The sequence below is a fragment of the Pogonomyrmex barbatus genome, unplaced genomic scaffold (genome assembly GCF_055798465.1).
Source record: "Pogonomyrmex barbatus isolate J1 unplaced genomic scaffold, ASM5579846v1 scaffold17, whole genome shotgun sequence".
Classification (NCBI taxonomy): Eukaryota; Metazoa; Arthropoda; class Insecta; order Hymenoptera; family Formicidae; genus Pogonomyrmex; species Pogonomyrmex barbatus.
Genome location: NW_028297113.1, coordinates 3,670,359 through 3,814,537, shown reverse-complemented (window position 1 = coordinate 3,814,537; position 144,179 = coordinate 3,670,359). Strand labels below are relative to the sequence as shown.

General features: G+C 29.5%; 8 protein-coding genes and 1 long non-coding RNA gene across 21 annotated transcripts in view; 4 read left to right on the top strand and 5 right to left on the bottom strand.

Annotated features, from left to right (window-relative positions):
- The window catches only part of LOC148937080 (uncharacterized), a 4,631-nt gene extending 2,903 nt beyond the window's left edge, over nt 1-1,728 (bottom strand). Inside the window, exon 1 of the long non-coding RNA XR_016138733.1 lies at nt 1,205-1,728. This is a non-coding gene — a long non-coding RNA (uncharacterized LOC148937080). The remainder of the gene's footprint in view (nt 1-1,204) is intronic.
- A 5,173-nt stretch (nt 1,729-6,901) lies between these two features.
- Drep4 (DNA fragmentation factor-related protein 4) lies at nt 6,902-18,210 on the bottom strand. The gene is made up of 6 exons (XM_011645157.2): nt 17,566-18,210; nt 16,420-16,521; nt 13,888-14,017; nt 12,812-13,023; nt 11,874-12,481; nt 6,902-11,541 (listed from the first exon to the last, which is right to left on the bottom strand). Exons 1-6 carry the CDS (start codon nt 17,623-17,625, stop codon nt 11,382-11,384), a joined length of 1,272 nt encoding a protein of 423 aa, XP_011643459.2. The 5' UTR covers nt 17,626-18,210; the 3' UTR covers nt 6,902-11,381.
- A 5,579-nt stretch (nt 18,211-23,789) lies between these two features.
- LOC105431148 (very long chain fatty acid elongase 1) lies at nt 23,790-35,943 on the top strand. Of its 5 annotated transcripts, none has more exons than XM_011645161.3 (6): nt 23,790-24,268; nt 32,353-32,518; nt 32,694-32,735; nt 33,352-33,422; nt 33,540-33,811; nt 34,434-35,943. In XM_011645161.3, exons 4-6 carry the CDS (start codon nt 33,374-33,376, stop codon nt 35,073-35,075), a joined length of 963 nt encoding a protein of 320 aa, XP_011643463.1. In that variant the 5' UTR covers nt 23,790-24,268; nt 32,353-32,518; nt 32,694-32,735; nt 33,352-33,373; the 3' UTR covers nt 35,076-35,943. The 5 variants fall into 5 exon arrangements, with proteins under 5 accessions (XP_011643463.1, XP_011643460.1, XP_011643464.1 ...); XM_089074549.1 differs by lacking the exon at nt 23,790-24,268 and adding an exon at nt 30,043-32,173; XM_011645158.3 differs by lacking the exon at nt 32,353-32,518.
- Nucleotides 35,944-40,753: 4,810 nt separating this feature from the next.
- Nucleotides 40,754-44,747, top strand: LOC105431149 (very long chain fatty acid elongase 7). The gene is made up of 5 exons (XM_011645163.3): nt 40,754-41,174; nt 42,124-42,314; nt 42,652-42,732; nt 43,138-43,321; nt 43,660-44,747. Exons 1-5 carry the CDS (start codon nt 41,114-41,116, stop codon nt 44,004-44,006), a joined length of 864 nt encoding a protein of 287 aa, XP_011643465.2. The 5' UTR covers nt 40,754-41,113; the 3' UTR covers nt 44,007-44,747.
- Nucleotides 44,748-51,350: 6,603 nt separating this feature from the next.
- bond (elongation of very long chain fatty acid james bond protein) lies at nt 51,351-56,783 on the top strand. Its single transcript, XM_011645164.2, has 7 exons — nt 51,351-51,625; nt 52,530-52,646; nt 53,752-53,942; nt 54,383-54,481; nt 54,594-54,650; nt 55,043-55,285; nt 55,583-56,783. The coding sequence occupies exons 2-7, from the start codon at nt 52,586-52,588 to the stop codon at nt 55,739-55,741; spliced, it is 810 nt and encodes a 269-aa protein (XP_011643466.1). The 5' UTR covers nt 51,351-51,625; nt 52,530-52,585; the 3' UTR covers nt 55,742-56,783.
- Nucleotides 56,784-60,662: 3,879 nt separating this feature from the next.
- On the top strand, nt 60,663-126,546 carry LOC105431152 (very long chain fatty acid elongase AAEL008004). 3 transcript variants are annotated; one of them, XM_025219335.2, is made up of 6 exons: nt 60,663-61,030; nt 61,315-61,364; nt 114,050-114,390; nt 119,020-119,157; nt 121,023-121,265; nt 125,935-126,546. In XM_025219335.2, the coding sequence occupies exons 3-6, from the start codon at nt 114,052-114,054 to the stop codon at nt 126,112-126,114; spliced, it is 900 nt and encodes a 299-aa protein (XP_025075120.1). In that variant the 5' UTR covers nt 60,663-61,030; nt 61,315-61,364; nt 114,050-114,051; the 3' UTR covers nt 126,115-126,546. The 3 variants fall into 3 exon arrangements, with proteins under 3 accessions (XP_025075120.1, XP_011643467.1, XP_088930678.1); XM_011645165.3 differs by lacking the exons at nt 60,663-61,030; nt 61,315-61,364 and adding an exon at nt 100,289-100,859; XM_089074552.1 differs by lacking the exons at nt 60,663-61,030; nt 61,315-61,364 and adding an exon at nt 100,906-101,147.
- Nucleotides 62,887-126,001, bottom strand: sit (stuck in traffic). Of its 7 annotated transcripts, XM_011645172.3 has the most exons (8): nt 125,859-125,994; nt 82,768-83,065; nt 73,388-73,571; nt 68,055-68,161; nt 67,174-67,445; nt 66,742-66,925; nt 66,483-66,604; nt 62,887-66,315 (listed from the first exon to the last, which is right to left on the bottom strand). In XM_011645172.3, the coding sequence occupies exons 4-8, from the start codon at nt 68,146-68,148 to the stop codon at nt 66,058-66,060; spliced, it is 930 nt and encodes a 309-aa protein (XP_011643474.2). In that variant the 5' UTR covers nt 68,149-68,161; nt 73,388-73,571; nt 82,768-83,065; nt 125,859-125,994; the 3' UTR covers nt 62,887-66,057. The 7 variants fall into 7 exon arrangements, with proteins under 7 accessions (XP_011643474.2, XP_011643473.2, XP_011643468.2 ...); XM_011645171.3 differs by lacking the exon at nt 73,388-73,571; XM_011645166.3 differs by lacking the exons at nt 73,388-73,571; nt 82,768-83,065 and having other exon boundaries at nt 125,859-126,001.
- A 2,304-nt stretch (nt 126,547-128,850) lies between the features above and the next one.
- On the bottom strand, nt 128,851-130,642 carry ND-B18 (NADH dehydrogenase (ubiquinone) B18 subunit). Its single transcript, XM_011645175.3, has 3 exons — nt 130,422-130,642; nt 129,159-129,327; nt 128,851-129,077 (listed from the first exon to the last, which is right to left on the bottom strand). The coding sequence occupies exons 1-3, from the start codon at nt 130,531-130,533 to the stop codon at nt 128,978-128,980; spliced, it is 381 nt and encodes a 126-aa protein (XP_011643477.2). The 5' UTR covers nt 130,534-130,642; the 3' UTR covers nt 128,851-128,977.
- Nucleotides 130,643-130,911: 269 nt separating this feature from the next.
- On the bottom strand, nt 130,912-132,877 carry U2A (small nuclear ribonucleoprotein polypeptide A'-like U2A). Its single transcript, XM_011645176.3, has 4 exons — nt 132,617-132,877; nt 132,495-132,535; nt 131,580-132,156; nt 130,912-131,235 (listed from the first exon to the last, which is right to left on the bottom strand). The coding sequence occupies exons 1-4, from the start codon at nt 132,696-132,698 to the stop codon at nt 131,195-131,197; spliced, it is 741 nt and encodes a 246-aa protein (XP_011643478.1). The 5' UTR covers nt 132,699-132,877; the 3' UTR covers nt 130,912-131,194.
- Nucleotides 132,878-144,179: the final 11,302 nt, after the last annotated feature.

Genomic DNA, 144,179 nt, shown 5'->3' with positions numbered 1-144,179 from the left:
AGAATATTTATCCGCGGTTGCGCTATCGATCGTGAGAAAACGGGAGCGTATGCAATTTAAATGATACCGTTTCTCGGATCATAAATACACCTAGATTGACGGGTTGATATTTGTGACGGGAGGAAAAATTGAAAATACGAAATACTGGTTTTCGCCTCGTATTCGCCGGTAAGAAAAATACTATTTTTGTCATATTTTTTAACAGATAAACTTTTGCAACATTCATCCCGTGCGAATATGTTGGTAAGTAAAGTAATTGGTAAAGTATCAACAGTATAAAATTGATGTTCAATTTTATCACAAAAAAGAAAACTTCTTTAATTATGTAAGAAAAGAATTTTTGCTCACTCTGATTTCTTGATTTTGAGTGCGCAAAATTCTTCAGATGAATAAAAAATTATTTGATTTGATATTGCAAACCTATGTAAGCTTATTCTACTGATAAAAACGAAAAATTTAAAAAGATATCACACATTATTTTTAAAGATTTTACAAAACTCATGCACATTATCTAATTCATTATTAAAAATCATTTTACTCATTATTAAAAATCATCTTAAAATATTATCCTAATTATTCTGATTAACTATATATTATCAATTCAAGGAAACAAGAGAAGTAAGACATTACAGTCAAAATTTGAAAAATTTAATAAAATTCACATTGAATATCACTATACTTTAACGAAGCTCTCAAACAAATGGAATTAATTTTATAATGAACGATGTAATAAATAAAACTTAAAATGTACAATATAAACTTAAAATATAGTCTTTTTAAAATTAATTTAAAATACAAAGAATAAAATATATATGTGTGTGTGTGTGTGTGTGTGTGTGTGTGTGTGTGTGTGTGTGTGTGTGTGTGTGTGTGTGTGTGTGTGTGTGTGTGTGTGTGTGCGACGTATGTTTATTTTAAATACACAGAAGCGACATATTGACATACGAAATTAAACATTTATCATTTGTATGATGTTATCATAGCTTTTTTGTTATCGATCACGCGATGAGATGCTCCGAGTGTCATCGTTTATTATTTCTTGACCGCGATAAAAACTGCCAAGTGCTCTAGTTTCTTGTTGTAATAATTAATAGATATCGGTTTCTCAGAGCGATTGGTTTATTTCCCCAATGAACGACTTGTAAGCTCGTAACGAGAGAGTAGCAGCTTATTTACAACTTGGCATACCGAGTCTGCAACTCACCTATTTGCAACGGACTTGGAACTTGGTGCACTTTTTGTCGTAAAAAATTCATAGCTCCTAAACGACTACAAACTAAAAAGATGCGAAACTTTCCGCCGTGCTCGTACGTTCACTCGACTCTCGAATGTGTACGGTATTTTTTTTAAAACACACTTCTCACGATGCGATCTCACGAGATGACGTGTCTGGATACGTGCGCCGGATGTATTGATATCGCGAAACGTAAAATTTCGCTTTTCATCTGCTAGTAGATCCGAGGAATTTCATTGTTGCCGGTCGCCGGTAAAGGATCTTCGTTATCGCTGCGCGATCTGGATCCCACTCGTCCGTGTTTGAAAATTTTACATATGTGTGAGGGCCCGTGCCGAAGAGAGGGGCAGCGGGAAGCCATCTACGCGAAATTAAACGATAAATCAGTAAATCGTTTCGCAGTGAAGTGATTAGTGCCGGCAGTAAAGTCACTCCAGAGTTCGAGAGGGTGACCGAGAGGATGAGACATGGAGTGGAGAGCCAACTCGAATTCCGATCACAGGATCGTAACGGGAATGTAACTCGCTCTCTTCCTCGTTCCCGCTTCTGGTCGCTTTCCGCGCGCACGCTCTCGTCGAGCACGGGGTGCCGATCAACGAGGGAAAGAGAGAGAAAAAGAAAGAGACGAAAAAAGACTAAATCCGTACTTTTAAGGGGCGATACGTGGCATTTTCAGCGATTCTCCTTATCCTGACATGTATCGATTTTCGACTTCGTCCGTACAATCGGCAACATATTGCGAGGTAATTTGCGCCCCGGGGGGTTACCCATGGAGGGTCACTCAGCCGCAAAAACTCACCGACACGTGAAATGAAAATTTATTCTCGTTATCCGCGCCGGGGTGGTCTTCCGGGGTGGTCTTGATTACAAATAAATCCGCCAGCTGCCACTTTGACAGCTCCTTCTTTCAGTTTGTTGCGAGGTTTTTCCGGTGAATGATGTATAACGGAGTGCACACGACTCACCCCTCGATATTATTCTTGATTGGGATAGGAAGTATCTCTATCCATATGTTTAGTATTCATTCGATTCGCTCGATTAATTGGAAATCCATTTATTATACGTACCATTTATTAATATTCTCATTTCACCTTTTGCTCTTTAGCCAAAATTAGTCTCTTTTTTCATCGAATTAGCATAATTGATTTAAATGACTGATTTAATCAACGAAATGCTTCATTTAGCTGAGATATAGTTATTATGTTGCGGTTGCGATAATAAAACATATGCGCATGCATGTATCGAGCAAATGGATATGCGAACGAAATTCAAACAAAAATCACAATTCAGGCTCTAGCCACATTTAAAATCAAATTTTCACTGTAGACTGTTCACTTTTTATGAGAAATACTTAATAAAAACGAGTCCCCATTCTATCATCCAGATAAAGAATACGGTATATTTTATTAACAGTCAAAAAATAATGAATCTTAAATAAATTAAAATGCATAAAAGATATCCGTATATTCTTATATATCTCCTCTCCATTTTAATTTTAATCGTGATATTTTTATGACTTTAACGACTTAACATGGAACGGCAAACAATGAAAATAATCGCAATTAAAATACATAAAGAAGCAAAAATTTAAATACTCGAAATGAATTTACATTAAAATTGTTATCATGTGGCTTGCAAAACCAGAGCAAAATTAAAGCACTTGCTAAAAAGCTCGAATAGAATAATATTCTATCAAATCCTATCCTCTCGCCAATTTTCAGTTTTTCATTTCTTATTTTTTTTTATTCTGTTTTATTATTCATACCGGACAGCCTTCTATACTATAATCGAGTTGAAAGAAAATTTAAATGTTCCGCAAATTATCACGAGAACATGTTACGTAATCAATATTTTTATATTGTTCTCTTTTAGCATTAATTCATTAGAAAAGCAAATTATTATATTAGTTTGATGTATAACATTTAATACGCAATTCAAGTTATTTCGATTAATTAAAACCTTTTTTCCCATCTAATCCCTACATAGCTTTTCCCATCTACTTTCCACATAATTTTTCCCATCATCTTCCCACATAGTTTTTCCCATCTTCTTCCAACATAGTTTTTCCCATCTTCTTCCCACACAGCTTATCCCATCTTCTTCCCACATAGTTTTTCTCATTTAGTTCCCACATAGTTTTTCCTATCTAGTTCCCACATAGTTTTTCCCATCTTCTTCCAACATAGTTTTTCCCATCTTCTTCCCACACAGCTTATCCCATCTTCTTCCCACATAGTTTTTCTCATCTAGTTCCCACATAGTTTTTCCTATCTAGTTCCCACATAGTTTTTCCCATCTTTTTCACTCACAGTTTTTCCCATCTTCTTCCCACATAATTTTCCCCATCTTCTTCTCACATAGTTTTTCCCATCTTCTTCCCTCACAGTTTTTCCCATCTTCTTCCCACATAGTTCTTCCCATCGTCTTCTCACATAGTTTTTCCCATCTAATTCCCACATAGTTTTTCCCATCTAGTTCTCACATAGTTTTTCCCATCTTCTTACCACATAGTTTTTCCTATCTATTTCCCACATAATTTTCCCCATCTTCTTCTCACATAGTTTTTCCCATCTTCTTCCCTCACAGTTTTTCCCATCTTCTTCCCACATAGTTCTTCCCATCGTCTTCTCACATAGTTTTTCCCATCTAATTCCCACATAGTTTTTCCCATCTAGTTCTCACATAGTTTTTCCCATCTTCTTACCACATAGTTTTTCCTATCTAGTTCCCACATAGTTTTTCTCATCTTTTTCACTCACAGTTTTTCCCATCTTCTTCCCACATAATTTTCCCCATCTTTTTCTCACATAGTTTTTCCCATCTTCTTCCCTCACAGTTTTTCCCATCTTCTTCCCACATAGTTCTTCCCATCGTCTTCTCACATAGTTTTTCCCATCTAATTCCCACATAGTTTTTCCCATCTAGTTCTCACATAGTTTTTCCCATCTTCTTACCACATAGTTTTTCCTATCTATTTCTCACATAGTTTTCCCATCTAGTTCCCACATAGTTTTTCCCATCTATTTCCCACACAGTTTTTCCCATCTTCTTCCAACATAGTTTTTCCCATCTTCTTCCCACATAGTTTTTCCCACCTTTTTCCAATATAGTTTTCCCATCTAGTTCCCACATAGTTTTTCCCACCTTCTTCAGACATAGTTTTCCCCTCTAGTTCTCACATAGTTTTTCCCATCTATTTCCCACGTAGTTTTTCCCATCTATTTCCCACATAGTTTTTCCCATCTTTTTCCCTCACAGTTTTTCCCATCTTCTTCCCACATAGTTCTTCCCATCTAGTTCCCACATCGTTTTTCCCATCTTCTTCCCTCACAGTTTTTCCCATCTTCTTCCCACATAGTTTTTCCCATCTAGTTCCCACATAGTTTTTCCCATCGTCTTCTCACATAGTTTTTCCCATCTTCTTCCCACATAGTTTTCCCCATCTAGTTCCCACATAGTTTTTCCCACCTTCTTCCCACATAGTTTTTCCCATCTTATTCCCACATAGTTTTTCCAATCTTCTTCTCACATAGTTTTTCCCATCTAGTTCCCACATAGTTTTTCCCATCTTCTTTCCTCACAGCTTTTCCCATCTTCTTCCAACATAGTTTTTCCCATCTAGTTCTCACATAGTTTTTTCCATCTAACGCTCACATAGTTTATTCTACGTAGTTCCCATATAGTTTTTCCCATCTAACGCCCACATAGTTTATCCCACGTAGTTCCCACATAGTTTTTCCCATATGCTTCCCAGATAGTTTTTCCCATACACTTCCTACGTAGTTTTTCCCATATACTTCCGACATAGTTTTTCTCGTGTTCTTCCCATATAGTTTATCCCGGATATTTCCGACATAATTTTTCCCATACACTTCCCACATAGTTTGTCTCGCATACTTCCCACATAGTTTTTCCCATATACTTCTCAATCTAGTTTTTCCTATATACTTTCCATCTAATTTTTTCCATATATTTCCCATCTAGTTTTTCCCATATACTTTCCATCTAGTTTTTTTCATATACTTCCATCTAGCCCCCACACAATTTTTCTCATATAATCTCTACATAATTTTTTCCATCCAGCCAAAATAATTTTTTTCATATTTGCATGTAGACTATACATTTCAGATTATATATATAAACAATAGGTTTGCAAATAAAGGTTCAATTTATGAGGAAGGTATTTGTCGAAATGTGTGCACAGAAAGAACTCAATCGGGTGAATAGTTTTTGAATTATTTTGCACGCCAATACTAAACTTTACCCAGAAATCGGTGTGCAGTGTAATGCTTCGTGTATTCATATGAAAAAAACTAAATAGATTACTTTTTCGTAAGGCTTCATTATGAATTGAATCTATTTTTAAAGAGATTAATGTAAAATTGTAAAAATGGCGTCGAATAGAAAACGAAAATGTTGATTTTTCACATGCTTGTTAGGCAAAAAGTATCATTTATGTTGACAATACAATTGCAAATAGAGATTCAATTTAGAAGAAAAGTATTTATCTAAATGTGTGCATAGGGAAAACACAATCGGATGAATAATTTTGAATTAATTTGCACTCCATCATTTTTAAACTTCACTCATAAGAGGTTGGCCTGCAATGTAGTGCTGCTTGTATTCATCTGAAACAAAAAATCCAAATGGATTATTTTTTTGTGAGGCTCACATTATAAATTGAATATATTTTTAAAGATAATAATTTGAAACTAAAAATGGCGACATATAGAAGACGAGGTTCAATTTGTGAGGAACGTCTTTATCTAAATGTGTGCAACGAGAACTCAATCGGATCAATAGTTTTTGAGTTATCTTCTATCTGCACACCAATTTTAAACTCCACCAAGGTGTCGGCGTAGCGCTGCTTGTATTCATCTAAATAAAAAAAATAGAGTCGATTTCTTTTTTGTGAGATTTACATTATTAATTGAATCTATTTTTAAAAAGAATAATGCGAAATTGTAAAAGTGGCGACACGTAGAAGACAAAAATATCGATTTTCACATGTCAATTATAAGAATTTTTTATATAAACAATACAATTGCAAATAGTGGCTCAATAGTGGCTTATGATGAAAGTATTTATCTAAATATGTGCACAAGGAGAACTCAATCGGATCAATATTTTTTGAGTTATCTTACACGCCAATTTTAAAAGGCGTGTTTACGTCTTTTATGAATTTAAAGAAATAAAATTATCATCGCCTTTGAATGAGTTCGTCATTCAAATTGCCGATAATAATAAAAGTCATAAATTATTCTCTTATTGTTTGCTAACCTATATTGCTGTGATTTTGATAGCACGTTTCTCGGACTAAAAAATAACGTTTAAATTCCTGCGATCGGATACCGCCTAAGGATAGCATTCGACGTATCCATAAACTTTTTACGATACTCTTTCTGACACAAAATGGCTCGGAAATCACGTATCATATTTTGTACGTGATACCCCGTGAGATGACAGATAAAATCTTCGTATTTTTATTTCCATGTATGTAACGAATAAATTTTATACGAATGTAACTCAAATGTACATTAATGGAAATTAAAAAGATTTCGATTCTTGTAGGCTTATACTTTTTACATGTGTTTTATCGGTCGTCATGATTTTATTTGTGAGGAAGCTGACATTTTTTTTTATTTACAGAGAAAGAAAATAAAACTCTTTTGTCTCATACCTAAAATATATTTTTCTAAAGTGGAATACGCAGTTCTCTTTGTACATTGAAAAATAATGTATTTACATGTAACCTACATGTAACATATATTTTGTTTTACATATATAGAAGTATTGCACTTCTACGCAGTTTCCGGTTACTCCACAATACAACTACACCGATAAACCATAATGGAAATCTTTCTTTTGTTTTTTTTTTGTTTCAAAATAACTTATGTTACACATTACAATAAAAAAGAATTAAAATGTCATATTTCAAAAAATTAGAAAATTATTTATAACACATAAATGTTGGAATAATAATGATGAATATATTACATTTTCTTTTCTCTCTCTCTCTCTCTCTCTCTCTCTCTCTCTCTCTCTCTCTCTATCTCTCTCTCTCTCACTCTATCTTTTATAACATATTCTTTAAACACATCAAAATAATTTCAACATTTAATATGCCTTTCTTATTCATATCTCAAAAATACATATGTAGATCTCTGATGGATGACAAGAAAAGGCAGAAAATCGGTACCTATCTCTATTTTAAGAGTCCTTGCTACTCTTATCTGAATTCCAAATAAACTCCGAATATATGTGCTAAACATTAATTAACATTTAACATGGCTCTTTACAATTTTAACATTTAACAATTCACGGTGAAAATAAAGCTGTTATAGTTACATCAGTCATCATTTACAGATATAAAAAATTAATACAAACAATTCGAATTTCATAAGATATCTCTGTTTTAAAAAAAGGTTCAGTTTTAAAGTCTTTTTTTAAGAAAATATATATCTTAATATATATCTTAATACATGTGGGAAACTGTCTTTTAATGATACCAATTTTTATCGATATGTCGCTATCATATAACGAACAACAAACTTTGTTGAACTGCATTGACCCAACTACATTGATTAAAAATTTATCGAAAACAACAAGCCAAATTGCTCAAATTGCCTACAAATACTTCATCAACAAAAACGATGAAAAATGTATAGAGAGAGACAATATAAGAGGAAATATGGAACAGACATACTATTTATATTTTATGTTATGAATTATTTGTTTTTCAATTTATCAATTAAATATTTGTTTGAAATCGTTGTATTATTTATATATGAAAAATATTTATAGAATTTAAAAGATACATATTGATATAAAATATTACTCCAAAAAGTAATAAAAGATAGTAAAAATGCATTTGTTAAAAAAGAGTACAAATGTAAAATATTTTGTAAAATTATAAAAAAAATTTATAAATTTTGCTATCTTCTATTAAAATATTATATTATATTTCATATATAATATATATTTCAACTAAAGAGTATTAGATAATATGAAAAAATATTTAAAAAACATTAAGTTTTCTAAAATATAATTGTGAAAAGGTAAAAAATTCTAAGAAAGAATAATCGGTGTGATGTATAATAAAAAATAGTTATAAGAAAATTGTTTAATAAATAAATAAATTAATAAATTTTCATTCATATTAGTTTCATAATATTCGATAATTTTTTGATATTATTAATTTCTGCTTTCAAAATATCATGTTGTTTTAAATTAACAAAATATTCCACTTTTGGCATCTTTATCCTGTATTACTTAGGGAAAATTGATTTTCCTATTTAAACATCATTGAAATGATTCAGTTAATAAACAAAATTTAAACAGACACGTTTATCGAATCATAAATTAAAATGACAGGAAATTAATGAATATAGTTGTATGATTAAGATTTAGACTTTCCGACACGCTTTACCATCAACATCGTTAGATAACAATGAGATAAAATTATCAAATATACAATTAACGGCGGTACAACGATTCACTTATTTTTAGATAAAAAATATATATCATCTGTAATATGTAAATAATAAATCAGTCAAAATAGTGTATGTGTATGCAGAATAAAGTGCTTAAACGAATAATCGCAGAATTCGCATTACTATCGAAAATATGAAATCCATTATACGTATATAATGTTTATAAAGAAAAACCATAAACAAAAAATGTAGAACAATGTTTGAGATTTTTATAATATCATCATTTAACAAACTTAAATAGAAAAATATTTATTTCATATTTTCAATAGCAGCCAGATTAATTTTCTGTTTTGTTTTAATTCTGCATATTATCGTAGTTTTATATAAGGTAGGTGCACCAGTGAATGATTTTATTGGATCTATTTTTTATTTGTGTAACGTATATAAAAAATAATGTATTTATATTATTTACAAAAGTTATATGAAATAATAATATTATGTTTTATTTTATTTTTGTAGGTTTCTCTCTCTCTCTCTCTCTCTCTCTCTCTCTCTCTTTTATATCTTCAGATATTATTAAATAATTTAAAACAGTTATTTATAAACGTTTGTACTCAATTATTCATTACCTTAAAATTTTGCATTTAATCATTTTATACAAACTCAAATTCATTTGCTGATGCATCTACCATAATATACAATACTCATTTTAAATATTGGAAGCGATATGAATGGCAGAAGTCTACTCAGAAGAGTAAGATGTATATTGGTCAAAGCCACAACAACTGCTTCTATAACTTTGCACCCTGTAGACAACAATATATAACAATACACGCAATATGTATGCGAAGCAGTCAAATCCTTTAATTAAATCAGGAACGATATATTATCTTTCCTTGTGATAACATACGTTAGAATATTTAATACAACTGTAGTGTGTGATATAAATAAGTATAATGAAATATAAATGCTCTAGAATAATAAATTTGACTGATATAAATATTGTATAGAATATAAAATTACATTCTTGCGTTACATTTTCAGAACATCAGTCTATCATATTAATGACGCACGTTTATGATTTTCGAAACTTGCGGTTATATATTTATCATAAAATTAAATATACAAAACAAATAAAAATAAGAAATTCAAATAAAAAAATTAATAACATTAAGTATTTTCGTATAATTTTTTTTAGTTACATATTGGTAACTATTTTTCTCATGTATGACGAAATTCCTAAAACATTATTTGATACAATACATACAAAAGATATATGTATATTACTCAAATTTTCTTTTATTTTTATCGATTTTTTAAACTTAATTTTTTTTTAATTTATTTAAATTTGTCTCGAACTTTATTTTGTTTTTTCTCTGTCTCTTCATTTAATAAAATTTTTACAAATTATAAAAATATTAATATTATAATATTAAAATATTAATAGACAAACATATTAAGAAAACATTTTAAGGAACAATACTTCAATTTTTTGTTAAAATATAATTTACTTTAAATTAATTAAAAATTGATATATGTACAAATAGAATCGCGGAAATTGTGAAAAGCTTATATCTATATAGAAATAAATATATTGTATATGTATGTATTTCTCTCTAAATATATGTATATATATATAGATATATGTATATGTATATATCAGAACTTTGTTTTTTGTCTCTTATCGAGCAGTCAGAATAAAAATATATATCTGAAAAATAGTCTACTTCACAATTCGTAGAGCACAAGATGAGCATCGGTTTTCTATCGGTGTCAGGACAGATCAGGAATTAAGCTAAACTGACCTGAGTCTGACAGAAGCCTATCACTTAGGTTCATTTCTGATCTCACGTGATTCTGATAGAGCTCTCACTTGTTGATAGATTTTATCTACGAGCACTGAATATATTCAATGCTTAACTAGATATATCTGAAACAACAGCTTTTTTCTTCGATAATCATTATAGCCGCTGGAGTATATGATTCTTCCATTGCGCAACCCTGTATTCGTAATTGGTTTATGCAAATGGTTTCTTTAAATAAAAAAATAGTTAAATAGTTATAACTTTTAAAATAATAAAACATGATGTCTTTGGGATAGTTGTTTTATAAAATAATAAAGATATTGTAAGTACTTCCGATTCATTTTGTTTATATATGTAATATTAAATAATACTTAAAAGCGTTCTCTCTCTCTCTCTCTCTCTCTCTCTCTCTCTCTCTCTCTGTCCTCTTTCTCGCGTTTCGCTAGTTTTTGTCTTATTCTCAACCCTGTTACTATTTAAATTCTTATACAATAATCATGAGAGCAAAATGCAATTGACATGTTAATATTATTTAAAAAAATTATTGCTTAAGAAATTGAATTTGAAATATTTCAAAAACAAAATTGATCCAGATATTTGGAACTTTGGAGCGGATATTCTGTTATTAAATGTTATTGCTTATTATTTTGTGCCGCAATGGAAGTACGATATAGTGTAACATTAATACTTGCTAAATCTATATTCTATCAACAGCACATTCTTAAACGTATTAAATTTACTCATTTGTAGAGATCTACATGCGAGAAAGTCGCGCATATAGATGCTCTATATATTATATATCTGAATGCATCATTTCATTCATATATGGTTACTCTTTGGCATTCACATATGCAATCAATACTATTAGAAGCGTAATATATATTAAATCTGTAATTCCAGATTTAGCATTTATTTGTGCGATCCTTTATCATGGCACACGATATGGACTAGCCTTAAATTCTTCACGGTAAACAGATTGTCGTAACAGTCATAGATGTCTTGTTCATTGATCGTATCTTGTTGTGAGATTTGAAGCAACTTCGGAACAAGCGTCCTGGACCTTTCAATTCTGCAAACGATAAATAATTTTAAATCTACAATTCAACTTTTTTAACAGTTAAATTCCTCCATTACAATTGTTAAAATTATATTTATTACAAAATAGATAAATTATTTTTGTATATAATATTGAAACGTAATGTAACAAATAAAAAGCGATAAAATTTTGTCGATTATTAAAATTTTATATATCAATAATTGGTCCAGAAATAAATTATCATAAGAACTTTTACTTATTAACTTATTTACTTATGATTTTTTAAAATCTGGCACTAAGAATAACAATAATCCAAATTAACAAATATTATAATATGTATAAATATATGTATAATATTATCTTACTTGTGATCCAAATTCCACGTAGAGAATAAGGCAAGTTCCTCCTTGGATCTATACGGATTGATCTTGTGTCTATCACTATAAGAGCAGCCATCCATATTCCATCGACCCTCACATTTAAATTCGCCGTTTTTATCGCAAATGGCGATTTGTTTTTCTCGCGATTTCACACGATAAGGGCAATTCTCCGGTATCTCGTCATTCGCCGTTTTTGCGTTTTTCTCGAGAAATTTTCTCGCATCTATCTCGTCGATCGTATCTGAATCGACAATCGCGTCCGTGTCCGAGGATTGAGGCAGACGGATATATCGTTGACGGAGATACGTTTCATCACTAATACGACCAAAATTACAAGGACAGTGCTCGTAACATCGACCGGAATCGGTCTCGTCATTGTCGCCCTTAGAGTCAGTCTCCGCCCTACTCCTGTCGAAGTAATACCCGAAATAGTGATCCTCCTTGAGCTGAATTTTAAAGAATGCTATGGTATGCAAGAGCTGCTGCCTCGCCTTGTAATCGTTCATAAACACGTCCGAGCACTTTATCTGCTCGATCGTTTTATAAAGGTAAGTGCGTATTCTGTCCTGACATCTGCGATGCATATATGCTTCCTGTAAATAAAATAAAAATTCAGTGTTTGCGTTTTTTAATCTTAGTGTTATTATAAATTCCTCCAAAATACTGCTTGTAAATTAAAAAAAAAAAAAAAATTAATTGTATTAGATGCATGTACACGCATTAAAACAAGTAACAAGTATATTCATTATATTTGCAAAGCAATATAGAAGAACAAAACCAAAAACAAGCAAGTAAAATTTTATTGAAATTAAATTTGTCCGTATATAATAACTTTTGATACAATTAAATTTAATTTTCAATTGTTAAAAAAATCTACATATAAGTTTAGCGAAAATATTTTCAAGAACGTTTATTAAACTCACCTTCGTCATGTAATTAGTTTCTAAATCTTCAAACCACTCCGGATGCTCGTCCCTTGAGCTGAGTGCTGTTTTAGAGTTATCTTTGTTCAATACTCTGTTCAATAAGGCGACTTTTGCTTTGAGATTCTCCGTCAGAAATTGCGTCACCCTGTCGCCGGCGGTGAGGAAATCGATGTTCACGCGTCTCAATGCATCGTAGAGAATGTCCGCATCTGCGAGAAATCGTTCGTCCTTGAAAAAAAATCGCACAGCATCCTCGTGCGTATCGGAAAAGATCGCAGTCTATTTCCCTCTTCCATCTCGAGAGCCGCATTTGGCTTTGCCAAGAAATTCACAAACCTTAAGAGGTTGACGTTAAGGCGGAATATTTGACTTTGGCGTTTGGCCAAATGCAATACGTTTATTATCGTATGATAAACTTGTTTTAAATTTTAAGACCAATATATTTCAGAAATGTACTTCAGTTACGACATGTATCAAATAATAGATGCACAAGGTAAAAGTATCAAGAAGAATGACATGATGAAAATACACACAAATATACAGATACAAAACAATTTATAAACAAAAATATTAAGAAATTAATTGCAAAAAAGCATCGATTGCAAGAATCTACATACGCGTGTAAAAAAAATCTGCAAAAAATGTTAAAAATGATGATCGTTTTCTCTCCCTTTCTTAGAAACAAGAATGTGAAACAAAAAAACATTAATAATAAATTTTTATTTTTAAATTTTATATTTAGAAAAATAGTAAAATTTGAAACTAAATAAAATTATTTAAGACTTGAAAATTTTATATGCAATAATTTTGTAAAACTGCAATTGCGCGACGCGACTAATTTTTCAATCAATTCTAATTCTTTGATTATCATATAATCACCTTCTCAATCATGGATCTATTTCTTCGACACAGGATAATTACAATAATTACGGTTGAAATAATTAACGTCACCTCAATAGTTAAAAATAAAATATTCCATCACATAATATCTTCTATATGTCATTGTTGACGTTCAGTCACGTTACTTGGTCCAATCTTTAAAAACTTTATATTATATTTAATAACATACATACCAGACAATACTTTTTCCCCTGGCTTCTGTAAAATCAAAGTGGTTTGTGGCTCCAATGTGCGAAAATATTCCTCATCAATCAATGATCCGTCCAAGAGAAAGACATTCACTTCCGCCGGATCGTTACTTACCTAGAAAAATGCAGAATCGATCAAGTTACCATCTTAATTAATCAAGTCTCCTCAGACAATCTCTTCAGACAAGAAGTATTATGTTTGACGTATTTGCATTGAAAGAGTCCTGCTTTTCCTTTTTGCTCGCAAATTAATTAACGTCCGTAAACTATTGAATAAATAATAATGAAGTAATACGAGAGAATATTCGATATCTTAAACAAACGTCAAGGCTACAATATAATGCATTCTCATTCTTCATCCCATGAATAATTTTCCGAAGGCCAAATACAAGGTTTCTATAACGCAACTTTTATAACTTTTACATCGCTTCTTCGGGCATGACGACATCATTCTCACATTTCTCTAGCGATTTCGAATAGTGAATGAAGATCGATTAGCCATCAATTTTTCTCAAAGCAGCAGAGTATACATTATTAAAAGTTCGAGCTCTCACAGATATCAAGAAAAAAAATAATTTGATCGTATCGTGCTAAGATTATCATTATTAGTTATGATACAATACTGTTTCTAAGAGCAAATCGTTTAATGTTTAATATAATACGACATCAATACATTTTACCTTATCAATTATTCATCAATTTAACACTTCTGTTACACGTCGCGTGAGAATACGAGATGTTTAATTTAATTTTTAAATGCATTTGAATGCAAAAAATACGGCTTGAAAATTATAATCTTTTTTAATAACAGTTTATTTGACAATTTTAAGAAGCAAACGTTCACGATTTCGCGTCGGGTTGCGTTGACATTGGCCTAGCGAATTATTTGGGTCGACTTTTAAGCCAACGCGAAAAGCGGATTCACGACCTTAACATTGAGATTACTTCCTGTCCCTGGCCCGGCTGGTTCGATAGAGCCAGCGGTTGCGGGCGGACGGATGCGGATTTCAAGGACGCGCTGCAACCGGATCAACCTACCCCCGCGAAATGTTATCACCGGCTATGCTATATGTTTCCGGTCTCTTTTACATCAAGAGCATTCGTTGAAAAACGTGCTCGGTATGATCGATTTGATCTTAAGCCAGAATACATTTACGCGTATATCCCTTCGTCGATATCCTCGTCACATTATCGCAATTTTATTAAGCACTCGTATTATCACATCACAAGAGAGAAACATGACCTAACATTCAACGCATCGAATAATATTTCAATTTTTTTAATAATTAATATATTCATATTAATTCATATTAATATTAATTTTTCCTTACGATGCCCTAAGGAGAATAAGAAAAATTTGAATAATTCCTCAACAATTAAAATAGAAGATATTTTGTCACACTACACGATATCAATATGTGTTACGTAAAAATGATATTACTCGAGTAAAACACATGGCTTTCAAGGTATAATTAAACTTCACTTTGCTGGTTATTTTTATATTATCATTTTCACGCTTGATGACGTGATATTTCAAGAATAGGTATATTTATGAGGTTGCATAATTTCTACACAATATTCTTACTCGATGCACATCTCCGTGCATGTTTAAGAATGGCTTTCTATTTTCGCAATATTATATTAAGTAAGCACTGTGACCTATGCCACGTGTCAATTTCCAGTTTGCTTGCTACCTTGGGGAGTTTGTATAACCGACTAAAAATCATCACGGACGGTGAACGATTGCAAAATAGCTCGCTGGAAGAAAGAACGAAGTCAGGATTTATTTGACACAGTTTAAGTGATTGAGTGCGCGCGTAATGAAGAGGAAGAGACGTATTGAAGCGAGTGCGACAGTCAAGTAAATCCAAACGACAATGGATCGTTTAGTGCAGATGCACCGGGCACTATTTATGCTTTCGACTGCGAGGACAAATTCCACATTCTGCAAAGCATTTAACGGGCGTAAGTCGAGCAGCGATGAATCGACTTACGCTCATTCAACGCTTTCGCTGTTTTTGCTCTCCATTGTGTCGCGATCACTTTGTTATCGTAAACAATGCGGATATTTTATATTTGAAATACGAACAAAAAATATTTGAAATAGAAATAACAAATATCATTCATTTCATTTCATCTTTCTAATATGAAATTTCTGTCGAGGATAGCTCAATTTATCTCGAACGTATCTCCAACATTTTAAATAACACTAATTGCTCCATTATTTTAAATAAAAGCTTGTTTATTTACATGACGAGCAATACAATTCATTCAAAGATATATCCAGTTCAAATCCACGCAGTCATTGTCTAAATACTCGATAAATGGAAATGCGCAGAATTTACACGATAATTCATACATACATTTTCGTGAACGCGCAGTTTACATTGTGTAAAAATGCGTTGAATTATTCATACGACTTCTGTTCCGGCATGCACATATCGTTGTCCGAAATTAGATGAACGTAAGCCATGTAAATTTAATGTCTACTATTGATATATATCAATATGTACTTACGTTTAATTTTGAACATGCTTTTCGTTTCAGATCCTGAAAATTTCGACAGGCGACACCGATTTTCCGCGTACGGCTCACATCCGTAACTTTGTAGCCTTTGAGCTGAAATAAATTCAGATAGAAAAAGTTAACATTTCGAATAAAATATTTTACATTAGGAGTAATAATTATTGATATATCTATATTTATTGCTGGCAAAAGTTCATTTTACAAATTTAATATTTTATTCAAATATTTGCAATTCATAGACTAATGTATCCTCTGATGTATAAAATGATAACAAATGTGATAAATAAAAGATTATATAAATAAATGAAAATAAAATAAATAAAGGGATAATTATAAAAGTATGAAAATGACAGCGATACACATTAGACTTCGCCAACCAAATAAGTGACATTAAACGTGACGTCGCGCAACATTAGATTATCTCGGACCAAGTAACCGCGTAATTGCACTCTGCATCACGTTCAAGGCCGTCAGATTTCAGAGTTGTGCGCGTGCACAATTTCTTCGAGTGACCCATTTTATATTCAATGGCGTCCAGTTGAGGCCACTCGACACGTCACGTCAAAATGCATGTGTCATGAACAATAAAGCCGCTGATACTAAAATTCATCAATCCCTCTCATATGCACGCCATTACGTATATATATTTGTTGTTGACTACCAACAAAATGACAGATTGATTACAAATCGTGATATGCCACTCGCATTCCTACATGCAAGTATTTTTCAATGATAAATCTTAGACATTAACATATATTAGAAGAGTGAATACGAGAGTCTAGTATTAGTAAATACCGCGATGCTGTTAACAGAAAAGTAGTAAATACTTAACTACATTTTCACAATCGGAACGAAACAAATCAGCGATAGAAATCTTCTCACATATACATAAGTCGTCTCATTTAATCCCAGAATAAGTGGAGCTTAATTTAAAAATGAACGCTCGATAAGAATCATTATTTAAAGGGAAGGAGCATTTTTGCGCGTTTCTCTAAGAAAGAAAAATTTATCGGCTGCCAGTCGATCCTCAGGAACGCAGCGTTTAAAGCGTACATCTCTACTCCGTACTCCGATATATCATGCGCCTCAACTATCGCGCAACTAGCATGCCAGATAAGCAGCACGTGTTGTATATACCTCGCTTTTGCAGGACGAGCTATTCGTCAGACGGCGAAAGCAGTCGGCGATGAGAGACATGTTTTCGTCGACGGAGACTGATGACGGCCGTCAGGCGGGAGAGAGAGAGAGAGAGAGAGAGAGAGAGAGAGAGAGAGAGAGAGAGAGAGAGAGAGAGAGAGAGAGAGAAACGAGGTCCGGCCCCCCTTCACCCGTACTGCACCACACCAAACTCTCCCTGACGTTTGCTCTTACACGCCGCCGCGCTGCCCCACTCACACTGACCCTGACACTGTCGCTCTTATCGGGCGTTCACGGACGACGTTCGGATAAGACTCGCGCGCGGATGCGTAGAAGAAACGGAGCGATCGCTTCTCGCAGGGAGGGGACGGCGAAGTAAAAAAGAAAAAAAAGAATGATCAGTGAATAAAAGGGAAACGGACAGACAGCCTAAGCAAAACGAAGGAACAACTGTTGCCGCATCAGGTATCAGACAGACTACCAGTAACGGGAACTGGTTGTGAGGTAGTAGGGTCGCTGTGGAAACGGCCGCTACCACGCAAGTACTGGTACGGTAAGGACGAAGGTCGGTGAAGAGAAGGGCGCGGTGGAATGAGAAAGAGAGAGAGAGAGAGAGAGAGAGAGAGAGAGAGAGAGAGAGAGAGGAGAGAGAGAGAAGGGAGAGAGAGAAAGAGAGACGAGGAACCAACGATTCCAGCATCAGTGAGACACGAGGAAGGAATGCGTCCCGGTTGAGAGACAGAGAACCGGTATATATACCGGAAGATGCGCCTGCGAACTGGAGGCTTGTTTTACGTTTGGTTTTCTAGTGTGTAACAGAGGGCAGCATCTGATAGGAATTCAAATAGCAAAAACTTTACAAATACCGACACGAATGCCGATATGGATTGAAAGAAAAATATTTCTTGCATTAATGATTATAGCGGTTCCAAATGTAATTACTTCAATAAAAAGCGCGTTGAAGCGTTCAAATAAAAATCGAAGTATTTGGAAACAAAATGGATCTTAATTAAATACAAATATTGAATATAAAAAGAATACAAAATTGAAAGAATACAAAATTGAATATAAAAAATCTGCGATACAAATTTAGATATTTCAAGTGTAATCTAATATAAAAATCAATGATTTATAAGATTTCAAAAAAATTTATAATTAAATTACTCATAAAATATGATTATAATAATTATAAAATATCAAATTTTTAAATTTTTTTCCACAAATATATTTAAAAATATAAAAAAATATAATAATAATAATATAAATTAGCAAAAATTGATTTTAAATTTATTGGAATTTGTGTAATAGTGTGTGTAATAGTTAATTTAATTTTATATTTATAATTTTAACGGAAAAAGAGAAAAAGAAATATAATAAGATAATAAATAAAATATCTTCTTGCGGAACTTTGCAAAGACAGCCATGCGTGTTAATAAGTAATAAAAACTTTCCAACCAAGAGCAACAAAAAGAAAAGAACTTTTTTCGTAATAATAATATAAAATGTTGGATACTATTTCTCGAAATAAATTAAAAGATATATTGAATTATAAGCATTTTTATTCTTATCACGGTGTAGTAATAACATTATTACTACTGAATGAAAAATTTGCTTTATTATTACATCAAGATATAAGTGAAGAATTTTGTGAAAAGAGTTGTTCAAATATAATAGAATATTCTTTTTAACAATAGTACATATATTTTTTTAGCAATACATACATTTTTTCTTTTTTAAAAAAAGAAAATTTGTTATTTTTCTTCAGAATATTAAATATTAAAGATAAACGAAAAATAAACATTATTTAAGCGTGAATAAAAATTTATAAGAAAATTAAATGTCATGGAAACAATTAATCTACACAAATAAGAGGATAAAGAATCTGTGCATTCTTGTCTAGAACTTTAATATCGTTGCTAGACAAGCATTTACTTAAGGATTCATTAAGAAAAAATGGTTGTAATAGAGAAAATAACTGACTTTTCTGTTGAATGGAAGCCACCTCGTCAGCATATGCGATTACCATTATATATTATTGCGAAAGAATGTAATCCTCTTGTTATGTTCACGATATAAGCATTCCATGGAACAGCGCTTCATGTAAATATATGTATATATATATATACATACAAGCAAATAATAAGAATCCCGTAAAGCTACAAAATGCGAGAAACGCACGTATGTAATAGCGGTATATTATGAGACATTATTATATAAATCATCATTATTCCATATGTCTTGGCATTTGACGTCGTCATAAAATGAATATTTATAGAATTGATAAGCTCGACCATCTAAATTGTACTTATTAAATATTTACATCAATTGTAATCAGTCATTTCTCTCATCTACTAATTATAAATCACAAAAATTAAATGAACGCACATGATGAAATATGTAATTGTGACTGGGAAAAAGTAATGAGAGAATAAATATGAAAGAGAATCAGTGTAATAATTAACATAGTATTTATGTGTATTCTGTTATAATAGTTTGTTTTTGCAGCTGCGGAAATTGCGCTTGTAGCGTGAACAATTATGCTATATTAAATATCAATTTATAACACTTATAAATTTATAATTAATGCAATATTATCTAATATTATACATTATCTAATACATATTTAAGAATAATTTTTTTACAAGGTTAATTTAAATATAGGTTATTTAAATATAAAACAATTTTTAAGATAGAATCATAACGGAATCAACATCGCGAAAAACAATAATAAAATATGATAACAGTGATTTTATATATTCCTTGAAAGAATGATATAAGTGAACAAAAATAATTAAAGAAAGCAAATTATTTTATAGATTTATGCGAAACCGAAAAAAATTTTGTAACATATAAGAAAAATGACTCAACAAGGATCTAGAAAGGCCTCAGACAAGGTTAAAGGGAAAAATAAAGTTGCATGCGTTCACCTTCATTACCATGAATATCTTGTCCGCAACTTTCTTTACTGTATTTATGACCGACCTCGATATGTACATAAAATTTGACGGAAGGTGTCTTTATTGCTAAGTGTCTTTCACAACGTTTTTTTTCACGTCTAATTAGATCCAATATGTATCCAATCTAATATAGGATCCGATATAGGAATCCCGTAGTTCATAAATTTTTAAACTGAGATTATGTGCATTAGCAAATTATTCGCGCGGCTGAAGAAAAATGACGTTGTTTGCAATTATTCTTACGTAAGTCTCCCTATTGAAGTACATAAATAATTATCCATTCTTATTGCGAATAGTAATACGTATAAATAAGATGCAGTAAGTGATATATGCGAGCATATGCGATTAGTTTCCTCTTTATTAACAGTAAAATTATTATTGCAAATAGTAAATACCAAGATTTGCTATATGAAAATATACGAAACATTGCTACCTAATAGCTTCGTTTGTTATTTATAATATATCTTATATTAATTGCATATCGGATTTGTATATAGCTTAACTTACACAGTAAAATATGCCTCAGAAACAAAGTATATCTTAGAGAGATAGAAAAATATCTGAATGACAGAATACGTTCAACATATTCAAATATGTCACATTGCTAAAATATTATCTGATCATATTTCTCAAATTTTATAAAATCATAATTATTTCATATAAGACATAATCTTCTAATTATGCACTAGATTTTAAAATATATGTATTTCAAAATCAATTTATATGCGATACTACAACAGTTGTAGGATTATAGAAATGTTATAGAAAAGATGTTCTTGGAAAAAAATAATTTAGTAATGTACAACATAATTTTATAGATTATTTTAAATTGTATAAACCGAAATAGAAATAAATAAATTTGTATATAAAATATATTACATAGAATAGATTTACTAATTTAGACTTATTGTTAGCAATAAAAGGATTTTTTCGTAATTTCTTTTTAAATATTTATGTGTGTATCTAAAATAAGAAAAAAATGTGTATCTTCTTTTTTTAATTTTTTAAATTATAAAAAAATCTTTTATAATATAAGTAGCCATCTTATCTTTTTCACATAATTTGTAAAAGCTTGAAATAAAAATATAATTTGTTTTTCTTCGTCAATATAAGAAGTGATGTAATAATACAAACATCTCTTTTTTTCTTTTCCTGTTTTAAGTGAAATAAAATCTTGTGTTCTTCTCGTTAATTCACATTTAACAGTTAAAACAGTTTTTTATCTTTTTGCATTTGCTCTTTAAACAAAATGAAATATGATTCTGCAATAATATGGAATGTTTTTCTGGAGAAGGATTAATACATTAAAATTATATTATTTTTTAGAAATATAAGAATAGATAATATAATGTTTTCTTGATTATTTGTCTAAAAATTTTTTAAAGTTGCAATCACATTGATATTAAAGTCGTATCTCACTAAATCTAAAATTGTCAGAAAGTAAACATTTTCACAAAACCAACATATGTATAAATATATTACAGATTCATATATATCGATAATTATCTTGATTAGCATTTATATATAATTATAGTTTATAAATGCAACATTTATTTAAAGGATACAAAAACTATATGTATTTTTTTTTATAAATAACATTTATATTAAAAAAGTACATTATATATTATTTTAATCTTTGTTATAATAAACTTCACTGCTGCTTAATATGTTTTAGTTTTTATGCTTTTGTGACATAAAATTTATATTTAATTTTCTTATATTCTTGTTAAATATATTATTAATCATTATTTTAGCTAAATAAATTTAAAACACTGACATATTATTTCTCTCTATAACAAAAATTACAATAAATAAGATAACTAATATACTTAAATATTATTCAAATGTCTGATTTTTCTTACTTAATTAGTATATATGAAATTATTTCGATTCTATAATAAACTATTGCTAAATCTAATTGATTGGTCACACATATTTTTCAGTTTCCATGTAAACATTTTTTTGCAACTATTGCCGTAGATACAGATTACAAGTTTTTCTTCCAGTCATTACTTTTCCATCATAAACATTAATCATATATTTGCATTACAAGCAATGACGTAGATTTAACAATATTAGCAAAGTTATGATATAAAGTATGACAAAAAGAGAAAAACAAGCATAAGAAAAATTGCATTATAATTTTAAAGAATAAATTTTAATGAGCTGTTCTCAAGAATACAGAATTATAAAAGATTTGCTAACATCGATTTTATGAAAACCGATTTTATGCAAATAAACATCTCTAAATTAAACAAAATCGATCTTTGTTATACTGAATTTTTACGATTATCACGTATTTCCATAAGCTTCCGTATTACAAGAATTCTTTGGTCGGATCGAATGGTACAAAGATCATAATTATGTAAGCCGGTATGTACATTTTGTTTCCTTTCTAAGAAAGCGATTGAAATCATTCCGAAAGTATAAGAATATTCTGATATTGAATATTGATCTGATATATTTAATTCAAATGCCAAAGTATCTGCATCAGCTTGTTTTATTATGAATTAAATTCTTTCTTTTTATGACTGATTTTTATGACATTTATTTCTGACGCAATTAATTTTACAACAATAGTAAGAGACACCTATTTGTAGCTGGTCTATAATTCTCAATGTAAATTCGTGTTGCAATGAGTATTATGAATATATATACACAAAATGATATAATTTAAACTATTTTACAAGACTAGATTAACACAAAAATTTCTATATATAATTTTAACTTTTACTTTTGTTTAAGTCTTGTTTTCTTTGATTTTTTTATAAAATAAAAATGCTTTATATTTAAATTCGTACTTCTAAAACACACTTTTCCCACAAATTTTTAAACAATGCATCTAATATTTACTTAAAAAGACTTTTAAAAGAATAATTTCATAGAATAAACATTTTATGATAATAAAATAATTTAGTTAAATATTGTAACAGCATTTGTTACTACAAATAAATTTACAAAAGTTACAAATTAATCGCAAAATGAAATTAAAAATAAAATGCTGATTTAAATTGTGCAGAGATCTCTCTTTAATGATTTATTGCTAAATATTATTATTATTAATAATCTCTAGATAATAATAATGTAACTTTCAAGTAATACGAGGAAAGAATACCAGTCTGATAAAAAACGCTTTACTCGTCAGCGCATTGCGCTACTGCTACTGCTGCTGCTGCTGCTGCTGCTGCTGCTGCTGTTTCTACTCCGGAGGACATCCACGAAAGGGGGCGTCCGCGAAAGAGGGGAAGAGCTATGATGCATTCTTGTACTATATCTCTTGTACTGAAGACAGGAACTTACTCGCTACTCCACACACGGTGTTCGAACAGTGCCTTGCTAACTTGCATCGGCGACTAATCCGCTCTTTCCACCTATCACTACCACCTATCTTCCTTTTCTATTTCCTTTCATATTTTTTCTGTATCTTGACTCAGTTACGCGTAATATATTTCGCACTTGTCATACTGAGTCAGTGAACAGTCGCTTAAGCGACGCGGATCGCGTTGACAGACTTGACTGACGCCAGCAATAGAAAGAAGATAAATATAACGAAGATATCTTATCAGTTATCGAAGACTAATGGGTTATTAAATCTGAAAAAAATTAAAATATCAAGAATTTCTTCAAGAATCACAAAATTGCGATCGAGAATACTTGCACGTGTCAATCGGAGATTGTCTCAACTTTAGCCTTTGTCAGGAATTTTTGATCAAGATTTGTGACTGATTTTATTGTGATATTTTTATGTAAGTATTTAAACAATAATGCAAACATCATTAAATTATAATGTGTTTTGAATATAGATGACATTGTTTATAACATGTAATTTTTATCTCTAAATTAATTTTTTAACTGTAGATGAATATTATTATACACTTTAATTTTTCAATTTATTGTACTTTGCAAGAATTTTGTTCAATTGATTGATTGTCAGATAACATCTACAGTTAAGTGCTTTATTTTTTTTTCTATTAGTTTGAATCAAGCAATGATATATAAAGAACAAATTAAAATAAAATTTTAAAACAAAAGTGTATGTGTAAGTATATATGTAAGTGCATGTGTATGTGTAGGTGGCATTATAATATTGCATGTTTTAATTTTAATAAATCCAAGATTGTTAATTTTAATTCGACATAACATCAGATTGTCTACTTGTTAAACCATATTATGTATTATTATATATTATTATATATGAAAATAATTATTATTTTGCATTTAAAAAAACTGTTACATTTTAGAAGAAAAATCTCATAACTTGTACATAAATAAAATTTATACTATCTATTTTCGGATTAATGTTTAAATAGATTACAAATTAAATATATCTTTAAAAATAGAGATGACATTGTTTACATGTAATTGTCATCTTTAAATTTATTTTTTTTAATGTAGATGAATATTATTATACATTAATTTTTTTAAATATAAAAAGTTTAAATAATAATAAAAATAATAATAATAAAATCTTTAAATTATAATTAATCAAGGAAAAATTAAGCAAATTAATATAATAAAGATGTAAAAATAATTAAATATTTTCTTAAAAATTTTTTATGCACATAAAAAGATATTTAAATCTTTAAACTTTCTTAAAATAATACTTTTTTACACACATACATATATGTGTATATGCACACACAAAATATGAATTACACACACACATACACACACACACACACACACACACACACACACACACACACACACACACACACACACACACACACACACACACACACATGTAATTCATCTTTTTCTTACAAAATTAAATAAGTATTTAAATAAAATATAATTTTATAAAAATAAAATTTTTTTATCTCAAATGTTTTAAAAATCATTTTATTTTTATACATCGACTTTTTTTTTAAATAGTTACAAACAAAAATTTCGGATACAAATATTAATTGTCATTTAATTATATCTTTTTGTTATTACATTTTATTGATATTACTACAAAGAAATTTTAAAATGTTTTTTTTAAATGTTTTAATAATTTATTTATAATTATTACTATATTATTTTCTTCATAAAATTATTGATGTTTGTTGTATCGCTTGGATATTAAAAGCAATTATTTTTTAATGATACATCAAATTGCAATGATATATTAAATTGCAATAAATTCGACACATGACTATCTACTTATCTATTTAGCTATTTGTCACGCTAAATAATTTCACTCAATTAAATCATATAAATATTGATTGTCTATACACTAGGATTTATTAGGTTTTGATTTCAATTGCCAACAGATACTAGTTTTACTGGATAATAGTAACTAGATAAAGTAAATTTGCTTACAAAATTGAAAAACAAAGGAAAGCATTATAATAATAAAATTTCTTCGTAAATGTAAATGCATGTGGCAATATGGGAAAGACTCTCTTACACTTTGCACTTTTATTCACATACCAATCGTTCTCAGGTTTAATGAAATTATCGGTGAGTGGACTTTCCAAGTATTTCGCAACCCAATGAATCTATTAATGCAGACATTAAACTGGAAATATTTTATACTTATAATTTGTCTCGTAATTTTGTTGCTTATTTGTTGCTTGAATAATTAGCCAATGACTTAATTAACTCCAATTACTTTCCTCTAATTATTATACTATAGCAAAAGTTATGGTATTATTATACCATAGAAGTTATGTGCTATTGTGTACATAACTTTAATATTTCAAGTTTGCATCATAACATCTCCGACCGTAAGGCACGTTGAAAAAAAATAAAAAAAATTTTTTTATACAATTTTTCTTATACAATTCGAACTTACTGAAGCTACCAATTAAATATATTAAGAAATTGATCTAATCTAAGATCATCATTTCTAAAGTAAAGGTAAAGACACCTTACCGGATTTCGCGTTTGACACGACGCATATTTAAGGCAAGATATTATTATCAGTCTTTTTTTCGATACATTAAACTTGTAGTGTTACTTTAATATTCCGATTTTTCGTAATATCTATATCAGAGATTGATAAAATGTATATACAAATTAAAATTAATAACCAATCAATAAGTAACTTTTAACCAAATTTTGTCATAGTAAAAATTCTGATTATTTTAAAATTACAAAATTTTATAAATCTGAAATGTTCAATTTCAAATGAATGAATGATTTTATGAATTTTTCAAATGTCTGTGTTATATCTACAAAACGCCGGTCATAAATCCAGTCATCGTAGATAATATTTAATATAAATCTGCAGGTACGATGATAATATGTGTCCTACGCACATTTCACAATTGATACGTACAATGAAATGCGATTCGTGTGTATTCAATGACCCTCTTATGTCCCTGCTATATATTTAAGAATTAGCAACTACAGGATACATCGCGTGAGGGGAGCAAGAGAGCATACATATTAATGTTTCCGTGACAAGACATTAAGAATATATGTAAAGCGTTGACCGATCGCGAAGACACGGACAATTTCCTCGCGAGTCCCGACGCCGAAGGACGCGTCAATAGACAGCCGGAACTTTTTAAGGACGCGGCCGAGAAAGTCACTGACTTTAACGTGACTGATAATAATGTACCATTATTTTATTTAGATATCTATCGACCGCAAAATTAGTTATACATACGCACATAGATACGCAAATAACGAAATGTTACTAAAGGTACATACGTCGGTACCTCCAGGTATTTCCAAGATAAAAATTTATGAACGTGATGGCAAAAATTTCTTCAAGGAAGCATAGAAAAAAAATTAAAAATATCTATAAACAAACCGCGTTAATAAAAATTCAAAATAATAATAAAATAATAATAATAAAATTTAATAATAAAAAATAATTTTAATTCTAGAATTAAAATTATTTTTCCAAAATTTTGAAGTGTCTACTAGTAATTGTCTACTTTCTATTAATAGAACTGATTAAACGATATAGATTATTATTTTTTTATTGTTTACTGTCTTTTTGAACACAACTTTCTATTTGGGCTCTTTGATTGTTTCATCAATTAAACATTCGGCGCACCCCTAATTTACCAATTACCTAAAACAGCATGTTGAATGTTGATAATAGATTACATGCATCGATTAAAGCTTACGACATCGAAATCTAATTTCTGAACTTGCGACAGAAAGCGGAGAAAGGAACCGATCAATTTTGTCAGATCGATTTCACTACTGTGATGCAATTTGTACGAGAGCTACAATCTGAATCTACCGCTACTGCACCGAGAATAATTTGCACCTTTGAGTGCATACATTTTTTTCAAGTATTTTATTTATTTGTTCTTTACTCGAAGCACATGTCACATAATTCGCTTTGTAAGAACTGAATAAATATTTTGTCACGCATATCATGGCACGTGACAAAGACAAATAGATCGCGTGGAAATAATGAAACGTACATATGTAATTTTCTCATACTGGATACGTAATTCACAGAATTAATAGAAGTGGATTACGACTGTTGCCAATTATAGCTGCACTTATTTAGTTGACCATTATCGATCTGTATACCGCGCAAAATCTACGTTTTAAACATCTAACCAAACAAAATTGCTTTAAACAAAATTGTTTACTAAGTATTGCTTATTAAATATTTATCAATCTTTAATTTCCGACAAGATGTTTTATTTTGAACTCATAAACATTTGATATAAACCGGATAAATTAATCAATATTTTCTATAATATTTATTTGAATCTTTTACATCTCTTTACTTTGTCTTTAAAAAAATATTTGAAGATGTAAGATTAATATACGACAAAGATTAATATAATGAAATAAAAATTAAAAATATAGAATAATATGAAATGCAAAACTGCGAGATTCACTTCAATTTCTACACTCAATTTAGAATCTATAAAATTTTTTCTACTTGTCTATTATTTCTATTATCTCTATTTTTTTATTTGTCTATTATTTTTTTATTATTTTCTTTTTGTGTTATATGTTAAATGCAACAATAAATTATTATTATTGTAGTGTAAAAAAGATATCCGGACAAAGGTATATCCTATTACGACAATCTTTCCGCTTTATTAATTCCGCATAATATCGGAATTACAAAACAAATGCTAATTTAAATGAGGTTCTTACATTATTTATAATTATAAATCATTGACATTAATAACATGATAAGATTAAAAAATATGCAAGTTTAAAAGCAAATCATTAGTAAGTCATAAAAACTTCTTATATATCATTACATCAATATGCTCACATGTAAAGTAAAAAAAAGTATCAAATTAGAGGGAAAAAAATATCAAATAATAGAAAAATTGCATTTCATATATAACAAGTCATAAAAAAACTATTAATCATCTAAATAAATGCATATATCTTTTATGATTAAATAGATCTATTATGTTTCTAGAGCTCGTGTGAAAGATACCGTTGGATAATCTCTTGCTTATTTAACGTTTTGCTCTGACAAAATTTATAATCTGAATAATTTTACAAGACAACATTTTAATTTCACGCTTAATAAATGTAAGAATGAACATATAATAGATTTAACGTGACCTTACAAGCGTTACTTCAAAGAATGATTACTTTGAGGATGTAATCGTTCAAGAATTAAAAACATCATAATATATATATATATATATGTATACTTAGCACTTACACGTTTATGCTTGTTTATAGTTTCTCTGTATCATATATGCGCAGTCATTTATACTTTATTCTTATAGTATTTTCTAAGTCTTAACGTCATTCATATTATCATTATTATTACGATTATGAATATTAACGTTAACGTTAACGGGAAAATAAAGTGTTGAAGTACTGAAGACATGTAGATGTAGATATTATGATGTAAATAAAATGCAAATTAAAACCTGCGTACAGCAATTAGATATTTTCTGATCGTTATACATTGTATTTGAATATGAAGAAAAAAATTTAATCTTTAAACATGGTTGCATGATTCCTAAATCTTATATAATTACATACATATTAGCAATTAAAAACGCATTTACTATTGCAATTATTATACTTCTTAGAATATACAGGAAAGAAATTATTTCTTACTTTTCGTAGATACCAGGCTATTATTTTGGAATGCAATATTTCGCCTACTTTCATGTTTCTAACAAAGTGGCCTTTTCGTGATCGGTCATTGCGTACTTCTCAAACATAATGTTGAGTTTAATAAGCTGCTGCTACTCTTCAGTAAAACTAAATAGGCAATTGCTGATACTAACAATAGTTAGTAAATTTTTAAGAAAGGATTTGGAAATATACAGCACAAATTATCATGTCTTGTATTGAAATACAAATAGAAAAGATAAATTCTCAATTTACTTTATATATATATATATATATATATATATATATATATATATATATTATGTATATTATGTATATATTATGTATCTATATATTATATTATGAATTAAGTACAAAACAAAGATATTTTTCTTAAAAGATTAAATGTGAGTATCGCTTATATAATTTATAATTACTTATACTTATATTTACAAATTAGGTTTTTATTATGTGTTATTTATATAATTGGTTACTTGGAAGAATTTACAATGAATCAGAAAACATTATAATCTTTTATTAATTAATTTTTTATTTAGAAAATGAACTTGATATTGCTTATACATTATTATATTATTTCCTCTATTTATCAAGATTTCATTTTACGTTAAAATTTTACGATGTACAGTGAAAAAGTTTTAATTTAACAACGGATTACAATATTCAATAATACCAAATGAAATGTTAAAATAATTATGTCTTCAATTTATCGTATATTGATCAGATGCATATCTCAACTGGCAATTTTGGCGGCCATCGTTTCACGCTTCTCAAGGTGGGACACTTGCTAAAATTTCGACCTTTCGTGTTTATCACAAAAGGGCGACGTTATCTTTATTGAAAGCGATAAAGTGTATCCATCTTTGAGGTCACTAAGCGTTTGTCTGTTCAGAAGTATACGGAAGTATATCTTTTTATCACATTAAAATAAGTTTTCTATTGTTCAAGAAATGCGCTTTTAAATCATTTTATTGTTCAAGTTTTTTTTACTTTCAACGCGTCTCGCTTCAAATCTTTATTTATAAAGAAGACCCGCGAATAATCGCAACCGGTTTAGGCTCAATTCTTTTCCATCAAGGTTTCTTCATTCAAGGTTTTGAAACAAACCTACGGTTATACATCAAGGATAGGGTATTTTTTAAATACATGATCCGTTAGTTGATGAATTACATCCAGTTTAATTCACTACTGTTTCTTCATGGTTACACTTAATTACATATTCGAATTTCATTTAATTTTAAAATGACGCAAATTGAATAAAAAAGTGCGTTGCAGACAGCACAAGCGGCAACATGAAATGGTAGTCTGCAAAGAGAAATTGTTTTTTTCTCTTTCCGAACTGCGGCTAACCATAGAAATTTGGCCGCAATCATATCGTTGTCCTTCAAATCTTGATCGTTTCTTTTAAAGCCAGTTGTTAAACAACCATTTACTGCTAATAATGATTTCACAAGACAACACTAGTCAGTTCTTTGGTCGCTTACGACACCCTCGCTATTGCAGTGTCATTATCGTATTATTTGTATTAAACTAAATTATCGATGTTTTACAGTATATTTAAAAAAATAATAATTGGATATGTTTTTTTTCAATATGACTCGATGACGTAAGTTTATAATTTCTTGTTATAAGTTACGGTTTGTTATTAATGTCAATCTCTATAGATTCGGGATCTTTCATAAAAAAAAAAACACTTACATTAATTAAGTAAAATATTGGAAAGATTAAATAACTTTAAAAAAATTAAATAATTTTGCAGGACAAGAAAATTTTGTTTACTTTGATTCAAACTTGATCCAATAATTGTAATTTTTTTTTAAAATCTTTAACCCAATGACGTGATCACATTCAAAATTCTTGGAAATACTAGACATAAATATAATAAAAGTGCCACGACTTCCGTCTTAATATAATGTTCGCTTCTACTTTATTTAACATATTTAATTCTGTCTTATATGCAAAATGTTTGTAAAATACAATGTAAAATGTTAATTAGACATTAGAAAAATATACATCAGAAACAGCTTCATTACATTAATATAGGAGAATAATTCATGTGTTTGATATTGTGTTCATGCTAATGAAAATATTTATTCATGAATTTTATTACGTCGCAAAATCTTTATAATATTATATTAAAATTATGCATTACCTAACTTGCGCGAAAATTTTCTTATTTAGAAATTTATTTCTAAAATAACAATATTATTTAAAGTATTTAGAATGTTTAAATTGTAAATTTACAATTAGATTTCTTTCATATAAACTAATAATTTTAAAAAACTTAAACGTTATTTCCGAAAGATAATGTAATTAATAATTCTAAAACAAAAATGTAATTATGCTAGTTATATTTAATTAGGATCAACCAAATTAAGTGTAATTTGGTTCTATTCTTGCAAAATTCCAGAAATTAGAATTCCTTTCCTCCATTATGTCTTTCGTAGACTATTCGTTAAATATTTCTAATTAAAATTGCATATATACGTACAACATGCAATTGCCCGTTGCAATTAGGAAAAGGTGCAACAAGTTTCCATCCCCTTACCATGTCGTCGTCATTAGAACCAATGTCGTCATAGACCAAGGACAACTGAAAAGACAAGTAGAACAATGCACTTTCGTAGTTATATGTATGTTAAATACGTTTGCAGCATACATACTGCAATACCTTGCCGTATGTATGTTGCAATCATAGAATAATCTAACATTTTCTTGTAATAAGCATTAAACTTACAATTTTATACTCACATAAAGTTTAAGCTAATAAAATAATTGAATTCTTTTACAAGATAATAAATGTTTTTTTCAGCTTGTTAGAAATTTGTGCAATTTGGCTAAATACTAGACCAGTTTCCATTACTATCTAGTATTATTGATTTCTCTTTATATATATAAAAAAAAATACTGCATAACTATTAGCAATTAGGCAAAATTAATTGGAAAAAATTTTGTGTGTCAATTCTTTACAAGATATTGTAAGTTAATATTAAAAACGTAATTGTTCACTTTTTTATTATGTGATTAGATTATGTACTTATGTATATGTAATACATCTCACGCTGATATATATATTGTTTTTGTTATGTGTTATGCGTAAATTAAAAATGTGTAAAAAATTAAAACAATTTACAGTATATTTCTGTTATAAAGGTTTCAAGAGAGATAAGAAGTGACAATTATCAAAAATTAGAGGTGAGCAAGAGACACACAAAATATACGTAACAAAACATACAAACAAAATATACGTAACAAAAAATCTTATTATTATTTATTTTATTTATTTTACTTATGTTATTATAATACTAATTTTATTAATTTTAATTATTCTTAGAATAATTCAGATTATAATAATGATGAGAAATAAAAAAGAAACATGAAAATAACTTTGATTTTTTTTACTGCCAAGTAACTGATTGTAAGTTCAGATTTTGTTAATATTTTTTTGTGCAAGCTATGAGAAAAGTGTAACACCTTAATTATTTAGGTTCCTAAACAATTTTGTTATTTAATTATTAGAAAAAGATCAATACAACTAATATAAAACATAATAACGAATAAAAAGCTGCATTAAATTTCTAGGATTTTTATCGCAATTTTAAAGACTCTGTCATTATTTTATTATTCTCATTATTATCATTATTAAGTACAAAAAGATATAAATTACGTTTTATAAAATTAGCACTTTATATTTTATTATTTGTGATATTATAAAAGATGTGGTAAAGATAAATAGTTGGATATTTTTAAGTTTTTAAAGAAAAAGAAAACTTTGAAATTTTTAACTAACTTACAATATATATTTTTGTAGATTTTCAAATTCAGAGTACAGAATGTCGGGCATCGTGGAATGGTATAGAGATGTGATTGATAATAAATATGGTAATTTTACAACAAATAAACTATGTTTGAAAAAAATTATGTTTCGCGTTTACGTTGCATTATAGTTATATTATTAATTACATGGTTTTATTTAATATTGTTTCATTATTTCTTTAGATCCAAGAACAGCAGAATGGTTTTTGGTACCTAGTCCTGGTCCAGTTCTGACCATCGTAGCAACATACATATATTTTTGCGTTTCCGCCGGACCGAGATACATGAAAGATAAGAAACCATATAATTTGAAGAACATTATGATAATTTACAACTTCATTCAGATTCTAATAAGTCTTTATCTGTTCTACGAAGGCTTAATGGCTGGTTGGTTGTACGAATATAATTTTATTTGTCAACCAGTCGATTATTCATATAAACCGAGTTCAATGAGGGTAAGTCTTAAACTGCTATTAACGTAATAACACTGCAATAATGATCTATACAGCACGGAATATTTTAACTATATTGCAGCAATGTTGTAATTTTACAAATGGCAGTGCAATGGCAGCGCAAAAACTTTGTACAAAATATCTTTTTCTCTACATGTTCTCTCCATTGTATATTAAAATAATCGACGTTTATCGACATATAATATATAATATTATTACATATTTGTAACACTTTAATATACTGCAACTTGTTATAGATACATGTTTTATTACTATTTTATTATAACTTGAATAATATCGAATATAATAACAAAATCCAATTTAGTAATGTTGCAGTTTAGCAATGTTCCACGTAGAAAAATCACGGTAATAAAATTTTGAAAGGATTTTCATGTATAAATTGTATCAGCATTTTTCGCGATTTCAAAAGTAACGAGATACGACCATTGCGACCTTATCGTTGCGACAACCTTAAATTGGTGCAACCTTAAATTATGTAAATTTTAAGCCCACCCGAGGTGAAAGAGCGTACCCATTCTCCCAGGAGAAAATGTCACTTGACTTGATAATTGCAACTATCATTAGCGTGTGTCCGCTCGATCTTTACGTAATTGTGCCCTTCTAGATGGCTCGTGGCGTTTACGTGTACTTCATATGCAAGCTGATCGAGCTGCTGGATACGGTGTTCTTTGTTTTACGCAAGAAACAGCAGCAGATCACGTTCCTGCATCTCTATCACCATTCGATGATGCCGATCTGCGCCTGGATCGGTGCAAAGTTCTTCGCCGGCGGCCATCCGACTCTCCTCGGCGTCATCAACGCCTTCGTCCACGTCTTCATGTACACCTACTACATGCTATCCGCGTTCGGCCCGCATATGCAAAAGTACCTGTGGTGGAAGAAGCACCTGACCATTTTGCAGATTATGCAGTTCATCATAATATTCTTTCATAATCTGCAAATGCAGTTCACCAGCTGTAATTTCCCGAAGCCGCTGTCACTTCTGCTCATGATCAACGCCGGTATGTTCATCTACATGTTCGGGTCGTTCTACATAAATAATTATCTGAAGTCAAACGTACGACGGAAATCGAAGATCGATGGCAATACAAACGGCGTTACGAACGGCGTTACGAATGGCGTAACTAACGGTGTAAGCAACGGCGTGGCCAACGGCGTTAAGAATATTAACATCAATGATGTTACTCATGCCCTTCTTAATGGCAGTCATTTAAATCTCGAGATTCTCCACGGTAAATCCGATTAAAGAACTCGAAACAGAACTCTGCTATCCGGGGAACTGTGCCTGTGCGAGTAGAAAAATAATTTTTCAAAAGTTCTTCCAAGAATGTCGCTTATTAAAGAGCGTATTATATTCTCGTAACGTAGATGTAATGAAACGCGAGATAACGCGGCGTTCTCCCGACCTCGACGTTATTCCGCCGATATTTCTGCAATATGAGTTACGAAAGTAGGTTAATGCGTACAAGTAGCAAAAGAATGATACTTTACAAGTAAGTAAAGATTGATTCGGGTTACCTGTGTGCTAATAACGATCCGCTTGCAAGCGATCCTCTGCGAACTTTACGCGAATTACGCACAATCTAATATAGACTGATTGATTATTTGCATAAACTTATATAAACTTACTTTCCGAAGATGCGCAACAATATTAATACGATGTATAATACAATTTGGCATGAAATATGTATCTAAGATAAGCTTATCAAATTTTGTTTTGAATTTTTATCAAGAAATTTATTCTCGCATGATATAATTAAAATAGATTCAAGTTTCAAATTTATTATTTCAAATTTAAAATTTGCTTTCAGAAATTCTATGTTATTTATAATATATCATTGTTATGCGTGCGTATATTTGCAAATTTAATTTTAAATCTCTTCCATAATGATAAAAAAATAAAAGCATTTAAGGATAGGAATAATCCTCAGTATGTATGTTGTGTGTATTTATGATATGTACTTTTGTAATAATATGCGTTTTTGTAATATACTAAAATAATAATAATTAAAATATAAAAATTTATATAATCCTGCTGTTAAAGAATTTTTAAATAATAGAATAATTATATTTCAGTAAACAATAAACTGTATAATATTTTAACGTAAAACAAATTTATAGAAGAATCAATCATTATCTTCCTCAGTTTAATATAAAATTATCTTCTTACATATATATATATATATATATATATATATATATATATATACACACATATATTCAAATTATTGAGAATTCAAAGATTATTATTTACTAGCATTATTAAAAATATTCTAATAATTTATTTTTATACTTAAAAAAAACAATAATTCAAAAGTTTAATATGTACATAAAAAATTTTTCTAAAAAGTTTCTTACCAGATATTGATAAGACAGAAATTCATTGTTATTATCGATGGTTGCGCAAATAAATCAATTTCTGTACCGTGAAAATCCTGCGACACTAAAGCCATCTTAGTAGAAATTCTCTATTAACGACATTTGTCGATATCTTAAATTCCTGTTTAGAAACAAGTCATAACAATATTAACTTTGCAAAAGCAAACTTTGAATATCTCAGTAATTTGTTATATAATTAATTAATTAATCATAACTTCAATTTTATTTATTATTTGACTTCAACTAATATGACAAATTTTGGTGCATTATATAATTAATCGGCAATTAATTAAATTTTAAATTAATAACTTACTTCTTTTATTAAAAAAGTATTCCAACATATTATACAAAATTCAATACGTTTCATAATTTCATATACATTTCATAATTTTAATGCAAGTATAATTCTTTTTTATTATGTCAGTTAAAAATTAACTTATGTTAGTACAAATTATATTTTTACTGTTTTTCGTTTAATATTATACAACAAAACTATCCTTTTATAAAAAAAAATCAAACAATGAAAAGACAGACAATGAAACAGAAAAAGTAGACTAGAATATACATATAATGAATATACAATATACTAAAAGAGTAGACTAAAGTATGTATAGAATGACTTGCAACGCTCAAATAATGATACATTAAATATCAGGATTTCTTTCTCTCTTTCTCCCTCTCTTTCTCTCTCTCTTAATCTATCTCTCTTATCTTCTTCTCTCTATATTTTACGCAATTTGGAATGGAAAATTAAGATTTTTATTATCATTAATAATGTATAAAATTTGAACAAGTGGAATAAATTAAAATAAATTAATGTTTAAATTAATTAATGTTTATGATAGCTTAAAAATTGATTATATAATATTATAAATATATCAATATAATAATAATAATAATAATATTATTAATAATATTATTATTATTATTATTATTATTATTATTATTATATTATTAATATGTTAATATTATAGTTTATATCTCATAAAAATTAGTACATTACATTCCCGTATCTTTCTAATTTATAGCTTCAAGCTGGTATTAACAATTTTGTGCCGAAATTTAAAGAACAATTGAAAAAAAAACTTAATTATTTATTTTTAAAAGATTTTTGTGTTAGGTTTTAATAACTAGATTTTAATTATTAACTATACGATTATAAATAGAAATAGAACAATATATAAATTAGTTTTATTATATTTATTAATACTCACGTAATTAATTATTATAGAAAAAATGATTGATCATTGTTATTATTTTTTGATAAATCATTTCCTTTAAAATTACATTTTCTGGATCACATATACATCAAGTATTGCAATATGTAAGTATCGCAAGTCATTATAGTCGTAATTAAAATCAATGATATGCTGACTTTTTGCTTTAATTAAACTAATCGCCGATTCTTATTATAACAAAATGTATTATAACAGAATAATTTCATACATTTGCATATAACATTGCACATTTTTAAAAACTTTTTACAATTAACTTAAATATTTAAAGATTACAATTTAAAAATCAAGGAAAACTAATATGTAGGCTTTTAATACCATTTTTTGCAAAATATGGAATCAAACTAGTTTTGTAGTAAAAGTATTGAAATTAAATATTAATTGTTTTTAAATTATAAACTATTAATTTATTATTTTTTGTAAGAAATTTAATGATAAGATATTAAAAGTATACAGAAAGTTTTGGTAATTTACTTTTACTATTTCTTTCAAAATTGTAAGAAAGAGAAAAAGAAAGAATACAACTTTTGACTTATTGTTTTCTTAAATCAAAATTCGTGATTGATAATAAATTATTTTGCATTTATGTTCCAAATTTGTGTCATGCTTTTTATTATATTACATAAAAATTTTTTAATATGTAATCAATCATTACGAAAGCAATTGACAAAGAATAAACAATTCTCACATAAGACAAACATAAGAGTTCGAGGTCGTGGCCTTAGCACTGGGGCTCATTTCCGCTTCACTTCGAATTTTAGATATCGATAGTTACAATAGCATATGTATAAGTAAGTATATGAGTATATCATATAAATTTTATTACGCTTCAAATAAAATATGTTACGTTTCAAATTAAGAAATTTTCGTAAAAATAAACTTCGTTTCATTAAGATAATAATTTTTATCAATAATTATCCGAAAATTTTTCTTAAATATTATTATTTGAAGAAGCTCTTAAAAAGAATATAACTTCAATAAATATTAATATAATACATTTATTTAATAAATAAAAAAAGATAAAAAGTGAAATGTAAAAGTCAATTACAGAATTTTTCAAAATTCGCAAAAAATACACAAAATTTCAAGCTAACACATCATTGTCATAATGATGTAATTATTTTTTATAACATTACTTATGGTTTATAAATACAATTACAGAATTTAAATGCTTAGAATTTTATATATAACTGAAAGCCGTCATATTTATTACTTTCACTTTACGAGCAATTTTGTTTACATGATTCTCGGATTCTTGCAAAAACTAATTATAATTGCAAACATAATTAAGAAGTGTCAGTACTAATGTAACATAAAATATTATGTTTCGGTAATAATATGTTGAATTGTTAAATGCCACAAACGTTGCAATCATTATTTGATGCTTTTAATATTGTTATTGTAATCTTTAAATTGAGAAAAATAATTTATGCAAAATAAAAAAAGAGAAAAAATGATATTAAGAAGTACATGTAGTTTCTAATATACAAAAAATAGAAATATATTTAAAAAAATATAACACGCAAATAAGAAATTATTAAAACTTGTAGGAAAATTGTTTTATATATAATCAATATATTAAAATTTATTTTAATTATTACTATCATTTAATTAAAATTCTCAGTTGTAGTTTTGTAGTTGTATAAGCTTACAGTTAATAACAATAACTATGAAATAAAATGGAATATGTAATGTTTAACTCAAATTGGTTGATTCTATTACGAATTCTATTATCACACTAATAAACAGGAACAGTTTTAAAAACTAGGAACTATTTTTTAAAAAATGTTTAGATATCTGCAATATCCGTAGCTTAAGCCAAAAGGAAAAGATCCTTTGTGAATTAAATTTTAATAGTACAAATAAAAATATTATATGTGTTAGTTATAGTTTAAAAATGAATTCTAATCTAACACACATAATATTAATTCAATATCGTTTTATATTGTTTGATATAAATTTTTTAATCTTCAAAAATTGTAATTGAAGAAACAGAAGAAATTAAGATTTTGATATGAAGAACATATTAAATGTTAAAAATTTAAACAATTAATAAACAACATATTTTTTTATTAATTTATAATTTATAAAATAATGTGCGATTTTATTTATAACATTCTATATATATATAAATTTTCTTATAAATCATAGAGTTTTTAGCTATTACGAAATAAGTTGAAAAATTATATAGGTACGATTACTAGACATAATTAACAAGAAAAAATTATAACGAATTTTAAATTTTATACAAAACTTAATAAATTTCTTACGTGTTATTTTTATTGACATTTTGTGTACTAGAAGATTGTACGCTTCCTACCTTTAATTAAAATTAATATGCAATTAAGAGCAAACGCCGTCGTATAACATGCAACTAAAATTAATATCGACAGAAGGCAAATCTATTTTGAAACTTAGATAGAAATAGCAATGTCGTAATACACATATCTTTTGTTGAATGTCTGAAATGATTGTTACTTCATATTCGCATTCTTAACAATACGTCACGCGTCTGAGTATTGCAAATGCAATTACGTTGCAATTAGCCGCAATTATCTGCAAGAAAGATGAAACTGAAGAATTGAATTACCGACAAATTAGAGACTTGAACAATTTTTCAAGTTGACAAAAGATTATCTACTAAAAGGAAATAAATTAACTTTATTTAAGCCAACTTTATTTGGAGTACTCAATTATTGTTGTAATATAATGTAAAAGTAAGAAATATAAAAAGTATAAAAATTAAAAAATAAATAAATGAAATAAATAAATGAATGATTTCTTTTCTTCATGATATTAAAAAACAAAAATATATTTTAATAATATACAAAAATTAAAGTATACAGATATTTTTATAAATTAAATCAATATATTATTATATTTTAATATTATCCATTTTGATCATAATAGATAATAATTTTAATTAATTTATCTCTAAATAATTTTGAAAACACGTGATTTAATGTGTGTGTGTGATACATATTATACATTAAATATTAAATATTAATGTCATATTATATACTATTACTTTAAAATGCTATATATTATATCGGATTGATTAAATCGGTCAAAGGTGAAAGATTAAGAATTCGACAAATGATGAAAAATCAAAATTTGAACAAGCTAGATTTAAAATCTTCCCAATATAATAACCTGTGAATATTTGAAGTAATTTTTATAAATATAATTGGCCAACTCACCTAAAAAGTCATTATTCCCAAAAGAAATAGACATTAACACTTAATTACATTAAGACGTTGTCACATAAGCTTGCTATAATTACAATACAATGAACTGACATTATGACAAAACGGAAGGGGAAAATATGTCCTCGTAGTCGGTTTGAAAGTTTCATGGTAGCTAGTCGCATTGAAGAAAATTGTCGAAAAGAGTGTGACCAATATAGATATCCCTACATATGATTAAATAAAAAAAATTAATCAATTGAATCAGAAATAAAAAATAATCGAAAATAAGTGTTTAAAGAAGTTAAAGTTAAAAAACACCAGTTTTTATTAAAATTATCCGCGTATTAATAAGAAAAACAAATATCAAGATAATTAATTAATATTCTTCATTTTGTACTTGTGTGAATATCGCGATAATCGCATGATAATCGATTTCTTTGGACAATTCTATAGATAAATAGTATTCAAAATCGTTCAGCACTATGACTGCAATTATAAGACAGCTTATAGCATGGTATAAATTCATTAACGAAGATCTAGCAGGTATGTAATCTCGTTTTATTATTCACAGAAAATTGTACATTTTTAGATAACATTGATAATTTTCGAGTTAATTTGTTACATAAAAAAATTGCAAAATATTATTAAAAAAAAAGAATAAACATTTTGTTTAAATTAAACATATTTTAATATACAATTTTAATTCTAAAATAAACATTGATTTTTTTCTATCCAAAACTTACATCTTACAATTTATAAAAGTTTTTAAATTGTACAGACAATCTGTATGCATCAATATTATTATAATGATATATATTGTGCATATAAACGCATTATTTCTTGTAATATACAATTTATAACATTATTATTAAAATATATTTTCTTATTATCGCAAGTACATTAATTTTTGCATATTTTACACACGTATGCACACATATGTCATTATAATATGATAACAAGTGATGAATTGTTATTGTTAGTTATATTGTTTATCTTCTAAACGAATATTAAACAGTTTGTCAAAGTTCATGGTTAAGAAAATATTCCAAGTCGTAAAAAAATAACAAAACTATTTTAATTGTCATGGGCAGACAGAATTGTTTGTTTTTTCTTCATTTTAATTCCGCTAGTCATTTTGAAATAATTTTATAAATTTCAACCATAAAAATATTAACAAATAAATAAATTTTAACAGTATATATCACATGTCTCTGATTTATATAATCGTATGATATTAATTGTATAATTATACAAGTGATTTATATATGTATTATGTATTAAATACTTACGTATTAAATACTGTTTTTAAATATTTAGAGTAGTCATTTCTAAATAAAAAACCATTTTAATCAACAATAGTAACCGTTTGTAAATTTGTTTGTATATTTAGGATATAATTTATAATATATAATAAAACTAATTAAAAAGTTTTATATAATTAAGTTTAATATAATTTGCTTTTATTAATTTTATTTATTTCTTATACTGCAAGATCCACGTACCAAAGATTATTTTATGATCAGCTCACCATGGCCTGGTCTAACTCTGATTGGATTGTATCTATATTTTATATGTAGTTTTGGACCAAGATTTATGAAAAAAAGACAACCTTTTAAATTAAATAGGATATTGCAAATATACAATGTAATACAAATCCTATTAAATGGATTGTTATTTTACATAGTAAGTAACATTAAACTTTTAATTAAATTTTTAATTGATAATTATTTACAAAAATATAAGAACACAAAGATACTTTTATTTATATATACAGTTAATACAATAATTGTTATTGTAATACAATAATTGTTAATCAAGAAAAGTTATATAATTTAATGGTAAATATTATAATAATTAATGTTTTAAAAGTGCATGTCATTAAAAATGTTATAATTTTTTCTTTTTTGGTAAAATTAAATATATGTATATGTAGAAATCTAATATAATTAAATATTTACTTAAATTCCCATCTTCTTTGAAAAAAATATACTCTTTTTTTATATAATTATATATATTTCAGGCATTTGTAGAAGGGTTGTTAAAAGATTTTAATTACTTCTGCGAGCCTATTGATTTCTCATACACACTAAAAGCTATAAAGGTAAGAAGTCAGTTAATTAAAATTCTTCTTTTGCTAGAACTCTCTAATTTTAAGCTATTAATTATATTTATTTATATTGTCAAATGCAAAATATTGCTATAATAATATTTAGTTTATATACCAACAAACGTCTTTATTTTAAATTTATTTTATATAAAAATAAGATATGAAGAAACAAACCAATGAATTAATATCAATATCATTAATATCATAAAAAGATAAAAGCCAATACGAGCAAAAAAAAATGATATATAAAAATAGTTTATTAAAGCGTGATATTTTTATATATCGTCCTTTCTTTATTCGTATTAGCCCTTTTTTATAATATTTTGGCTTAAATTTATCGATTTCTTGATTTCTATTATTTTCAATGAATTAATGTTGTTACATATATTTGCTAAATAGATCACCAAATTGGTCTGGTTCTATTTCCTTATCAAGATGTTGGATTTAATGGATACAATCTTTTTCGTACTCAGAAAGAAGCAAAAACAAGTAACATTTCTTCATTTGTATCATCACGTTGGCATTCTAATAGGTTCTTGGTGTGCCACTAAATATCTTCCTAGTGGTCATACTAATTTCATAGGTATGTATGTATATATATATATATATATATATATATATATATAAATACAAAGAATTGTCTTATAAAAGTTGATGATTTGTATTCACATTTTTCAACTTAAAATACATCGTAAAATTAGTAAAAGTATAAATAATATAACTTAGATAAATATTATAATAAAATTGTATTTTATTTTTTATATAAAAATTACAATTAATATAAGCATGAGAAAAATATAATATGAAGATAGGAAGTTATATTTATTAAGACTAAATGTATGATTAATCAATAAGTTTTATATATCAACATAACAATATCTATTTTGTGATAATTGAATACTTATTAATATTGTATTTTAGGAATACTTAATACAGTTGTTCACGTAATAATGTACACGTATTACCTGTTATCATCCATGAAGATAAACACAAATGCGTGGAAGAAATATATTACTCAGTTGCAGCTGATCCAATTTTTTATAATTACATTACATGATTTACAATTATTCTGGTTAAAAGATTGCGACTTTCCATTATGGCCGATGTATATAATGGTACCACAGAATCTGTTTATGATGATATTATTTGGAGATTTTTATTATAAAACATATATCAAGAAAAAATCAGTAAAGAAAGCAGTGCTAACAAAGACGGAAATAAATGGCATCTCTTCTGAAGTTACTACTGAAAAACAAAAAGAACAATAAATTTGCAATGTCACATTTTGTCCAAATTTACTGTAATTACTGTAATTGACATTTACTGTAATTGATTTTATTAAATTTTTTTACATTAATACAAATGTCTCTTTAAATTAAATATTAATTGCTAAGAATTAAAATTTATTACTTTATTCAGATTAATTTGAAAACTCAACTATTATTTCATAATATATATTCTCTCTTTATAATAAAAATGTTTGATATATTTATATAAGCTTAAATCTTCATTTTTCAATAAATTGTTTACTAATACTTATTACATTTATCATAACAAAACAAAGAGCATAACATGAAAGAAACAACATATAAATTATTAATAAAATAGAAAATTATTTTTTTACAGAATTTATAACAATTGCAAATTTATTTATATAACATAATAGACAAAATTCATTGCAAAATTATTTATTGCAATTGTATTTCTTTCTGTGTATATCTTTTTTTAATAATAAATTTTATAGCACATATTTTATTGCAATAGTATCTTCCAATTGTAATATAATAAAATAATTTTTATAAAATAAATATTTCATAAGGTAACTACTTTAACACCGTTTTATATTCCGATTTAAACTATAATTGAGACTATAATTAATATCTGTGACTATAATATCTGAGACTATAATTAAATTGTCTGGATAAGATATGATACATAATATATATATGTATATTTACGAATCCTAATTCATCTTTAGAAGATGGAATAAATTTATTTCTAAAATCTTACAGTTGTCTTTAAATAACATTTATTAATTCATTCATATTTCTTACTTCATAATATTGACTATTACTTCAGTATAATAGCAACTGTTTATTTTCTAAATGTAAATGTAATCTTTCATTGTTTTAAACATAACTCATGCGTTTTAATTAACATCTGAACCACATACTCTATATTCATTTAAATACTTTTATATAATAAAAATAATTTTATATAATAAAAATAATTTTTACAATATTGTACTTGTACTTAAAATACGATAAAATTACAGTTAACTGAAATTTTGATGGCGGAGAGAAGATAACAAAACAATTAAGAGTTCCATTACACAATATTTATTTTAAATTTAAAATTACATTTATTTTCTACTTCAGTACTATACAAGATTTTTATAGTAGACATCAATAATGCGTTCTCGTTTAAAAATAGTTTCTAGTCAAACGTATTATATGTAGGCAGTCATTTTATTATTAGATATTCGTCAAAAATATATTATAGCTATAAGTATAAATATATTATACTTTTATATTATGATCTAAAAAATTATAATAAAAACAAGTTATGTTTAATTATTGTAATTTATGTTTATAAATTATGTTTATAAATTATGTTTATAAATTATGTTTAATTCTTTTAAATTTATATTTTATAATTTTTTTTTTATATTTTAACATCGAATTTATTAGTCATAAATTATACAAAGAACTAAATGCTATAGTATCTTGGAAGTAACTATTTTCAAATAAAAAGGTATTATTGACGTCTACAGTTTTGACCTTGGAATTAATGTGTTATTCATGCCTTTTATTTTTCTTTCCACTTTGTTGTATATTTATTCGCAACATGCAACGCTCTTATTAGAAGCACTCTATGCTTTATGTGTTTACTGTTTATATTGTTACTATTATAAAATACTATTCTTATATATTATATTTATATATTATATAATATATATTATATTTTATTACATATCTTTAAGTATCTTATATAGCACACACACGCGCGCGCGCATGAACGTTAATGCATATTCTAAATCTAAAACTCAAAACTTTTGACAATATTATTCTATACAATTTGAGAAGATATATTAAATCCATAATACGCTATATAAAAGTTTCTAATATCTATATTAATACAGAAAATGAAAAACTATTTTTATTGTTACTATTACTATTTATATTTATAGTCATTAACAATCTCATTTACTCATTTACTCATTTACTCAAATATATTATGTTTTTCTTTTTTTTTATATACACATACACATGCGCGCGCGAGCTTAGAATTTACATATATAATCATATTTAATTAAGGATATATTTTAATTATATTATAGATATAATGTATACTACATAGATATATATAATATACACATATATATGGGTACATATATTGATATTAAGCTACAATGTAATATTTGTATTTTATTTATATATAATTTAAAAACTCAAAATAGACAATTCTCTAATAAATTATATTTAACGTTAAAGCATTAATTACGGCGCATAATTTTGGCAATAATATACATTTTGATGTTACTCCTGTGTTAATTTCAGAATAATCTTCTTTTAACATTAAATTTTGCAAAGAATATTTAAAACGTAAGAAGGTGCTTGCACTTTGATTAGCGTACGTATTTTCTAATTTAATTTTTGGAAAAAGATGGAAATTAGCTTTTAACTTAACTTTACAAAATAATTAAAATGTATGTTGAATTATTATTCGGTATACGTAAGTATTATATAAGCAAAATTTCTATATTTTTTGAACTAGCCTTGATATTAAAATAGTATAAATAGTGTTTCTTTCTTTAACCTATTATGTTGCACAAACATTGCTTTTTCTTCTTTTTATCATTCCATCGCACCATATATTAGGTTAAATAAATAATTAATCGTGGCCCTGACCGTGGCCTGAGGATAAAAATGGTGAATGACCTACTTTTTTGAGAACGGTCCTGAACGGGGACGAATGGAAAGAAAGAAGCTAGAAGATGAGAAGAAGACGAGACGTACATGTATCCATAGCAAGTCCCACTTTTATCACAAAGATACCAACGAAGATGCCGTTATGTTGATCTCGATCCAGCCCTGAAGATTCACATGTAAACGTAATTTTTTTTTATTTCGGTGACATTCTTTCACTATTACAAAGAGTAATAGTGCTTGAAATTCGTAAGCTCCATTTTTTTCATCAATATATTTAAAATATTTTAATTTCAATTTTTCTGTATCCTAAGTACATTGTCTTTGTAGAATTCTTTTGATTTGTGTTTAGGAGCCATTTTATTCAAAAGGAGCAATTTTATTAGAGCGATTAAATAGCGTATGCATACATTATACATGTGCATACATATTTTTTTCTTTATTACTATTCAAAAATATTGAGTGCTTATTATGCATTCACATTATTATGCATTATGCTCAGTTTGACTGCCAACTAAATGTTTTAGTACTTTTCTACATTATAAACATTCACTTATTATCACAAGATGATGACAAACTATTTTTATCAAGTACAAAAAGTCTTTATTAAAAAAAAAGATAAAAGATATGAGAAACAAGATTTAAAATTAAAGTAAATTAATTTTTTCAGTATTGAGTTAATTTTTTCAAGTTCATTTTTAATTTTTTCAGTATTCAGTAATGTTAATATTCCATCTTTTCTATCTTTTCTCTTAATTAACACAAATGTATAAAATAAATGACAATTGTAAGCGTATGTAAAAAGAGAATGTATTATCTTTTAAATATATTAATTTAAATATAATAATTAATTATAGTTCTGCTTTTAGCTAACTGCTTCGCAAATCCACTGATAACAACTGTAGTTGACTGATACAAAACTTATTGAATTTATGCATATACATTCAAATTAATAATTATTAGACACTAAACCTAGTCAAGTATACATAACTTGTATCAAAAACACTTAGTCAGTCTATAATTATTTATATATTTTTATTATGTATGCTTATGAAAATAGTGTGAGATGTAAAGTTAAACTATATAGTAAAAGAATGATTTAAAAAAACAAAAATTGGTTATTACATACGTATAAAATTTAAACATGTTTCATTCAAACATTTATTGTATGAAACGTTTTATTGCTTAATCATTTAGAATAGCTTTTAGCAGAAGTACGTTAATGGCTTATCATTCTTTCCTCTCTAATTTTAATATTTTATTAAACTTTTACACTTAGCTTTGATATTTTTTTCTCCAATATTTAAAAAGAAATATTATATTTTAATTTTATTTTATTTTATTATAAAAATGTATTTTTTCATTATCTCTTTTATATTTTATTTCCATTTCTTGAAGTTGAAAATAAATATTAGATTATAGAAGATAAATTTTCTTTTAGTGCGTAACGTGACTTTGTTTAAAATTCTGATTACGTTTGATGTGATTTAATCCTAAACCTAATCCTAATCCGCTGTAACTATTATATCGATGATACTCCGACCGCTTAACCCACTAGATAGAGCACATAATCCTACTTCCAAGCTATAAATCGTTAACTTACTTCTAGCTAAAAACGCTAGAAAGCAACAGGCGATAACATTCCAAGACCTTTTTTTACTCATAATACCTTCGCTCCTCTTATTGGTCAGGCTGCAATTGATGAGACACAATTATTTAACATACCGACGACGACTACTTAAGATGCCATTTTATCAAGCATTTAAATCATGATGCCGCATGCTAGCTAGCAGGTGCATTTCCAATAATTACGATAAATTTTTATCAGATTCTTAAAGTCAAAGAGAGCGACACGCATGAAAATTCTTCGTATAAACTTTACGACAACTCCCGTCATTAGCTCATGATAATATCATTCGTGATTTATTTAAATTCCGTGGTTTTATGCCGAGCTACAAATCCATCTGAAACTTCATTTCGTATCATGAATACGTAAGCAACAATCTGTTTGTTTTGTTTGTTTAAATAATCGCGACACTAGAGGATGAATGATTCATTCACGTTTTTTGATTTCATTAAATAAATGAAATGGGTGGCAAATTAATGTAAATAGTGAATTATTAATGCAAATTCTATTAACAAATCTGCATCGTTTATGAAAAAAATCTTTTATAAATAATAAGTTAATAAATAATAAGTAAATCTTATAAATTGCTAAAAATATAAGAGTTTTTTTAAAAGATTTAGATTTTTTAATTCTTTATTTTGTTGGAATAATACACCGAAGTTTAATATCAAAATATTCACTATAGCATATCTCATTTATTGGATATAATAAATACATCATTATTCATTAAATTTTAAATAATGTGATTGTTTATTAAATTTTAATTAGATATAAATATGTGTACCGATTGTTATATCGATTTTACATGATGTGCGTATAAAACCGAATTTATTTTTATTTTTTTTTTCTATAAAAAATATTATTGCCTGTACATAGTGAGATTATTTATAAATTTATTAATGCTTCTTTAGTAGAAATACAAATGTTAATAATTTCTGAATTTCAAATAATATAATTTTGAGTAAATAAATAAATACGATTTATTTACATAAAATTCTTACATAAGATATGTAAGATATTCACTGCATTTAGAATTCTTTTAGTTATAGCATTTATAGCTATCAAATTACCCAACATTGCTTTTTAAATGTAAAATTTTTACTGGCAAGAACTTGATGCATACATTTGAAGATTTAAATATTTTGATTTGTGTTTAGGAGCCATTTTATTCGAAAGGAGCAATTTTATTAGAGCGATTAAATAGCGTATGCATACATTATACATGTGCATACATATTTTTTTCTTTATTCAAAACTACTATTCAAAAATATTGAGTGCTTATTATGCATTTACATTATTATGTATTATGCTCAGTTTGACTGCCAATTAAATGTTTTAGTACTTTTCTACATTATAAACATTCACTTATTATCACAAGATAATGACAAATTATATTTATCAAGCGAATGACTTATAATAAGCAAAACTAACTAAAGTAAAATAATAAATGTACTTATATGCAAATATTATAGATATATTTTTTAAAAATATATGTAATGTCAAAAAATAATATCCTAAAAATATGTTCTAAATAAATATTAGAAATTAATATATTTCATTTGACATAAATTTACATATAAACGGAGAATGGTATCTGATTTAAATCTCAGATATTTTCTTGCTGGAATACTCGAAATTTATTTATTCCGGACAAACAATAATCCAATTATATATTTGAACTTTTTTTATTCATTTTTAAAATAATTACCATTTTCAACTTTTTCTTATAATAATAATTGAAGCAATATATTTTAAATATGCAAAAAGTATCACAAAATTTAAAAAATTAAAGATTACTAATTATTTCATCTCTATTTTTCACAATTTATTAAAATCATTTAACTTTTTATTAAAATTAAAATATTAATTTTTACTAATAATACTTTCTTAAACTAAGAATATGTGACCACATAATTTTACGTTTACATTTTCTTTTTTGTATAAATTATTTTATATAAATTATTTTATTTAATTATTTTACTATTGAAATTACATATATTTAAAATACAATAATTTTTACAATTTGATTTAATAGATGCAAGTTATACAATACTAGTTTCTAATGTAATCATAAATAAATTATGCAATTATTCACATTGTTAAGTAGCAAATATATTTTCTTTTCACATGTCATATTACTTATTCCGGTCAAATATCGATGTCAAACATTTGAACACATTCACAATCCAAGACTCTTCAGAATTCGTGAATAGTAACTAACTGATTTACATTCTAAACATTTTATATAATTCTCTGACTTAAGTTTTTGATTTAAACAAATCCAATGACCTTTATTCTTTTTTTATTGTCATTTCATTGTCGGTTCATTATCGTTTCAAATTCCTAGATCAAAAATACATTAAGGTTTGTTATGTAACCATAGCGGAAGTGATGAAGAAAAAAGAAAAATTTATTCTGCATCTCCTTACAGAATTGGTAATATTCCTATTAATTAATATTAATAATTTTTATTTGGAAGTGGTAAATAATGTTTGAAAGATATTCAATAATTACACACATAAATAATAAGTTTATAAATTGAAATATTGTTAGATAAAATTGTAAGTAAAAACTATGCAAATTATTTTGAATTGAAGAAATATATTATATATTAATTACACAATATCCCAAAACAATGAATATTCAAATAATTCTTGTTATAATAAATACAAAATTGAAAATAAATAATTTATAAATTTTAATTGCTTTTCAATTGCTTTCGTCGAATCAAACATTTTATTGCTTCCTATAAAGACGGTTTTATACGTAATCGTGTGTTGCAATGTAGTCGTGGTCAACTTTAGGAATTCCTATAGTGTTCTCCTTTTCTTTAGTCTAGTGTCTTCGTCTTCGCACTCCCCTCTTTTGCGGCTCTCACGTAAGTTTGTTGTCTTCATTTTACACATTCCTTCTCTCTTTTATCTGTTTTTATTTTAATTTTTTTAAATATAATTAATTAAAAACTCTCTTTCAATTAGCCATTTTTCTGTATCTTTATATTTCATTAGTATGTTACTATGTTATCAGAAGTAGCGGGATCATTGACAAGCACGGTGGGGATCGACAGAGTTTGTTAGGCATTGATCCTCTTCGTGACTATCAACGATCAGTTTCAGGTAGGACGCGAATCTCTCCTCATCGGAGATCAACGATTGAAATCGTGGAAACAAATCACTCAAGCTTCCTCATAAGAAAGGTGTTTCTTGTTCAAGCGTGTTGATTTCAAGATCTGGATTCTATTTCATAATCATGGAGTCGCGAAATTTTTGAGTTTATGAAAATAATTTTACAAGATTTTACAAGATTTTAACAATTATTTGTTAAAAAGAAGGTAAGTTTACTGCAAAAAATTCATGTCTTAACCTTTTTCTTCGGAAGCAGATATAAATGTTTTGACATTCACTAACAGATTGAATATTTATTCTTATAATTATTTAAATGTTGATAGATAATAACAAATTATTTAAAACTGTGTGCTCATTAATTGTAAGATTACAATCTTTTTTTAAAAAGTACATATTAACATCAAAATTGACAAATGTCAACTTTATCGAAATTTATTGTCTCTCTTTCATATTCTTTTTTGATACCAATTAATTCTTAATTGGTTTACTTTGCGTTGTAGTAAAAATTTTATATTTTGACAATTGTGTACATCAAGGAATAATGCAATAGTATTATATTAATTTCTGTTCGTTTGTTAAAAAAAATAAATAGTAATACGTCCATAATATGCTTTTATAGTATTTTATAGTATCTAATTAATCTTATCTATTAACTTATCTTATAGTATATTTTATAGTATCTAATATAATTAAATTTTAATTAATAGTGATTATTTCTGTGATAATAATTAAAAAAGTGCATTATGAATTAAATATCTTTGAATAGTATTTAAAGATTTAATTAAATTTGTTGTTTAAATATAATATTTATAAAATTTATACGGAGGAACGATTAATAATTTATTCAAAGTCTTAAAAACAATTGTTAAAAACATAGTGATGCATGTTTCATTTTTATAGAAATAGAAATATTTTAATTAAATAAATGTTTCTATATTAAAATAAATAAGACCTGCAATTAAATGTATTTAGTTATTTTTATTAATTTTTAGTAATTATTTTTTTTCTATATTCATAAAAAATAATTACTAAAAATAAAATTTTATATTTTATCATTACACATAAATTTTGGAGATAAAATGTTATTAAATTTTCTTATGTATATTTCAGATTTTTCTAATAATAAGTTAAGAACTATACTAGTTTTTGAAAATTATATTATCACCATGACTAGTCTCATACGACTTGTAGTTAGCAATTATAACGAAGTTTTAAAAAATGTTAAAGGTAAGTCTATTTTAAAAATTGACATTAAAATCTATTATAATGTATTGTCCTATTTATAAAGAACATTTTTCTTTATATATGAACTCAATTAATATTCCAAGTAACAAATTTTAATAAGAAGTTTTAATAAATTTTAATTAAAAAATTTAATTATTGAGGTATTGATTGATAATGTAAAACGTATTTTTAAAAAGTACTTTTTGTATGCACTTTTTATATAGTCATATATACGTTAATCTGTTAAGATGCATTAACATACATGTGCTAAGTCAAGTTTTTTTTAAACATAATTCTTATTTTTTACACAGTTAATTATGCAATTGAATCGATTTTTACTCTATGTAAAATTCATATGTAAAAAAAATATTTGTTTCGAATAATTTTAAAATGGCAAATAATTTCTTTTGCATGTGCACAATTAGTTGATAAAGTCTTTCGTCAATTTCCATAAATTATCCAAGAATTATCAAAAAATTAAACACAATACAGCACACTTCTTAATCGGCCCAACTATATAAATTGCAAGATATATCTCAGTAATAATCATTTTATTTCATATCCAACACAAATGCTTTGCAATATAAGCATAATTGAACTATAATATTTTACAAATAAAATGAAAGAAAGAACTATTTTGTTCATGTTCTAATAATAGCACTTATTTCAATTATTATAATTCTTACAATTCAATTCTTACAATTACAATTTATTACAATTTTCGTTTTATTACAATATATTTAATTTATATATAAATATTTTTATTCATTTTAATTTATTTTATACAAATAATATATTTATTATATATTTTTATACAATATACTATATATGTTCCATAAGTATATAAAATTATTTATAACATGTGTGTGCGTGTATGTATATGTGTGTGTGTGTGTGTGTGTGTGTGTGTGTGTGTGTGTGTGTGTGTGTGTGTGTGTGTGTGTGTGTGTGTGTGTGTGTGTGTGTGTAATTATATCTTTAAGAAATATACAGTTATTTTTTGCTGACACTAATAATTTATAGTTGCTGCTAAAAATTTTTAATAAATATTTCATCGTTCGATATTTTGATAAAAGTAAATAAATTTAGATTTTTCTCTCTATGACAGATCCAATGGTAGATACTTGGTTTTTAATGGGATCTCCGACTCCTATGTTAAGTATCGTCAGCATATATTTAATATTTGTTTTAAAAATCGGACCGAAAATGATGGAAAAAAGATCAGCCTTTCAACTAAATACCATTATGATTATATATAATGCATTTCAAGTACTCTTCAGTATTTGGTTAACGACTCTGGTAAGTTTTTTCCCGGTGATCCAATATTTAATCTTGTCTCTATTTTTTTACTAAAAACAAGAAAAAATCATAATATATAAATATTCTATTTTTCTTTTTCAAATTCTATAAGTTTTGAAAAAAATTCTATTTCATACATAATTATTCATTACATATTATACATGGTCTGAAAAGTAATAATTTATATAATTAGTATATTTAAACTTAACTTTCTCTGAGAGAATTTAACTAATTTGAGTTAATATTTTATGAAATTTTATGTAAATATGCAAAATCATACAAAATTAAATACATAAATCAAAATACGAATTGATTAATCTTATTATCATTTCAATTTATTAATCTCATTATTTTATTATATATAATTTGAAATATACAATAATTTAAATAAGGCATACATTTTAAGATATACAATAATTAAAATATTTTTTTCATTTTAGGTATTGGATGTCGATTTTAAAAGTTTATTCTCTGCTCACGGATGTAATATTCAAAATCATTTATCATCTAAACCAGAAAATACAAACATACAACGGGCGGTAAATACTTTTGTAATTTTTAACAACAGTCAAATCAATTTATTTAAATAAATTTAATAATTTTTAATAAATAAATATACTTTTAATAATGTTATATAATCTAAATATATAGTTATCACGAGGTGCCTGGTGGTACTTTTTCGCAAAAATCATCGAGCTTCTGGATACGGTAAGCAAATATTTACAATAATAAAATTAATTAATTAATAAAAAAAATACATTGTCTGTAAGTCAGTTAACTTTCGATATTTTAATTAGCTTACCAAGCAATAAAGTGTATCACTGTACTTCCGTTATCGATTAAAAGTAGCACCATTGTTTCGCCATTGACTCGATAAAAGCTATCGCAAGCAAACATTTTGAAATATGAACAAAGCGTAACCAACTCGGTCATCGGAAAAAACGTTTGTCGATCGTCCGCATTATTTATAGTCATAACCACAAATAAATTTAACAATTTCTTTTAAGTTTTCGCAGAAATAATTTAGATAATTTTTTCTTTAGATTTAATTTTAAGATATAATAAAAAAAAATGTAATTTTTAATGTTTCGCTTTTTAAGGTATTTTTCGTTTTAAGAAAGAAGCAAAATCAGGTTACATTTCTTCATGTTTTTCATCATACCATAACGGCAGTCTTCTCGTGGTGCTATTTAAAGTTACTGCCTGGCGAGCAAGGCGTTATTATAGGTTTCTTAAATTCCGTGGTCCACATCATTATGTACACTTATTATTTCATTGCGGCTCTTGGCTCTAAATATAGGAAGTATCTTTGGTGGAAGAAATATATGACCTGGATTCAGCTGGTAATTATACTGCCAAAGTATAGATTATTCGAAATCTCATTTCCATCAATTCTTTATTTATTCACTGATAAAATTAATTAATTATTTCTATATTTTTATATTGTAAATTCTTTTCTGATATTCAGCAATTTTTGATACAATATACATATAATGAAATTTTTTATATAGACTTATTTTATTTTTTTCATATATTTTTTAATATATTCAGTCTAATTTTAATTATTTATTCGAGCAAACACATATTACAAAAATATTAACAAATCCAAATTGATAATTTAAATCTTTTTTCATTTTCAGCTACAATTTGGTTTAATGTTAGTCTACTTAGTACTAACATTAATTATGGATTGCCGAACACCAAAGGCTTTAACTTATTTCTTTGCAACAGTCATAATAATTTTCATTTATTTATTTAGCGATTTTTACTGTAAAGCATATAAGAAAAAAATAACTTAATAACAAATTATTAATAAATACAGACAAAATTAATTTAATTATTTATGTATAAATTTTATGTAAATAATAAAAATATAATATCGAAAAATAATAATAAATAACTATAGCCCACGGTGCAGCAATATTGCAATTGTATTTTGGTTTAAAGTAAAAGAATATTAAAATTGTACAGTAATACATATATAAATATGCATAATATGTTGTATTTTGATTTAATATATACATTAATTCAATTCTCTTAAATAATAGTTATATAAAAAAATTTTTTATATAAAAATAATTTTATACATATATATAATGATTTAAGCAAAAATATTACAAGTATAAAATATATGTTGGAAATTGATATATTTGGTTAATGTATCAAATAAAGTAAAAAGTTAAATAATAAAATATGCATGACATCAAAATTTCATATCTGCGACAATGTTCAAAATGTGTTACGCCACAAAAACAAAGCTCAACAAATATTGGAATGTACTAATCTCTATTTTAAAACCTGTCCGAATAAGTTTAAATAATTTTTTACATTATGTAATTTTCTCAATACAATATAAAATTATTTCATTATTTCTATAAGTAACTATTTCTATAAGTAACTATTCTATAAGTAACTATTAATGATTATGATTTTCAAAAAGTTATGATATTTTATCTGCATGCCGAGATATAGGAAACTTGCAGTACTTTTATATTAAAAATAAATAAATTTATCTGTTAAAGATTATTTCTAATTATTATTAAATAAACATATTTTATAGATTTAAGATTTGATCTTAATTTTAAGAAAAAGAACAATTAAAAAATTATTAACTAACTACTTTTGTAAGATCTCATTTAAGAAATCTTAGGTTTAATACGTAATATAAATTAGTGTAGAGTAATGAACAAGAACAATTATTGTTGAAGTAGAATTATAATAAAATTTTTCTTTAGATTTACGTTACAACTTTTATATGCTATACTTGTACGAAACATATGGATAATGTATTAATACACATAATTTATTTATAAATTTAAATATTACAGAAACTCCTACGTATATTTCATCTTTACTTATTGATTTATTTTCTAATAATACAGATTGTCCGCATCTTACAATAAAGTGAAAATTATTTCCGCATTATTAACATAATTATAATTTTTTATAATTGATATAAAGATATTTTATATCAGAATGATAAATTTTTTGCAGAAGAAAAAATGTCAAATCTATATAATGTTCATCAATAATTCAAAATTGATTTAAAATATAAGTTACAGAATATATAAATTTTTTGAAACATAAATTTATATTAAAAAACCTTAAATATTTTAATATAAATTTATGTTATGTAATGTCAAATATCTGAGAGAAATATTTAGATAACAAGATGCGTTGCTTGATATTTGTTCACGATTAATCCATTTTATAATTTCTCATCGAGATTTAAACAAATATAAAATGTATGAAATGCCTCGAAAGTAATTGTAACATTTTCTTTCGAGATGCGATTGTGAAAAGAAATTGTGATCCTTTTCTACGAACAATTTTCTTATTCATAACTCTCATTTTTATCGATCCGTATCGAAACATGATGATTATTTCTTTAAACAAATACATTCGTTTGAAATAAGAATCGAATTGAAGATAAAAATTATAAATATAAAATTATAAATATTTATAAATAACAAATCTCTATTTCTTTAGTAGTTTTCGTTAATTGTATATTATTTTGTATCGCATTTTGCATTTTTCACTTTTTTACATATAATTTAAACAATATCGTTTACAGATTGAAAAAAGAAATAACACACAAATCGGAATAAATAATTTAAATAGCGAAAAGTAAATTTTATATACATTAATAATATTATATTGCATATTATATGACGATATCAGGAATATTGTGTTATTGTAGCATTGCACAATGTTGTATTTTTTATTATATTTTCAATAATTAGTTGGCATGGCATTACAAATAACATGCTTTCGCAAACCTTGACTTGAATAATTGATAAAACAATCTAAAATGAAAACAGACAGAAGAAATATTGTATGTTGGGAGAATAACCTGGAAAAAAATTATATTTTCCAAAGGAAATAAAGAAAGACTCATATTATGCAATAATTGATTTATATCTTAATACAATCCAAATGCGCCAAGTTTTTACATATCAAATTGAAATACGTTCGTTTTGTACTGAAATCTTAAAAGATTAATTTAAAATCTAACTTAAAATAATACACAATATTGTTAACATATAATACTTTACATCTTTAACATTGGGCTTTTAAATTTTTAAATTTTAAACTTTTAAATCTTTATTCTGGATTTTATTATAATTTGCATAAATAAATTAGCTGTCATGCTTTTATAATACATAAGATATATAAAATATCTACATATCTTTGATAAATCGTAACGAGTCTATTAAACAAACCAGTAAAAGCACGAATAAATTATTCGGAAAATTTAAAACGTAAGGGTTATAGCATTTAATGTTGAATTATCAAGAGACGTTATAACATTTTAACGTGTCAATTAGATATTATTTGTAATATTCGTATATTTCGTTTTTTTACACATTGTACACAAGGTGTCGTAGCCTTGAGATTTGTTTACGCGCCGTATAACGCCGTACAACCGTGTTTACGAGCGCTATCGCGTTTCTCATTCTTGCTATCATTCTTTAACTGGCGTTTGTACAGGCAGGTAGCAATGCGTCGCTCCGCGTTTCTTCGCATTTTTTTCATCGTTAAATAATACCAAACGTTGCTGTATTGTATAAATATAATAATAAATGCTCATTAACGATTGATTAACATTACAATTAAATGTATCAAAATAACAACTTTTTAACAAAGTATATATACATTTCGCGCGACTTATCGCTTCGAAATTTATAATTACTTTCATATTACTTTTTGTAAATGATAACCCCTCCGATATCGGTATGGCGTGGCAGAGGGTTGAGTATTCTGAGGAGTTCCGAGATCCCAAAGAAGAAACTGACAGTTGGATTAGAAAGAACGATTTCTTTAGATTTAATAAATTTTATTAGATTTAAAGAAATTTATTTTTTTAAATAATCCAAACAAACCAATTATTAAAAAATTTGATTGCTGGCAAATAATAAATAGCTTTATTTCAAATAAAATTGTTATAAATAATATTTGTTTAATAAATTATTTGAAAAAAGTAACGCTCTTTTTATTATATGCTTTAACAATATTAAAGAATCTCTTTATTTTATTGAAACAATATTTAATCAAACAAAGTATTATTTAATTCAAATATAAATTTTCTTTAAATAATAGTGCTCTATTAAACAACATAATATTCTAATGAAACAAAAATCCTTAATTTAACAAAATAAATTTTAATATAAAATTATATTATTTAAGTTAAATAAGTTCAAGTCAAACAAATAGAATCGCTAATCTAAACAAACTTTGTTCTCGATGTAATAACATTAATATTAATGTTAGACAATAAGAGTTGCATATCTCGAAGAGTTTTATGATTTAATCTGAAATTTTTTACGAATTTAAATATAATTTGTATACTATTTTATAATACATATAGTGATAATTAATTTATCGTAACAGATAAAATAGACAAGATATCAATAAAGGTACCAATAGAGGTAAATTCCAAAGGTACGTAAGATATAGCTGTACATCTATCTAAATAAAATAGATTGTAACGTTAAATAAGTAATAACGAGTCTATAATAATTGGACGCTCACGCACTATAATAAGCACCATTCTATCTTTATTATTCATTACTCTAAGAAAGATCGAATATTACAGCGCGTGCGCGCCAAAAAAGGAACGCATCCCAAATGAAATAGCAAATGTACGAATTATACGAATTATTTAAAAGTTACTTAAAATGTAACAATTATATTATATTATTTAAAGTTTCGTTATCGAAAGATGTTGTAACGTGGAAATGAAATTTTGTTCGTAATATTGTTGAATATCTCGTTATCACCAGATAGATTGTTGTTGTAGCCTTGAGTTGTGTTTACGCGCCGCGGCTGGTGTGTCGTCTGTACGAGCGCGTTTCATTCATTCACCGGCGTTCGCACGAGGCGGACAGCAAAAAACACGCTGTTCCGAATTCCTCCGCATTTCCCTGTTACTGAATGATATCAAAACGTCGCTCTGTTTTATAGCTAATACGATAATACGCTTATTAACCGATGTGGATTAATGATTCACGTAAGCATACCGAAATAACGATTCTCTAGTGAAATATATATATACATACATATTTCAAGTGATGATTTATTTTTTGAAAATTCATAACTTTTTAAACATTTAACCCCTCCCCTGAGTACGGCCTTGACGTGGCAGAGGGGCTCAGTATTCCGAGGGGTTCCGTTTTGGCTTCCCCAACGGAATTCCAAAGACGAGGAAGCTAACAGTACCCGTTGCACCGTTATTAATAACATTAATGTTAACGTTAGGTAATATTACCGTTATTAATGATGTACTAACACAGCATAGCCACGAGTCGTTCAATGATTCTTATGTGGCACATGCGTTTCACGCATTAATCATTTTTCCACCGTCGGTTTATGATAAGTGAATGAACTGCCAGTTTGTCGCGTCGCGTGTTTGCTTCGGGAGTGCTATAAGCGATCGGATTAAAAGATCCTCGTCCTGCGAGAGCTTATATGACAAATATCATAGTTCGTGCCGAAAATCGTACCGCCAAGGGATGCAGGGGGCACGGAATCTCATTGAGGCGTAAATCCGGCTACGTCCTCCACGCCACGTGCGCCGCGGCACTACCGGTTGTGAATGTTCACACGCACTCGCAACGCTTAATGTGCTGTATTTCGCATAGCTTGCAAATTGCATTAAACGCCTAATTGAGAAACACTGTGTCTTCGACAAGTGGTTCGGTCCCAATCGACATTTCGGATTTCGGGTGACTTGTTTTCGTCGTTTTTCTTGATCTCTTCTTTTCGACGCAGCATTGCCACGAGTCGTGAAATGGCTTCCAATGTGGCGCGTGCGATTTACTGCGCTGACACACGCAGTTTTTTTATTAACCGACTTTTTTTTCCTTTTCTTAATAACTCCTAACGAAGCGCGATTTAATCTGACTTTACCAGAGCTCAGTTCGGACGGCTTTCGCGTGGACCGTGAGGCTGCCTCCCGATTGTCTAAATTGTTGTGCGAGTGTTTTTCGCGAGTGTCCTGTGTCCTACGAGGAAACTTGACCGCCTAACATCCTGAGAGAAGGATGAGGCCTAGGAGAGGCATCAGGCACCGGCGGAGCAACCTTGCGGTAAATACAATTTTTTGTTAACATAAAATTATTTGTGTTCTCATTTATTTCTGAATGGATCGCTGAATTTAAAATTTAAAATTTAAAATTTATAGTTTGGGAAAGAAAAACAATTTAAAATTTGATATGAATTTATTTTATCTTATAAAGATCTTTTTTGAAATATACTTATATAATTATTTTAATAAATATCTAATTTGAAATAGATTTGATATAGGTAAGAATTTTTAAAATATCTATGATTTAGAGCGCTGCTATAATTTGCATTTGTTTGTGTGTTACAGAATCAGCGTAGCTACGTTGCAGATTAACTCCGCTGTTGCGCATCGGGTCGGTGAGTGATAAATTTTTTATATTGAGGTAACAGATTTGTGAAACTTAGATTTATTTTTATATATTTATAAAATTATAAAAGTATTGCAGTTGGATGTACGTTTTCACAAATTCGTTACTAAAATGAACAGATTTAAACAATTTGGAGTTTTATATATTATTTATATTTAATCCTGATATGACGCTGTTGATTTATTATATTATAATGCATTTGTACAAACACAAAGAGCTCATGAAATAGAATTCTTTGTATCAATTTTATTATTTTATATTGTTTTACGTATTTCATTTACGAAATATATTAATTGCTTAAAAATTATCAAAATTATCAATCTCGCAAGAGAGTATAAGTAAAATAATTGTTTTAAATACACATGTTTTAAATACACATATAAAGTAATATAGATAATTTAAAAATAATACAGTTTATTTTGTTAAATATTTTTTGGAAAATATTAATATATAGAATTTATTAAATTTATTAAATTTGAAATAAATTATGGAATTTTCATCATTATCAAATTCATTAAATTTGAAATAAATATTTAACAATAATAGAAATGACACAAAACCGTGCAAAAGAAATTTAATTAAATTTGTAGTCTTCAAAAATATTAAATTTTTATTTTAAATATTTTTATAATATATTTTTCTCAATATGTATGCAAAAACATACATGGAGCGGATGCGGTGCAGTTGTAATTGCGGTTGCGGTTGCGGTTACAGTGGTTTGCGGTGCGGTTGTGATTGCGGTTGCATATTCATAATTGGTGCAAAATTGATAATTGTTAGAATTTTGTTTTAAATGCTGTGCATAATTATTGAATTAGTCCAGAATTAACGGAAATATTTGATGAATGTTATAATATTCGATTGCTTCTTGTACTAAAAGAGAATGTACCGTACTGAAACATAAAGTTAGTACATTTACTTTTTATTTTTATTTGTTTTCTTATTTTTTATGTTTACCTTTTTTTTTATTTATTGGCGTACTTTTGCGAATCTTGCATTGAGTGATTGATGAAACGATCTAAAATAAAAACAGAAGAAATATATCGAGTATCGGCAAAATATCTAGACAAAGATTATATTTTTCAAAAAACGTAAGGAAAAGTCCCACATAAATTATGCAATAATTTATATAATCTTTATATGTACAACCCCATATGTGCGCCAAGTTTTTATATATCAAATTAAAATACATTTATTTTGTACTGAAAAAATTAATTTTAAACTTAAAATCTAATTTAAAATAATATATATTATTGTTAACATAATGATATATTTTCTTATTTATATTGTTTATTAAATTTATTAAGTTGTTATATTTTATAAAATAATTTATAACAAAACAAAACAAAATTTATATAGATTATCAAAGAATTATATGTCAAAGAATTATACGTCAGTTATATTAAAATATTTGAAACAGAAACTAAATCAAAGAATTTTCCTCTTAAATAAGCGAAAGATTAATTTTGCGATTATTAAGAGATAGAATCAACAATTACAACAAATGTATATCACATTAATGATATACATTTTTATTATTTTTATTATACAACAAATTACACGCAATATATAATATAATACAAAATTACGGTCGATATAATTATTTATCCATCCTCATAAGATTACCGAATTATTTGAACGATCAATCAATTTTGAAATTGTGATTATTCAAAAATAGATTATTTATAAGTTAAGAAGATACATAAAGCATTGATATTATTTATATTAAAAATCCTATTTTGATATTTCAACATAAAATGCTAAATCTTACATATATTTCAGTATCACTACTCAAAAGGTATTGAAGTCATTATTTAAACATAAAAGAAGAAAAAAGAGAAATAAATCGTATTATTTTAAGAGGCATTCAGCAATTGACGTAAATACCAAACAAATTTAAAGCCATACTCTTTGGATTCAATTAATTATTATTCAGAATATTAACATTCTTTCATAACGTGTATCTGAAATTGATTTCCCTAATTTAGAATAAACGAGATTATTTTTTAATTTAGAATATTTTCTAATTTAGGTTATTTTTTTACATTTAAATTAAATTTTAAATTCTATATAAAAATAAGTTTATAAAAATAATAGAATAGTAGTAGTCCATTGCAGCGCCACAAATATATTTTTATCAGTTTTACCAAGTGTTGATAAAAATGATGATGAAAGAATGCTTCTAATGAGCAATATTTAATTTTGTTAAATAAAATTTTTAAATATTAGTTATATAATATTAGCAGTAATAATATGTTTTTCGTAGAAAGAAAATAATAATTAAAATTTAAGAAATATATTCAAAGATGATATATTAGTTGAACTAAAAAAAGTCCAGTCACAAAAATATAAATATTAATTGAGCGACAAGAAACTATCAATTTTTGGATATCCAGTTTCATGTATAAACTTATCTAAGTAATACTTAATCTCGTAAATTAAATATTACGTATGATTTTTCATTTAAAAAGCAGCTATGATGAAAAATATTTTTTAAAGTGTTTTGTTTTTTCATCATTATGTCCGATATTAATTGACAGATTTAAAGTACATGAAGACTCTATTAATGTGTGTGTGTGTGTGTGTGTGTGTGTGTGTGTGTGTGTGTGTGTGTGTGTGTGTGTGTGTGTGTGTGTGTGTGTAAATTATGTATCTATATATCATTACTATTCTAATCAAACTGACAATTAATCATGTACACTACTTGTTTATAATGACGTCTACAATTGTTTGACATACAAATTTGATTATTGACTTGTTCCGAACACATTTGATGTGTAACTTGTAAAACTTGGAAAAATGTCTTGATCGCATATAGTACGCAGACATTCATTATGTACAAACAGCTACATTAATGACGTCTAATGAAGATATTCATAATAGAAAATAAGATAATTCGTGGCATTACTTTTATTATTTGATAATTTTTTATCGATCGAAAAACTTAATATTAAATTTAATCTTAAATTTCTTAATTTTTATTTTTCGAATTTGTGATTTTAAAGGTAATTTTAATATGTTATTAAAATTTGTAGTTACTTCAAAATTGCAAATTACACACTTAATGAAACAATGCTTTATATTTTTTAGAAACGTTTAGAAACGTTTAAAAAAAAAAGATTTTTCTATTAATATAAGATAAAAAGGATATAATGTATATTTAAGGATATCTCCAATAGATTTCATTATTGTATTGTATCAAACATCACGCGTGTAAAGTTAGCAAAACACAACAAATTACTGAATTATTCTTAAGAATAATGCGTTTGATTGGCATATTTTAATAAATGGTTTTATTCTAAATCCCGCAGGTATTATTAACGAATAATGTTAACTATTGATTGTGCATTTTAAATAGTGCTCAACAAAGCGATAGAATAATAAAATGCACTACCCATGAAAATTGCAAAGAGAACGTAAAATGGAGAGAAGTTTTTTACATTCTTGTAAATTTGAAATGCGTTCTTAAAAATACCTCTCTAAACTCCTCTAAACTCCATTCCATCCAAACACCCATAAGCGATTGATACGACTTACACATTAAATAACTATCATAAAATTGTATTAATTAGGGCACGCATTATTTAGTAATACCACCCATTCTAGTACCTTTGATTGAATCTAATCGTATAACTAATCGCAAGATACATCACTTATATCATAATATATGTAAGATATAAAACTATTAGCTTGCCATCGCAGTGATCTGCTCATTTTTGCTCGTATCCTCCTCACGATAAATCACAATTTTATTCTATTCTATTATATCGTTACGACTAAATCTGCATGATTCTGTAGGCAATTATTGTTCAATTAACCATTACTGTTGTGAAGTTACTAAGTCGGTCGCGACTGTCTCTTAGAAATGGAAATTACGACAGTTGTAATGTATTTTGAGTGAACACTTCTCGGTATTTCATAGAAAAACATGCCACTCAATTAAATTTTTAAAATTCATTAACTCTTTAAAAAGCTTTAAAATAGGATATAAAAATAACATTGTGTTTATATAATAATACAAGTGATATAGTGTGTATTTCAAAATACTATCTTCTCGGCAATGAACAATTTATCGATATTAAGTTAAGAGGAGAGATAAAAATTCTTTGCGTAATTAAATCATACTTGTAATTTAGTTTGTTCTTAATTTTAAAAAGTTCTGATTGTAAATTTTTAATCGCAATTAAACGTTAATAAGTTAATAAGCTGAGAACGATTTCATATTATTTATAAATTGTCATTTTACAAGTAATGCAAATAGAGACAGACGGAATGCAAATAACATTTTTAATATTTGTTTATATATGTAATTTTTTGAAATTGCATATGTAAATTACGATGGTTTTTACGCGCTAATTATACATGCAATTCTCAATAACTTAGCTGTCCGATATTATTTTGCTATCGTACAAGAAGGTATATAATGAGTGGATCACACTATTATATTTAGTAAAAAGCTTGGAAGAAAAGAATTCAATCATCAATCAGACATATTCAATTTGCGTGAATGTCGGTCGTCCCTGCGTTTCAATTCTCTTTACGCGCATTGAACAATCCCAGCGTGAAACGTGATACGTCGGCTAGATTAACGAGATAGAGATTGCAATACGAGTCAAGTGAAATGATAGTGACCGTGTCTCATTGCGATCGCATCGCGATCTCCTTCCTCGGCCCGTTCCCGTTTAATCGCTTTTCCCTTTTCCGTTCGGTATCTTGCCATTGCTCACTTTCTCCGCGACACCATTCGCTTTGGCCGAGCTCGCGACCGACGGCGTCGCGCCGTTTTCCTTCTTCATGGTATAAGCATTGTTGTAGAAGTCCGAGAACAGGAAGTAGAAGAACATCGCGTTCGGCAGAACCAGGATGACCGACCATTTCGGATAGTTGCAGTCGTAGAACAACAACAGGCAGTTGTGCAGGAAGGCCAGACAGAATTGGGTCTGTCGAGATCGAAACAAACGCCACAGACACAAATGATTAATCGATTGTGGGTAGAGCAAATTATTGAGATAGATAATCGGTGAAAATTGGTAAAAAAAAAAAAAAAGAAAAAAGAAAAAAAGATCGTCAATCCTGCAATTTAAGCATTGCTTTATTTGCCTCGTACCATTTGTAGGGTAGTAATGTACTTCTTCCACCACAGATACCGTTGATGCAGACGGTGAGGTAGCAACGCCGCCAGAAGGTAATAAGTGTACATGATGATGTGCACGAAGCTATTAATAATTCCTGGAAATAAAAACGCACATCGAGCCAACATGTCGCGATTCGATCGCGGTAACGACGGAAATGTACAAACGACGCTATAAGAAAAAAAAAAAAAAAAAGAAATTGATTTCATTATATCATTATCTGTTCTGACATACCTACGAAGATACCGTGACCTCCGGGATAATACTTCGTAGCGCCCCATGATATCATTGGCATCACGGTATGATGGTACATATGAAGAAACGTGATTTGCTTCTCCTTCTTACGTAATACGAAGAACACCGTGTCAAGGAGCTCTGTGAGTTTCGCCAGAAAATAAACGTAAACGCCTCTTGCGACCTATAATGAGTAGCACATGAAGATATAATAGGCATTCCATCTCTCTCTATTTATCACGCTAGAAAAATTTAATTACGATATTTGTATTCGCACTGTCTCGAATGAATGAGAGTGTTTTATATTTAAACGGGGAAGGTGACGAGACAAGTAGCGTGTAATAATCAACTTATGAATGAAGTGGATTATAGTTGATTAATGATTTAGTAAAAAAAAAAAGCTGGTGATACACGTTTAGAATATTTACGTACTTTAAGAGCTATCGGTTTGTGTGAAAAGTCCACTGGCTCGCATGTCCAACTGTAATTATGAAACAATGTATAGTCGATGCCCTCCATAAATAGCCATGTGCTAAGAAGGATCTGCAAGAAATTATAAACGACTAGAATACGCTTTAGTTGGAATGGTTTCCGGTGTTCCATATTTTTCGGACCCCATGACAATACGAAATAGAGATAGCCGAACAAGAGACTAAGGCCGGGTACAGGCGACGATATGAGAAACCAGTTGTTGGTTCGAGGATCTGAAAAAAATATATGCATGATAAAGCAACTGTGAAATCAAATGTCTCTGATTTATATTTTAAATATAATTTTATTAATATATCTTTTCTATTTGTTATACTTATCTTTAGCTGTAATTAATTGAAAAAATTAACATAAATTCGATATCAATTTCAAATCATCGGGCATACAAAAATAAAAATCAGTCTATTTGTAAAGATTATTTTTTTATTACAATTTTTTATTATAAATTCTTTTTTCTTGATATTACCGAATAATTGATATGATTAGAAAACATTTAATTTTTAAAAGAGACTTTTTATTTGACATAGAGTTTATCGTTATTTTGAATCACATATGTCTGTCATTAATTGTATCAATATATTTTAATAATATAAAGTTAATAAGTGAAAGTTATATTACTCTCGGAAGTTGAAGAATGACAAAATAAGAGAAATCTTTAAGGTATTAATAATTACGTAATGTCAATTTTCGATCCAATTTTCGACATTTCATTCGAGGACGAGGAAGTGTATAAAATTGAAAAGATATGTATCGTTTCGTATCATTTTGTTAGCCATTTTAATCAGAACCATTTTCGAATGTAATCTTATATAACGGAAGCTTACCTGATAAATCACTGAACAGAAAATGCCAGTATCGCACTATGGAGTTGTTGTAGATGTTAGACATCCTGTCGATTGTTGGCGCGGTGACGTTCATTGAGAAGTTTCAACTGGAAACACCATTTTATGAATTCCTTTATTTTCGTGAATTAATAAAATTTTCTAGTTATAGAACTTGATAAACTTATTTAATTATATTCTTGCGCGTTCTCGCGCTCGAAACTTTGTACGTAAAGAAAGTATATTAATATGATTTATACGGCAATAACGTACGTTTAAAGAGTCCCATACACAACACATTTCGTTATCCGAGATAAACGCAAATAAACATGAGTAGAACGCATGTAACGCCGAGGATAGCTTAATGTCGCGTCATAGATACAAATTGACAAGTTTGATCATAAACCTTGCATATCTGTGGCGACTTTATTCGCAAATAAAACATCGGAAACTTGCGATTCGTCATAAAAAGAAATTCTTGCTTTTATATCGCCATTAAACTCGCGCGAGGCCCTAATTGGGTAGCGTGGCATTCCATTACGCAAAATGCGCGATTTACCGATTGCTGAAATCTGCATCCTTTCGACAAATCCGCGTATGAAACCGGTTCGCGCACGTCAGGAATGATCTGATGTGATCACAACGGTGAAAAAAGACGTCAGGGAAACGCGAGACAGGGAACTCGCTTATTTTTATTTTTACGGCTACCTAATGATAGCTCGCATTGCCACTTGCTCAATGGCAATGTTACATCGGTGAAAAAAAAAGACGTGTATGTAATCACGTATATTTAACATAATAGACACCGATCGTACCGCACTTTTTTTCATAGTATTAAGAACGATTGGCGGATTGATTTGATTATTAATGAATCAGTTCGTGTCAATCTTTTGCCATTTCCTTTATAAAGAAACTGTCCCTCTTGAACTTTATAAAGAGAGGCACAGAAAGTAATTTCAAAATACATTTTTACATTATCTGTCAATTAATCGATGATATGTCAACTAAAATGTTTTATGTCAACTTTTTTAAAAAGAAGTTCCTTAAAAAATATACAATTTAATTCGCTTACTCTTTTATTATTATAATTAGAAGTATATCATTTATACTTCATTTGTATCTTGTTCTAGCCATATCCAATCATCACAAATAAGTTCCCAATCGTTCATTATAGAAATTGTGTGAATGTCATGCCATCCTATACTATCGAAGTAGTTCACCGTGATATTTCCACGTTTACAAAATGTTTATTTAATAATGCTGTTTCCTCACGATTAAAATCGGATTTCCGTTGGTACTGACACACTTTCGTCCGGCATGCATTCGGTTCCTTCTGATTATTAGTACCATTATCCGCTTTGGATAACAGCGAACCGCAAGCACTGCGAACACATACGACTTTCCATAGCGCAGCGGAACCAAGTGGAAACGCTGCCGGTGCGAACGGCGGACGACCGACTGCACGCCAGACTTTTCACTGGAGAATGAGAGCGAAGGCTGAAAAAAAAAAAAAAAAGAAAAGAAACGACCGCTACGATTACGGTAGAGGTTCAACGATTAACTGGCAACACCTTGATTAAACATCCAATGTGCACGGACAATCTCCCCCTCCGTTAGAGAATATTATACCCTAGATGTCTGTTAAGTTTCAGGCAACGGGGAAAGATCGCTTCGAATTTTCTTTTCCTTAATTTATTCTTTTTTCTTAAACGATAGAACAAAACGGAAAATCAGCATTAGTGTGCGTACAATCATATATTAATATATTTATATAAAATATGTTAATAGTAATAAAAGTCTAGACGTTCCAACTTCTTTTTGAGTCATTATCAATAAATAATCTTTTTGGACTCAGTCCAGTCATTTGGAAAATATGTAAAGTATCTAAGAAATCGTATCGAAGAAACAACTACTTATAAACGGACAAATAAAAAATGTAGCATAAATCGTTTTATTAATTGTATAGTGCAAAAACAGTTATCTCATTTAAATTTTTTGCTGATTTATAAAATGTCTTTTTAAATGAACTTATTTCAAAATTTTGAAATTCTTTTAAATTAAAAATTTTTAAATTTTAAATTCTTTTATCAGAATTTTTCTTCTGCATTAAAAAGAAAGTTATTAAATATCACTATTATAATAAATATGCCACAATATAAGATAACTATAATTAAAATAATTGTGATTGTGATTAAAAATATATAAAAATAAAGATTTAATTAAATACTTAGATAACAATTTTTTTCTAATATTTTTAATATATGAAAGTTTGAATTTCTTTGAAGCAGAACTTTGGTATAATATATATATTTTTGCAACGTCTTTTCTTTTGATTGTAAAAAACATGAAATTGAATTACGAATATATTTCATCACATTTCAGCCTCTCAATCCACTCTCGTCGCATTCTCGATCTTAAGTATCGAGTTAAAACATACCTTCTTCATAATTGTATTTGCGTGTGCACGGTCTTTCACAATAGTATCTTCTTATTGTGTATTAACGCGCAGTTTTCATATAATCTTATAAACTACACGGCATCTTCTCGTGCGCTTTGAGCGTGGTAAGTTAACTATCGTAACGGACGTCCGAAGCATCTCTTTGCGTGTCATTCATCATGAAAATTTGTAATCGCAAGAAATAAACTTCAGAACGTAATTTATGATATAAATGGATTTTTAATCTAGATTAATCCAATTAAAATGTATCACTGTAGAGAAAAAGTAGATGCTAGATATATTATTGATTAACGTTTTTTATCCGCGATTTTAATGTGACTATCGCTCGCTCTTGTTGTTTAAAAGAAGAGAAGTCGAGAAGAAAGTCGAGAAGTACATTCAAAAACCATGGAATCGCAAAATTTCGTCTCGTTTCGGTTTCGTAAAACTGAACGTTTTACATCAAGTCATTCTATAATGACTCCCGGGAGATCAGGCGATGCAACATCGTTAAAGTTGTTACGTAACGCTTTTCATTTTAGGACGTCAGATAACCAGTTTTAATGCTATCATCATCGAACAGTCGTTTGATAATTTAGCCTTGCCGATTTAAACTTTTCCTCAGGTGTCACATTCGTTTAAATTAATGTTATACTCTCGTTTCTTTTCTTCCAATTCATAATGTATGATATTAAGCGCGAAATGATCCTCATAAATCTTCTCTCTTAAAATGTTGCGTTAAAATATAAAAAAGTAAAAATCATCGAATAATACATATGAGTAATTCTATATGATAAAATTAAAGCCACAAAGAACATTATTTCTGCAAGTATTATTACATTTGTATTGTTATAAATATCGTATTATAAATTTATGCATACTATATTATTTCTTCTTCTAATTTTTTTTTTTTTTTTTTTTTTTAAGTAGCAGATTAAATAAACACATTATTAGAATCAAATTATACTATTATAAATGTGATGAAGAAATTAATATAAAACTTAATTATACTTAATACGAACACAATCAATACAAAAAACACATTCCTTTTCTTTCGTTTTCTCAGTTTAATATTCTCAGTATATTGCAAATATTAAATTCTGTTCTTTCATGTCGAGTATACAAAACTATACATTTCTCTGTCGTGCAATTTAAGAGATAAAAATCTCGAACTGGTGGTTGATTTCACTTAACGTAATAACCATTTTCACATACACGAAAAGGCTACGTTGCCACTTTGCAATTTAATTTTAGACATCCCTCTATTATCGGTTTCTCACATTACCGTTGACGCATGAATTACCGATTCTCGTCAGGTTTTACATAATAAACCACTAACGCTATTCCTCTCCCTTTCCCTCCCCTCCCCTCCCCTCTTTCTCCCCTTTCTCGCCTCCCGCCTTTTGTCCTCCACGATCAACCGTGCGCTGAAACCAACAATTGCTTCAGGACCATGCAAATGATCGTCAATAAATTCACCTTACGAAATACGTTGTCGCGGCGATTTGTCCTTTTAACGGCAATTGCGACGTATCCATCCACTCGTTTTAGAGGTAAACGTATGGTGCGTATTGGTGTACGCGTGTCCGTCACACGTGTCCGCAACATCGCGTCGCGTGCGTCACACGCACGTTCCTCGATCGCCCATCAAGGGTCTGTAATGGTCCGACCGCAGTTTCACCTACTATTGCGACATGTATTTCCTTCGCTGTTTCACTTTTCTTGCGTATTGCTGCCACGCGTTCTGATTTATCCTTCTCTGCTTCTTCTTGGCGAACGGCACGAAATAGCGAGCGTCTTTCTTCCCACCGCGCTTTCTTTAATCATTAATTCTTAATGCACAATTTCGATAAATGAACGTTACATACACACACACATATATATATATATATATATATATATATATATATCCTGAAATTACATCATTACTTTAATCTTCTATCGCATATTACGTCCATGATGACAGGCAATATAGAGTTAGGACATCGTTTACTATGCGTCTTTTATGCAAGCTGTGGAATCCGTTTCGTGTCGGTCAAAGGATGAGTCAGAGAAATCATCTCTTATATCTTCATATATCAAGATATCTAAAGTATACATATTTATGTTATGTATGCCTTTATTTTAGTAAAATATATTTGAGAATAAACGTTTCCTTTTTCCCCGCTTTCGTTGAATGTTCTTAAACAACGTATAAATTCCTTCGGTATCTGATTTTGGATCTGTGCATAACATACAAGTGCATAAAAGTTCATAAAATAAAAATCAACATCTATAAAAATGTACAGGTAGACATTAGGTCGGTGCAGAATAAATTATACGAGCTGCAATATCAATGAGCAATTATGCGTCCATGCGGTCTTTTACTATTGGATCATGTTACAAACATTCATGGTCATTGACGACAGGTTGAACACGTATATACGAATGCATGTTTATATCTACATGTAAAATGATTAATTTACAATGCAACCTAAGTCGGCATCAATATTGCACTCTGTAATCCAAAAAGGAATTTTTAGCACTACCTTAAAAATATTTAACAAAAAAACTTTTTAATTTATCTTTTTGAAAACTAGAAAAGCCACTCGAGCCACTCTTGTTTCGAGGCAGAGTGAAAGTTATTAAAAATAATTACTAACTCAATAACAAAATAAATGTTAACATACATATTTTGTTCCATTTTTAATGTGTGTTCACCGGACTCTTTTACATTAATGCAATAATGCACGCGGTAATAAAACAAATGGCACGTGAAGTAATGTTGGCGCAAAATAATGAGGGAAAAGTGTTGACTAGAGAAATGAAAATTTCAATTTCGTTAAATCCAAATTTCTAATCGTCCTGCAGACGAGAAATGCACGCTAGAATTCGCGAATGTGTGTCACTAGGAGCTTACCGGCTCGACTCCTCTTCCTGTCCGGTGCGTTTCTATGCCACGTTGAGCTCCGGAGGGCTCGAATACCGGTTCGCCAAGTAAGTCATGCACCTTTCGCTCATAGAACGCGTTTGCTCTGTCTGCCGGGACGTGTATCGCGAGTTTACTGACCAGCGATGCACTCAGGGACGCTTTATGGAATTCACTTGCAACAGCAGGAAATCACGCAACATTTATCTCCCGACAATACTAACGAAAAAAAAAATGCACAAGAAGGAAAATGATCGTTTTGACATAGGTATTGCAGTTATTTTATTGTGTCTTTAGTTATTGTGTCGTGGTTATACATGGTACGTGGTTATTATCTCGTAGTTATATTTGCAAAAAAATCTCTCCGAGTTCAATAATAAAGTAGAAAAAGCTTGTATGGTTTTTGCATTTTGCATTATCATACTATTTATGTTACTGTGTGTGTGTGTGTGTGTGTGTGTGTGTGTGTGTGTGTGTGTGTGTGTGTGTGTGTGTGTTACGCTTGAGTAATTTACGAGTAATTCACGACGGCGAGCGCGAAAAAAATGCACCACCGTCCTTAGCTTAGTGCTTGGCTAAATTAAATGCACGCTTATTTTATCTTGATTTCTACTTAAAACACCAAACACTAATTATTTAATCATTCCGTGTAATTAAATTTAACTCGTATTTTCTAAGTCACACGCTAAGCGTCAAAAAGTCTTTCATCATGCAAAGACTATTAAATTTAAAATATTCAAATTATCTTAAAATTAATCACAGAATGAAAATCTATATCTTTCTCTCTCTCTCTCTCTCTCTCTCTCTTTCTTTTCATATCTAAATTCTACATGATTTTTCTGAAGAATTTTCCAAGCATCTAAGTGCATTTACTTTACGCAAGTTATTTCGACAGCGTCCCATTGTACCGCTTATTTTTAACGCTTATTTTATTACTAGCTCTCTCTCTCTCTCTCTCTCTCTCCCCCCCTCCCTCCCTCCCTGTGTACTAACGTCTTTCGATAGAGCTGCTCAAACGCGCGATTTCATCGTCACTGAGCAGCGAGTAATGGAAATGCGTACATAGGAGTATTGCGTTATCTTGTAATTTCACGGCCGTAAAGTCGGCCAACGTCAATTTTGCGAATACGCCTCGCACGTTGCAACAATTCCTTTCGAGGAAATTATTGAACTAAGATCGAAAAAAAATCATCAAGTGATTTATCGTTAATTGCATTTCCCACTGTGCAATATCATTCCTAGGGTTTATGAGACGCTTAAACGAAACGACATTTATTCTCACACTGTAATTCGCCTTTAATGATTAGTGAAAGAAACATACTAAAAAACATACATATCGAAAATTATTGAGAACTTCGGCATTGCAATCAAAGAAAAACTCGTTTCGAATAATTGCTGTTGTCGTACATGCAAAAGTCATCGGTCGGTGCCGACCCTATTTTCATGACAGCGCGATTACCAAATTATAGAGTCGTAATCTTTCGACCGCAGAGACAGTGACTAGAAAAGCGCAATAGTTCACACATTGCAGCATTTCATAGCAGAGGAAAGACATAACGAATGGCATGATGTATGATAAAAAAAAAAAGAAAAAATTTATGTCATAAAAATATGCCATAAAAATAATGAAATTACAAGTTTCGAGAATTTTATACAGCCAATGAAGTTGAAAAAAGAATGATGATTATTGATGATACAATTGTTCAAAACTGCTGAAAAAACTAACGTGATTTCTCAGAAACACACACACACACACACACACACACACACACACACACACACACCATTTCAGTTAATTTCATTAATTTCATTAATTTCAGAAAAAGAAATTAAGATTGTTCCTATAAATATAAAAAGTGAAATGAAGTTTAACTAATTCTCTGGAATGTAGATTCGAGATAAAATCTAATGATAAAATAATTTACACTTCAACTGATACAAACAATGTCAAATAGCAGTTTCTAGCAAATAGAAAAACGACGGAGAAATTAGTTGCACAACACTTGCCGTTGCATTCGCCATATTAGTCGTCTAGTTCGAAATGTTTACGCATTTTCCAGTAATGTTTGAATCTCAGATTCAACCAATCAAATAATTATTTTGTAAAAAAAAAAAAATAGAAAAAAATTTCTATAAAACATTAAGTATAGAAAAGGGTTATATTTTCTTTTAAATTTAAGAATTTATAAATTTAAAAATTTCTCGAAACATTATTTATGTATAAATTACAGATATATAAAAATAAAGTTTCAAAACTGAAATAAGAAAGTCTTATTCGAAAATCATACGTAATGGTGAAATAGCTATTTTGATTTTAACCCCGTTTAACCTCTGTACAAATATATTTGCACAATAATAGTATGAATTAAAATATTTTGCGTCGAAAAGACTTTTCAAATGCTTATTTATGTAGTTCTTTTCGACTATATTATTGTGCTTTGAATAAATAAATATTTGCGTAATGTTTAAAACTATTCACGGGTCAAGTGTAAACGTCATTATTTAAGTAAACATATTATGTATTATTTTACATCTAATTTACTTTTCTGCATGACTAAGTTTAGTTGAATTACGGATTGTATAATTATATTTATAAACTTTATAAGTATGTATGTAAGTGGATAAGATTATTTCAAATATTATTTATAATATAATAAAAGAAAATTTACAACTTTATTCATTATTGCGGTATAAAAAGAGCCGTGCATAAACAAACAGTAAGCATATTGCCTTTTAAATTCTCTTTAAAAATCTGACGACTTAAAGTATTTAAATAACATCCTGTCGTTCGCCAGTCATCGAGACATTTTATTTTTGACGTAACACATTTTTATTATTATTATTATTATTATTATTATTATTATTTTATTATAAAATATTTGGCACTGACTTTGACTCTCCTCAAGTTTCACAATTTCTACGTTTTAATTTACAGAACGGTTAAAACGGGCTACTGGATGTGCACCTTCACACGTGACAAATATATATAAAAGAGCTAATTTGGAATTCAAATATTCGAGCATGACGAGAATGCTTTGTTTTGCTACAACGCGTTTTACTCGCGCGACTCTGGTTTGTGTTCTCGCGGTATCAACCTTGCAACCGCGGGTAACTTTCAGGATCACTTATGCTGTCTTACTAGTCAAGTCGACCAACGTAACAACGTGTCATTGATTTCCTGCTACGCTTTCTTCCCGTTGGCCATTTCATCGTCGGTATATATATATATGCCACTATACGAAAGTTCACGTGCAATCGAGCAAATGGGTGTTCACGACATTTATGCATGCAATCGCGTGCGTGCGTGAGAGGAACACGAGCATCCGTCGTCTGCGTGTAGTACGGCTAGACGCACTTCTATCGAGTACCTCGTCGCTGACAATGAAACGAACCTGTGACCCCATAGATACAATCTGTGCGTTTATTTCAGAATTGCATTGTGCAATTTCTTCCGAGGAAGAATACGCATATTTGTATAAAATAATTCACTAGCTCGAAATTCAATAACATTTGATTATATATATTGAAACTCTTGTCGATCGTCTAGCTTAATCATATCAAAGGCGGGAAAATATATAATAAAAATATCTGCAAAATACGTTAAAAAATATAAATACTTTTAATAAAACGATATTTACGTGCAACAGAACGCTACATTTGTAAAAATATACTGAAGATTCTTCTTTTGTTTTAATCAATGAGTTTTAATCAATTAGATCTATATGGTTAAATGTTAAAATTTATGCTTGGAATATGAAAGTATAAAGCAACTTCCATCTTTATTATTAAAAATGAAAAATGACAAATGATAAATCTTTTCACTGAAAAAAAGGAACATATTTAATTATTAATTTTTTCATTGGTCGCATTGTTCATTATCTGTAATTCAATATAGAAAAAAATCATTTGTTTGCCTTGAATTCATAGGTGCAAAATTGTACGTGTGAGTAAAAATAGTACACTTATTTCTAAATTTAATATGCGTTTTCCGCGATGTATTTTCCGTTGTATCTCAGAGCATTGTACCACTTCGGCACAAATTCTTTATGAAAGTAAAAGCAACCGATTATGCATGCCAACTTCATGCACTAAGTAACAATTAGTACAAACATAAGTGTGAAATGTGAAATCATAGTTAAACTAACGAAGCGAAGTAGCTTGGACAGCAGAGGTCAACGATGACAAAAATAAGATAGAACGTATAATAAAAGGCGATTTGTCTTTTCAATTTTACTTTGATTAATTGATATATACATAATTTACACTATAAATACGCGCGATAAATCGGGGGGGAACTCTTTATGAAGGGAAAATAAAACAAGATTTTATTGCTTTCTTATCTTCTATCTGTGTTTGGAGTTAACTCAATCAGAAAGAAAAGAAAGTAAGAATTATGATCTGATACTTTGTTTTAATCACGCTACAAAGTGCGCGGAATAAGCGACGTAACAATAATTATCGATTTAAAAAACTAAGGTGCTCGCTCATAAGCTCTGAATTTACTGTATACTTTACTGTGTAATAATAATAAGCAGCAGATGAAAAAGGAAAATCTCAGCGATAGATCACGATAGTCCATTACATCAGTGATCATATCGGTGCGTGTTATTTCCGTTAGTTACGCGTATCCATCACCGCCAATCGCGCTTCTGATAAGCATGTAATTTATGCAAAAAACGTGTGAACGATATATCTTGCCATCGATAAAAGAATCAATTTATTCTTGAAAAAAAAAGAAAACGGTTGAATGACGATCTTGTGTAACAATAGCTTTTTCCTTTCAATTTATCTCGTTCTCGGAGAAGTCAGTTTGTAAGAGTGATACGTCCAATACGAGAACTGCGAGAATGTAGAGGCACTCGTGTAATGTTTTTTATGTCGTTTTTGATACTTTCACTAGCAGCTGCACAAAAAGATATTTACATTCTCCGTTACAAAAACGCTGTCTTCGAATAACTATGATGATATTGTTTTAGTTGGTTTTCCAATGAAGTTGAAGTTAGAACTATTAAGCTGATAATAAAACTATTAACACGCTTGCTACTTAGTCTATCTTTGCTGACTTTCCGTTTTACATAAATTGTATTAAATTAAGAAGAATACGAAATTAAATATGATAAAATGTTAATTATGTTATTTGTAATACAAATGACATTCTTTAATTATTTCACTACGTGTTGTGTTGATCTTTTCACTTTTATTAAATGACTCATAAATGCGGTCATTGCTTTAAAAATATAAATATTTACGCACATTAATAATCAATAATATTGATCAATGATGACTAGCTACGATTGAGGCAATAAACAGAAATTCGGTATCGATGACTGTCAATGAATATCAAATTTTATAAAAGATCATCTTTTGTTTTTGACAAATTTTTTTCTAATTTAATTCGTTTAATTTCAGTAAAATGGATTATTTTCTAATTGATATTCATACACTAAATTAATACTTAAACAAATTAATATAATAAAAGTACATGTGTGTGTGTGTGTGTGTGTGTGTGTGTGTGTGTGTGTGTTGCACGCGCGTGTATACAGAAAAAAACACGGAAAAAACAATTTTATTAAAACATATAAAAGTTTGGCCAGATACAAATATAAAAATAATTTCGTTGAGCTATCAAAATAATTATGTAGGACGCTCTAAAATTGATTACTTACAATATCAATAGTTTCTGCAGTATCAGCTTTATAACTAATTTAATAATATAACTATACTATTTATTTCAAGAGCAATAAATTTTTAGATATCAGCAAATTTTCCGCATATAAATCATGACATATGTGTGTGTGTGTGTGTGTGTGTGTGTGTGTGTGTGTGTGTATATATATATATATATATATACACTAAGAGAGAGAAGTTGCTACCTGGTAGTAAATTTCCTTCATTTTGTTTTTAGAAAGAAAGTTTAAAACAAACATTACACAAGCATCTTTATACTATCGTTGATAAACATTAATAAATCTTTTCTCCGAATATGTTAATTTACAGCTGCAAATACGAAATTTTTTGTCAATGCCTAAAGATTTTGCAGTGAGCGCGGCTAGAAGAAGTGAAATCATTATCGTAATCACGAAGCTCGTTAAATCTATATCAAATAAAATCGGGAAAACTATTTTCATTTCTCCTCTCTCTTAATGATGCGCAAGTAGCGGCGCTCGCGAAATTGCAGCGGGGAACCAAGAGTCTCTCTTTACGCGAAACGCGACACTTTCATTCAGGAAATAACTCCAAGTAGTAGTTAACGTCAGCAATGGCAAAAACTAACGCACCGATTTTACGGAATTCAAGTTAACAACACCGTTAAATTATTTTACACACCTCATAAAAAAGATGTGTTTATATTTTGCAAAAAAAAAAAGTGATGAATTTATGTTATGGCAAAGCTTACCTTTTGAATTTAATTTGCGAAATTCTAGTAATAGGACTCACTGTTTCATCCTAGGATAATCCTCGAAACGTTCATTCACGCGAAATCGCGCGATTTTCGCGCGAGTCTCGCTGGCTTTTTTCTCTTCCTTCTTGTAAAATCGCGACGCACAGAGAAATCGGGACGCGACACAACGCGATTTTTAAATTAGCAAAATTTAATTTTGGATTCGCGAGTAAAAAAGTTTCACGGAGGAAGGGAATTTCTCTTGATTTTAAAAAGAAAATTGAGACGTCACCGACTTCTACACTGGCCGATACTTGAGAGAGGCACGATTGCCGATCCTCCTACAAGACGACTTTCAATTTCACAGTGATCGATCTCACGTGATCCAATGTTGCCAAAGAACTGGACGTGGATCGTGATCGCGATCGTTTCGAATATACCCGGAGTTTACTTTCCACCTTGGGGATCGAACAAGTGCAAGAAGTGGGGTACTAAACATTAGAATAACGCTGTGGCAAATACGGCGTTGGTGGGGTGGCTCGAATGACTAAGGTAACCCCACCGTGTCTTTCACCGGTTCAAGTCTTTCTCTCCTCTCTCCTCCATGAACCAATGACAGCTGCCATTACGTCATTCGAGACTTGAGAAAATTATATAATACATCTCACATGGTCACCTCTTCCATCTTCGACGCACCCCTCTACATAGCACAGTTGCTTTTGCGCTACAACCCCCACCCTTCCATAGATAAAGTAGTGATTATGTCCTTCTATCTCTTTCTTCTTCTATCTTTTTTTAATCGAGAAACAAAATATTCTCATTTATGAAAGTCAGAAGATTTATATTATTAAATTATCTGGTATTATAAAGTTTTTAATTAGATTTTTTCGTGATTCAGTTAAAAATTTATTAATATCTCTAAAATTAATGTTAATTAGAAATATTTAATTATTTATCTGCCTGCGTGAAAAATTCTTTAGCCATAAAAGTCAAATTTTATTTTTGTTAGCTTTTACTCTTAAATAAGTGTCATAATTGTCAAGTGCAGTCAAACATGCTCTTGTGTCTTTTGAATTTTTTATGACAATTGTATATTATGTTAAAAAATATATAATTTCTTGATATTTTTATTTTTATTTTAGTGAGATATAATCTTACCTCCAAACAATACGAAGAATTCGGAAATTATTTAGATAAAAAATTATAAGTTTGTAAAATAAAACCGAAAGCTTGACTTTTTTACATTCCTGTCAAGAAATTTTCGAAATGCTGCCAAGTTTCATCAATCGGCACATCATAACATATTGCTACATCACGAAGTGCTATCATCTTATCATCGGACTCACGGAGATTGAAATGCAATATTAGATAATGTATTTAGATTAAATATCCTTATAATGCGATATCAAACTAAGGAAAGTGAAAAAAGCCATTTCCGGAATATAATACAACAGAAAATTTGCGGTTTGCATTTCTCTTAATCATAGCTAGCACATCCGAGAGAAAGATCTAATCATAGCCCTGCGTATGAGTATGCAACTATGTTGTGCCACTTAAGCTTGCATATGTGAACACAATTGAATAGTATAATTGCAACCGGTGATTTAATTTTTTTTTTATGAAAGTGATTAGCATTTACATATTGTCGCAGCATATAATTTTCTTTTTGTCCACTCTAAGATTTGTCAGATATTCGTTATCGACAACAAATAAGAAACACACGTATCTTTTGCTATAATAAAGATTAATTTGAAATTTTCTTAAAAATGCAATATTTAATCAAATTTTTATTTCAACTTATTTAATTGTAATTTTAATAAATTATTTAATTCATTGTTTCATTAATTTAATCAATACAACCGACCTGTATCTTTAATTATAATATTAATAATTACAGCATTAATTAATAATAACAATATAGAAAATTCATGTTGCTTAAATTATTGTTATCTGAGAATATTTGCAGAAAACTGTTGAATAATGCACAGTTTACAACTATAATAATAAAGTAGTACACAATAAAGAACATATTATCACGTTAGTGTTTATATATAAATAGATGCAGAGAGCTTTTAACTATTTCCGGGATAAATTAGCTTCAGAGATTGGAAAGTGGAAAGATTTCTATCATTAAGTTGTGCATATTGCATCTGTGATCTCTTTGATCTCAATTTACATTTATGATTCAGTGCGATTAACATGATATTCGTGATATTAACATGATATCGTTTATACTTTAGAAAAAACAAAATCTCAAAAATTTCACTTAAATTGTAAACAATAATTTAATTTATACTATTTAATAATATAATGTATTATAACTTAAATATAGCATAATATAATAATGTATTATATCTATTTTAAGGATTAATTATTGTACAGTAATATTGCATTTCAATGTTATATTATAAAAAAATATCAAAAGCTTTGCGAAATTATATTTTTCTTTTTCTGCCAAATTATCTCGAAAAAAATTTGAAAAGTTTGTTCTTATGAATTTCATGAAAAATAAGCATATCTGGTAATGCAAGTGTTTATAATTCTTGTGGATAAAAATAGCACACACAATAAAGTAAAAAATTACATGTAAGTACTTTACTTATTCAACGATCTGCAACCTTGATCGATTAAAAAGTTTCAGAGAACGATATTTTTTTCGCAATATTTTTAAATAAAAAAGAAATTTGCTGATTTTGAACTACACTTACGTTAAACATAGAAATAAAGAATAATTTCTCTAATAATCAATTACTAAATTGATACGTTGAAACGTTATATATGTAATCTGGTGAATGCTACCATGATTCGCTTATATTTTCCGAGAACAAGAATCCCCGCTGCAAGACCTTCAATGCGATACCGTCGCGCTGGAGAAAGAGTAGGATAAAGAATCAGGCGAGTGTGCTATTAAGGCCAGGAGAGAAATCGCGAGTGTATCGTAAAAGATCACATAAGAAAAGCACATAAGAAAAAAAAGAAAAGAAGTTACCGATTAAGCGACGGTCTCCAACGCCGGGAGAACAGATCCTCAAGGTCGTTTGCGCGCAGCATTGAGGATTATATCATCGCACCATTACACGATGTCGAGTCGTCATTCAATCCGCAATATGCTTTTGTAGCGACGGTCATCGGGAGGTAAACGATCTTCAGTAATAGATTTAATGATCCGCGACATAATCGCGCCGACTTCATTATCGAGAGCCGACTGTTACCAGCGAATTGGGTTAATAAACGGCCTGAACTTTGTCAGCAATTCACAGCGTTCGCGAGTTATAATTTTATTTAACCTGGAACAACAATGATTTATGTTATTAAATTTACATTATAGTGCGACACTAGTTTATAGATCTAATATTAGAAAGTGATCCTATCTATCATATTCGCGATGTCTCTTGAAAATATAATTGTCACAATGTATTTAGGAAATTTAGGAAATTCATCAAGTTTTGCAAATTACCAAATTTCTTGAACTTATATGTTAAACGTTTGTTAAACATTTGAAATAACCATCGAGATCGGATAGAAAATGATAAATATAATGAAAACAAATTAGCCAAGGAATAGTAAATTTGAGAAATGACTTTCGCGAAAAGTAATTATTTTTAAAACATGTAACCGATTTATAATTCTTGGAAAAAAAGATAATATCACGAATAAAGGGAGATGAAAAATAATTTCTGCTGAATGAAAAGAAGTCTGCAATTTATGATATAAGGAGAGCTATCACTTTCATCATGATGGTTAGGTTAATTAACTTTAGCAATTAAGCTCTGTTTATTAATCTTGAAAATAAAAAAAGGTCTCTTTAACATTGTAACACGCGCTGACTTTTTGAATTGAGCAATCGCATATTGGCACACTTGGCACACGTTGACTTGTTAGTAATATTTTAATTTTAAGAAATATGATATTAATGGTATGTGCCATCAATGGAAATTAAGCACCGAAAAATTTCGCATACACCCATGAAAATGAAAACACCGGAAATTATCAATACTGTTAAATCAGCATAATCAACATTGGCTGATACCTAAGTATCGGACAACGCACAACGTTACGTACGGTTATTTGTTTAACAAGCAAATTTTTACCGTACCATCTTAAATTACATCAATAATGATATATTAGAGCTATCGATACAAAACACTTCTTTCCTGCAATATTAATATAGCTAAGAAAGATAATGACCCAGTTGATCTATTTTTAAATTTCTATGCGTAACGTAAAAATCATACATATGTCTCTCTTTGATAAAATCATAACTAAATCATAACTAAAAAGCATAAATTGATAATTAAAAGGAAGTTTGTTATGCGAAAAATATATGAAATACTTTACTTCTTTTCTTTGTATAAAAATAAATCGCTTAATTCTTATACATCTATAAATACATCTATAAATTCTTAATCTTAATTTTTTATCTTTTTATATTAAAATAAACTAATAGTACTCACTTTACGGTAATTTCAAATATTTTTCTCAAAAAATTTAGGACAGAAAATATTTTACATTTTATATAGCACTTTCTTTTGCCTTGTAAAATGTAATAAATTTTATTACATCAAAAAATGCAAAATTTCGAACAAAATTTAAAAAGAAGCAAAACGATTCTGAAAATAAAATTTTACTTATTAAATTCGCGTACATATAAAATAAATCTAGTTAATCATATATAAATCGATATGTAATTAAGTTCTAATTTTTTATAAATTATAACATCGATGTCGTAAAATGTCATATGAAACAAGTAGTGCTTTCTATAGAGAGGAAGTCATGCGCGACGTTGGATTTTAAACTCATTTTCGTCTGTTCGACATTATCCATGAAAGGCGAATACATGATAAATGTCTTTCGTGTTTGTACAGCAATTGAGCATTCTGCATTAATTCAAGATCGGCTGCTTAGTCATCATGTTTCGATTCTACAATAAATTGCGAAATCGGTCGTGTCTAATTGAGAAATGCAGAGTGTGTCTGCGTGAAAACTCGCAAAATTGCACGCTTGCAAACGAGTTCACGAAGCAATACCGCGATTTTACTTTTACCGCACTCTTTTACGCTCTTTTACGCCAGCCAAGCGACGAATGCGGGTCAGCCAGCGAAGACGAGAAGCTATTCGATAAAATCGGTTCGTTTTTGCGAGTTATATAGTTATACCTAATTATAAAATGTTAATGACAATGTCGGACAATGTGCCTCTTTTTTTTAACCAAAAGCCTAAAGGTCATTTCGAAACTCTTGCATCATCACAATATTCTGCAGTGACTTGTTCGGCAAATTATGGGGATATGGTAATAAATACGTAAGGAATGTGTTTTTGTAAATTATAACACATAATCGGAGATTTAACAATTTCAATGATAACAATTTATGTAAATATAAATTACATGATTTTTATCGTTACACAAGCGTGCGCGATTAGGTGATGATTAGGAAAATTTCAAATATTTTACAAAGAATTTGTTTCTTCTTTCCTCAACTATAGAAGAAAAATATATTTATATCTTTACGCAGTTTTTATACGATACATATGTAAATATGTAATATTCATTAATTATTTTTCGAATTAAAAATGCGAGAGAATGAAAAGTAAATTTACACCGTCTACGGTAAGTGGGTCAAAGACGTTAAAAACCAGTATGGTACAACATAAAAATACAAAAGGTCTAAATAATGTTTATTGTCTAAATAATTCTCAATATGTCACTCAACTATGAAGATAATGATAAATATATAAATATATTTCCCTTTTTTCTTCTCATTTTCTTTTCTTCGTCTCGATTAATCAATGACACATTAAAATTATTATACCGGGACTTTCGATTAATCTACATCAATATGTCTTAACAGTATTAAGATTTATATTATTAATTAATTTAAGCTATAATTTAGTCTTAGAATAAAATGAATTTATAAATGCCATTACAGTTCAGATTCGCATATCTTCCCCTATACCTATTCGCGTACCTCCCTCTACGTACAAAATTTTCCCTTACAGGAAACATAAAAGATGAAGAAATCGGGAGGGCGTGACAAAGAATCTTATTACGAGAGATAAATTAAACGCATAATTGACGAGTACCGATTACGATCGTCCGATGTGACGTCGATTGCGACGTCTTTGAACGATCAGCCACCGTAAACAAGCCGCGAACGAGGACGTCGGGAAATCAAGGGGTAGGGACACAATCGACATCGGATTCTGATGATCGCCTGGTTCTTGGATCGACGATCAGATTGGCCAAGATCGCCGCTTACCGATCGCAGAAAATCCCACCGTCATCGGTTGTTCAAGCAAGTCGAGCATGTGCGAGCAAGTGTGCGAGTGAGCGAACGAACGAATGAGGCGGATAAATGTCTGGCTTTCTCTGCATACTCGCCTTCGGTATTTGAACGAGTGTTGCAATTTCGTTGTTGTCGTCGTCGTCGTGTTGTCGTCATTTATGTAGAATCGGCTGGAAAAAGCGCGGCGCTAGTTACGCTTTAACTCTTTATAATAAGAAGGTAGACAAGTAGATAGAGAGAGAAAGAGAGACAAATTTGATACAAGGGCTACAGTTTCAGCCGAATAAAAATATATTTGTTTGTTAATTTATTATTAATATAATAATTTTAGTTTTAATATAAAATGTAATAAGTGTTTTCTTCTTCTTTTTTATTATTAATAATATGCGTCTGTGATTGGTTAATTACATTGATTAAAATTACTAGAAAAACTCGGAAATAAAATAAGAATGTATTATGAATGTATTAAAATGCAGTATATAAAAAATTATGCAAACGTTTACACTTAAAAAATAGTACTATATAGATTAATATCAAAAGACTAAAGAAATTATTTTCATGCAATATTTCATTGTTAAAAATTTTTACAGAAATCGAGGTAAGCCTAAAAAACAAATGTCTGCCTAAAAAAAACAACCTAACGAAATGTGACTTATTTTAAAAACTAGGTCGAACCATTAGCATTTTAATCATTTACCAGATCATAAAGAAGAAAAAATAAATGCATCTTAACTATAATAAATTAACACACAAAACTCTATTGCGGAATATTATTAATTCATGAATTAACGTAAACAAAGAAAGCGTTACGACAACAGCAACTTTGAATGCATAATATCCTACTGAATATGGATCATGCCTACAAACGTATTCAAAATAGTACGGATAATTGGATCAACTAACATTACATTTAAAATTTTTGCAAGCTACAGAATATTTTATATATATATTTATATATAAAAATATGATTTATATATATATATATATATATATATATATATAAATATATATATATATATATAAAAATCATATTTTTATATATATATATATATATAAATAGAAGTATATATAAAATAAATAAATAAAAATATATTTATTTATTTATTTATTTATTTCATATTTCATATTATATACAAGTTCAATTTCTCGCTTACATGCAACAGTATATAACGATAATTGCTTCGACCATTATTCACTAAACGATTTGGACTTTTCACTTAAGATTATGTCGTTAGAGTAGTTTAACCTGAGTGTATTTTGCGATAAACACATCTACAAAAAGTAAGTATCCAAGTAAAGTATCCATCGCGTTATTTAATAATATTATTGCTTATAATTCTGCAAACGAATTTTCACTCATAAATGATTAACAACTTGTTTCGTAGAGATGCTCTGTTTTACAATGACATCAACAGTCCAATAAAGTTTTCCTTTTATTGAAACCTCGCAATCGTACAAGCGATTATAATCAGTTCTGTTCTATTCGGCATCGCCTAATTAATTTGATTTCACGACGTCGTAAACACACGTCTAGCACTATTGCTGCAACTGGAAAGGTCCTCGGTGGATTTCACATTGAGTAGGTTTACCTCAGTAAATAAATGAAAATGTCAAAAAGTCACGGTTTATACTTACACGCGACAAGCTTATCTCATGCGATTTATGAGAATCGCATAGAATCATAAAGGTGCGACGATACGTATCACGTGTCCAACGAAGAAATACCTTCGTTTTTGCGTTGCGCACTATCGAAACGAAACGCCTCCGTGAACAATATATCATTCATATGAATATTTATCGATCGTATGTCACATTTTCCGCGGTTGCACTGTGTTAACAAAATGCAACTAGATGCAGTGAGATACTATTAGTGATCTTATTGCATTACTGGTTGCATTGCACTGGTATTAAACCGATGTAATTGTAAAATTTCTGAAAATTTCCAATATCATTCAATTTACTAGATCAGTGTTCTTTAATTTTCAAACAAAAATAATATATTCGTGTATCATATATATATATATATATATATATATATATATATATATATATATAAAATTCTCTTTTCCGTGTAAAATAAAATTAATAAATGTGTTAATTGTATTGCATATGTAACAACATATGCATAACACGCGCACGATCAATAATTTATGAGCTATTAAATTCGTGAACTTAAACTTTGTACATAAGATAAATTAAAGAGAAATGCAAATGTTTCTATAAAATTTGTTTAAAAAATTATGCAAGATGTCTGATTCCTAATAATACACTCGCTTGTGTGCAGATAAAGCAGATAAATTAACTCGAGCAATAAAGTCCTCCATCTTGCGATTTTTACAATTAATTATGATGAATATTATATTAACTAAATTGGTCTATTCCAACGCAATTTAATACATAGAACGGTATTTTGTACCTGTGTGTGAAAATTACAAAAAATAATTACTCGTTCTTGTATTCAAAAAACTTATTTTTTTATTGAGCTGTATATAATATTAGTCCTCCATTTTGCGATTTTTACAATTAGTTATCAGTTATTAGTTATTAAAAATTTCCGAATAAGCGCATATCTGCACGGCAAATAATAAATACGTAACGATATGTGACCGTCTAATGTTACTATAAGCAGATGTTTTGTAGATTTCATGTCTAAATATCTCGTCGCGCGTTTGCATTGGCCGATGGGCCAGACAAATACGCGTTTTTTTGACATGATTTTTAATAATTAATAATTCGTTATTAATTGCAAAAATCCCAATGTGATGAAGTTTTCTATTCAGTTTGACTTTCTGTATCTACACACAAGCGATGTACCGGATTAGGGATTAGACACTGTGTATATTTTAAGTTACAAAAATTATATATTTAAGATACATGAATTATATATTTAAGTAATTACTGGGATGTTTGCCGGTTATTAGTTTCACCACTTTATTGATACAATTTACTTTATTAATATAAATTTGCAAATTTTACAATCTCTTAAAATGTTGATATAATTAGAAAAACCAAATCCTAAGAAAATTATATTTTTTATTATTTTGCTAGAAATGACAAATTTTTTTTTTCAAAAGGTTATCAAAAGAAAAGATCTGTGTTTTAATATTGTTTTATGGTTTTATGGTTTTATGGTATTACTTTAATTTTATATTATTAAGAAAATGTTCCGTTTTTAGATAATAAAATTTTTAAAATTGAGACATAAAATATTAAAGATTAAAGATCAAGAGATTTCAAAATTTATAAAATTTAATTCAATGTCAAAAATAATAAAATCAATATAGCGGTCATATAACATCAGCAATATTTATACAAAATATATAATTTATGTTCTGTAAAAAGTACTATTATATAGTTCGATAAAAAATTAATTTCTTTGAGCATAAAAACGATGATTGTTTCTCGTTGTTTTTAGATGCTGAATACAAATTGCTTCATCACAATTTAATAAATGGGATCGTATTTATCACTTGAAAATTACAAAAAATGATTTTCTCGATATAAATATAATTAAAAAAAATAGCAAATGAAATCCGCGCAATAAGAAGTGCGCTAATATACTTTTAGACATTTTTTAATATTGTATAAAAATTTATGCCAAACATTTTGGCTCCAATTCCAATTGTCATCTTCAGTGACAAATATGATAATAATATGAAAAGCCCTCTTGATTTCAGTGCGGACCAGTATGTTAATAAATAATCAGAATGTTGCTCATTTCAGTTATAAGATCGGATATAAATCAATCTTTAATAATCTTAATGTACAAATGATATATATAAGTATTTTATAAGTTAATTAAAAAATATTAATTAAAAATCAGATTATTTATCAAATAAGGTCAAGGATGCAAAAGTGTGAAAAAAATATCATAGATAAAATACATTGTATACATCATGTCGAATAAAAATCGTTAGATAAAAGTTGAGAGTAAGTCAAAAGTTAATTTGTAAAATATAAATGTAAAACAATGGTTCCTATTTGAATCAAAGTTAATCGCAATAAATTTCACAGAAGTATAAACAAGTATAAACAAAAACAGGAATGTTTAGAATTTGCCCAAAAACAGAAACAAAAGTACATTATCGCACTTCTTACATTTCTCAATTGCATTTTTTTAATTATAATTATTATTAATTATTATTAAAATTTTATTTTTTAAATAGTAATAAATAAAGGAATTTTAAAAAAAGTCTATAATTTTTTCATTCTTACCTATCTTATAGGAAAGTCCAAGTTATGTATGTAATTCTTTTAGATTCTGAGAAATTGCGAATATACATAAATAAATAAAAGAAACTGAAAGGCAAAAGGGGATTGAAATTAATGCGTCTTTTCGTTTTTTTGGATATGTTTAAGCAATAATGTAAGCACAGAAAAAATGAATATCGATTAAGAAATTGTACTCTGAGAATAGATACATGTGTCACGCTCTCATAAGCATATAATCCCACGATTAGGATAATCGGGGACACATTTTTGCAATCATATCATTTTGCAATTGCGTTATTGCTTATTCGTACGGGCATTGATTAAAATTTATGTGTTTGCCTGTATGAGAATCAGAAAAATATTGTAATGTCCGCGCTAGATTGAACAGTCAACGAAAAGCAGTCGCGATTCTCGGAACGAGCCGTTGCTATTGCTATCTTGCTAAATTCTTGCTAAATTCTTACTAAATTCTTTCGATTTCCAAAGAAGATCAAGTCAAGTGTAATTTAAAAGTGTGTTTTGATTTGTACATTCTTGTTTTTATTCCAAACATTTTTATGTAATTATTAAAATAATTGTCTAAAGTGAAGTCTTTTTATTTCTGTTTTATTTCTGTTGGAGTATGAAAACGAGATCGAATTACGGAGGTAACAATATAATTATTAATGAACCGCACTGTGCAACCGCTCTGCAAGATGTCCCAGATTTTTGTGATTAATCTATATACTTTTATTTTCTGCACAACGTTAAATTACTAATTCTTTTCTAGATCCAGAATATTTTAAATCATTATTTTTTTTAATCAATTTATTCAGTAATTTTCTCAATCTCAATATTAAATATTATATGATTAAGCTACAAGTCTGTTAAAGTCGAATTAAATAATAAATATTATTCATAATCCTTAGTACTGTATATAAAGCTCTGTATATTTAATAGCACATAAATATTTGTATATATATAATATAAATAATTTATATTATATATATGATATAAATAATATGATTTATAATTGCATTTCTATTTTATAAAAAAAGGAATCATATATATAAATAACTTATAAAGAAGATTGAATGCGATCAGAAACTTCAGTTAAACCAGCATACATAACATAAATAATGGTTGCAGTGCAACAGGCGCATAATTTACCAAGCAAACCTATAAAATAGTAACTGATATAAAATTAGCAACTGATTTATAGATTTGAATACCAATTGTTTGATTCTTTTTATTAAAAGATAGAAGAAAAGATCTCTGTTGTATATATTACAACATATTTACCTATCACGTAATTAATATTATCTATTAATGTTTTGAATTGATTTTCTCTTTCTTAAGAAAAATGTAACATTAAAATAAAACTATTATAATAAATATATACGAAAAAATTATAACGTATTAAAATTATGACACAGTAGCTTTAAATTTATTTCTAAGAAGATTTATTTCTAAAGAATTTCAAGAAATATTTCTGGTAAACTAGATCTGTCATTTGTAAAAAAGATAAAATTAAGTTATGCTTTAAAATATTGACAATAAATCAAAATCAATTTCTCTTATTGACAAGACACGAATTCTAATTTGATTATTACAATTTTTATATTTGATGAATTATGTATATTAAGTAGTAATATTGAACATTGAGACTAATGTCAAGTCCAAGAACGTCAGCAGAATCATTTACTTGAATATATTTCTTAGACATAGACATGATAATAATCGCTAGAAGGAAATATGCATAAATTACGTTAATAAGCAGCGACTTCTTTCCTCTATATAAATTACCGACTATAAATATGTCACGCAGTATATAATATAGTTCTTTTATCGATAATAAAGATTTAATATTAATCTTCACAATGGTGCGAATTAGCGCCATGGAAATTTTCAACTTGCTGGCAGTTACACGTAAACAGTTGCCGACTTATCTGCACTACGTTAAAAATATGTAACTCTTCGGATATCAGATCAAACGCACAGAGCTTTAAATCCGTTCAGTTGGGCTGCGTTTCGAAGTAACACCCGAGCGCACTCAAGTATCATTTTATTCTGGTTTATTCGATGAAACCCATGGATAAAATGATTTAGTGTTTCCGAACTCAGTCCTGCCCAAGTTAGTGGGTTACAAAAATCATTGCGGTGCGAATCAGCACCTGTATACCAATAGTACGTGCTAAGTCGTACTAAATAATGTCTACTTTCCGCTATTCGCGGACGCTGCTTTTATTTAACGTAAATATTCTTTTATATACTAATTGTTATTTATTTTAATTATTTTGAAATTAACACTATTTTTACAAAAACGTAATTTTTTACATGAGTTGTATGAGAAAAAAAAATTGAATAAAATGTAAAGTGGCATACTACGAAAAATAGAATAGTAGAAAAAATTAATCAATACAAAACGCTTATTATAAAAGAATGAAAATTAAAACTTGCAATAAATTTTATAGAATGGTTGAAGGAGGGCGACAACACTACAATTTACTTAGTATTAAAAATGTTTGCATTATGTAATAAATGTGAACGTTTTCTAGATTAAGTTATAATATTGTAATATCTTCCTTTTTTAATAAGAATATTGTAATAGTAATAAAATATTTGTATATAATTTAATTCCATTTTTTCTCTGTCTAATTTCCGAAAACGAATGGTATTTTTTAATATATTAATTTATTAATATTTAGTATTTTTAATATATTAATTATATGAATTAATTATGTGAATATTTATTAATAATTCACTTTATAAATTTGCAAGATTTGTTACTAAAATATCTTATTTTCATTGAAACTATTTTTAAAAGAAAGATTCAAATTAAATAGAAAATACTCTTCTAGCTACGTGAAAAAATATTTTGTTTTCTATTTCAACAACAATAATTCTTCATTAACATATTTCAAGTGAGATACCATTTAAAAGTTAAAGCAATGTTTCTTATTATATAATATTGGTATATATGACAATAATTGAATTTATATTTAAAAGTTTTTATCGTATTATCAAAGTATTTTATCGTATTTTCAAAGAACAAATCATCAAAATTAAACTCGAGACAATTATTCAAAGAATTTTTTCATATTACTGTATTTCTTTGAACTGATATAAAACAAGGTGACATAGCATTTCATATAAATGAATGCAGGGTCAATGGATTTTCCTCAGAATAATGATAGGATAATAATCTTAATTCTCTTCTATCAGATTTTTCTACTTCCATAAACTGTTTATAAATTCCCGCATTGTTCTGACGCAAAAGATATATTTTGCTCGTAATTATTGTTTTGTACAAGTTTGATTTTACTTTAACTTATTAATAAAGTCCTACTATTTCGCACTACCGTAATCATAAGATTATTTTAATATTTGACATTTATTAATAATATTATTAAATAACAATTAAATATGTGTAAATTTAAAACGAAATAAAATATAATATATATTATGAAATGAAATTTATATTACGTATTTCATGTAAATTATTGAAATTTTATGAAGAAAATTTATATTTAAATTATTTAACTTCTCTCTTTAAGAAATCTAAGAAAATAATACATTAATTTAATTTAAATAAATATATTAAAATATTTATAAATATAAATTAAAAATGAAATTATATATGCAGAGAAGAAGAAAAATTAATAAGTAAATTCAAACTCTTCATCGAGAACTTTATGTTATATAATTTTTATTCAAGCTACAAGGAATTCAAGTGACTTTGGAGGAATTAGCTCATGAATAAATTAATCGCTGTATCCTGTATCTGATTCTGAAGAAAACATTGTAGAATACCTAAAATAAATTGTAACTTCGAATCAAGATAACACATTGCATAATCGTAGAATAACTTTAAATAATTAATGTCTTAAAAGTCATAAAACTTTCTAGAGAAGATAATGAATTTAACATACATTAAGAATACGTAAGTTTTTGTTAACATTGTTGAATTTCATTAATAGTGAATATATCTCATATGCTAAAATACGGAAATGCCTTTAATAAAAATATAAAACAGATTTTACTCACGTAAACATTAATCATTAGACTAATTTATCCCTCGATATATAAATTTTTGTACCTTATGCAACTTATATGATATTACAAATTATATGATATTATAAATTTAATACACAATCTTGATTAAATCATTATCTTTTTAACTTGCTTAAAATAATTAATCAAAATAAATAAAATTTTTAAAAGAAATAAAAACAGCGCCAAGTACATATGTCTGTTAAAAACATTTTCATAACATTCATAACAATTATGTGAAAACTAACGATTATATTCTTTATTCCAAAAGAATCCTAAATACCTTATTCAGAAAATTGCTGTTAAAAAATATAACATTATTATCAATATATTAAAGAGTGTATTAGAATAATATGTTACAATCTTATTTTGATATTAAGTATTCGCAAATAATCGCATGTAAATAGATGAGCCAGTCTTATGCTTACATGTAATTTAATACAAAATACTATCGAGCCTCTTGATTATGTGCAAAGAACAATGTATCACACAAAATAATATTCTATTAATACTTTTGCCTTATAATTTAAATAAAATCTACTATATTAGAGTATTAGGTCATACTTTCTGATTAATATAAAACTTTATACTAAACTAGGAAATTGATTGTTAATTATTATTTATTATTACAAGCAACAAATGTCGCAAATGATGCTTTAACAGCATCGTACAATAATTTTACTAAATACCAAATACTTTTACATTTTTACAGGACATTATTTTTCAATATCTTACATGTAAATTAGCTTTAAAAAAATTATTAAAAAAGAGAATAAATTTCGCATAAATAAAAGAATTAAACTAATGTAACTATTATATTAAAGTAAACTATATTGCTATTTACCGTTTTTTTTAATTCTTTACGTCACAAAATGACAATGCATATTAATTTATTTTTTGCACGGTGGTTAATTGATTTATTGTGCTATACTTTTTTGCGATATTATTGTTCGAAGAAAACAGAATAATGTGAAATGTAATTATTTCCTCTTATTTATCAATCAAGAATAATGTATTCAAAAGAATGGAAGCACTTTAACAGCATTAAATATTCATGACTTTTATATACAGCGGCAACTGTACAAGCTGTACGGAAAAAACATTTTCCTGAAATATCTAAAAATTTGGACAGAAACAAATCTCAAAATTTTGTCCATCAAAATAATTATATAGAATGCTTATGTACGATAATAACACTGCAAAGATATTTAATATTTTAACACATGCAAATATTTAAACATTTTACATAATTATTTTCATGATCCAATAAAATTATTTTCTGGTCAAATTTTAGATAGACTTTAATAAATTATTTTTTCTGTATTTTAATTGTAAATTAAAGTAATGTAATTAAAGTTAATCGTATCAATTCTTCTTAATCTTCTTTTCTTCTCTTGCACTGAAATCATTGAATCAATATTAATCAACTCATATATTATAGATAACAAAAGAAAAAAAGATATTTAGCTAAGACATTTGAGAAATATCGAAAACAAAAAAATCAAAAACTTTATGTACAGAAAATATAAATTAAGAGATGTTCTTTAAAAATTTTCTGAATTTTAAGATCATAGAATATATAATTTTATAGCAAGGTTAGATAAACTCAAACAAAACAGAACGAAACTATTCAATATGTAATTTTCTTTCGCTTACATAACTTACATAATTATTAACGATGAATTATTGTGTAATAGAAAAAAGAGAAAAGTTATTTTATGAAATAAAGAACAAAAATGTTTAATTTATAAATTTATTAATACATATGGACATTAGTGTAACAATTGCAAGATGCAGAATATTATTATATAATTATTATTATTCTATTTAAAAATTTTTTAAATTACTTTCTTAAAACATCTTCTTGTTAGGTATGTAAGATAACAAGTATATATATATAAATGTTTGCAACTGCTATCTAAACAAAACGATGTTATACTAATTAAATTAACGTGAATAATTTATCATTCATATATTTGTTAAAAACAATTAGAGTTTTAATTAAATCAAAGTAAAATTATCACCGTTATACAATTTCAATATACTCTTTTTTTCATCTAGAGAGAAATCTTTAACAAAGAACTTTAGTTTTATTATAAAAACCTGAATAGAAAAATACAAATCTTTCGCGATAGTCTAATATAAAGCAAACTTTTCTGCATTACTTAAAGTTTATAAAAAATTCACGGACTTATATACTCCTTTGCAAAACTTTTGCGTTTTATAAAAACAACAATCCATAATATAAATAATAATCAAAATATTGATATTATTCGTCAGACGATTCAAATTTATATGATATTTCATTTCGATTAGGTAAGTTGGTAACGTTGAAATGCCAGAAATTGTGTCAGCTGCTCTAACGATTGTTTAGCTTGAATCGCATATTGTGTATTGTATCGCGCATTGTGCTGACAAATAATGTTTATTACTTACGTTACATAGTGCGCGGATTATCCTCTTACAATATCAACATTTAACATGCTAAGCCTCCACATTGATCGATTCCCAACAGGTTCCTGGCTGCTTAAGTTCTTCGCAAGATTCCCTGCGACCGTGTCTGACACACATCTGGCTATCCACTGACAAACAGATTTTCATACAGTACGTTGCCCGAACAGTGGTCGTCCTTGCCCGATATTGAGAATATTTTAGATTATTCGTACATTACATAATTTTAGTTTCACTAAAATGCACACTAAAAATGCATTAAACTTATTTTTAAATGTACTCTCTTCTTTCCTTTTGTATTAAACAGTTAATTGTAATAATAAAATATATCACTATCATTTAAATAATATTAAACAAATATCAAACTTTTAATTAATAACTTTTATTTAATTTTATATTGTAAAAAGGATAATTGACGAGAGAAATTTTTTGAAAATCTATTTAGAGGATATAAATTTTATATGTATAAGCACGAACGTTTTGTAAAAGATTATAATCAGAAAAGAAACTTAAACGATGCTACAGATAATGAAAAATTGATCAATAATACAATTTCTTAAGTATTGTGTATGCGCTAGTAATAATTTCTTTAAATATTTGATATTGAAATCGCTCCTTGTTTAATTTGCACTAACTTCTTGATCATTCGGTCGATGTAAGATTACATCAAATTACTTAATTGCGTATAATAAATGAGAAATAAAGAATGTATTATGTAATATTAAGTAATAATGTAGTTAAAAACAAAATGAATGACTGGTATTTTAGAAATTTCAGTTTTGATGTAACATTATTAAGAAAGTTGATTCGCATTGCCAAATTAAAAAGTTTATGAAATATTTATTAATTTTGCACTGTCTAAAATCATTGATATTTGTATAAGCATGTTATAATTATTTTCTTTTTAACTTACTGCATTTTTAATTGAAAAGCAAACTTATTATATTATTATAATAAATATTTTGCCGTTTATACCATAAGAATGTAGAAGACTGAGAAGTAATAAACAAGTTTTTTTCTATTTTTACATGTATTGTAATATCGACTTCTTTTAAACGATCAGAGCGATGGTCAAACAATGAATTCAGATTAATGACATTTGATTTTGTATTTCCTTAACGACATTTAACGTCAATACAGACAAAATCTAAACTTAAGCAAAGCAAGAATCTAAAATATAATGCATCTAAAAGATGTTCAAGAAACCAAAATATATCTTAGACATTTTCACAAAATCTTTCAAACTTTTATAATATTTGAAAAGGAATTTACAAAGCTTTGAACAATTGACAGTTATTTATAAAAAAATCTATATTTATGAAATATATATATATATTTTATTTATCTATGTTGCATTATATACCAAGAAAAATGAATAAAAATTAATTTTAAATATAAAATTAAAATAAATTTTTAATATTATATTTGAGTTTACGTAAAATTATTAAATTATTCAGTGTGTTGTATAAAGCACGTTAAAACAAAATTAATCAGTTTTGGATAAACATATTCATAAATTACGTCAACTGAGTCGTCATTATCAATTATATTTTTTTTTTTAATTATATGAGTTGTCTTCTTACAACATTGACGGTCAAGAGTAAATGTGTTTTACGTCATTTACGAATTTTGATGAATCAGTTTTTAAAAAGACCAGATGAACAAATGGACAGATTCATAAGCCAAAGTCCAAGGACCAATAGTTAATTTTGCATTACATATGATGATACGATGAAAAATAAAAAGGACATTTCTTGACCTCGGTTTTGAAATGCATGTTAGGCAAGCATCCGTTTTTTGGTACTTTATACCTCTTAATATGAAGAAGGACAAAGTAGTGAAGCCCGTCCATCAAAATTAAATTTGGCATTGATTACTTCACCCTACCAAATATGATTTATAATGTTGACGTATCTTAAGAATAATAGAGAAGGGGAAGAGGGAAGAGAGGGTCCAAGATATCTTAAAATTACTAGACAGTGACGTGTAATTCCTTTAATTAGGTAAGTGTGCAGCACACAATTCGCATGCTGAATATTTATTTTTAATTGTTAATTGACAAATCTTTTCCAATTTTCCATGTTTCGATGCGAATTTCTTGTCTCTCTTAACTACATTTTACAAGAAATCACGCGTTATTTTATCGTTATAGATAGAAGATAATGTTTTTTAAATATTTATTAATGCAAATCATTCTTCTTAAGTAGACAAAAAATTATACGTAAAAGCATAACAAAGAATGTAATCAGAATCAGTATAAGAATCAGTATAAGAAACGAGAAAAGCGTATCTTTGAGAAAAAACTTACAATAATCTTTGCAATGTAACAAGTGGGTATTGTACATTATGCAAGCCTTAGGCATAAAAGGCAGAATATTATCTACCGATATGCGGTCTCTTTCCATCATCTTTAATGATCGGTATTTCCATTAAGCGTCAATATTATTGCATTGTTTATCATTAAGTGCAAAATATTAATATTTTATACTATTTTTTTTGCTTTTACGATTATTCTTTATGTTCTTATTTTTCTAATAATTAAATAGATTTCTTGTTGCGTTAACAATTATTAATTATTTATTACTGCGAAATTTATAATATTGTACAAAATATCTGAAGATTAGCAAAAAAACCGATATTATTCTTTAAAGTTTTTTCTTTGAAGTTAATACTTTTTCTACGAGAATAAAAAATACATTATCATGTTTAAAAAAGTTTGAGAATGTCTTTAACAACTTTAATAATTTATAATATAATAACTTTAATAATTTTTTATTGCAACATCTTATTAGTTGTATTAAAATTTTATTTAAATTAATTTTATTTAATTTTACTCTTTTTAACTTTACTTTAATTATAAGATGATAAGATTGATCAGATTAAAGTATTTATTTTTATTCCTAGAAAATATAGTTTTTAAAAAGATCAAAAAAAAATTTATCTTCAATTACAACTTTGTATATTACATAATAAAAAATAATTTTTTTGAAATATTTAAATAATTTTTTTAATAAATAATTAAAGTAAGCTGACCACAAACTAATTTTCCGACCAAATATCAGAAAGAAAATACGTTTTAAATTCATTGTATTTATACACAAAATAAAAACCAACTATACGATTTTGTATTTTTTTAAATTTTGTTGAAATCTACGGAAATTATTATCTCTATATATAGAAGAAAAAATGTCAAGTTGTTAAAAGAAATAGATGTATCAAAAAAAAAAAAGGGGGGGAGACGTGATATGCTTCTCGAATCGACCTCGACATCGACAATCTTCACCGGAGGCGCAGCGATTTCGAGCAGGACGTGACCTTGGCCGAAGGATTTCACGCCCGTGGTCCGTCACCGTCGAGAAGACACCTTTCCCCTTCCCCCTCGGATGATCACCTGAGTGAAGCGACCTTGACTGACGCGCACGGCGCGGGGTTCGTAGGCGATCACCTAAGGCCCCGGCGAATGCAGCCCCTCTCACGCGCGCTTGGACCCCACTTGGGTTAGCCAATACTTAAACCACGGACCCACCGCGCCGCGAACTATTCCCGCAGCATCGGTCGTTGGACCCACGTATAAGCTCGCGCACGCACGCACTGATCGCACGCGCGCACACGCGTACACGCACGTCGGATACGCGTCGCGACCCTTCGCCCACGGGATCTCGTAGTACCTGGTGCACGGCTTACGCGAGCGCGTATGCGATATCACGGGGACACATGTAGCACCCACACACAGGTGTGTCTCGCTGAGATCCTGACCCCCCCCCCCCCCCGCGAGAGAAGGACCACCGCGTGCACAGTGACGAGAGGCCGTCCTTCGAAGTCCACGCGACCCTTCGCCCGTTCGGAAGAAGGGCACTCCTCGCGATCGGCATTCCCGCCCGGTGTCCACTTCCGGACGCTGGCATAGGGGAGAAGTATATAGTGTGAGAGTCAAGTGGACGGAATCCCGGATGGTTCGTTTGATGGGTAGCTCGGTTTGATGCGGCGCCATTGAGTCACGAAGAGATCGGTGATCCCGGTGACGAGGTAGCCAGGAGGTAGCAGGAGTGGTGAAGTGCACAGTGTCGGCCAGTTTCTGACATCGGCGGAGCGTGAGCGGAAGGTAAGCGTGTTTCGAAAACTTTGGGGGTGGAGAGCGGAACGTTCGACCGCGCGCGAGAACCATTCGCCGTAGAATGAATTTCCAAAACGAATTTCCGCGGCGAGAAATCGGGTCGACGCCTTAAACGGATCAACGCGCGCGAGCCGCGAAAAAATCTGTGCGCTGTGCAAAAATCGCGCGTGTGCCCGAATTATCATGTATAAATCGTATCGATCCTTCAAGAAAGAATGTACTGTGCATTACGAGACAGAAGAGGAGAAAAGTTGACGGCTTAATCGAATACTCGATGTGAGACTATTCATATTATCGGAGAAATAGAAAAGCTTCGTATTATGGGATATAAAAAAAATGGGATTTTTTTTTTTATTAAAAGTGTAAATTTCTTTACGTTTTGTGTCTTTTCTCTGAGTGATGGAAATATTTTACAACTATCCGTGTAGTGCGATCATCTTTCCCAGTACCCACCTACTATCAAATACCTGAAGTAGTAAAGCAGTACGCTAGTGCTCTACGAAGGATTAGGGTACAAAGATCAAGGTCAAAATTATCTTTTAATCGACTTAGACTGAGATTTACGGGAAAGTCCCAAAATAATATTTTACAACGCAATATTTAAAGCAAAATAAAAGAATATCATCAAGTAATATGTATCTTATATACTTAATTGAGCTGTTTCTATGCAACAAACTCACTTAAATACCAATATTTTTAGCATAAATATGCACGAACTGTTGCTATGAGTAATATTTTATATGCGAAAAAAATGTATTTAATATTAAAATTACTCGGTTTATATTTCATAAAAAAAATTGGATACTTTGTAAAAAAGTAATTTCATATTTATTATCTAAATCATATTTTGTTGCAATTAATAAAGTGGAATAAATGAATTTTCTTTCATGTAACCACATCACATTTCAATTTACATTTATATAACATATATCAATCACATTATCAATCACAATATTAAGTATTCTCACATTACAATAAATTTAAAGAAAAATTTGCACTGTTAACCACTGTTTTAACATTAATCTTCGAATTGCCTTAATGTATAAAAGTATCGAAAGTAGGTCTTTATATCTTACGAAATTTTTACACGTAGTATGTGTCACATTTCTCAACAACTAAAATGTATAATATCTGTCAGCAAATTTTTGACAGCTTTTAAAAAGAATGTCTTATTTTTTTTCTTTGTTTGAATCTCGAAAAAAGTCAAATGTTTTCATGTTTTTCATAAAAGTTATTTTATTAGATGTGTTTATTAGATACATTTTTTTTTTTTTTAAATTAATCTTCTCTACGAATAATATTAAAGACATGAATAATATGAAAGATACAAAAGAATAAATTGATAAACTTGTTTTTAAAAAGATACACAATTATATGTGTGATAAGTCACACACTTATTAGTCTATATAAGAGTCTATGTAAGTCAAATTTTTGAAAGTTCGTAAGTAACGATACACTTGCATTTCACAAGATGTTACGCTGCTAGGCACATCCGTACCATCGTTGGCCGCTATTAGAAACGTTGCAATTGCAATCCTTAATTCGAAACTCGGGCAACCCTATCGACAATGCTCTGCGATAGGAAAGAGATGATCCCTTCGCAGATCCCCAGTAGAGATCTCATTCAATTCGCAGAAAATCGTCTCTCGACGATTTGTCCGTGTACGACCGCACGTTCGGTTTGTATGGTCAACTACCTACCTTAATATAACCCCCACGTATGTGTCCAGGCACGTGAAATGCGTCACATTACACAACCGCTTCGAAACACGCCGTAATATTCGGCACAAGGTCGCTGGACCGTTTTCGAGTCAGTTTCTTCAACGGCGCAACGGTGATTTCGCGTATTCGACGGAAACGTAACTCTGCCCTTTCAAAGACGTCGAGAGATACATAAAAATCTGCGTGTTTAACGATAAAAATGTTAAAGGAGCCTAACCTTTGAAATATATTAGCTAAAAATCTAAACTTTAAAAAAAAAAAAAAATTTAGAGAAGACATCAATACACCAATTTCCTTATATAATTTTCAAGATCAAATCCAAAGTAATGTGAAATGAAGGGATATAAAAAAAATACTGCAAATTAATGCAAATTAAATCAATTATTTGTCAACACGTGTAGTAATTGTTGTCTCTGTTGAAATACAAAATGAATATTAATAGTTTGCCAGACGGGTAGGTTAGGTATCGTTCATTAATATGTATATATGCAATGCTTAACAATTATTCCTTATAAAGCAGACGAGGAAGAATAGAGTGGCGAAAGTTTAGAGACATGAATTAATATACGTATATTAATAATACGTAAAATGTTTACGTATATTAATAATATACGTATATTAACTTGATAAATTGGCACATTGAGATGACTCAAGATTATCATTCCCCGATGTATGATAATGTATACCGTACAAATGTCCATATTGCTTATACTAACAGCAAATTTCCGGCATTCCTTGCTCATATTTTGTAGTCGAAATTTTACGATAATAGCACAGTTTCCGTTCGAAATCGAGGGAACTCACTTTCGACCGCAACTGCAAATAAATCGCGTAATGTAATTGCTCATTCTACTAACCAAAGGCGCATCATAAATATCAATTTGTTCCGCAAGAATCAGACTCTACCGTTTTTTATTTTTTTTTTGTTTTTCTCCTGTTTTTTCAAAACATTTGTCAGAAAAAAAAACATTATGATCATCTTATTATTGTCATGATCATAATATCATATCTTATTATCATTTCTCTATAAAAATCATGATTTATCGTTTTATAATTAACTTGGAACTAATAACTATTAAAACGTTTTTTATTAGAATTTATAACAGCATTTTTTCTGTCAATTGCTAATGCTTAAATTAAATCAAACGTTATCGTTCAAGACACAGCTGTCATTACTTTTGATGTATCAAAATATTTTACACATCATCGCAAAAAAAATCCAGCGTATCACGATTTCCAAAAGAAAAGATCAAACGGTAACAGATCGCCAGTACAATAAAGACAAAAATATGTGTGTATTATAATTAAATTATACATTATTAATTTCACAACAAATTGATTAAGATTTTATGCGTAAATCTGATTAATATTTTAAACTTATCTAAATTTACTGTCGACATATATAATATATTCTCTATATGAGTTCATCGAACAATTTTCAATTATAAAAATAATTATAGAATTTTTACAAGCTCAATGTCAATATAAAAAGAAATAAATAAGAAAATTTTAATATTCGATACTTAAACGCGTGCTCTCATTGAGCTCGTTAGACTTAATAGAATTCTTGAGATTTTTATTATCTTGTTAGACCTTAGATGACGAGACGAAAGTAATAATCACCTAATTAACTTCTTCAAGATCGTTAGTTCCCCACTGAGATGAATAATTATCATGATGCAGAAAGTGTTAAAGCGAGGAAAGAAACACATTTTGCATTTACACGAGAGATTAGCAAACGGTTTCATGTGTGTGACACAATACGTTTGTGCAAAGCTTCAAAGATATTTTACGCTAGCCAAGGCTAAGATCTCTCCAACTGCAGAATGTCGAAAGAGCGGTAACGCACCGTTGCTTTTATCCAAATCGAGGACATTAAAACACTTAAGAATTGCAAATAATTGCTTTCGATTTGTTAACGATAACGAAGTCTTGCACTATTATTATTCAAACATTATTTCTAGATTTATCCCCTTTGCATTTCAATTAACAATGTTCAAATCTAAATCTCGATACACATCTTGATATCTGCTTCGATCTGAGATTTCAATCATATTACGTATGATTTATCAGATCTATAAGATCTATATGTATAAATAAGTTTGAGTAGACCTCAAAATTATTTTTAGGTAAAAATGTAGCATTAAATAAGAAGGATTTCTTTTATTTTTAATTACTTCTTACAAGAAAACCAGTTTGATAAATCATCCTTTATTGTTCCACATTTCTCTAAATTGTCAAGAATAATTTGTTTCCCGGCCAATTGCAAAAACATATCCTCCTCATAAGTAATTGGCTCTACAGAATTGGCTCTATGGGAAATCTTAATGTGGAAACGGTATTAGCCGAAAAACGTGCTTTCACGTCGGACAAGAAGCCAGGTGCGATTTTTACGTTTCACCGGTCGGCGTGCCGATACGCGAAACGACGAGTTGGAAAACTGTGGCGCGCCTAACAATTAAATCCCTAAAGGTGCTAAATCGGCAAAGAAAGCGGAACTACGAGAGCGACGTACGATAAATAGTTTTACAACGCGGTTGTTGATTATACCCGGTTCCGTTCCGCGACCGAAGACAAAACCGTCCGACGCGATTAACTTCGATCATAAATTTCGGAGGAAAAGACAGGTGCACGATATTGCAGATCGCCTCAACGTTATCTACTTTCTTTCTTCGTGAAAAGAGAAATGTGTGCTGCGATCGATCGTCAGATTTTTTTTCCACCGAGGAGAAATGCTAACACGGAAAGAATTCAGGAAAGAATGTGGGGTATTATGTGAAGAATAAGATTAGAACAACGAGAAATAGTGAATAGTTTTTTTTTTTATTCCCAGGTTAATAATGAATATTTTACAATGGAACAGTACCGATTTTACAGTCGTTACGCTTCCGTCTCTGTGACGTCAAAGTGAGAATCAAAGTGAGAAATTCATTATGACAAGATCATTTATCAGGAATAATGGCAAAATGAAAATAAATGTGACTAAGTAGTTTTCATAAATCTATACAATTTTCAGTAATTTATTGTTATAAAATTTAAATGTATCCTTCACCTTTCCTTCCCCTTATTCTTTCATCCTTTGCTCTTTTCTTATAATTTTTTTATAAATACTGTAGAATCAACAGAATTTATATAAAAAATAAATATGAATATGTAAAAATATTTGACCAAAAAAATTTAATTTTTTTTTTGAGACAAAATATCAATCATTGAAGAATACCGTTACACGGTATTACATTTATATATATTCCACCGTTACTCCAACTTGATCTAAATTTTAGAGCTTGCGGCTTCGATCTGTTGTCCAAACGTTAAAGTGAAACGTTAACGTTACACATCTCATAGACTACAATTACTTTTAATTATTTATTTGTGCTATATTTTTATTTTACTAATAGAGTTGTAAATCCTACGCTATCCAGGCATTTCTAAATAAATGCCGTCGTTACTCTCGTCGGACGGTGAAAACAGTTCTTAAAAGTCGATACATTTCGATCACGCAAGAATAGGCTAGTAGCACAAAGAAATTAGCGAATACCCCAGTCCTTTTTGCCATGTAAGAAAGGAGTTGCACGATAACGCTTAACGGATAAATCGTGAAAGAAACTCGTTTCGTGATATAGGATGCTCATTTCCGGGCTACGCAGAAAGATAGTGCAGGAAGAGACGAACCGCCGAAGGCGAATCGATAGCGAACGGCAGTGAGAGTCGTTGTGCAGAGACGTTAAACTAGTGCCGTTAAACAAGTCTCGGGGAAGAAGAAATGAAGATGTTTCTGACGAAAAACTCGCAAATCGTAATTCGAGATAAAATAATATCACAATTTGTAGTAATTATGCACAACAATCAATATCACAACATATTATTCAAAATATTTTTTTTCTCTTTTACGGTAATTAATTATAATAAGAAACAAATGATGATGTTACTCGTAACGCTGCAATATTTATGCCTAAGAGGCATGTTTGAAAAGAAGAAAATAGACAAAAAAATAGATTATTTTAATATGAACATATCAAAATTACCTCATACTCGTCTTTTCGAAAATGAGATGCACATTAGAAGAATCATCATCGGAATAATGTTCAATAAATTAAAGTAGATTTTCTAGTTTGTTAAAAAACGACAGAACGCTAGAAAATGTTGTCATAGGATTTGAAAATAATTACAAATAAATTCTAAAAAAAAATGTGTACAAAAAGGTAAATATAAGACAAATCCTGCAGATTGAATCATGAGCACGTACTATAGCCGAACGTTTCAACACCGGGATAAATTGTGGAATTTAAAGTATAATCTGAAATACAGAATCCGACAGTAAAAAGATAAGAAAGTGGCATCGCGATAAAAATTCACTGACACGAAAACCATGCGAGAATCACCGAAGGCGTATAACGCGTCACATTAACAGTCAACGTAGCATTACCTACTTAGCAAGCTCTTCTTCGACTCTCACCAATGATAATTTGAAGATTCAGAGATCAAAGAAAAATTGCTTAAAACACAACAAAAATGAAAATGAGCATACCATATTTTATCATACGATTATCTGTATAATATCATTATTATTCTTTTATTCATTATTATTCTTTTTCATGGATTTCACAAAAAAAGAAATTTTATCGTAAGAAAGTACGAATTATGTATCATAAATTGATAGATTGTAGATTGCAGACTGTACCGTTCATCATATACCGTTTGTAGATCGAGATGGTTCTCCTGGAGGCAGGTTTCTAATACATGCCATTTTCCGATAATTTTAATATATTCACTATTGAAAATTCGAATAATCATAATCACTAATGAGTTTTATTCTTTAATTATTTTACTTATATAATTATATTCATGCGATTAAGTAATAAATAATCAGCTATAATAAATATAAATAATAAATTTAGATTGCTTTGAAACGTAGAAAAAAAAATACTTGATAAATTTTATAAGTAATTTTATACGATATTTAATGACATTTATTTGCCAAGCACTTACGAAAGTAAAGAAAAAGATAGCAGAGAGATGATGAAATCAGTCCATGAAACGCTCGGCGAAAGGCAGAGTTGTCCTTTTGTCGCACTTATGTACAAATGCTAGCTCCGATGGTTTTTCAAGCACGGATGTGTTTTCTTGACACGATTGTAATCCGGTCAATATGCCGCATCGACCGCAATTCCTTAATTTACTGCTCACAATCACAATCGCGATTGCACTATTTTGTAAGAGCTGACAGTCCCAATAGACGACTACGTATAGCAAATTCCATTCAATCGATTAATAGTTATTGATTCATATCATATTCATATCGATTCATGGCGTACTGGTTTAGAGATAGTGCAGTGACTCAACAAAAAGTCCAACGTTAAAAATCTATATACTTCATATCAGTTTACATTTAAGACATTTCTATAAAAATCTACGCTAAAAAAAATGACTTCAATATAAAGTAGTTTTTTTAGAAGATTTTTTCAATATAAAATATACACAAATATGAATATTAATAATATATAATTTTTCACCAAGTGAAAAATTGACAATGAGAGATCAACTAGATCAAATAAGTTAAGCATCTCTTTAGAATATCTTTTTTATCCAATCCAATACGATTCAATCAAGATAAACTAAAAAGTATCAACGAAATTCGAGGCAAAAGTGATCTGTATATTTGTCTTACTACTTAAAAACCAATCCAACCGATCCCTCTCGATGGCGATTCGCGAGGCGAATCCTGAAAGTAAGAAGAAGCGCGCGTGAGGAAGGGGGGGGGGGAAGACGCGCTCGAAAGAGCTCGGAATACCGAGCCGAGAAGGAGAGCTCGGGCGAGATAAAAGGAAGAAGCCTCGGGTATAGCAAGTGCCGCGATGACGGACGGGCGAATATCTCGGATGCGACGTGATACACCACGAGAGGCTGATCGGTAATTAACCGGACGGCACGACCCACTTACCCACTAAACTCGAAGAGTCATCCGCCGCGCGGATGTTACCTTCGTCGTCATCATCGGAATTCTCTCTCATTGAGAGAACCCGCACGCCGAAGACGGCACCGGCCACACAACGTTTCTCTCTTTCTCCTTGTCCCTCCTCACCCGCCACCATCGCCCGATCTCTCACCTCCTCCTTATCTCTCGCACTCTCGCGAAACTTTCTCTATACAGCAAGTACCGTTTGACTCTACGCCGATCGCACCATCCGTGCCCGGCGCCGAGATGAGAGGAGACGTTAATCGTGCGGATCGAGATTCAATGCCGGATGTCTCGCGTGAAAGATGTGCCGCTGTTAATCTCGTCGGACTAACAAATATCCCCGCCTTCACTAATAACCGAATATTCTTAATATTAAATTTTTTTATTCTATAGAAAAAAAAAATAGCTAACGCTTCTTTTCGTGGTTAATTACAATCTCATATGTTTGTTACCGCCAATTATACGAATAATGAATATTAATTATTTATTTATTTAGTTAAAGTTAGTTAGACAACAAATATTCTCCCTCCACTAATAATCGAGCTTTTTTTAATATTAATTCTTTTTTATTCGAGAAAAAAATAGATAATCCTTATTTTCACGGTTAATTACAGTCTTATGTGTTTGTTACCTCCAATTACACGAATAATGACTATAAATTATTTATTTATTTAAAGTTAAAGTCAGTTTGGACGATAAATATTCTCCCCTTCTAATAATCGAATTCTTAATATTAATTTTCCTTTTATTCGAGGAAAAAATGGATAATCTTTATTTTTGCGGTTAATTAAAACTTTGTGTGTTTATTACACCCAATTATGCGAATAATAAATATAAATTATTTATTTATTTATTTAGTTAAAGTTAATTGGACGATAAATATCCTGCCCTCTTAATAATCGAGTTCTTAATATTAATTTTTTTTATTCGAGGAAAAATAGATAATCCTTATTTTCGCAGTTAATTAAAATTTTATGTATTTATTATCCCTAATTACGCGAATGATAAATCGTTTATTTATTTAGTTGGAGTCAGTTGGAAACTGAAAGAACGGATTACGGTAACTTGAAGGAAATATGAACAAGCTCCGATAGAATACCCACGCGTGAATAAATTTATTAAAAAAAATTCTAATTCCAAAGCCGATTCCTAACGGAAGATCCACGCGCGATACTTTCACTTAAGCAACATAGAAATATTTATAGAAACTTAGATCGTTAACCCAGATTCTCGATAAACGGCGCGGTGCAACGTATTTTTGCGTAATTCTGGTCTAATACAACATTGACATCGTCCGCATGACAGGTTGGTGTTTTAATAACGCCCATCCGGAATGACGCAAAATCCGCGCCGTGTTAAGGTTGAGCATTTCGAGGTCCGTGGAATGTTGCGGAATGCGGATTGCGCGCGTATTGTACGAACCGACGCGTCTCGGGACGATGCACATACGCAGCGCGTGTGCACGCGGAGAAAAAGGCGTTTGTTGAAAAAGAAGAGAAAAACGAAAGGCCGAATGGAAAAGGCGAAAGGCCGCGCAACGACATTGGGCAACCTTACGGACGGCATATTGCTCCAATTTTCGCGGAACTGTAATATCAATTACGCAAACTGCGAACTCTCCGCCGGTCTTAAAACAGCCGGGCCGCGCCGGCCGCGGCGATGACCAAATCGCCGGCTCGTTTATTTTTCTGGTCTACTTGCCGCCTGCTCATCCCTCCCCCCCCCCGTGTCTAAGGGGATTTGCAGCCGTATTTCGATACCCGTATGCATAAATCCGATGCGATGTAGCTGTTGTGATAAGCGTTATCCCTATAATTTACTGTGATTACGCCTAAGTGCGGTTCCCTATCCGAGAAAGGATGTTAAAATGATAGCCTGCCCTGTTGAATTATGTCAGGGATTTTTAAATAATTCGATCGAGACTAGTCTCAGTCGAGACAACGAAAGAGGTCTAAGAGACGTCGTGAAAAGAGACCTAATCGTAAAGCTCTCGCGAGAAAGATCTCTCTTTGAGTTTCTACTTTGGAGCTTGATTTGTCAGGACTTTAATTAGCAATTCGATGAGCTCCGATAAATATTACGTGTGACATGTTCTAATAGCAGGAAGGCATTATATAGTTGCATCACGATTACGAAAATCACGTGTAATCTTGCGTTAGAAATCGTACAGATACCGTTGAGCCTCCCCTTTCTCTCTCCTTACAAACTCGTAATTCTCGAAACTTTCATGATAAAAATGATAATACGTGTCTCATCAAGATGTCACAATTACATCACGAAATACGGAAATCATGAGCAATCGAGTGTTACAAATTGTAAAGATGTTCGCGCGAGATGTCTCCGCATCGCGATGAGCCGGCGCGGCGTCGCCCGGCGTGACGGTGAAAAAAAAAAAAATCACTGAGAAAACTCCCCGGGGGGTGGTTACGTGGAATGGAATCGGGCGCGGAAGAGAAACTCGGCTGGGAGGAAAACGATTTAGGCGATTGCGACTTTTTACGAGGACGAGGACTGTCTCCGCCGCGGCGCGGCGAGGCGGGCGAATTGTTACGCGCGAAAGTTTGCGCGACTCATCGCTAATAATCGCCGAACATGGTCGGGCCCACGAAAAATCGCAATCTAATGACGTGGTACGGCATAATGCGTACGGCGTGGTACGTAAGATTACGAAATTGATTTCTTTCTCGTGACGAGAGATGGAAACGGCGGGAAAGTGTCATTCATGAATTTAATTCGCTAATTTAAGTCGCCACCGGCGAGTACAAAAGTCACGATAGTAATAGCTTTGGACAAGCTTTAAATCTTTACAAGTGTGTTACGACGTGACGGAGGGAGAGAGAGAGAGAGAGAGAGAAAGATGCAAAACACAGTCGAGGGGCAATATCAAATTATCATTTTCACATCACGACTGTCCCGCGATTACGCGAGGAGCTTATCGAAGAAGATCAAATGTTTACGAGTAGATTACGTGTGTACGCAGCAAAACTCGCTAATCCCTGATGAGCCATCGGACATCGTAGCTTATTTCAACTGTTAACTCTCTTCTCGTCTCACTTTTGCTTCCGAACGATAACAAATATAAACGATCTCGATTATACGCAATTAATGGCTGTTTTCCCTTAGAAGATGTGTGAAAATGGGCGAAAGTAAATTAACGTATGCAAAAAAGAAATTAATTTAATTCAAATATGCAAAGCAAGAAGAAATCACGCCTGTCTATACAAATGTGTGTAAACAAACATATGTAAATTACATATTTTTTACGTTTGATTTTGCTTCATGATTCATCCATTACTTGTTATTTTCTATTTTGTTAATAATAACGTTGTTAAAATTTTTATATCACATGTAAATGTTACATGTAACATATTACATGATACATACTAAAATGTATGAATAACAAAAATATCGATTGCCGATTATAGAATTAATTCTAGATTGATTTTTTTTTTATTTCGTCAATTTTATTTTCTAACATACGATCCGATTTGTCACTTCATGATCTACTTCGAAATAGATAGATATTAAAACATGGTAGCAATTTGTGGAGCGCAATATATAATTGGAAAATATGGTGCGCGCGTTGAATGCTGAAATTAAAGAGTTAATCCATTGACACCTATTAGTCTGTGTCGAGCATTAAAATCGTATCGTTCGGCTTCAATCTTGAGAATCTGTCGAGAAATCGTTAGAAATCAGCGTCGGTTAGTTCTGCGCTAAATCGCACGCGTCATCATTATCTTTCATTGCCGGATAACGATGATGCTTGCAATTTAGCACAGAAGAGAATCACATCTGTTCGATTCGCTTCAATGCAACGACGCATGTTTATTACCTGATCAATGCATGACGCGTGTACATTATATCTTGAAATTTATTAATATGTGCTATATATATTTTATATAAAATCAATTTATTTGATATGTGTCTACAATTATCGATACATTTATTGATTTATGACTTTATCAATTTATTTATTATCATTTATTCGTCATTTTTGAGTTTGTTCATTGTTGCTTTTTTTGTGAAATGCAATATCATATTAAGCAAATTTCATATTAAATAAATCAAATTTTAAATTAGACCTAGATTGCAATTTGTTAGATTATACTATGAATTTTTTCGAATTTTTAACATTTCATATAAAAAAAATTGTCTGTAAACGAGTGGTTATGTCTCAAGAATACAAAGGTTAAGCGAAAGCTACATCCATGATGCTTTAATTTTACACATCGCGTTCGGTGACGTTGTATTTGCGAATCATTGCCCGCTCGAAAGAGGAGGACAATGATTTATTATCCGTATAAAAAAACGAGGTGAAAGAGGAAAATGTGGAGAGAGAATGGAAGGAGAAGGACAACAAGCGGTGGAAAGAGGAGACTGGTTCACATCCGTGCGTAAAGTTGCAGCGAAAGCGCGGTACGGACGACGAGATGACTTCGCGATAATGCCGACTCTCAAACGACATTTACGACGAACTTCCTGACCCATTGCGTTTCCACGTTAAAGTTAAGTTCTCTTTGATCGACGATTAGGATACGTAGGACACGTAGGATATGTAATCGCATGCGTAAACGTGAGCGGAAAGAGTTATCCGGGAAATCTCGTCCGATTGCAAAACCGTTGTAACTCTCGATGCACGGGTCTGTACATATGTAAGCCGAGGAAGAAGAATACGGTGAAGGATGAGTCTGTAAAAGAAGTCTGTTAATTCTTTAAAAAGAATTCCGTGTCAAAGAAGATTTATTTGATTTCCCTCTGACGATATGTTTGACATAATATATATTTTTTATTTTATTAAAAATAATAATGTACACGCGATATCACAAATATCGTAACTATTTCCCCGAGCTTAAACTGTAAACACTCGGGAAATACATGCTTATGAATGCTTACACAATCCGTACAAGAAATTAATTTGTAGTGAACTGGACTTCAAACTGGTGTCCAATTAAACAACCTACACAAAATACAGACCGTCAGGAATATATCCGACAATAAACTGAATTAGACACTGGATTGGGCACTTGCCTTGATATGCAAGGCTATGGAAATTCTCTGAGATTTTACTAGGGCATTAACACTTTCGCTGCAAAATGAAAAGTGCTATGCGTCAGTCCGTTCTCAAATTAAAAACGGTATAACGGCAATTCTCGCTTACATACATTAATAACACTGAAAAGTATATTAAAAAAAAAAACAGTCTAAAGACTGACTTTTATAATTCGTGTAAATATTCAGAAAAATATTTAAAAAATGCATATGCATATATGTCCCTTCATTATTATAAGAAATCCTCTCCTGTCAATCAATTTGCTAAATAAATATTTTACATGTATTATCTATTTCCCGTGTACAAAAATATTTTAAATTTAACACAGCGATATAAGATCTTTTATTTTTTTTTTTTTTTTTAATATTTTACTGGCAAAGTTTTTAAATTTATGATCTGATTAAAGTTAAATATTTTTTACAACACTAATTTATTTTTTTTTAGAAATGGCGTCTGCGGCAGCGGAATTGGTGGCGGAGAGAGAGCCGGAGTTGAGGATCGAAATAACGGACTCGAATAGGACCTTCGTAGGTGCCCAGGGCCTGGTCAAAATGGCCTTGGATCAATACACGGAGATTCTTACGACAGTTTCTGATCCACGTGTCAGCGACTGGCCGCTGATGGATTCACCTGTACCGACTATTCTTATCGTACTTCTTTATTTGTACGGCGTTGTTATATTCGGCCCGCGTATGATGGCCAACAGAAAACCGTATAAACTTAGAAGAATCCTGGTGGCATACAACGCGTTTCAGGTCGTCTTCTCATTAGGGATGCTATACGAGGTAAAGATTTAAAATTTTTAATTATCATTTATTTTCAAGATAAGACTTCCATCTTTAGGGGCGCTATATGAGGTAAAAATTTTAAATTTTTAATTGTTACTTAATTATTATTTCAAAAAAGTAACACTGGCTTCCGTCTTCTCATCAAATTTATAAAATTACAAATTTTTTTATAACTAAAAAAAAACAAAAATATTACTTGAAAATATTTTGTTAATTTTGTTAATAAGATGTTAGATTAAATAAAAAAGATTATCTTATTTAATTTGACATAAAAGTAAAATTGAGGGAGATATAACCATTAAGTAAACAAGTACGGAATGATAATTGGATGAATCAGGAAAGTAGATGCCTCGGCGAAGAGGCGCTCGAGCTAGAAATCCTGTAATTTGCGGAATCATGCAATTCTTGGGCGGGGAAACGTGCTCGCGGAGAGGAATGGAAAGAATAAGGAGAGAAAGGAAGAGAATGGGAGCGTGTGTTGTATGTAAAAGAAAGAGACGGAGAGCCTCGGCACGACCTTCCATGTCACCCTTGACTTTCGCGTTTTCCTTATAGTCATCATTAGGCTCTCGTTATAGCGTACATGACGTGCAAAGTTCACGAACGCCGACGATCCGCCGGGATCTAAGGATCTCGGCTGGCAGTTGGAAGCCGGTCAGATAACATACTCGTTATATAGGTCACGATGTAAATATGCCGTCGGTATGGTACGTACTCGCGATCGACAATGATCGCTAATCGCAGGGAAGATGACGAACTATCGAAGCGAGCAGCCACGAACGGTCCTTGTGCGCGAGATCGATACGGCTAACAAAGTGTGACGGTGAAAGGAGATATGATAAATAGAATCGTAATCATTGACAAAGATCGAGGAAGAGACTTCGGCCTAGAACTTCACCGATTACACTGCGTGAAATCGATGCATTTAGTTATCACGTGTTACTAGGTAGGATGTAATTCCCATAAGCTCTTCATTAAGCTTTAAATCTACCTTAGCATTTGTTTTTTCATGTAAACAGATAAGACAAGCTCTTATACGATCTCGTTCTCCACTTTTATGATTATGCAAATCATGTCTCGTTAAAAATCCAAAAATGACGCAAACATCAATCATACTGAGAAAACTTACAGACATAGCTCAGTAAGTAGATCGATACAAACATATTGGGTAATCGAATAAAGTTTTAATTTTTCACGCGTTTCCGATTACGCGAATAATATACAACTGAATGAAAAATATGCAATAATTAAACTTTGTTGCTTAAACTGTCAAGTTTCATATTCTTAAACGCATTTGTGTGAAAAGTGCAAATTGTGTGGAGATTTACGTATGTTGATTAATTATTTTCAGTCACTTCAAATTAAATTTAATTCCCAATTTTAATTAATAATAACCATTTAGACTCATCCCTTAATTACATTATAATTAATTAGCAATTTAAGCTTACTATAAATGATAGATTCTAAATTAATAACTGTAGATGATAAGCGGTAAAATTTAATTATGCACATATTTATTTCACATTCACAAAATATCAATATCTCTAAAAAGACGATTACTATTAAAAGCAATCGTGTAATTTTCCACAAATTAAAGTCAAAAAATATAAAAACTGTTTTGAATAAAAAAATATTTAATGTCAGAACAAATTATAAATTATTAATTTAATGATTGAATCATTCTTCAAAAAATATAATTTAGACGGGCAAATGAACAAAATCGTCTGATAAAAATTCTGGCAATATTCAGTTAATCAAAATGCTTAAATCGTCAAATTTTAACATTAACTGTAATATTTTGTGATTTTCAGTTTTTTTTTTTTGGTAAATATTTCTATCTTTTCTCTTCGATTTTAAATGATTTATCATAAAATCTTATTTAAATAATTAGATGTTGCATGTCAGGAATCTCACGCACTAATCGCAGATTAAATTTTATTGATAAAAAACTTTCCAACTAAATATTTAGAATCACGTAATTTCAGAGATGGAGAATATCCGTTAGTTTTTCACGATAACCTTGACCTACTGACTATCCAACTTATTCATATATAATGACTTACATTCTAAACATTGCCAAATTATTAAAAGACGATGTTGTTTGCTTCATAAATTGAACTATAATACCAATGTTTAATTAGAATATTATTGTCACGATGAATTATTCTTCATTACTAATGATCAGCTGTTTTGAAATCTTTTAAATAAATAATGTTATTATTATTTAACAAACTTACTAACTTTAACTACAGAGTTTTACTATTTTATAATTTTCAATATTCTAACAAATTTCATATATGACATATATTTTTTTTTTCTTTTTTATTAAGTATTTGTGTTATAAAAAAAATATTAAATACAATTATTTAACTATACTATTTACTTCCAATTTATATTAAGCACATTAAGATGTAATATATTACTTATTTAGTATCACTTGTTGAGCCAGTAATCTTAAACGTTGGAGAGAGAGAGGAAAGGTATGCAGAAAGATTGCACATATGGTATTTCCCAGGCTAAATCTCTCAATCGTTACTCAATCGATTTATACACTCGTACGCTCGTACACTCGTTTCGTTAATCGTCAGTGAGACATCCTGTTTTCGACTTTCCATAAAGTAGCAAGCCTCGTTTGCACCACTCCCACGATCGATGCACGATCGAAAAGACAAAGTAAGATCCTCCATGCGGAAGGTCAAACAAGAAACGAATTTTCACGCGCCATGGAATGGATAATGAATGGTTGCATCCGCGCGAAAGTACACTTTGCAGAAGTGACTAACCGCAATAGCTGCCGTTTCTGTTAGAGAGTCGGTCAGGAGAGCTTTTTATATACACAAAATGGCACAGCTTTTCCAAGGTAGTTCTACCCGTTTAGTTATCCGATAGTTTTGAACTTTGAAGTATAAAAGCTGACGATCCTTCTTTTTATGTTCGAAGCAAATAAGATGACATATATATGTATGTGTGTATGTGTGTGTGCATATATATATATATATATATATATATATATATACATATATATATATATATATATATATATGTATATAGATAAATATACAGATAAACAAATATGATCGATAAAGCAATAACAAATCTATTCAAAAAGTTTATTTTTAATTTAATTTAATTTTTTTTTTATTTTATTTTATTTTAATTTTATTTTAATTTTATTTTAATTTAATTTTATTTAAAAATATAAAATTTATCTTAAATATATCCTACGAATATTTTTAAAATTTTATATATATCGTCACACAAATGATGTAAAATGTTAAATAAAATAATAATGTCCACTTACAATTGTATGGAAATTAATTCAAAATCTGATTTGAAAATGCAAACGAAAAAGTATCAAAAAATGATTTGTACAAGCAATTAAAGTTAAATATCGTGTGAAATTCACGTGACTATAATTATGCATATTATGTATACGTATTCGCTCTATTCATTTTCACAATTCAGTTAACATTGACTTTTATTATTTATTCTCGGCTCTACTTTTTTAACTTATTTGTGGACAATTGCATACGATAATCATTAGGAATTTAAACAACACATTTTTAAAATAAAAATTTTTAATTTTTATTTGAACATTCTGATTATTTTTTACATATACATTTTCAGGCCGTACGATCTTATTATACTTGCAAATTCCAAACGAGAGATAAGAATAAGCATAAGCATAGTTTCCATCTGTGTGTGTGTGTGTGTGTGTGTGTGTGTGTGTGTGTGTGTGTGCATGTGTGTATATTTGTGTAAAAGGAAATCAATGAAATTTCTTACATTATTATCAAACTCTAACAGTTGTAGAATTAACAGAACTCACGATTTCTACCATCAGCTGCTTATAGCTCGGAGCATATAATTAATAAGAAAGAATTAATCATCATCGCGGAAAAGAGAGACACTAACATTGAGAAAAGTGTCGATTTACTGTGCTTTTTTTTCAAGATGGATGTGTTAAATGGAACGTGGCCTCAAAACGCACAGTTTCTCCTGAAACAGATTTATACTTGCTGTCACTTGCTGAATGAAAATTGGTAATATGTGTAACACAGTTTTTTCAAGACAGGCTTGCTGCCTTGAAATTTATATCAGAATTTATAACAAAAACGGGAACATTAAATCAACAAAAGAATGAAAAATGATCAAATTTATTCAAGACGCTAAGGGCGATTATATAGACAACAATCGAATATAATATAAAAAAATATTTAAATTAAATTCATTTCTAATAAAATTATTTAAACAGGATTATTCTTCTTCCTCAAGATTGTAATACTTTTTTAATCCTCGTATTTTAGCTTCATTGCGTAATAATGTTGTAATAATTTTCTAATCCTCGTATTTCAGTTTCAGTTTATGTTGTCCCGACAGAGAACAATTGTTATTTTTCACAACGTGGCGAAATAAAATAAATATTTGTTCAAACCAATATTACACAAAATTACATTACATCAGCCTGTCTCGCTTTGGAGCGTTTAAACGGTTTTTGTAAATGTTGAAATAAACGACTTCTTGTAGTCGATTATCTTTAATGATCTACGAGATCGCCCAAGAATCGAAGTTACTCCGTTGAAGTTAATTGATGTGTCTAACCGAGTGTTTCCCATTCTTTTACAGCACTTAATGTCCGGATGGCTGTTGGATTACAGCTATAAATGTCAACCGGTCGACTACTCCCACAATCCGTCCGCTTTGAGGATGGCAAACCTCTGTTGGTGGTACTTCATCAGCAAATTCACGGAATTCGCTGACACGGTACGGTTCACTTTCATAAATTCACGTTCCAGCCTAAAGACGATAGTCGTATACAAAACTCGCGAATCGATCACTTTTAAGAATACATTTAAATTTTAATTAATTTAAATTCATAGTTTAAAACGTTCATCTTTAATTCAATGACGTATTAAATATCAAAAAATTACATAAAAAATGCATCTTATGTATCATTAATCAAATCCATGTCTAAATGTGCAGAAATGAATGGAACGTAAGTCGGACTGGAAATGTTTTTCGATTCTTTCCGAAACTTACACTATCGGGATGCTTCGTCTCTTTAAAATGCATACGCTATTAAAATTTATTCGATAAAAAACACAGAATTTTTCCCGCTCGTTGTAAAAAATTCCAAAACTATTCTCTGCGCTAATTCGGATTTTTCGTCTTCCGCGATATAAAAAACGAGATTTACTTATAAATGACATTCCGTTCCATTTTTGGAATTCCCCCGAAGGGAATGTCATATATCATGTTATCTCTACGAAAAGAGAAGAATGCACCGAAACCAGTTTCAGCCTTGCGAAATATAAAAATTTATTAAGCCAAATCTAGTTAAAATAAAATGAGCAAAAATGTTTCGAATTATTATTGACTTGCGCTTTCGCGATTCTTAAGCCGCGCATAGTCACTTTTCCCTCGGAAACTACGTGCACTCAACCAAGAAAAATGTATCACATATCTCTCATTTGTCGTGCCACGATCTAGTGAATGCGCTCTGTATTTTCATTAAACGCACGTACGTAAGTGCGCATGGTAAACAGATCAAAAGGTAAAAAGAGAAAAACAGGCACAGAAAGAAAGAAGGGGAGAGAGAGAGAGAGAGAGAGAGAGAGAGAGAGAGAGAGAGAGAGAGGTAAGAAACTATTCCCCGCTAGCTATTCCGCGAGAATCGCATAATTATGTACGAATACTCGTGTATCCCTTCTCGCGGTGTAATAACCCTTAAGCAATCATTTCCATTAGCGCAAGTGAACACGAGCCTCGCCGAATCGCTGTCGAGCACGCAATCATGCCAGCGGATTAAAGGAGCAGATAAGATTTAATCGACCGATCGCCACTCGTTTGTTAGGTATTCTGGCCGAATAAATCGACAATCCGCAAAGCGGGTGTTTGGCTACCCGGTCGAGGGCGAAGGGGAGAGAGAGAGAGAGAGAGAGAGAGAGAGAGAGAGATGGAGAGAAAGCGCTTAAGCAGACTTTCGACAGCGCGTGTGCGAAATTCAGCCGAACGTAGGAATCATCGCGAAACGGACTTTTTCATCATTCGTTGCTCAATTTCGGCGTATGTTGCCGCTATCGCTTCTATCGTACTTGGATGACGAAAATCATCGCGCTTCGTTAATGAGCATAGATATTTTCGAGGAGATACAGCTCGCGAGCTTCGCATCGCCGGCAATTAACGCGACAGTAAAATATCACCTGCTCCTGCCGCGTATCGCTTTCAAATTAAACGCTCAATAGAGCGTATCCATTGTTTCTTCTTATCTTAAAGCTTATTACGAGAATATTTAATAAATTGGAGCAAGTAAATAAATTACATAGAATTAGATAAAAGCGACAAACAAATTTTGAATAGGTTGAATCGTTAATAAACAATTTATTCCGAATGACACGGAAACTATTTTTTTCTAATAAAGAGCGCTTCTGCATTCAATGCCTAGTTCTACAACACTTTGCATAATTAGCATTATTTTCGTCTATTTTATTTGATATAGGTCACGGTAGGTGAAGCGGATGTCCTTCTATGTAAATCATCAGGTCAACGAAATCTAAATCCAAGCTAGGTAACAGGAAATTGCAAGCGCTCACGAAATGTCGTAACGGCGTTACTCATCGAAATTTCAGATATTCTTCGTGTTACGCAAGAAGGACAGTCAGGTGACATTCCTGCATTTGTATCATCATTCTTTAACACCCCTCGAGACGTGGATCTGCGTGAAATTTATCGCGGGCGGCCACGGCACTCTGGGCAATCTTATAAACAACGCGGTGCACGTGGTCATGTATGCGTATTACATGTTAGCGGCCATGGGCCCGGAATATCAGAAGTACTTATGGTGGAAGAAGCATCTAACTACCGTGCAACTGGTGAGTAGGCTTTCGGCGGTCGACTTTCTTCTTACCGCAACAAAAGAAGAAGAATTAAAGATCAAATGAACGATAATATACGCAACATTTGTATAACACTCAGATAAGGGGAATATGAGCAAATCTCTTTTTATATATATAATTATACAATTTTAAGCATGATTTAACATAGAAATTCACGAAATTAAAAAAAGCCTGCCCAGGCTCACATCACTCAAGATGAATTATACGCTCGATCGTAAAGGAATCTGAAAAAAAAAAAAAAAAAAAAAAAAAAATCACTGTCTTCCGGGAAAGCAAAATTTTTAATGATCCTCCCGGTTACGCGGTGTATAATTTACGGCTCGGCCCGATGTCGATTCGTACAACACTCCGGTTTTCGTACACGAGAATACCGGGCGAGTGTACCGCAAAAGTGCAACACGTGATCCAATGTTCCGAATCGCGAGCGCGCGGCAGCCGGCGCGAGCGATTTTTTTTCCGTGAACGGATCAAAACCGAGCCGCGATACGGCTTCTTCTTGCACAACGCGTCGGGTTTCGCGCCGAGCCGATAATAACGCCCGCGTCGTTGAAAGTAAATGGATAGGCACTACTGACCCAGTGAGTGTGCTCGAAAGATTTAAAGGGTGCATATCGGTAATACGTGAAATATGTTAATTGTCCGCCGAGGCGCGTAGTGCGTGTTTGCTTTTCTCCTACGAATCCACTTTACGATGCAGCGTACACACATCTTCGTTTTTTAGCAATAACAACGCTCTCAGGCCCTCTCGGGATGAAAATCGAGCATTGATTATCACTTACGATGATGCAAATAGTCTTATATGGTATGGTATTTAAAGAAAAAGAGAGAAGAAAAATTTCGATAATTAAAAAGATCCTCGTTTTGAAGACCGCGGTATAGTATTTTGTTGCGGATTTTTCTTGTGTGTGCCACTTTGTAGATTGCAGTTTCGAATCTGAAACAGGTCTCGCCGCAGGTTGCTGCGATGACTTTAAATCAATCGTACGTTTTAAATTAATGGGAAAATCTGCAATGATTACTGCCTCGAACTTCGTAATCCACAAAGTGGCATACATGAAACTTGTAACGAAACACGTTGCGTGGGCTTGAAACAAATTGCGCGAGGGTAATATATGTTTCATATTTCTAGCCTTTAAATGTTGTTTACTCTCACGTATAAAAAGTATTATATCCTGATTATAGCGCATGAAGAGGAATGAAACAACTGAAATCACTTTATCATATTCTGTATTCTATTAAAATAAAGAAAAAAATTTTACGCTGTATTGATTATATCGATTAAGATGTTAAGGAAATATTTTCTGAAATATTCTTTAAGAAATGAATTATATAGAAGATTTTTTTTAACATTCAAATTTATATATTAAATGTTAAATTTCTAGATATATAAACTTATTTTTTTCAAATATAACATGATTAATGTTAACATAATTTTATTATCCAATTAATATAACTTCTCTATTATTAGTCGAAATTGAAATGAATTGAAATGAAATATTTCACGTCATATTACAAGATACAAGTCCGAGAACTGAGATGCATAGGGTGAGATCACAAATTCTGAATAGCTATAAAAATTTATGCTTTTATTCAGACAATTGTCAAACAAAAATTAAAATATTTAACAATTATAACTAATTATAAAAAATATTTTATTCAATTAATTACAGTTTTATATTATTTTATTTCAATTAAATAAAAGGATATGAATAATTTATAACTAAACGATTGACCTTTCTAAATTTTGTCATACATCTTTTTCACTTAAATAAAAATTTTTATAGTAAAGATTAAAATTTTCCTATGTTTATAAAAAAAATATATATCTTGACATTATTCACGTATTATTATTCATTATGACAATAAAATGTAGAGCAAACAACAAGTTGACAATTACTTAAACTTTAAACGAATGCTAAAAATTCTCATGATATGTGCCATTTTTCCGATGAAAAATGTAAGATTTATTTAAACAAATTTATTTAAACAATGATCCAGAATTGGTATTGAACGTATCACACATTCGATGCTCTTACTGAACTAACCAAAAACCTTCGAATTGAACCTGCGATAATAGCGGAAAATGTCTCGCAATCCTCGCGCCGCAAGATACCGATCATAAGATTGCAAGGCTCATTCTCGTCATCGATGAAACGCGGAATACCAGATCTCCGATCTGGATATCCGCCTAAAATCGACTTCCTTGGAAAATTACTGGAAAAAGGGCACGCTCGGAAAAAATTGTCGACCCGACGGTCGGCCCGGATACGTTGCGCGAGTGAACTCGCGATCGTTCGCGGATTCTGGGCCATCGGCCATTGGTGTTTGTTAGATCGGTCAATCCCGGTCTCTACCTAGGCAAAATTTCATGCCATGCGCACGGGTAGGGGTGAGGGAAAGTGAAAAGTACAACGCACGTTGGGCAATTCGACTCGACTAGACCTCGCTTTAGCCGGCCGCCGAACTCGGCCAACCACGTTGGCAGTGGCGCAACAATTTGGCATTCCGATATGCCATACGGCACTTGTGTACCACCACCATCGCTATCATCGCGACCACCATCACCACCACCGACACCATCATCATCATCATCATCGTCACCGCCGCCGCCGCCGCCACTGCCGCTGCCGCTGCCGCTGCCGCTGCCGCCGCCGTCGCCGCTGCCGCTGCCGCCGTTGTCGTTCTCGTCGTCATCGTCGTCGCTGCAACCGGCGTCACTACGAACCGGCCACATACCTACGAAGCCTTACCTATATGCTTCAACCTATCCCAGTTTATCTCGCAAGACCATCGTCTTCGCTACACGCTGGCGCATACGTCCGGCCGACGTACAGGCGTACCCGCGACTCGCTTTTGTACGCTTGTGACGCATTCCCTCGAGGGGTCCCCCCTCGCAAGACGAGAACGGATAGATAGGGATACAAGCGACAGCTTGGAAAAAAAGTTTTGTCGATGACGAAATCGCCTTGAATCGAACGAGAGACTTTGTAGATACGCGGCGGTTTAATCTTTCAACGTATCGCGGTTGCTACATCGACCATACGCGCAAGGATCTTAACAGAAATGCGTGATTGTTTAAATGGATCGTAAACTTATAGTTTTCATTCAATTTAATATAGTTTTACAAAATCAAATCAAAGATTTAAAAAAGAAACGATAGACTCAAATGAATACATTGGTTCGATCACTTTTCTATGAAATTTGCTTAGAACTCTTAAGTTAGTTAAAATCAATTTATCCCGCGAAGGAGAAATTCGATCGGACATACATTAACAAAAAAATATTTCTACAGCTTCGAAAATCAAGGTACAAGAGATGTTTGGCATTTAAGTGAAAATAAAATAATTCTACTAAATTACTCACTTCACGTGTGGAAATTCCATGTATTCGTTGCAATGCATAAACCGCGCGGTAAATTAACACGACATATACAAATTGTAGAAAATAAGTGAAAATGATATAAATGTTTCAATTATTCAAATCAATCGAGCGATTTCATGGATATTGATTTAACGAAACATGAAATTATTGCAACAAAAAAATAAAATAATAATTCTCCTCCGTTTCTTTCAATAATAAGATGTCTGACATTTAAGAGTAAGGTAAATGACTGTGACAAATTGTTTACAATTTGAAAGATTCTAATTTTAAATCATAATAAACTCGCTAACCGCAAAAGAGGTAAAAATAGCTACATCGGCTCGCTCGTAAATTTGACGACGCGTTATCGAAAATTTAATTGAACAATTCTTACTTAATAATATCTGCAAGACATTTGGAATAATCTCTCGCGTGCTTAGACGCCAAGTCGTTCGTTCACCCAATCCCGTTTTATGCGGCTCGAGTAAAAACAGGATTGGGGTAGGTAGGAGTAGAATACGATGCTGAAAGAATCAATAACAAAGTAACGTGATTTTTTATCGACGAATTCACGGTGAATTTAACTGTCCGCGCGCCGGAAACTCGGCCATCGTACCTTCTATGAGTCGGCCAACGGCTGGCATTTACGCGTGACGACTCATCTCCCATCGAATGGAAATTACTTTTCTTCCACACGTCGTGCCGATCCTTAAATGTAATTTAAACGAGGAAAATATCGGTTGTAATGTTGTACAGAAATTGTGCAGAGGACAGGCTCACACGCTACCAATATTGTCTTATTTCACGGACTGGCTTCTCGGTCGGCGTACATTAAGAGAGAAACGATAGGCGCTGGGATATTAGATATATGGACAGTTATTGCTACATACTGCATTGCGTACTTTCTTCGAATCGCTTAATGAATTCGGTTGCAATACGGAGTTGTTCGAGTCAACTGAATAATACGCAATGCACGAGTGTGCACGAATCGAGATAATGCGCGCGGCGCAAAATACAGGTCGGCCGTTATGATATTTTACGATTAAAAAAGAGAAATAATACGGAGTTGAGTTGGCTCATTTCGGAGCCGTTATTGATGGACTTTGTCGATTGTCGAGTCCTGAATGTACATGTTTGAGTCCTGAATTTTTGTACTCTCTTGTAGATCTAACATTTTTAACTGTCGACTTAACTGTTCACTTTACTCACCCAGACTGCTCATAGATAAATAGTCGTCCAATAGTCGTGCTGTTAAATGCTGCTGAATTGTCGAATCGATTTTCAGGTGCAGTTCTTCGTGGTGTTCGTGCATAGCGCGCAGGCCCTCATCTTCGATTGCGGCTATCCGAAACTGGTGGCGGCTCTTCTTCTACTTCACTCGACGATCTTCTTCGTGCTCTTCTCCGACTTCTACAGGTCCGCTTACCGCAGAGGAAAGTCCGCGAAGGAACTCAAGGCTGAATAGGGCACACGAGGGACATATGAAAGGGAAAATCTTCGTTCTGAATGAGAACGAACGAAACATGTTAAGACACACACACACACACACACATACACACATTCCACGTCGAAATGTAGCTCCCTTTTGCACTGGTGATGATCGACTTCGAAAATTCTTACGCCCGTTAATGTATCGACAGACGAATGAGAAATTCATTGAAAAATAATATAATCAACAGAGGTGCAAATACAAAATACAAGAGAGTAAATACATAAAAGAATACACTTTGGAAATATCGAAATTTCTAATATATACTGAAAATGACGAAATTATTAAAAGAATCGCATAAAAGGAGAAATACAACACGGCGAAAATAATGTGCGATGTATAATTTATTATTCTTATAAATAATTTATAAATAATTAGATATAAAAAATTTATAACAATTATATATAATTAATAAATTATATATAAAAAGCCAAAAAAAAAAATTGAGGAAAAGTGATAAATAAAAGTTCAGTTCGATCAATAGGTTAATATCAACTCTTATCCGTTTGGTAAGACGATACAATGAAAATTGTATAAAAATTATCTATTAGAAATCCCTTTACGTCAGGCAGCAATCAAATGCAATTGTTTGATCGATTTTGCAGAGATAAATTGTATTAGCTTCCGATACATAAACGTCGCGTTAAAGCGTCTTTTGGATAGACGAGGCGAATTCAAATATTTCACTGGTTTAGAGCAGAGAGGTTGCTTCCATAAAAAAAGAGGATTTTCTTATTCTTTATATCCTCCCCCGGGCGTGTCTTCTTCCATAGGATATATCTCAGGTCTCGCGCGCACCTTGGATTGACTTCAACGATGTTAATAAATATTGTCTGTACGTTTTAACCGATCTTTCAATTAAGATTATTCTTTAGGAGCTTAAGAAACGTCGTGAAAAATATGTTAATTCAGATAAATAATAAATGCAACTTTCTCTTTTTTTGAGGATGGAATGTAAGATTGCGATAAACGCGAAGAAGAATGCAAGGACGAATTGAAGCAATAATACGATGGGTGTAACTTAAACAAAAATTATATTGATTGCGTTTTAAAAAGATATTCTGCCGTCTTAGACTAAAATCTCAATCTTGAAAATTGTACATTTGATATACGCGAGATTTTTCAATGTGGATATTAAAAATACAAATGTGGAATTAAAATAAAAATTTTAAAACTTCACATGTGCACGATGTTATAATTTGGAAATAATTTTGAAGCCAGTTATTTAATAATCAAACAAAAATAAATTTATCTTTTTGTTTTATGTTAAAGCACAACCGAAAAATACTGTCGCAGTTTTTCGCTTTGAGAAATGAAGCAATCTAAAAATTTATACTCTCACCAAAGAGACTCTCGGGTATACCGCAATGCGGTACAGATTACGACAAACTACCGATAAATTTCGAGGGAGTTAGAAATATGCGAATATTTTCACATATTCATATCATAAACGCATGACATAAATCTCACCTTCCTGAAAAATCTTGTCTACTTATTGAAAAATTATTACAAATAAACGAAGCTTACAATAGACGAAGATTGTGCACAAGTCAAGATAATAGATACGGAGGAACCTTAAATTACTCGAGTATATCATATTTTATTGCTTCAATTCGTCTTGTCGGACTCACCATTCCGTGAGACACAGAGGCGATAAACATGTATAGAAGTATATATTTATTTAATTTGATTTAACGGAGAGAGAGAGAGAGAGAGAGAGAGAGAGAGAGAGAAAGAGAGAGAGAGAGAGAGAGAGAGAGAGAATTATCTCGCGAGATCACGCTGACGTTTCACCACTTATTCTACTTCCACGGGATTATATAGCGAAACGTGAGATGACGAAATGTCACGGAGAAGGCGATAGAACCGGCGCGGACGCACGGTCCGACGCCGTCGGAGAGGACCCGCGGAGTTGCACGTCCGTACGGCGCTTCCCGTTTTATCGATTCCCTCGATGAAGCTGCGCAGCCATGAGGAGCGCGCGAGCGCACGAAGCGGTACCGCGAACGCCGCGGACGCAATGCTGGACGACGGCCGAGGTGCGGCCGCGACGAGACTCTCGAGGTTCAAAGTTGTACGATAGGGCGATAAGTTATTAAGTCTCTCGGCGCGAGAGACGCTAATCTTACCTCCAATCTTAGGGTTACGGCTCTCGCGTACGCCGGTCGCGTGCACCGTCTTGTACATATTGTGTATCTCCCATTTTGTAAACGACGAATAAAATATTGATTAAAATATATTACAATAGTAAACCATAACCATTTTAGATCTGCGCCCGTTAAGTTAATCACGTCGTCCAGTGTGAAACATTAATGCCGGATACGTTCCACCAACTAGTAGATTAATTTTAATCTCGGTTCAACTTACTCTTCATTCTTTTTCTAGTTCTAAGATTTAAAGAAAGATGAAGAGCAAGATTAAATCGAGATTAAAGTAAATTTATATTGGTGGAATCGGACATAAAACGTCCATTGGACACATAAAAGATGACTTCGCAAAATTTGTTTTCTTCATGTAAAATTGATATTTGCTTATAGACAAATACATTATTAACTATAGTGTCATATATATGACATACATATATTTATATATTTCTCTAAATAGAATCCGAAATGGTTTCTAACAGTTAGATTTTGACATTTTCTATTAATCTAAAGCGCAAATTATCAAGAATTATTACTGCGTTTATCTATCATTTTATAAAATAGAAAATTTATTGTTAAATACATTTTATTGATATAGCTTATTTACAATAGCGGGACAGAGTTCCATCTTTATATATGCATCTAAGTTACCGACGACAAAATTTAAATCAAATTTATTGAAATTCTATAAATTTTCACGCTGTCGCTTGTTCTTGAGCCTGTCTTGCTGCTATCCTCTTTTGTCTTTCAAGGAGACGACGTTCTCTTTCATATTCCTTCAATCTTAGAGTATAACTGTAACAAACATAATATTCTTATTAAAGTACTTTAAAGATTTATTTATGACATTTGTTTTACACAATATGAGATACCTACTCTTCAAAGTGGCATGCATTGTACTCGTGTCTTTCGTGTGCACACTTCAACATGAAAGGATAATGACGTCTTTTACACTCATGTAATTCCAAATATTTATGAGCACAATAATCACGCTTGTCCAGAGGGACCTTCAAAGCTATCATATCCTCTTCCGATATCTTCATCTCTGTAAATCCAACATGCTAAGCAAAATTTGAACATGACAGATATATCCTGATATCCAATCGAACATAAAACTTATAAAATTTAAATCATAAATATTATCCAACAAATTTTTAAATAATGAAAAACGCAACATGTTCTAATCTTCCAAAATCTTCCACATTATGCTTAACAATAAAACACATATAAAAAAATAATTAATCAAAACAATCTGGAATAATTAAATGTTATTACAACCACATAAAAAAATAACACCATTAGAATTATTAATATACTCTTCATAATAACATAAATCATTTAATAAGAATAAAAATGATTATTTTATTCCATGCCTATAGTAATTCAAAATTTTCCTATAAATTATTACTTCTTTTTGTCTTTTACAATTAATTGCAGAGAATATTCATAAATTTTGTCATCTAATTATTTTGTCAAAAAACATACCAATTAAAAACATTTTTTTTAATAAAAAAATATAGTGAAAATCAAATTTTGTTTATATTTCAACTTCTTCATAATCCAAATTTATTTATTTAATATTCTAAATAATGCAAACATAAGAAATATATTCTCTTCTTTAATTACGATAACTTTTCATTTATTCATTTATTTCATTTATTTTGTACAGCCAATATAGTCTTAATTATATCTACATATCTTCTGCCAGCAGAGCATGTCAATATAATCTAACAACAGATTATCAGCAGCTGATTCTATTCAGTTTCTATAAGAATCTACTATTGTATTCTATTAAATCTCTGTTAGAATTTCTTTTAATCAAATTTGTATCAAACATTTTATTAAATCTACTCTCAAATTTGACTGTCTAATTGTGAAAACAAACTGTAACAGAGAACTGCCTACAGCGTAATGATAATATGCAATTAAATAGATAATATAATCATCAGTAATCCCATGATTATGTCTGTTAGCAAAAAATCAACGAGATCTGATTGATCCGAAATGATGATTGACAGTAAAACTCCGTGGTAGCATATGTTTCGCGTTCAAACAATAAAGCTCAAGCTCCAAATTCGGTCAATAATAACAAAATATTGTGTGATCGAAACGCGAACGAGGTTAGATTCGAATACTTACCTCTGGGTTTTCGACCGTTTGGAAATCCGAACATCGGATCGAACGTCGGTTTACCATCAGGTTCAGGCATCGTGTCGGGATGCGTTATGTAGTAGGCGATGTAATTACCCATTATTTTTTTCAAATCTTATCCAGTGGGACAAGTAGCTGAAAGAACACGGAGCACCGTCCTATCGCGCTGACATCTGCTCATCTACTGATCCAACTTATGTAACATTATGCACCGTACAAAGTTAAATTGCACTCATCACATCTTTACTTCGAATAAATGTCTATGCGAAATTTATTAAGTTAATCGATAATTGAAAATATATATTTTCTTTTTTAAATTATAAACCATAAGCTACATAGAAATCTTTCACAAAATCTTGCAAGTACATGATCATTTTATTCTCGCTAAAGTGTAGCTGAAAATTTTTAATTTTTCATTGATAAATTGATCAATATAGGCAGAGAACAGATATAAGGGAAGATTCAGTGACAAGACAAATTCTTTGAGGAAATCTTTTATTTTTTTGCTGAAATAAACATATTGAGATATTAAAATAATGTTCATGTAATAATGAGGAATAATTACAAAAATCGCTTCAAGGCAAGTCTCATAGTATCATTTTATTTTACAAAAAAGTAATATCTGATTAGAGTAAACCTTAGTCTAAAGATCATTTCTGTGTAGTATACAACTTCTTATCAGCCCAATCTATATTATCACTCCTATTCCATTAAGCTGTATACTTACAATAAGAAGTTTTGTTATGGATTTAAATTAAAACTTAATCATCATCCTCTTCCATAGGTTCTGCAGCTCCGCTACCTAGAATGATAAACATATTCATTATATAATAAAATTCATATTAATAATTGTTTTCATTTCTACATCCCATAGAATCTGATAAAAAATTTAAAAACAGCCTAATACTTGGCGAATACTTTTTACTTATGCAAATAGTAGCTATCAAAACAAAGCAAGTACAAAAGTGTAACACTATTTTATAGCAATTAATATCATTATTGGCACAGTTTAAAATGAGAATAATATAAATCCAATTCTTAACTAATAATGAAACAACATGTTTGTTGCCATTATTGAAGCAATTTCATAACATTGATTTTTTACAAATGGAAAATATTATACATATGTGCAGAAAGCATACGTACCATTCTGCAATCGTTCCTCGCCAGGTATATGACCAGCTTGTAGCAGTTTACTAAGCCTCTGTACTTCTTCCAAAGAGGATGCATTTGTAATGGCCTCTCGAATTTTATTACGTTCTTCGGGAGTAGTCAGAGGCTTGTCCACAGATGTACCAGACGTCTGTGCCTTCACCTTTTTAGCTATTTCGCGCGCCATTTCTTTGCCACGTTTGCTTCTGAAGTATTCTGTCGCTGCTTCACGTTCAGCCTGTTTAATTTTCCGAAAATCAAGCAGTCTAAGCTGTGGAAATCTGTAGACGACGTACTGCCTATACTGTGGTTTAGCGGATACTGGGTTTTGGAGTAGGCATAAGTTCGTAAGATTCTTCAATGGTATCAGAGGCTCCAAATCACCCAGTTCTTGTATCATGTTGCCAGTTAACATCAGAGTTTGCAAGTTTGGTATACAGGATTCTAAACCTTCGCCGATTCTGACAATTCGATTGTTATTGAAGAATAGAGTCTTTATTCTTTTCAAGAGCGGAAAACCATCCAGCTTACGTATGTCATTATCCGAAAAATCTATCGTGTCAAATTGATCCTATATAAAAAATAATATAATACGATGTAGTATAATTAGCTGTAGACTTTATGTAATATTAGAAACACCAAACCATCATTTCTAATCATTTCTATTTTTTAAATTAATAATTTTTCTCTCATATTAAAGATATGATTTTGAAGTCTTTAAACTTTTTATCAATTGTTCTTTTTATTCTGAATAGAATATTAAAGTCAGGAAATTCTAAATTTCTATCCTCTATAAGAAAAAAGAATATTAATTTCAAAAAGACAATAAAAAATGACCGTTTGGTATTTTTAGAGTCACATATAGACTAGAAGCATAGATGTTTTCCTCTTGACGAAACGTGCACCTACCAAAGTCGCGCCCAGATTCTCAATGGTGGGTATTTTATATCCTACAACAATGAGATTTGATGAAAATTAATGGAACATACGGGATATATAGAGTCAAATTTTATGAACGATTTCTCACAAACCTCGAAGATCCAATTCGCGATCCCGCACAGGATTGATGTATTGCATCGACTGCTCTATCAGTTCCGGCGTTAGCTTCACCATCGTGAACGGATTATTGTTCGAATTGCTCTCGCTTTTATAACAATTTCCTTTCAAACACTTCGAATGACGCGTCCGGACACGTACCACGCTTGTCCCAAATCGTTCTTTGATGTACCTCTTTCAAGCAATAATATTTCTACCGGTTCGAAAATGAGGTTAAAACGCTAGCAACGGAGCTAGTGACATCAAAGACCGAAGCGAGAAAGCCGAGCAACCGTTTCGAAACATTTGCCGATAGCAGGTATAGAATAAAATATTAATATCAGAATTTATTTATTTATCTATTAATATTAATATGTTAAAATTTATCTATTAATATTAATATCAGAAAAATCAATGTTAAACGTACATCTAGTATTCTAATATCCATTAATTTGATGAATATTTAATAAAATATTTTACTTGTTATTATTTTTAATTTCTTTAATGTTTAAATAATTAACAAAAATAATTTCCAGTTACAAATAACGTTTAGCGGATTGGCAACCGCGATTTTTCTGGATAAACAATGACTTGATAATGTTGATATCGCATTCCTCGATACCTATCATTTTGAATGTAAAAACCATCAATTCTGAGTAAATTTTATAATTACAAAGAAATTCCGGAGACCCGGCGAAATTGAAAAGTATCGATATTATTGACTGTTGATATAAATTTTATATAATTCATTATTAAGTTCATAATTTTTTATTGTATTAATATTTTATAAATAAGTAGGTATACTTATGACTCTAATATTTATTATCGCAAAATTACAGCTTTTTGCAGTTATTATTTATGAATAATCAAATACAGATAATAGTCATATAAAAAAATGCAATTTTAAATAATTCGTTTACTTCAAACATCAATCAATTTAAGTTTTCTAAAACAGTTTCGATTAAACTCTGATTAAATTAATCGGCGACTAACTCATTTGTTGTTTAAAGCAAAATTTCTAACTATTTCTGTTCAATAAAATTTGTTGATTCTGATTTAATATTTTTTTTTTTCCATATCTTTTTTGTCAAACAACAAAAAATTAATTCAATCAATATTAATAATAATAATAATATAGATTACTTAATAAGTTACTAATCATCATTTACATTATTTAATAAGTTAATAATCATCATTTAACTAAATTGGTGAGTGTCTTATAAAAAAAATTCTAGTTATATATTTTATTGTTCATACAAATTAATTTTTCTTTTCTTTCTATTAAAAAAATAATTAATTAATAATTCTATAAATTAAAAATTAATTTATTAACATTTTCGAACACTATCGAACTTGTTAAAACATATGTAATGTTCACGATGAGAAACAGCTTGTAATATGAAGCAACAAGAATGTAATATGCATCCTTCATCCATTAATTTTTTTGCATATAGAGAAATCCTATTTTTCCGACAATTTACGCTAATAAAAACGAGTCGACAAAAAGCGTCAATAACTCGGTTAGTGATTGCGCAATGATTACGATAGCGCATAATATCTAGTCGTGTAACACCTGTGTTCTGCCGTAAGATGTAATGACTTTCTTCCCTCATTCGGAAGGACAAGAAAATATAAAAAAAACATTCTTACTATATTCGTATATTTTTTTTTTGTACTCTGCTTGACATGCCGAAAAAGAAAAATAGCGTGTTGAATATAAGCATAATTTAAAAAAAAAGAAAGATAGTTATACAATAAATCTGTGTAAGATCTGTGTGGATAATTCTTTTTTTGAATTCTTTTTACATTGTGATTCAATATTTTTAATGTAATCAAATCGCTGATAATCCTATAAATAATATGTTAAATGATGCTGTATCTAATCTAAAAGTGAGAGAGTAATATCTTGGAACATTTAACAAAGATTGCGTAACTGTAAAATGCGAGTGGCATTAAATAAAATCCGGTTCTCGGTTAAACGATTTAATAAACAAGTATATATTGAACACTATAAATACTTTACGTTCACTAAATAGGCACTTCTCGTGTCAACACATCATCTCTAAATATTGATGTTAGTAGCAACTAATTGTAGTATAATAATTAATAACAATCAGTTAGTGTTTTTGAAAAAAAGAAAAGAAAAAATATCTCTAAAGTCAAATAGATTTATTCATTCAATTTTAAAAAATACCAACAATTTATGAAAATTAATGAAAGTGTATATAATAATATAAATAAATTATATTAATATATCTAAATATATGTGTAGCCAAATAAAGAAACTTACACAATTATTTAAATGTAGAAATATTAAAAGAGTAAAATTATGTACTTTATATAAAGAAACAATAAAATTTTCTTAATCTTGTATTTATTTAAAATAAAAATGTTTATTCTAAAGTCATTAAATTAGTAACAAATATAAAAATTGAAATTTTGAAATGCTGTCTATCGCAAAACAGTTCTAGCATTAAATTAATAATTTGCGGTTCCACGAATTTTAAATGTTGTATAAAATGATGCTTTTGTTATTCTTCGAATTCTTTGAATGTAAAATTAATGCATTGTCATGTTGGTTTTTTCCTGGGTTTTGTCTTTTCTTTTAATTTTCACATTTAGTGTAAATGTTGTCACTTTTACAATAAAATTTTTCTTTTTAAAATTGTAAACTTTATAAAACAAACTCAAATTTTGTATAATAAATTTTTTTAATCTTAAATTTATTTGCAAACTGTCAAAATTTTTCACATACCGTATAGTTAATAAAATTAATGTGTTAACAAAATCAAAATAAAAATTAAAAATCAAGATAAGAAACAATATTTTTCTAACATTAGATATACCCTGTCGCTATAATATGTTATTAGAATAGATTTAAAAAATTTTTGTCATAATTTTATTGAAATGAAGGCTTTGCTAATAATAATAGTAGCAGAAAAAGATATCTACATATGAACTGTTGTTTCAATCTTCATAAATTGCTTCTAGCGATTGCGCAGTAAAATCATTAGAAAATCATTAAAAAAATTCCATAATACGATATCGTTAAAATAATTTATATACATCGCATATTTTTGCCCAGGTAATCATCGACAAGTAAATTGAGAATGAAAATTAAAAACAATAAGTAAGAGAATGATGGTAAAAAAGCCACTGATATTAATAGAAATATGTAATACGTATTTCTTTTAATAATATATTCTCTGAGTCAACAGATTCCATGCCTAATCAGCATTTGCATAGTTTAATTCATTAATATTCATTATTTATCGATGTTGGAACATAGTTTTAAGATAATAAATTAATGATGAAATCATAATATCACAATTATTAATTGACTGATAATCAATTTTTATATTCCGGATGTTAATAAATGCACCTTATAAAATCTGTTAAAAATTTTACGAAAGATGTCATTTTTATTAGAAAAATTAGAGATTAGAAAAATTAGAATCCATTAATATACATAATTATTAGAATGCCAATGTTTTAACAAACATTTTTAATAATTTCGCATGTCCTAGTACTAATCTAATTATTATTCTAATCTAATCATTATTTGTCGTCAAAATAATGTTACGTTTATTGTCACCAAAAATAACGACAAATAACGTCAGCTTGCTATTTGGAATAATAAATGTTTTCAAAAGCTGCTAACAAAGAAACATTTCTAACTGTAAATTGCAAAATAATATTAAACCTACATAAATCTTTTTTTCGATCAAAAAAAGAAATTCATTATTCAGCATTCACTTTAGTAAAACTTAGTTTAAAATTTTAGTTTTCCTGATTATAGTAATATTTTGAGAAAATGTTTCAAAATATATATAACTTACTTGTAACACTAATAAAGATGATGGAAGTGATATGATAAATACACAACATTCCGCCTGAACACGTTCTCTTTCATATTTGAAGACTATATAATTCATGTAGGGATCACGAGGGATATTGTTCACAATTCAATAACAAATTAATTTTTTTATATGCAAGAACAAGAGCGATCATTTTTCATTTTTATATACTAAATACGATTTCATTATTATGTAATAGAGCAATTTAGTGAATGGGATTGTATTTAACGATCAAAAAACATGATTACTCTCGTTCTTATGCTCAATAAAATTTTTTTTTTTTTGTTAAACTGTATAATAATACTCTTCGCAATACATAGTACGTCATTACATAGTACGTCATACATTAAACATCGGAATGTATTGTATGTCTCCTTTATTGGTTCTAACAATATTAGTTTATCATCTAAGACAAGAATTATAAATAAAATTATATTTTTAATGCTTCTTTATTTATTTATTTATTATAAAACAAAAATTTTAATAACTGTAACAATATAAATCTTGCACAAGTCTCAATGTTTCAAACTTGTATTACAAAGATACAATAGATTTATATCAAGTTTATAATCTTCATTATTTTCTTATCAAATGTCTTTACAAATTACTCTATGTATAAATTTTTTAAATACGTTTAAATACATTTGATAATTTCTTAATATATTTGTGATCGCGTGCGATATTATGCGTGTATATGTACAATATGCATGATATATATTTCATTTATTAATTTTATTTTATATGAAGGAAAGAATTATATACAATATAAGACAATAATGTATGTTATTTTTGTCTATTTAAGCAAATTAAAAAATACCAATAAAAAAGCTATATTAAAAATTTGTAAACAGATATAATTGCATAGATTATTGCTAGAGATATTATCGCCTTACTAATTGCATTTTGTTACAAAAACACTATGTAATGACAAATTGTTAATAAATTTGAATTGGTAAATATTCATATGCAATTATAAATTTGAATTGGTAAATATTCATATGCAATTATAAATTTGAATTGATAAATATATGAATAATATCAATAAACATTACTATTCACAGAGACATTCAATTTTTTTTTTTTATTTTTCAAAATTGTTCATTCAAATTCAAAATTCTATTATATTGTTGTATTATCTTATTGCAATTTAATAACTGAAATTATATTGAGCGTTTAAAAACTTCATGGAGATAATTAATTTCTTGATTTTGTACTCAAAGAAATTAATTTTTTATTGAATAATATAATTTTATTGAATAATAATACTTTTCATAACACATAAATCATACATTTTTATATATTGGAACATTATATGTCTATAATATTGATTCCATCATCTTTATCGAAGTATTTTACAAATATTCAAATGTTTTAAAATATTAATACAACTAGTAAAAATAAATAACATTTTATTAAAAACACTGAAATTAACAAAATGATACATATAATACATTAATTCGTTAAAATTTATATATATTATATTATTTGTTTGTGCTTATCGCAAAATGGGTTCATAATTTCTCTTTTCGTCATCAGAAAGAAGAAATTTATATAGAATTGACATTATTTTGCAATGTACTCTTGGAAATTTTCCCTTGTAAGATGTATTAAAATGATCTATGCGTTATTTAATTGCTATCACTATTGCTTAATGTGAACATAACTTTCCTTCTATTCTATCATTAGCGCTGTCGCAAAATGCAATGCACTTTGCACTGAGTAGGCAACGTGTCGATAAAATCCCACGAACTTTTATATAATCTTTAAAAGAATTAAGCTCAGATCAGTGCAATAAAAATTTATTTACTAATTATAAAAAATATTATTACATTTGTTTATACACACACACGCACACACACACACACACACACACACACACACACACACACACACACACACACACACACACACACACACACACACACACACACACACACACATGTATTTTTACATATAGCAATTGTAAAGCTGACATAGAGAAGAAACATGCTAAAAAACTCCTTCTGATCGGCATCGCCAAGTAATCGAGATTCATAACGACGCAAGAAAACACACATGGTATTTTTTTAATATTTCTCCCTCCTATCAGAAGAATATCAGAATATTATCTCGATTACTTGGCGATGCCGTATATGACATATGCGAAATCACTAAAGTTTAAAGCAAAATAGAACTTCGAAGAAAGTAATACCTTGCGTTACGTATAAATATATAATATATGTTTGGATACAATCGGACAATGAACGCCATCGTACATGTGTGATTCACTCTCGCGTATAATTCCACATTGACGTATTCTTTCCGAGTATTTTGCATCGTCAGGCTTCTTAAGAATACATAATTATTAAAAGAAATTTTATAACCCGAACGCGCGTAATTGAAAACATTTCCATGCAAAAAGGTGTTAATGATAGAATTTTATTACTATTTCCTTGACATTAGCAAAATGGGTGTTTCTTAAGTACGGTGATTCTTAAGTACATTCCAAGTTTAAAAATAATACAAATGCAAAATATTATGAAAGCACGTAAGTAATAAATCCCTGAAAGGGCTGCTTACTTGTGCAACGATAAAGTTTCTGATTCTAATGGAAATAAGAAAAGTTCGCTAAATTCCGGTTTCAAAACGAATTTTTAAGAGCATTACTTGTAGTCAATTTTTATATTTAAGTTTTAAAATCTTAAAATGTCATTAATCAATTGGAGCTATATTAGCATCATAAAAATTATGAATATCTTATAGGTGTAATAAATGCTAATTCTGTAAACTAACTATGAACTATAATTAAGAACGGACTATGAATAACCGACCGATGCAATAATTAATTATAATTGTAATTATAATTAATTGTTTTGGTAATGTTTCCAAAATATCGAAAAACAGTGATTTTAATACAAAATAATTTTAACAAAAAAACTTTAATTAAAAATTTTTAATAAATGATTTCGACTCCTTATCCTGGCATTAATGAAACTTTTCTGACATGCAGAAGATGATACGATATTAGTTTTCTAAAAATTAAAATAACTCATAATTTTACTCATATTAATAGTATGAGAATAATTTATAAATAAAAGTGTAAAAAATTATTAAACTTAATGATAAACTAACAAGTATAAAGTTGATTACCTACGCGCAGCGTAGTTAATCATCTATATTAATAATTTCAGCACAATATAAAATATCCAGTTTTAAAGCATACAAAGAAATATATCTAATCACTATATCTAGTTTATTTTATTCTAGTCTATTCAAATCATTATTATTTTCCTTTTTTAATTCAAATTTCAAGTAGCATACCTGAATAAAAATACGTAGAAGTCTGCTTTATTCGACGAATGCCCAGTCATTGCTAGTCTTCCAATTCCTTCATCATTAATATTAATTTGGGATTAAGTATATACAACCTCGTATGCTAATGTATAACGTTAACTTGCGAAAATAAAATTTAAAAATTTTAAAGATGGCGTAAAAGCGAATAAATACGAATAAACGAATTTGCTTGCAATGAATGTAAATGACATTACGAATACGAACGAATACGAACGAGCGGAATTTTACGTCAATCGATAATGTTTTGCCTATTGTCGGCACATCAAAGAAAGAATGCTCAATATTTATTTTCGCTAACTTAGTATGGCTCATCTTATATAATTGCAGGAATAATCATCATTAATTAATTTATTAGATAAAATTTAATTAACTGCAAATATTCTTTTGTAAAAAATGATTAGTATTAATAATTAAGCATTCAATTTAAAAAAATTATAATAAACAGTCGATTAATATACATAACAAATTACATATTAATATGTATACATAAATATTACTCATTAAAAGATCAAGAACTGTTATCTTAATGTCAAATTTTTTAGAGAAATTATAATGAGAATAAAAATAAGAAGGAATTAAAAGTGAAAAAGGATAGAAAATATATTTGGAGAAAGGATAATCTTTATGGCTGGTATAATCTTACGGCTGGTATAATCTTAAAGATTAAATCGAGACTACTTTAAGAATTTAAGAAAAATCTGTTTTATATATATGCGCGCATATACATATATACAAAAGCTCATAGGCTAAGTTGATTAATATGAGATATATAGGAAGTGTTCCAGCAAGGAAGTATCAGCGATCATCTTAATTTTTCGAATAAATCATATATGCGGCAGGTAAATTGCACAGATTGAAGATTAATACGCAAACAAATTATCTTTTATGCAAAAGAATTTTTAAATTATTATTAACGTGATAACAACCTATGTTAACGCAATTGTAAGTCAACAATGACATCGCATAAAATTGATCTTTAGCACTTGAATTGAATTAACCTCGGTAAAATTGTACTTTTATGAATGGCAATTCATCCGGTTCAAAGAAGAACAATGAAAAAATGGAAAACTTCACTCCCCCACTTTTGCTAATGTACGTGAACGAAATCTGTGTAATTTATCTTTGTTTTTTATTTTTTTGCCATTTTTTTTTACTATTATCCTTTCATGATTCAGATAATGTTTGGTACTCATTGTACAAACGGAAGATCATTGAACGCGGTATTTAACCGAAGGACAACAAGTTTCTCTCTCTCGAGAGATCTTTATAATATACTTACGGAGGATGTAAATAAAAATACACGATGCGCGGCTTCTTAAGAAAAGATATTCGGTATTTTAAAGTTGTTTTTGTCTGTTCTCCTTGAGAACATTTTGAAAAAAATAGAGAAAAGTAAAGCCCTTGGATACGCAAAAACGAATTGAACGATGAATTAATGTAATGATCGGTTGAATTAAATCGGCATAGGCGGTGATAGTAGGAAATTTAAATCTTTTACTTTATGATGCATGTTGCAGAAAACAGTTCTAGTTTTAACATATCAGGGAAAAATTGATAATTGAAAAACGATTCCTCAAAGAAACCTATTTTTTTTTTATTTTGTTTAGAAAGGCAAAAGTTAAACGTTAATGAATTGACATTTATATAGCCATAAAAAAAAATACAAGATTTTATCGACCTACTGAGGTGCTTTTTTGACTGCTGGATAGCTTGCGTGCTCCTCTGCTGGCTATTTTGCTGGAAATGCTATGTTGGAAATTGTATAGCCTGTTGGCTACGCTGCTGGCTGATCTGCTGGATTTTTGTGATAGATCCGATGCTATTTTTCTCGCGTGGTCTTGTACCGGCTCACTTTGAAAACCCATCAAGGCGCAGCTGTAGATCACGTGATCAAAATATTCCCTTCGAATATCAGATATTCTATCATTCTTCTGTTTACTACAACTTGTCAAATGTCGTGATAATAAATATGACAAAAGAAAAATAAATAAATACTTTCAAGTACTTTCTATAAAATTCTAGTTATTCAGCCAGCACGAAAACTCGCACTGTGTGATGCTAAACTAGCAAGACAGCCGGCATCGCTGTCAGCAGCGCTGCCATCACGAAGCCATCACAGGAAGCATGCAAATCCAGCAAGAAATCTAGCAACCAATAAAGCACCGCGTGCCACCGGCTTAAGCTCTTGACGCGATAATTCTTGATGTTTTTACATATCCTTTCATCCAAATTCAGGTTTTTTTTTTTATATCAATAGTCATTTAGCCGATTATATACTTTATCTTCCTTTATATACTTCATCTTCCTTTCATAAAACGTCAGTTGCGCGTTCTGTTCCTTGGAACAAGGAGAAGAAAGGGGAGGTCGAGAGGGACAAATTGCAACGAGGATGACTCTAGAGATTAGCGCAGGGGCGCAGGTTATTGGCTCGGTTTGCGCGAGGTAAACAGCACGTATTGTAGCAACGTGCGTATACATCTCCTGCGTGCAAACGGCGGCTTAAACTCGAACACGCGCACTTGTCATTCGCGCACCACGCGAATTTTAATTCCGCGAGCGATAATCACTCGACAATTAGCGAGTCGCGGAATGGCACGGCCAAGGTCGCCCCAGCTGACAGGCTCGATTTATATCGATAAAAAATTTTCTTTGCGAGCTTAGCGAGCCTTTGTCTCTTGGATCTATAGTCTCCCGTTTCGGCACGCGAATAGAGAATACTATGCGGATGCGACATCGCTTCCTTATCTGTTCAACGCCCGGTGACATTAATTTTGTACGACGTGTGTTTCGTTAATTCATGATTCGTTCGTTGATTCATCTACTCAAAAAAAAAAAAAAAAAAAAAAAATAAAGAAAAAATAAAAGCTGCCATAAATGGCAAGGTCCTGCGCACAATGAAGGAACAGAAATAAATATTAAATTTGAGAAATAAAAATTAGGAATAAAAATTAAACGTAACGCAAAATAAACGAAATTAGTATAAGATATAACTATCTTATGTCCATTTTGCGTTACATTTAATCTCTATTCTTAATTTATTATTCAAAATTTAATTATTTTCAAAATTTAATATTTATTCCTGTTTCTTAATTGTATGCAGAAAATTTCCTTAATTGTATGCAGTCTGTTATAAAATAAATGACAAAGATGAAATGTTTTTTTTTGGATCATTTTTAATTATAATAATAATGTGATATATAAACCTATGAATATAGAAAAATTGATTATGATAATTTAACTTATAAATTAAATAACTCATATATTTTAAAAAATTCTCCAATATAAAATTTGAAAGTACAATATTCTTTCATTACTTGCGAACAGTTTGTTATGGCGATTTTAATTTTTGATTTTTAAAATCGTTTTTTCATATCACTAGTATTTCATACGCGTGATCACGGCAGTGTCAAAAAGTAAACTAAATTTTTCATTATTTTGAGTTTTTAAGTCAGATGCGATAAATAATCGTTCGTTTACACACACTTCCAGAAAGAAAATATGTCTTATCACTTGATGCACAAGATATATAAACGCATGACAACAATTACATGTGTTTTCAGAAATCATAATTCTGTTTCTTTTACTTATAAAAATATCATTGTACGTGTTTGAAAAAATATTTCTATAAGATAATTATACCAGAAAACAAGATGATTAATTCGTTCTAATACTCTTTTCTGTAATTCATTCCTCTATCGAAACCTGTGCAAAATTTATTACATAGTTATAAATTACTTATAACTTGTTATGTATTTCTTATCGTTACCGTTAGTGTCGGTCCACAATAGGTGATTTAAGCTTTAAGACGTAAGAAATTGACCAATTATAATCGAATATGAAAAGAATAATCGACTATGATTGGTCAATTTCTTACGGCTTAAAGATTAAATACTTATTGTGGACCGACACTTACAAAATTGTTCTCGCTAAATCTCATGTAGTTTCAGCTATTCCTCAGCTTCCGTCCGACACGATTCGAATACCCAAACAGATGCGAAGAAGCGCACCATGCTCATTATCCTTTCACGCCACGCAGACCCTGGGCTTGTTCGCTATGCGCGGTCTCTTACAAATAAGGACCACCCAGTGCCAAAGTTCGTTGTGCGCATCGCGAATAGTAGTAAATTATATAAATAGCTAATGGCACTCGTCTCGATTGCGTCTCGATCTTGTGGCGGAGTGGCTCGGTCGGATAGTTAGCCACGCATTTTGAATGCCGATTTCTAACATCGACAACATATACGCCATTTACGATTGTGACGCGTCACGGACACACGATGATCCGACACCCACTTAAAAACACCAGTCCAGTCACTGCAAAAATGCGACGTTTGGTCCACAGGTGCGACCAAGGCTTCACTGACCTTGT

What these genes read in the sequence shown, in the direction of transcription:
- Drep4 (XM_011645157.2), bottom strand. Translation starts at nt 17,625, where the DNA reads ATGTCTCTCATCGCCGACTGCTTTCGCCGTCTGACGAATAGCTCGTCC. An exon ending in GCTCGTCCTGCAAAAGCGAG is followed by an intron (nt 16,522 to 17,565) that starts GTATATACAACA and finishes AATTTATTTCAG; the next exon opens with CTCAAAGGCTACAAAGTTAC. An exon ending in AAGCATGTTCAAAATTAAAC is followed by an intron (nt 14,018 to 16,419) that starts GTAAGTACATAT and finishes GCATTTTTCTAG; the next exon opens with GTAAGTAACGATCCGGCGGA.
- ND-B18 (XM_011645175.3), bottom strand. Translation starts at nt 130,533, where the DNA reads ATGGGTAATTACATCGCCTACTACATAACGCATCCCGACACGATGCCT. An exon ending in AAACGGTCGAAAACCCAGAG is followed by an intron (nt 129,328 to 130,421) that starts GTAAGTATTCGA and finishes TTGGATTTACAG; the next exon opens with AGATGAAGATATCGGAAGAG. An exon ending in AATGCATGCCACTTTGAAGA is followed by an intron (nt 129,078 to 129,158) that starts GTAGGTATCTCA and finishes TGTTTGTTACAG; the next exon opens with TTATACTCTAAGATTGAAGG.
- bond (XM_011645164.2), top strand. Translation starts at nt 52,586, where the DNA reads ATGACTAGTCTCATACGACTTGTAGTTAGCAATTATAACGAAGTTTTA. An exon ending in GTATTTGGTTAACGACTCTG is followed by an intron (nt 53,943 to 54,382) that starts GTAAGTTTTTTC and finishes TTTTCATTTTAG; the next exon opens with GTATTGGATGTCGATTTTAA. An exon ending in ATATGACCTGGATTCAGCTG is followed by an intron (nt 55,286 to 55,582) that starts GTAATTATACTG and finishes TTTCATTTTCAG; the next exon opens with CTACAATTTGGTTTAATGTT.
- sit (XM_011645166.3), bottom strand. Translation starts at nt 68,148, where the DNA reads ATGAACGTCACCGCGCCAACAATCGACAGGATGTCTAACATCTACAAC. An exon ending in ACAAACCGATAGCTCTTAAA is followed by an intron (nt 66,926 to 67,173) that starts GTACGTAAATAT and finishes TACTCATTATAG; the next exon opens with GTCGCAAGAGGCGTTTACGT. An exon ending in ACATTACTACCCTACAAATG is followed by an intron (nt 66,316 to 66,482) that starts GTACGAGGCAAA and finishes CGATCTCGACAG; the next exon opens with ACCCAATTCTGTCTGGCCTT.
- U2A (XM_011645176.3), bottom strand. Translation starts at nt 132,698, where the DNA reads ATGGTGAAGCTAACGCCGGAACTGATAGAGCAGTCGATGCAATACATC. An exon ending in TCGCGAATTGGATCTTCGAG is followed by an intron (nt 132,536 to 132,616) that starts GTTTGTGAGAAA and finishes TCATTGTTGTAG; the next exon opens with GATATAAAATACCCACCATT. An exon ending in CGAGGAACGATTGCAGAATG is followed by an intron (nt 131,236 to 131,579) that starts GTACGTATGCTT and finishes TTATCATTCTAG; the next exon opens with GTAGCGGAGCTGCAGAACCT.
- LOC105431148 (XM_011645162.3), top strand. Translation starts at nt 33,374, where the DNA reads ATGTCGGGCATCGTGGAATGGTATAGAGATGTGATTGATAATAAATAT. An exon ending in TGTGATTGATAATAAATATG is followed by an intron (nt 33,423 to 33,539) that starts GTAATTTTACAA and finishes TTATTTCTTTAG; the next exon opens with ATCCAAGAACAGCAGAATGG. An exon ending in ATAAACCGAGTTCAATGAGG is followed by an intron (nt 33,812 to 34,433) that starts GTAAGTCTTAAA and finishes GTGCCCTTCTAG; the next exon opens with ATGGCTCGTGGCGTTTACGT.
- LOC105431152 (XM_025219335.2), top strand. Translation starts at nt 114,052, where the DNA reads ATGGCGTCTGCGGCAGCGGAATTGGTGGCGGAGAGAGAGCCGGAGTTG. An exon ending in CATTAGGGATGCTATACGAG is followed by an intron (nt 114,391 to 119,019) that starts GTAAAGATTTAA and finishes ATTCTTTTACAG; the next exon opens with CACTTAATGTCCGGATGGCT. An exon ending in TCACGGAATTCGCTGACACG is followed by an intron (nt 119,158 to 121,022) that starts GTACGGTTCACT and finishes TCGAAATTTCAG; the next exon opens with ATATTCTTCGTGTTACGCAA.
- LOC105431149 (XM_011645163.3), top strand. Translation starts at nt 41,114, where the DNA reads ATGACTGCAATTATAAGACAGCTTATAGCATGGTATAAATTCATTAAC. An exon ending in ATGGATTGTTATTTTACATA is followed by an intron (nt 42,315 to 42,651) that starts GTAAGTAACATT and finishes TATATATTTCAG; the next exon opens with GCATTTGTAGAAGGGTTGTT. An exon ending in ACACACTAAAAGCTATAAAG is followed by an intron (nt 42,733 to 43,137) that starts GTAAGAAGTCAG and finishes TTTGCTAAATAG; the next exon opens with ATCACCAAATTGGTCTGGTT.